Below are 128,710 nucleotides of genomic sequence, written 5' to 3' on the forward strand. Positions count from 1 at the left end.
TCAGACGAACGGTTTGGACCTGTGCCGTTATTAAACACGGAAGGGCCTCGGCTGATTTGGTGAGCGGCGTGACTGGATCACGGGAATCTAACAGGAACTAGGAAGCGAACGAATCAGATGTCACTGCAATACCCTCGAGCTGCTGGGAAGGATCTTTGAAAGAGCACCTGATCTTTATACTTTATTGGACGAACTAAATTGTCATGAGTTTGTAATGATTCCACACCGGCCATGCACCGTCACGTTTTAACGCATCACATGTTTGTTGTTTGTTGATTGGGGCTTTAGGGCGCGCCGACTGCTAAGGTCATTTTGCGCCCATAACGTCGTACTAATAAAACAAGTGTGCCACAAGAAAGAACCTTCTAGATACTAAGACTAGAAAGTAAGACTCGATATAAAATAGCAAGGTAAGATAAAACAGCGCAAAGGTGTCGTCCTAGACAACTGACTAGATGAAAGGACTAGAGAGGGCTAGTTGGATTGGGGTCAGGTCGAGTAAATCACTTGGAAGTTGATCGAACGGATAAAAGAAAAGATGTTGCCGGATAAAACCCAGGGTGACTCGTCACCCAGTAAGCGGCGGATAGTGGTACCCGGAGCGATGCGCCCGAGGTAGCGTGTCCGGTTCGGTTCAGCGAGAGGACAAGATAAAAGCACGTGAGAGACAGTGAGAGGCACGGTACACCTGCGACAGGTGGGCTGCTCTTCTCCGCGGAGGAGATGACCATGCGTGGCATACGTATGGCCGATGCGCAGCCTACATAAGACGACTTCGTTATGTCTGTTACTTTGCATGGATGACGACCAAGGCTCGAGAGTTGGCTTGATATCTCTCAGCTTACTGCTCGCGCGCGAGTCCCACTCTGCTTGCCACTGCGAGAGCATGGAAGATCGTACGACGGGATAGTAATCCCGGGCAGGCAGAGGAAATCGCGGAGTGTAGGGCGCTGCGGCAGCGCGTCTCGCGGCGGCGTCAGCAAGCTCGTTGCCTTGGATTCCAACATGACTGGGAATCCAGCAAAACCGGATAGTTTTTCCGGACTGTTCCACCGAAGTTAGCCGAGTTAAAATGTCCTGAATGATCGGGTCGTCAGGATTAAACCGTCGTAAAGCCATCAGACTGCTTAGTGAGTCTGATAAAATCAAATAGAAAAAACCGTCGGACACCTCAATAAAACACAGAGCCTTTTCGATGGCGACTAGCTCTGAGGAAAACACCGAGGCGCTGGGTGGAAGGGAAAACGAGCGGGTGTCCCGACCAGCGACAAAAGAGCAACCCGCTCCCTCGGATGTTTTTGAGCCGTCTGTGTAGACTGAAATAAAACCATCATACGAGGCTATATGCTCCAAGGCTCTGGTTTGTGCTTCATAGGACAGCAGGCTATCCTTTTTTACTTCGGAAAGCGAGAGGTCTACCTGCGGCGGGGCGTTTCTCCAGGGTGGAGAAGGCGTTCCCCAGAAACGCCGAACGCCGCGCAAGGCTATATTCGATGTAGAGAATAAACCTCTCATGCGTGCTCCGAATGGATGACTCGTCCCATTACCAGATGAAGCAATGTGACGCGAAAAGACGTACGGGTACGTCGGATGCGTCGGGAATTGACGTAGTTTAAGAGCATAACGCATCCCCAGCGTCTGACGGCGGAGAGAAAGTGGCGGCTCGTGCGCCTCAGCAAGAATGCTGCTCCTGGGCGAGGTGCGGAATGCTCCGGTGGCTATTCGGAGTGCTGCATGATGGACTGTATCCAAGACCTTCTTGCTGGATTCACTCGCTGAATCATAGACAAAGGAAGCGTAATCCAGCTTCGATCGTTTAATCGATCGATAGAGAAGAAGAAGGGTCCTGCGGTCCGCACCATAAGATGTGCGGGCGACACATTTTAAAACGTTCAGGGATTTAAAACATCGTTCCCGAAGCGTTCTAAAATGTTCTCTATACGTCAAACGACTGTCAAAAAAGATTCCAAGAAACTTCGCCACCGGCCGAGTAGGAATCACCTGTCCATGGAGCTTGATTCCCAAGGCTAAGTCGTCACAGCGGCGGCGGCAAAAGTGCATAGCGACGGTCTTCGTTGTTGAAAAACGAAGGCCGTTGTCGTCGCTCCACCTCTCCAGACGGGTTACAGCGAGCTGCAACTGTCTGGCAACGTGACGGGCGGTCGTAACTGAAAACCAGATCGCGAAATCATCGACAAATAGTGATTTGCCGATAGATGGTGCGAGATTGTCGCCAATGTCATTGATCGCCACAGCGAACAGCGCCACACTGAGCACTCCGCCCTGAGGAACTCCGTTCTCCTGAATAAAACTGCTCGAAAGACGGCTGCCAACACGGACTTTGAACCGACGACCCGATAAAAAGTTCTTGATAAAGAGACCCATTCGGCCACGTATGCCGTACTTATGTACTTTGGAAAGTATTCTGTGTCGTAACACTGTATCATAGGCCGCCTCAATATCAAAGAACAGTGCTCCAAGGTGCTTCTTTTCAGTAAAACAGGTGCGTATCTCGGTGTCAAGGGTTAAGATGTGGTCCACAGGGCTGCGGTGTTTTCTAAAACCGCACTGGGCGTTTGTAAAAACACCGTGATGTTCCAGAAACCAGCTAAGACGCACATTGACCATCTTCTCCATCAGCTTTGATAGCGATGATGTGAGAGAGATGGGCCGATAATGGAGAGGGTCATGTCCCGACTTGCCAGCCTTCAAGATAGGAATGATAATGGCTTCCTGCCAGGTCTCAGGGAAGGTGCCAGTCTCCCAAAGCGAATTGAAGGTTGCTAGCAGCGCCTCGAGGGCAACTGCGGGGAGATGACGGAGCATGTCGTTGTGGACAGCATCCGGACCTTCTGAGACGCTGCGCAACGAGCTGATGGCAGACGTAAGCTCAACCATGGTGGAAGGCTCATTGTACACGAAATTTTCAGCTGTGCTGAAGTCCACGGCGGCTGGTGCAGGTCGTGAGGACTCTCCTCGGCAGCGCTGATAGAGTGCACGGCCTATCGTCTCTGCGACGTCTGAAGGGTGAGATATGTCCGTGTTGTTCACTCTTAAAACCGGAAGCGGAACAGAGCTGAACCGGCCTTCAATGCGCTTCATGCGTGCCCATATCTGGGTCGTAGGAGTAAAACGGTTTAAGGAACTTACGTAAGTGCGCCATGAAACAGCCTTTGCCTCTTTTAAAACGCGTCGGGCAAAAGCCCGCGCTTTCTTAAAAGCGATGAGGTTCTCAGTAGTGCCACTCCGGTCAAACCTTCTAAAAGCGCGTTTCCTGGCACGAATCGCGTCTCCGCATTCCTTGGTCCACCACGGAACAGGAGGACGACGAGGCTGGCTCGACGTCTTGGGTATGCACCCGTTTGCGGAATCAATGAGTAGGGACGTAAACTCCTCTGTGGATATCATAGAGGTGTCGGCTCTGGATAGAACAGAGGCCTCTACGGCGGTCTGGAAATCGCCCCAGTCGGCCTTCCGAAGATTCCACCTAGGTGGACGGCTGCCTACCACTGGGGACTCCTGGTGCTCCAGCCACACCGGGAAATGGTCGCTCCCGAGTGGGTCGTCATGGACGAACCAGTTAAAAAGCTGAGCTAGCTGCGGGCTGGCTAAGCTCAGGTCCAGAGCCGATGTTTGACCGGAGGGTGTTGTAAAATGGGTGCGCTGTCCTGTATTTAAAATACAGAGCGCCTCATCGCGGATAAAAGATTCTAAAAGGCGACCACGAGTGCCAGTCGTGTCGCAACCCCACGCCAGGCTATGGGCGTTAAAATCGCCGACTAGCAGGACCGGAGGTGGAAGTTCATCGACAAGTCGATGTAGCTCAACCACCGGGAGCGCTCTACCTGGTGGTAGGTATAAAGAGCACACGGTCAGTTCCCGGTGGTTGAAATCAACTCTGGCGGCCACCGCCTGCAGGGGAGTCTGCAGCGGCACCTGGCGCGCAGGTACGCTATGGTGAACCGCCAGAAGCACACCTCCATGGGCAATGGTCGGGGTATCTAGGTCTCTTCTAAAAACAGAGTAGCCCTTGATGACAAAGGTGACATTTGGCGCTAGCTTGGTCTCCTGGAGACCTAAAACAAGGGGTGTGCGCCAACGGATAAGAGACTGTAGGTCCTGGTAGTTGGCCCGGAGGCCTCTACAGTTCCACTGTAGAATAAAAGGCGTGGTTAAAAAGGCGCAAAAAGGGCGCGTATAACATGAGGCAAAGGCGCACGCAGATACCTGACTGGCCACAAAAAAAGGTAAAAAACGCCGAGAGAAACGCACCTGGTAAAAAAGCGCAATAGCGCGAAAAAGATAAAAGGATAAAAGAGGAAATGACTAGAGTAAATGACTAGACTAAGTCCTCTTTTTCCGAAGAGGCGCTCCCCCCGTAGCGGATACGGGGGTGCCCCGAGCCCTCTCGGTGGAGTCTGCCTTCTGCGGAGGCAGATCGGGCGTGACTCAAGCCCTGCTGGGGCTTTTTCGCCCGAGGAGCGTCACCCTCCGAGGGCGACCAGCTCGGGGGCGTCTGCCGTTTGGCAAGGCGCCCCGGAGCCGCAGGGGGCTGAGGCTGCCCCGACGGGGATGTCGGGGCGGCGGCCTGTGTCCTTGACACAGGTGTGTCTGGCAGCGACGGCGGAGGCCGCCGCTGCTGCGAGAGCGAGGGAGGGGGCGGGGGACCCATGATGGGCCGAGTCCCCGCCTGAGGGGTCTCCGGGGTGTCAGCGGCGACAGCCGCATTGGCACTCCCGGAGGCGGAGGCGGCAACAGAGGCCTCCTTAGCCTCGATGGCCTTTTGAACGAGGCGAGCCCTCCTCGCCTCTCGTGCCCTCCTCTCCTCCTCTCCCCGCCGCAGAGCCTCCTGCACCGCCGTGGGCGGTCGGGGGCGGGGCGGGGTGGATGGCGCCTTACCCTGCGCCGGGGGGCGCCGACCACCCTGTCGGCGCTGGACGACGGTCCAATCGTTTCCTTCACCGCTCGCAGCTGGAGCGGGACTGGGTGGACCCCACACTGACTCTTGAGCAGTCTGCTCTGTGTCACTCGGCGGCGCACCAGGCGCCGAAGAGTCCGCGGAGTCACCAGTGGCTACGACAGTGAGGCCAAATCTTTTGAGAAGCTGCACGAGCTGTGCCACGCTCATCTGGGAGGCATCGGTAGCGTTTGTCACTTTCACCTTCTGGGCATACGAGGTCTTCGGGTGATTTTGGTTATATACCTCCCGGGCCTCTTTGAATGACAGATTCCTGGTAGCCTTGATGGTGTTAATCTCCTTCTCCTTGACGTATGTAGTGCAGGACCTGTCATACGCGGAGTGCGGTTTCTGCCCCTCTCCGCAGTTGACGCATCGAGGGGTCTCCGAGTCGCACGTATCGTCAGTGTGGTCCTGAGAAGCGCACTTGGAGCATGTGGGTCTACCCCGGCAGTTGTCCTTCGTGTGGCCGAACCTCTGGCACCGATAGCAGCGCATGGGTGCCGGGACGTATGGGCGCACGCGGACCTTGATGTAACCCACACGGACCTCGTTCGGCATGTCGGTGGTGTCAAATGTCAGAATGATGTTATTTGTCGGGACCGTGCCTCTTCGCGTGAGGATGCGGCGGGCGGCTGTCACGCCGTACTCCGAGAGCCCGTCCGCTATGTCCTCGTCACTCACGTTCCTCAAGTCGAAGCAGTTTATAACTCCTCGAGAGGAGTTCTTGGAGCGGTGTGGCTCCACCGTTATCGCAAACTGCAAACACAAACCTAAATGATAAAAATTATATCGCGTACGCAATAAAATGCAATACAATACAATATAATAGAAATACAATTTGTGTACACTCGCAGGTCGGACTGTTAATATAACTATTATATTTCTTAAATCTATGACATTTATAAATGTCATAGGCAGAGGCGCGGGAACCGGGGGGGGGGGGGGGCAGTGGGGGCAGCTTGCCCCCCCCTCCCCCAACTGGGGCCGTGGGGGCGGTGCCCTACAACTTTGAGACGGAATAGGTACAACACTTTTTTGGAAATGTTTCTTTTTTGTTGAAAAAGCTTGGGGATGAAAAATAAATGGACTAACACCGGCGAGAAAACTAGATTTGGGGGTACCCTAGGTTGATCTCTATTATGGTGTGCCCCCCCCCCCCCCAGTCTGAAAGTAGTTCCCGCGCCCCTGCCAGGCGAGTCAAATTAGTAACCTAGCCATTCTAACGCCGCCAGCGGGGAAATACGGCAAATGTGCGTTTTTCCATTCGCTTCGCAAGCATGTCATGTTTAGGCACTATTGAATATACTATTGAATATACTATTGAATATACTATTGAATAAATGTATTATTGAGCCGTCACACAGGTGGTCCACATTGTGCCTCTCATGTGACGTCAGAAAAGGTCACTAGTACCTATTTTTCAGCATCCGTTGACTTGAAAGTTGGAATAAAATCAGGAAACATAGTTATAGGTACAACCCACCGTGTCTGTAAACGACTAATCAATGTTATAAAAATAGTAGTTTTACTATGCCTTAGCTCTCCGCTTTACCTATTAATGATGAATGACGACTACGAGTATGAGTCGACTTCTGGAAACAATAAATCGGGAAATATGACCATCGATAACTTTTGATCAAGCCTGTGGTCTGTTCATGAAACGAATGAAATCATTTTGAATTATTTTGGCAGCCCTTTCAATTTTCAAAGACAAACTCCAACGTCATCGGTCATTACATACTGCTTGTCGCTCCGTGGCTCACGAATCGAGTTGGAGGGGTCCTTTCTACGTCCCCCGCCACTCAGTATTTTGCGCGACCACCAACACGGGGCCAATTGACAGCAACCAAACAGCCCCAAATAATAAACACCTCTGTCGGGCGGCCCCACCTTACGACCCAGATGGCGCGAAGCACGTGCATTCCGGCCCGGCACTTTTGAACGGCCGTCTCCGCTCTCCTACCAATCGCTCGTCTCCTACCTTCACCTCCGTTCCCCTCCATGGTTTCATTGACCCCATGGCCAGCGTCGGCATACGCAAACGCATCTAGCGAGGTCAGCGCCTCGGGCGGGGCCGTTGTCCGTCGCCAAAAATAGTTCCGTCTAATTGTCGGGCGGCGGCGCGGCGGCGCGGGGTGCGCGGGTACCTGGCGGCGGCCGCCACTCACAGGTAGCTGGGCCAGCCGGGTGTGGGGACCGCACCGCGAGCGCGCACTCAGTGGCGATCGGAGTGAGCCGCCGGCCGGACTAGTCTGCTGCACAGGTCAGTCCCCAGTCCCGCGTACCGGCCCCGCAGCCGGCGCCGGAGTGGGGTGAACGGGGTCGGTGGAGGGGATAATAAGAAGTTCTGCACTTATTTTGTGTACCTATAACTTGGATATATTTAAACGTATTGCTGATATAAAAACTTGGTTATTGGTCTGCATGACTTCGATTTTTAAGTCACTTACGATCTGCATGAGCCTGATTTTTACGTCAGTTCCAGTGCAGTGTGTACTGCGGTAATAAGAATGTCCCACTCGTTATAAATCGTGTCACTAATAATTGCTACTTATGCACAATGTCTCGAGGCCCTCAATTTTCTAGCCTGTTGGTCTGTATGTCTCTTCTGGTTGGAGAAGTTACACGGTTCGCTGGGTAGACCGACAACGTAAAACCGCTGCATGGGGTGATAGGTCATGGCATATCGGACCAATTCGTGGGATCTGGTGCGTGACTGAGTTGAAACGTGACCATCTGCAATGGATATTCAGCGGTATTCATTACTCTGAACGCCGAGACGTGACGGATTAATGTGGATTTGAAGACTTTGAAATAATTTGGCCTATTATTTCTTTATTTAATCCTCGTTCTAGGCCTGATATTACTTTTCTCATAAATTTGCGAGGCACTAGCACGGTGGTCATCTTTGGATACTAGCACCTTCGGCCTTAACCTTCATACATTTTTTTTAGCTCACCAACAAATTTTACAAAGTCACGGCAAAATTAATCACGAATTATTCCCCCTACCTGGGTATGGGTAAAGCAAAATAAGGGAGCGCCACATTTTCAATTAGATATGTACCCTATAACCTTGTATTGCGCTTTTCACAACGACCACCATCCGCGATCATCGGGAAGATAACAAACGACATTGATCTGCTCGGCTGCACCGCGGCTATGACCAGGCCGATCTCGTTCCACTTTCATTTGCTACGCCGAGCCATGTCAGCGTTTTCTGCGCGCAGAAGGCCGCCGTCTGCGATCCCTGTATCCGATACATCAAAACGCCTTTCCCTTTCGCCCATTGTTGACCACAATAAGGGCCTGGTGCACAATAATAAAATTCCATCGTTTGTGTGGGCTGAGCTCGGCGCCTGCACCAGGCTGGGGACTCCTCTCACGGGACGGCTGACCGGACCTCTGAGACCGACGGGGAGAGAGGTAGGGATCCTCGTCCGCGCTCTCACGCGGCCCACGATCGGAACAGCTCTCCTCTGCAGAGACTCTCGCGCGAGGAGCGCGGAGACCAGTGTCAGGCGGTACTCTGCTCCATGCAGCCAATGTTTTACCACTCCGGCCCGAGGCCCCTCCGGGGGACCCAGTGCCGACCGTGGGCTCTCCCACCGTTACCGGAGCTCGCTGGGACCGCGGCGAGCGGCTCTGTTTGGCGGGCGGCGCTCGTGCTGCTTCAGAAATCGATGCCGGACGGGATATGTGCCAGTCGGACCGGCTTAGATCCCCGTGGTGTAAGACGCAGTCGCGGCTCAGGCCAGACGTGAGAAGCCCCTGGTGATGTTTTTGTATGACGTATGAAGCCAATGGCGCAATGCGGATTATATGAATAATTTTATATTATAAGCATGACTTTGATAATGATGAAGTCGTCAATGCCAGGTTGCCTCTCAGACTTGTAAATCATGTCTTTAAATTAAAAATTTATATATGTATAGGAATTTTTACCTATTTATAGACATCGTGCCATCTGTGAAAGCACTGTGAATGCAAAACTATCCGAAAAGCTGAATGTTGATTTTCCCCGTGCCAGCTTTCTTTGCTGCTTCTTTATCAATTCTAGGTTAAAAAAGGAAATGGCGATTTGCACAACCGATCTTAACACAATCTGGATCACTAAGCAAATAAAGATATAGATATACGAGACATTACTCGTTGAGCTCAATCCTGCCGAACAGCTACATGAGCTTTTGTGCGAATTCCAGATACCAAAAATGTGACGGATGAACCTCGCCTAAATGTTATTTAGCCAGGTTACATAACGCACATCCCGTCGCTGAGCGCGGGCAGCCGGCCGGCCGGGCGCCGCACTGGCTGCAGAGGAGTCTGCACCGGCGCAGCAGGGGAGGGGAGCTCGCGGCGCCCCGGCCGGGATGCCCGGAGCGGAGAGGAGACTCCAGCCGCCTCGCGTGCACTGGCGATTAGCATTTATCGTCGCCTCGGGACAGCGTTCAGGGATGGAGCGCGCACGAAGCGGCCGCTCTGGTCGGCTAGCTGTGATACATGCCTTGCGCCGCCATCGCGGGTATGAGCTAACTTTGGCAGAACAGACGCATATTCGGATAGAACTCCATATTTATGCACATGTGCATGCCGAGGTCACAGACTTTGTATGCACATTTTTAGACAGTCGATGCATGAAATGAATCTCTAGACTCACGCAGAGTATTCTTGGTAGACTATCGAAGCGATAACGAAGCGTAACGATTTCAGCTTTTCCCCTGGTCGGTCCCGTGCTCGATTTCTCGCAGTCCACTATACGATGACACGCTCGACCACTTTCACCCTGCGCCAATCGTCTGAGCGACCTTGTTTTAACTGAAGCATGGAGATGGCGATTCTAAACTCCAGCAGCGCGTAACGCAAGTATGCAGAATCACCTGGGAATCGAGAGCTGGCTGCGATATTGAGGCTGATCGGAGTTCGATTCCGGCGAGCGGTTGATTGCTGTGCAAGACTCCCTACCCACCCGGGTCGAGTATGCACGAGGGGCCCGAGATGCAGAGGCGCTGCAATTTACATAGCCGAGAGGTCGGCGAGCGTGCGCGGTGCTCTGATGACGTGATTGATAGGTGGTAAAGGTGGCGCCAGGGCCGGTCGAGCGAGCAGCTCCTCCCGCGGCCGGCTGCATACGATCGCACGGCAGCGCCGGCGGCCGAGCGCGGCCTTGGCGAGCGCCGCGCGCCGCGCCGGGCTCCGCGCTCCCAGGCCGTCCGAGCAGCCCGGATACCGGGGCTCTCCCGGAGTCCGGGGGCTGCTGGGGGACAATATATCACGGCCCGCTCCTACCAGGTGGGCACAGACCGCGTCAGCGACCTTGCTGTCCGGTCTGAGCCTTCTGTTGTCGATGTTGTTTTTTATTTGCGCGAGACAGCCTTCAGGTGTATGGTCTGGGTGTGGCTGCCGAATCGGTATCGCGCTGGGACAGAAGCCTGCCTGGTGACAGTGGTGAGTCTTCTGCCAAACCGCCGCCAGCGAGACCTTTACGGGAGAGAAGGGAGACTCCCGAACGCAACGGCGCCCCGTGATGGATGACTGGATTTTTCCGCACTACCCCGGGTCATGCCGCTCTCATGTGACGTGGTCACCAAACAACGTCGACGGACACGAATACAGGATGTGAGCAGTTTCTCCAAAACGGCGACTTTCGCGTGGTCAGCCGCGGCGCTCTCCACCCGTCCGGCTGTCGTCATACCGCACAGCGCGCACACCCACACCTGTCCGGCCAGTTAGCGCCAGGAGAAACGGACACTTCCTGGCGCGTCTGCCGGGCTGATTCAGCCGGTCCATAAGACCGTCACGGAGCCGGCAGGAAGTCCTCGATGACCCCACTTTCCGACCTGTCGCCGATCCTAGCAGGAAGTCTCTCCCGAGTATCGCTCAGCTTTCCGCCCGGCTGCGCGAGGCCAGCTGTCGCAGCCGACAGGAAGCCTCGGCCGCGCCGTGAAGGATCGCAAACGGCCGCGCCTATTAGCGGCGTCCGGCGCGGTACGGCGTTGGCGGCGCGGCGCGGCGTTCCCGGCGCGCCGTGAAGCCATCGCCGGCTCTCACCGGGCGCGGTATCCGGCAGCGAAGGTTAGCGCCGGCGCCGCGGCCGCGATCGGCGCCGCGCCCGCCCGTCCATGCGTCAAGGTTAGCCGCGCGGCCGGCTAATGTGCGCCGTAATTGCCTCTACGACCAGCGGCGGGCATTCCGCCGGCCGGTGCCGAGTCAGCGGCGAGCTCGATTCGCGCCGCCGCCGGCGTCTGGGCCGTCCCGCGCCCAGCGCACAATGGAGCAGTGGACTGGCAGAGGACCGGGCCGGCCAAATGGGCGGGGCTCGGTGATCCACTGCGGCCGGCGCGGGACGCGGGAAGCACGTAACCGGCCAACCTCTGGGCCAGACCGCCCCTCCGTCGCCATCGCCCATCCCCGCTCTTGTCCTCATGGGGTCGCCTTCCCCCTTCCGCCACTGCCAGCACTAGCGGGCCAGCCCGCCGCGCCGTGGTGAGCGGGGTGGTGAGCTAATCGGAGCTCTCCGTCCATTGTGAGCGGACTGGAGGTGTCCAGCCGGCGCCGGGCCGGTGGGACACGTTTTGTGGAGTGGTCCGAGCCCCTCACCGGCGATAAGTCACACCGGACGGGTCGCGACCGGTTACCAAACATGCGCAGAGACGTGCGCTGCGACGCTCCCATCGCGGGCAGACGTGACTTTCCTATTTGGTCTCAGCGGCTCTAAGTAAGTTACATATCCACTTGGCTCACGCTAAGAACCGTCATATTTATTCCAGTTTTATGGAGCAGTCAATTACGCAAATGGTAAATCCGTGAACTCGGCGTGGTGACAGGATCACGGCCACATCGTGCTTTTATGGAGCCCTTTTTATCCAGCTCCTTCATGGACACGGCCTTAGTCTGACATCCGGAGCGTGCTTTTGTCATGTCTCCGATATAGCTACAACTAGACGGCTCACGCGCAGGGTAATTGGTGTGAAAGGTGTACTTCCTGCTCTCTCTGGGCTGTCGCGGGAGAACAGAGCGCTTCCGTTTTCTCTCGTTCGGCAGAAACGTCGTCTTATGACATGGAAACTGCCCCGAGACCCTGAGAGTGGGCCAGTGGGCCGTGTCGTGTCAGAGAAGCCATCAATTTGGAGCGCAAGTGCCGCCCCAAATAGACAACGGGCCAGCGTCATTTGTTCAGTGCTGGGTTGACGGCCTTACGAGCTCTGCCTATGCTTCTACTTGACATATTTAGCTCAACTGCAGCTGATCATTTCGATTAACCACTCCATGACAGAATTTCCTGAAACCGAACCTTCACTATGCACCATTCTGACCAACTGGAATTCAGTCAAAACCTTCAATCTGCGTGCCCGAGGGCAAAGAAGTGCCTATCGGACCTGATCACAGCCCTGAGGCTCGAATTACGAGCATAGCCACAGCACTACAGCCTGATTGGAGCCGCGACTGAGCCAAACAACAGGCGGGTGCATGAGCGGCGAGCGCCGCCTGAAGATGATGGATGGAGAGAGCGAGCCGGGGGAGAGGTCACCACGGCGAGGATGATGCTCACAGCGGTAAAATTAGGTCGACGACGCTGGAATGCGCCGGAGACTGCGTGTCCCAGAAGAGGCCGAACGCATAAAAACGTCCACATTGTCGGGACGCACAAATCTCGAGTCGCAGTTACAAGCGCTGTGAGGTTTCTAGTCGAGCTGACTTCTCGGCTTCTCTGTGATTTAGGTGTCTGAGAATTATCGACTTGGGGGTTTCAACGTTTCAAATGCGGCATTTGAATGGCTTTCTCGGCTTCGGCGAAATTGAAAAATGTCCCCAACAGGCTATGAGCGCTAAGCTGGGTTCGAGTTCTCAGCTGATTCTAACTCTATAGCAGAACCTCGGTTGGGTCTCACCTCATCACGACTTGTGAAAACGAGCGCCAACGCTCGCGTGGGAGTTGAATCACCGCCCAACATGGTGCCGCGCCTAGTTTTATGGGTCTGGCCGTGAACTACCTCCGCAAATGCCGAACCTGTGGCATGTCGTCATATCCACCAAACTTGGTGACTGGCCGGTCGACCCCTGGGGGCACTAACCGGCCTTCTCGGGAATCGGGCCGTGGTCCCCTCTGACCAGCAAGGTCTCCCAGGCGGGGGCGGCGACCGGCGGGGTTTTCTCAGGCGAATGGCGAAAGGTGACCGGAGCGGCGACCAGCCCAGGGTGACGGCAAACTCCCGGCGGCTGTCTGTAGCCGCAGCCGGTCAGTCCCTACACCTCCCCGGGTGTGGCAGCGGACCCGGCGGGCCATCAGCCGCCATGTCCGGCGGGCCGGGCGGGCGCGTGTCTCGGCGTCTCTCCATGACCTCCATCGGGCTCGGTCGGCGGCGACGACCCCGCCTGCCGCCGCCACTTTCTCCGCGGCCTGACACCAGTCGCGGCGCGCGCGGCGCTGAGCTCTGGCCGGGATTTTTAGCCCTGCACACGCCCCTCATCTCCCGTGGACGAGGCGCGGCCAATGCACGATGGCGGCGCGGGTGGCTCATGAACAGAGTTATAAACGGCTGGGAGTGAGAACCGAGCTTCCGAAAGTCAACGAGCCAACCAGCTGAGAGGGCTCACTCGTAAACTGGAATCGGCCATGGCTGTTCGGCGATTCCGCCGTTACGTCTGGCTGGCTATGAAAGCGATGGAAAGTCGGTCAATGTCGAAAAGGAATTTGGCGAACACTCAAAGTTATTTGATCAAATATGTTCACAGCGTAGCCGCCAAATCTCTTCATATTCATAATTCGATGGCAACTGTGTTGTCACCCTCTCAGTGCAAACTCACACGGTCAAGTGCCTCCACACGCGAGAGTCTTACTCCAGCGTCCCTAAAGGCACCGCCAACGAGCTGGTGGTTACCCGCTGGTTCCCGTGGGAGGCGGCTCCACGGGGTTGGCTCATGTCGGCTGCGGTGGCTCCGAGCTGTTCTCGATCCGGCGTTGACGCGTTCTGCCACAGCCAGAGGCATAATTCAGCACATTCCGGCATCAATCATTGAGAAACTGCCGGTGGCACTCAATGTGCATGCATGGACCTTTAATGACCGCACAAGCTTGATGGTACACATGCACATGCATCGTGAAAGCTTGCAAAGAATGCCATCAAAGAGTAATCATCTTCATTCCTCAATCCACCGGCCTCAAATCTCAGTCTGTTTGGCTTTCTCTCTTATGTTGAGGGCTGATTGTAAGTACCTAGATACCTATTTACGAATTAGGAACTCGCATGCCTGAGCTCATGGTTTTTGTAACACCTGGAAATACGGATATTATCTGGATAATCAAGTAAACTTTCGCCTGCAATTATTATGATCACAGTCCTGTTGTATTGAGCCGGGCCTAAAATACAGTAACAATTCAGAATCTTAATTTCGTATTCTTTCTAGAAAGCATGCAGATTTCAGTGGAACCCTTAACCGTCAAGGAACAAAGCTGAGATCATCTTGGTAGCAGTCGGCGTTAGTTTCACGGTTTACTGTTATTACACATACCAACTTATCTGTGACATGGTTTTCTATTCATGGTGATTCCCGATTTACCTCCCTGCAGTGCAATGCGTACAGCGTATTGTATTGTATTGTATTACCTTCATGGACAATCCACGCGGGGCGTGGCGATTACAGTCCAGAGTCTGAGTCGGGCACAAACAAAAACATGCGGGGACAAGAAACACAGGCATACAGATTCAATCGCTGGACATTCGCTCTCTCTATATACAAACGGACGATTCAAGACAGCACACCGCACACGGATGTCGCACCTCCTTCCCCTGACACGGGTCATCGTCGGGCGGTCGCCATCGCCGGACAGACTGCAGCCTTGGCCGCACGGGCGAATGGGGCGGGGCGCTGTTCGATGACACCGGGAGGCAGACTGTTTAGTAGCGCCGCGGCCCGGTAGCCGAATCGTCGCTTGCCAGTCTCGAGCCGCGAGCGTGGAAGGTGGAAAAGGTGGTCCTGCCGGGTGGACCTCTCTCGCGCGTCACTGTTATTCGTGAAGATGGCAGCTAGTGCTTCGGGCTCGCCGTTGCTTATTATTTTCTGCGCAGTTACCATGGTTTTAACATCGGCCATAGCTTTCGGAGGCATCCATCCGAGTGAATCGCGGAGGCCAGAGACGTGATCGAATTTCCGGCGGCCGAATATGACCCGTGCCGCAAAGTTTAGAATTTTTTGAAGTCGGTCGAAGTTTTTCTGGGAGCCATTTCCATATACAGTGAGGCAGTACTGGACGCGCGAGATGACGAGTGCAGTCACGATCGTTTTGAGGATTCCGTCTGGGAGGCAGTGTCGTGCGTGGGAGAGGCCGATCAGTACGCCCATGCAGCGACGGCTCAGCTCGGCCACGTGTGCTTCCCAGGTGAGTGCGCCGTCGAATACAACACCCAGGTTTCCCACCTGCGCGCACGGCAGGAGCTCAGCGTCACGGAAAGAGATTTTGAAGCGAGGCAGGTTACGTAGGTTTTGTCGGCTACCGAATACCATCAGTTGAGTTTTAGAAGCGTTGACTTTCAGGGCGTGTGCGCAGAACCATGCGTTAAGTGACTCTAGCGATGCCTCCATGCGCGAGATGAGACTCCTGATGTCGCGTAGTTGCATCTACCTTTCATTATTTTGGGATTACCTTCCCAGTTTCTAACAAACCTGTCACGTTAAGTTTCCCAGTATCCTACTATTGTTTTGTCACCTATGCACGTCTTGTCGCTCGGACATTGGATCCGGCTCTGTGTTTGGTTTTTCGCATGGCAATTCCGGCCCACATTTCCATTCCAGGGGAATAAGCCGCTCAGCGTTTACGCCGCTAATTGCTTCTGGAAAGAGTAGGTCAGTATTATACATGCGCCTCTGCTCGGGAGAAACCGACACGGTCCGCGGGGGACCAGGGTGCCGCTCCCTGCCGCCCACAGGAAATGACGTTCCCTCCTCAGAGCCGGCCGGCAGCTGACGCACGCGCCGCCCCGGCTGGGTGTCCGACAAGCATCCGATAATGGGTCCGTCTTAATATTTTCTCCATGATATCGGCAGTAAAAACAACATATGCATCGTGACATGCTAATATTTCATTATATCAGAAAATATATATTGTTCCTTAATTCTTTTATCAATTATCTATCGATGATTATCGCATCGGTCAAGGCAAACTTTTCGCCTCCACTAGGGTCATTTGGTCATCGCGCTGAAGGATATTTACCTCAGTCCCTATGGGGCCGCCGCTGGGAGCCGACCATCTTTTGCCTGTTCGATAGTCATTAATCGGCGGACCGCCGCCGGCGCTGGTTTAACCCTCCTCACGGCTGCCACGTGTTGTAACCGGGGATGTGCCTGGACCCTGAAAGAGAACAGGCGATCAAAGTCACGTACGTGACTCGCGCTGAAGAACTGTGGCCATGAGACTCAATAGAGTGGCCTCTCGACAGCGGCGGCCTCCGAGCGCCGCCCTTGTTGGTAGCTGTGCCCCGCGGCGTACCGGTGGAATCTCCGGCGCCGCCGCGGTCCACAAAGGTGCCATAATTGCGTACGGAGGTGAATATACAGCTGAATTGGCTGTCCTTGAAGTTGAAAGGAAACGTTCGCCGCGGGAAGTTGACTGTAGTACTCGAATGAAGAGCCCGTCTCACTCTTACTTCGAAGGTCAGACGTTGTCCGATTTCCGTAATCGCTCTAGCGTCGATGTCATTGAAATTTAAGGAAAAATCACGTTTCGTGTTCATGACAGCAGCTATCGAGTCTTCTCCGTCTGAGTGATTATAAAACGACAGCGCGTGGGCTGCGTGGGCGAGCTCTCGCTGGGAAAGCGCGGCTCCGGGGCTCGCGTGGCCTCATGTGGTCCGTTTGGAGCGGCGGCCGGGTCCGGGTGGGCCAGTGGGACCGATCGGCCCCATCCACAGTCCCAGCGGGACACCGAGCGACGGCTCCGCGTCCTCAAAGGGCCGGGTCCGATCAGCTCCATCAGCTAGGTCAGGGTCGGCTCCAGTCGGGTCGCCGCCGGAGGTCGATGTGTCACGTGAAACTGGGGAGAGGAGAGAGGGACGGAGAGCAGGGCGAGCCAGAGCAGAGCGGGGCTAAAACGGGAGAAAAGGTGGGACGCAAAAGTGAGAGGTAGGCTTTTGCAACCTCTCTCATCCGAATGGCATACGATTTGCCACCTCTGAATACCATTTTCCATCGACTACGCAGAATCGGAAGGTCGCGAGCATTGCGCACACCTCTTCAAGGTCCACTGGTCCACGGTGTGCATACATCGACAGTCTTGTGACCGTTCCACAAATCTGCATGCTGACCGAGCGGTTCGACCTTGCCGGCTGTGTACCGTAGCACTGGACCGGTACGGTCACGGGATCGAACCTAACACGTCGACATCTCACCAAACACGGTCGGCTGGGTCCTCAGCAGTCGGCTCACACCCACCAGCGCCCGGCTGCAGCTCTGGAGAGTGCGAGCTGCAGGTGGCGAGCGAAGGGCGAAGGGCGTGGGTAGCGGTTAGTAGCCGTTGGCCCGGATGAGAACATTGGCGGCGAGGACGACCCGAGGCGCGGCTCGAAGGGACCGCCCCGCCGCGGATAGGTAACTGTCGCCTCCAGTGGCCTTCGTGGTCGAACATCGGCTCATTAGATGACGTCCTCCGACACTCAGGTGGTCTCGCACTGACGCCGATGACGTCCGGCTGGCCGCCGCTGCCGCCAATTCTGGGGATTTCTCGTTAGGCCGAGATTCGGAGAATTCGGGTATCGAAGTAGGATCTCAAGGTGAAGGTGATTGTGTTCTTTGAGTGACCTTTCGACAAGGTATGGTTAATCTTCGTTCTTTCTGCTGGAATCTGGTCTCACATGCACGCTTCCTTGCTTTGTCAGGTTTCATGGTGCGCTTGTTAGTCAAAATAGTTCGTTTCGTAACCGGAAATTTTGCTTATATCAGGCATTGTTCATTGTGTGATGAGTATGCTCTGTGAAGCTCGAAGTTTTTATCCCACTTGTCACAAAACAAGACAAAAATGCAAGCGCTATATTGTCATAAACTCCTTGTCATACGTGTGTAAGCTATAAATACGTATCCAGTTCTCTGACATTTCCTATCTTTGTGACCTATTTCTGACCTGTGGCCGTGGAAGACCCTCCTCATTGAAATCGAAGGTCAAACCGTCACACGCAAATGGGACATGTTCAAAAGCGCCGCCAGGACACTACTTTCCGAAAATGAGAAAACTTCCCAGACATTCTCACAGATTCGTGCCTTTCCCCTACCGTATAATTCCCTAGCCATTACTTTCTCCTGTCCTATGGACAATTTCACGGTGGCTCCTCAGAGTGGCACAAAAAAAGTCCGGCGAGGGGATGCCGTACCGGGACGGCGCCGGCCTGGGACAGAGGCGCACTCTGTCCGTCAAGGTGAGGGAGCAGCCGGGGGGCAGAGGCGGCGGCGCGGCCAGAACCTGTCGGCGACCACCAGCCGACCTCGCTCGGAATGTGAGCCCGATTTCCCAACATCCCCCGGTCGACCCTGCAGAGTACTCCGCTCGGCAGGCACCGGAGATGGCGAGTACGCCATTGTAAACATCCCTCAGTGGGTCTTATTTAGTCAACGACTGGTCCTGTCCAACGACGGATGACGGGTAAGCGTGCCAGACGTTGAGTTGCAAACCTCTCCAGGGCCGAGTTCAGATGAACTTCGACGGATAAAGATACCATGCATGGTTGAGCCAACGCTGCACTATTTCCTGCCAGTGCTTTTGAGCCAGATTCAGCGTGATTTTGATCCCGTCCTGGGCAGCATTCTGCTCACGGTCTCCTTTCGTGCCAGTCCGGTGCTCGTGTTTAACTTTCCGAAACGACTAGCACTACCTATGCATGTAGAGAACCGGCCTATTAGACGACTGACCGAGTTGGCACAGGCTACTCATTTCCAGAGAACCAGACGGGAGGGGGAGAGAGAGAGAGAGAGAGAGAGAGAGAGAGAGAGAGAGAGAGAGAGAGAGAGAGAGAGAGAGAGAGAGAGAGAGAGAGAGAGAGAGGTGGTGGTAAGAGGGTGGTGGTAAGAAAGAGACGGCTCCGGATGTAACGCCTCTCTCTCTCTCTCTCTCTCTCTCTCTCTCTCTTTCTCGACGGATGCGTGGGTTTCCACGACCAGCCATGGTCTCCTTGACCTAGCCAAGAGTCGGCCAACAGGAGACGGAAAGCAGCCCGCCTGTACCCGGGTTTCGCCGTGTTTGAACACGCACCGACCGTTTAGCGACTGTCGCCGACGGCCTTTCCTGTTTGCCGAACCGTCTGAAGACAGTATCGTGCTTACGCCCAGGCGAACGGCGTGCTGTTTAACGTCCACATTATCCCCCGCACCAAGTGACTGGTAAACGGCCTCGGGGCGGACCCGGAGACCGCCGCCAGCACGCAGCCGTTTGGTTCAAGGTCTCCCAAGCAGCGGTCGTAAAGCCAGCCACGCCCCTATGATAGAATGGGCCGAACAGGCGGCGCGTTACGAAACTCCTCGGCCACCAGCGGTACGTGCGGCCTCGCTGACTCAGTGGCGGTGGCCTTTTGGGAAACGATCTGCATAGACTAGCCCATCCTGCACACACTACTGTGTTGTGGGCAATGCTCGCTGAACGTCATACTCATGTGCAGTGGATCTGTGCATGGCTGCAGTCCGGTCGCCATAGTTGATACTCGGCCCGTCCACCACTCGAGCTACCCCTGGCTGCTAAAGTCACGTGCCTCCACGTCTGGCAGCTGTCGTGGGGCACGTGACCAGCGCACGATGGTGCCCCGTGCACTGTCCAAGGGCGCAGGATGGGCCGCTGAACAGGCAGTGTCCGGTGTGAGGGGCTGAGGCGACTCCGTCCGGCCGGCCCCCCACCGCCGCTGGCCAGCCGGCCATGTGCTCGTGAGTCATGCTGCGTCGGCGTCTCCGGTGTTAGCGGCCTGGTCGGCGCTGCAGTCTCCGGCTGTGCGCCGGCCGGGGACGGCCCTGAACTGAGGCCCGCCCGATCTGCGGTCTCAGCGCCGGCAGAACCCGTGATTGATGGTCGGTATCTCAGCTTCTCGATATCCCAGTTATGCCAGGTGGCCTTGAATCATTAGTTGGACCCGGGTGAAGTACCGAGAAAGGATGCGGAATATGTTCTCCGTCATTCTCACCGAGGTAGAGCATACGCACCCTTTTGTTCCTGAACGTTCGTGTGTCAAAGCTACTAAATAATGTTATCAGTGCTTGTTAACACTGTGTAGCACGCATCGCAGCGTTACTGACGAATCATATAAGGTAATAATCTCTAATGACGTGTCAGCGACTAGCGAGTATCTCAACTGAAATAATTGATTAGTTTACCACAAGCTTAGGTATGCTTGATGCCTCTGGTATACTGGTTGTATTTCCCACGAGACCACCGTTGTAAGACTGACATTTTTGCGCGGTCACCGCCACTCAGTTGGACGTCACACGAACGTCAATAAATCACCGGATCCTGCGAAACATCTCCGGTACGTCAGTCACGTCAGTCTCAGTCACGTCAGCCCGGGTCCCGCCGGAGATGATGTCACGTGCCCTCTGCAGAAGCCAACTAATGAAGTTTGTTGCGATTTTAGTTATTCACCACGCCCGTCATGATTGACTAACACAGCAAATGCATTTTTGTTTATCGATGATGACGGAATAAGAAATCCGACAGGACACAACTCATTCAAATAAAGGATAACCCTCTGCGGGTAGAGACCATATCACACCTAACAGCTGGCCTGAATTCGCTGTCATTCTCGTTTTATTGGCATGTGTCGACTCGGGGCTTTTTGATTGATGCCTCGCCATGACTCACGGAAAGTGAAGCTGTCATGACAGTCAGTTTTCCCTGGCGTGAGAGTGTTGAGAATCGGCCACCTCCAAACCTCTCACCACTGTCTGCCAACAGCCACCTGCAGCCGCCACTCTCGACCCTCTCGGTTTCCGCGCTCTCGACCCTCCCGGGTTCCGCCACCGCCAGCCCTCTCTCCACCTCCAGAGTTCCTCTCCCGCCGCCGCGCCGGCCCAGATCGTGTCTGACCTTCCCGGGCCCCGCTCTGCCGCCGACCTCATCTGACCTCGGCCTTGCCTTGGTCGTGCCGCGAGGCGCCGTCGCCGAGTCAGCAAAGTGCTCGTTAATACCCCCTCCCCCTCCGGAGACGGGAAGTGCGCGGGCCACCTGTCGCGCTTTCCGGACTCCTTTGTCACTCCCTCTGTCCCCCGCCCGCTCCCGCCCTCTCCCCGTCTCCCCCCCCCCCCCGGGTCGGAATAGCAACTGACGGAGACGGAGGCAGGTGCTGTATGTGTGTGTTTGTGTGTGTGTCGCCTTGTGACGAAGACAAAACAGTCCTGTGCCGAAGGAAGGCGCCCGTTTACACTGACGAGTAACACAACTGTGTGCGCCGTTTATGTTTGTCTTTATTCTCATAACGGCCCATGTCAGCCGATCCACTAGGGTGACCTAGTCAATCGTGCGACAATGCTTCTTGTCGTGTTTACCACCACGATTGTTCTCGACTGCACGGTCCATGTTCCAGATGCATTGCCATTTTGATTAGCTCAGCACCGGTTGCAAAAGGTCGTTCCAACCCGTACAAAGAACGGTGTTTGCCAAACAACACTAAACTGCACACAATGCTGGATACGGCTTGTCATTTCGCGGGCCGGCCCGTTTCCTGTGTTGACTACCGTGCTCCCGTGTGTCGCTCGGGACAATTCCTTGTTATACCCGGCGCGCCCTTGACAAGGTCTTGGTCCGCAGAATACCCTTTGTTCTGGTTGTGAGCACCAGCGGAGCGCGGCCGGCGGTGTCGGCCGTCACATTCCGCTGGTCCAAACTCAGTCGGCGGCGCGGTAAGCGACCGGCCCGCGCCGCTGCAACGCTGTTCTCAGTCCATGGAACAACTGCCCAGACGCGGCAAATCGTGCGCACACACGGCCTCTGGGGCCTCTCTGTACCCGGCCAGATCTCGGCCAGGTAAACGCCGCTTACCCGGATGGTTGGCGGCGTTCCACCGGCCGACTGCGTGTGCGGTATTTGTCCTGCGCGCCGCCACGGCCGGCAGCCCGGCGTCACGGCGGCGTCACGGCGGCGTCACGGTATTGTCACGGCCGACTGGTGATGGCGCGCGTGCTTTACACCGCCGCGCCGGCCGGCAGCTGGGGATGTCCGACCAGTGTCGGACCCGACTGGAAAGTCGCCGGAGAAACCGAACTGGATTTCCAGCAGTTCATGCTACAACAGCTGTCGGTGTGTACCGTCCTAGAAGAATCCAACATCGCTGCCGCCATGGCCCTGTCACTGTCACTAAGTGTTTGGCACTGCCGCGGTAAACACTGTCACCATCGCTATCACAGCGGAAAACCTAGCGTTAATATCATAGCTCATGATTAACAAGGAACGAGGTTGTTGCAAGAAACCAGCCACGCACTGAGGCGTATGTTGTCGAGCCAGCCAAACCACAACAGCCGTAACGTCTAAAGCATGAAAGGGAAAGCTTACTCGCTTTCATGCTCTACGGACATTTCCCCAAGCTCTTTTCACAACGCATGGGGCAACATGACTTATCAATCACTCGATCATCTTATCTCGCCACCGATCACAGCTTCCATAAACTGCGCAAATCGGCCGAGAGCAGGTAAACCACCTCTCACTGCGACTGCCGGAGTCACAAGGCCGGCAAGGAGGTCGGCTTTACAGCTTGGGCACGCCCATTCCATCCGGCGCGGCGAATAGTCAGCGGCACTGGCTACTCAAGGAGTGTTTTTAACCCCCTTTATGTCGTATACGGTGAAACTCTGCTGTCTTGGAGCTGTAATGCTGAATACTGACAGCCAAGTTCATCGAACGACGGCGAACCGACCTCGCCCTGCAACAAGTTCGAATACTGATCAGGAAGATAGTGCCTTCCGCCCATAGCGTCTGTCGTCACGGTCGGCCTCAGCGCTGACCGGAAGGCCACTGCCACTTGGGCCAGCCATGGGTCCATCAGAACCCAGCGTGCCCGGCAGTGGCAGGGTGGGAGCCTCGCGTGCAGCCGGGTTTCTCGGCAGTGCAGCGCGGCGTCGCTGACCTCCGGTGGCCTCTGCTCGCTGGGACCTCCGCTGGCACGCTGCAGAGCCGGTCTGCGTAAGGTCAGAGAGCGGCATGCCAGCAGCGATGGATGGGCGCTGATCACTACCGGCACACCAGCAGATTGCAGCGCACGAAGAGCGGAATAGACGGGCGGGCAGCGCGCGACGTACCTGACAGTCACTATCGAGTATCGATACTTTGTCGATAGAGAATTTAGTGCATGTAATTAAGTCAGGGAATGAGCACTCGAAGTGAACAAAATGCAAAGCTTCATTTATCCGTGATAAGGTGTACGAATATTCGCTTACATGAAATTCAAGGTAATCCACACATACGATTGACTGGAGATCGTTGAACCTCTCTGCGTTTCAGTCGAAGCCACAGCAACGTGCACCATTCGGGAAATGAAGGCAGTAATCGTGCTTTATAACCAGCTTAAACATTTATGATTTAGCTACCGCATTTTTACAGCTTCTGTAAAAACTGTGGTGGGCACGCTACAAAACACGACAGATCGAGGACCGGTAGCTCGATACCAGGTTCACGAATTCACGGCTATATTCGCTTATCACCGAAACCGGTCGGTGTCACATGAGTCATATTTTAGGTACCCGACGGCGCATGATAGTTATCCCGAATGTAATCGACAAACAATTTTCGTCACTATATGAGAAATTATTCAACAAAGCTGGCATCCCTATGATCAGTGTTATTCAATAGCAGGATAACACATGAAAACGATATCCCAGCCCCGTCATTGCACATCTCTTCATATTCGCAAGTCACTCCTTGACAGAAAAGATGAGTAACAGACGGCGATCTCTCTCCCTCCTCTCCTTTCTTCCTCTTGCCTCTTCTCTTTCACTCTCAACTCACACAACACTGACGAGTTTGATCAAACACCGGCGAAAGCGCATTGCCTGCCGCGTAACACTGTCTCGCGCCCACACTGAAAACAATTTAACCCAAGGCTGGCGAGTAAACCGGTGTTTTACGGGTACCCCTATCCGCAACCATTTTTAACCACCCTCCCAGGAGTAGTGCTAGGTCCCATTGCGGTGTAGTCGTACTTGCTCTGAGCGGATATAACCGCTGTCAGCGAACAAGTCCGCTGAGAGCAGGGACGACTACACTGCAATGGGACCTTACTGTAGGTACTCCTGGGAGGGTGGTTAAAAATGGTTGCGGATAGGGGTACCCGCAAAACACCGGTTTACTCGCGGGCCTTGGGTTAAATTGTTTTCAGTGCATTCACACGCGATCAGCTAGCCGAACCAACGTATGGCTGGCCATTCGGCGCCATTCGTCATCTCAAACACCAGCCTCCATTCATGACGTGAGTGGCTGAGACTGCCCGAGCCAGCAGCATGCGTCACCTCACCCGTACCCCATACCGCGCGTGTGCCAACCCCCTCCCACACGTCCGCCCACCCCCTCCTCCAATCACTCCCTTCGGCAGCCGTCACCCCATAAACAGCCTCCTATGGTCGAGCACGTCAACCGGAAATGCCTTCCAGATTATAACTCGGTTTCTGGAAGTGCCCGAGCTATAACTATTCAGGAGCTAGCACAACCGACCAATGCTGATGCACTGAAAGAATGCACTGCTGGTGAGCGCGACTAATGCAGGTCGTGTGTCAGCTCCGGCGGGGAACTCTGAGACGCCGCGCGGGCATCAGAGGCACGGTGGCATGGGCCGGCCGGCGTCACCGCATTCGGCGAACCACGGCTCTGTAAACTCCCGAGAACCACTGCTCAGGCCGTCCGTCCGGCAACAGGCTGCAAAGAGACCGGTCGTGTGTGACGTAACTGACCCCCTGCGGCGGCCACCCGGCCCCGTCTGCTCTAGTGGCCACCGGGCCGCCACCTGGCCGCGTTAATGAGAGATCACTATCACCAGTCCCGGCCAGCTGGGGTCAACGGCGGCCCGCAGGGTGGTTTAATGTGTCCGACCGCGGTCAGTCACCTGTGCACACCTGCTGGCGGGGCACGATGGGAGTGTGGGGCTCTTTATGGTCAGAGGAGCAGATCATGTCCCGTCTCACTCACTGACACAAAACTTTCAGACTCCAGCAGCCTCGGTGTCTTACAGGATAGCTTGCCAAACGCAGTTTCCAGCAAATCCCGTACCGACGCGCTATGCCAGCTGCATAAAACCAGCTGGCTGTCAGCTTCGAGCTGCCAGGTGCACAGTCCAGCCATCGCGTCGGGCGCGTGGTGTCCTCGTGACGCCGGGCTGGCTGCCCTGGCACTCTGGGGCTTCCGGAGACCCTGTAGGGGCATCCAATTAGTGACAGCATGCTCGCCGGCGCGCCCCAGCACGTCTCAGCCTCGGCTGTCCCACGAACCAGGGTAGGTCAGGGTCAGCAACAAGGTCGAAGGACGCGTCAAGATGAAATGTTGACGAAAACACGCAGCATTCAAGGAGACCTCCCCTACCAAATAAGACAGTTATGAGATGGTATTTATCGCACTGCTCTTGATTCAAGGTCTGACTAAATCCTGGGCCCTGGGCTTTGGACAAGTGAAAAGGCAAGGAGTGTTGAATGGAGATATGATAAGCGAGAATATGCAACATAACGGGACGAGTTATGGGCCAAACATGATCAACGCTACCAGACTGGTAGCACTGGATACCCAGCTGAAGGGAAAGGACGGATACCGAAGGGGAGCGACCGTTATCCGAGGGACGCACTGTCTCAGTGCTTGGCACACCTCCGCCCGGGGCGAGGCGGCACGTTTATGGGGTCGCCACGCCCATCTCACACGGCCAGAGTGTGAGAAAACCCCACCACGAGCCCGGGACACGTCATCGGCCTCCCAGGCCTCGTCCGACCGACACTGACCGCCGAGTGACCAGTGGCGGATCTAGGATTTGAGTTTAGGGGGGGCAAACATTGCGCCGCCAGGCAAGTCGGCGAGAATTTCAAACGTCCAGTCTTAGGAACAAAAAAAAAAGAGCTACCCCTACTTTTCTCCTCGGATTTCGGGATTTTTTTTTTGATTTTTTACATTTTTGTCAGTCCGGCCAAGCCAGGGCAGCGCAAAAAAAAAAATTTGCAGCCACCCTGACTCCGGGAGATAGTTAGAGAATAGCTCACCGGCGCTATGGACAAAGATTGAACGTTCTTCAGCATCATTCTGCTCGTCCTGGTAGGTACTTGGCTACCTTATTACATAAATATGTTTTCGAAAAAAGTCGTACATTTGCCGGCAGCTGGTTGCAGCCCCGGCACCTCGGTAATAAGGCGACAGTAACCGATGACGGCGATTAGCACCGGTGCAGCAGCCCCTGCGGTCCGCAGGAGCGGATATTGCGCGGAGGGAACGGTAGCTACGAAGCTCTGGCGGTAATCAGACGATCACAATAATCTCTGATAATGACAGGTGATCGCATTTCGATATTTATGGGTTTACGATTTTCCAGTCAGTGGCGTAGCCAGGTGGGCCCGTGAGGCACATGCCCCCCCCCCATCAGGTTCAGGGGCCCCTCGGGTTATTCGGGCCTGAGGGGCCCTGCGGCGCCAATTGGCCGCTGAGGGTCCACGTTGGCCATATTTGGACTAAGTAGGGCCCCACAGGGCTCGTAAGAACACCTCATGGGCCCACAAGTGCCAACATTAAGATCTCCATAAGGGCCCTAAGCCAGCCTCTGAGGCCCACTTGCCGGCCTCTGGGGGTCCTAACCGGCCTATAGGGGGCCAGCTCTATGTAGGAGCTGCACACCCGCCTATAATGGCCCCACGGCCCACACCCATTTCTCTGAGGGCCCCTATAACGGCGACTGTGAGGGCCCTCACCGGCGCCCCTGAGCGCCACACCGGCGTCTCTAAGGGCCACACACCCCTAGCTCTGAGGCCCTACACCAATGGCTTTAAAAACCCTACATGGGCGGTTCTGAGGGCCCTTGTCAGTTACCAGCGACCCTGACGATCCCACACAGGTGACTCGGAGGATCCCAGCGGCGTCTGAGCGCACCATACCAGTTTCTGAGAACCCCACAAGGCTCCTGAAGGCACCGGTGACCTCTTAATATCTTCTTGTCGGCCTATGAAGGGTCCGTTCCGTAACAGCAGTTCTGAGGGCCCCACGCGCGCCTGTGATGGCCCTAAACCAGTGTCTCTGAGAGCCCCCACAACGGCGCCTGTGAGGGCCGTCACCGGCGACTGTGAACCCTCCACACCGGCGGCTCCGAGGGCCCCACATTGCCATATCTGAGGGCCCCACACTAGTGCCTCTTAAGGCCCTATATCGGCGGCTCTGGGGGCCCAACATCGTAGCTTCTAAAGGCCCCACAAGTGCGCATGTGACGGCCACCCACCGGTGACATTTGAAGGCCCCACACCGGCTACTCTGAGGGCCCCATCGGCGCTGAGTCCGTGCCGGTCTCTAAAGACGACCCCACAGGGTTTCTTAAGGTACCACCGGCCTTTGATGGCCCTTTGTCGGCCTCTGAGGGCCCATCGCCGGTCTCTGGAGCCCCCTGCCGGCTTGTAAAGGGTACGCGCCAGCAGCTCTAAGGGTCCGACACCCGTGTACGACGGACCCACACCAGTGTCTTTGCAACTTACCGTTTTTTCGCCCTTCTTCTTAAAACTAACTTTTCTTTTCTTTACATCTTTATTTCATGCATTGCAAGTTGTGTAATTGTTTTAGTTTTAGTAGTGAAAGACTGCAGAACCAATTATTTTCTTCAAGCAGAGTTAGTGGGAGTTATTGAGGGACAAAATCATTGGGGGTGCTAACTGGAACATTCGGGGGTGCCCGGAAAACCATTGGGGGTGCTCATTTGAGCATTGGGGGTGCTGCAGCACCCCCAAAGGTATACAAATCGACACCCATGTCGCCTGCCATGTTACAGCTACCACCAGCGCAGCTTTACTTCACATTTCACAGCGTCTGACTGCCACATTGTTTACCCATCACTAATCCCCACCGAACTCATCACTAATCCTCACCGATACCATTTATTTCCTCCATTTATTTCACATTTTCTTTTCAAACACCATATTTTTAGTATCCAAGTTGTAGTTTTTTTAGGGGGGGCAAAAAGATATGTTTGCCCAGAGGTTTTCCGTTTAGGGGGGCAATTGCCCATTTTGCCCCAACGTAGATCCGCCACTGCGAGTGACCAGTGGCCGGTGTCCAGTGACCATTACTCGCTGATGACGACCATTGCCCCACCACCACAGGGCATCAATGCTGCTGAATGAAGAAACATTTACCCGCTGGAGGACAAAGTTTGGTACGTAAAACCGGAGAGGGCTATCAGAATAACGTCTCGCCAGAGAAGGTCGCGTTTTTCTCGTCATCCTCCTTAGCGAGCTAATCGGTTTCGCAATCCTATCTTGGCTTCCCCCTCGTTCCACAAGGTCACCACGGGTCGTCCCGCCCGCTCTCATGGCATCACGAGAGAGATATTCCGCCTGGGCGAATCCACTGAGAGAGAATCTCTCCCCGGAGGCCCGCTCAGAGACGGCTCCCTCACGCGCGAGCGCAGATGAAAGGCCCGTCTCACGGCATCAGACAGAGCCGCTTCTCTTCAGACACAAGCCATCGAGATGTCTCACCCTTTCCCGCCGTCTGTCTCGTTTCATCCTATCCCGTCACTACGGGTTCATATCGTTACGTCTCACACACCTTGTTTTAGCTCCGCTCGTCTCAATTCGGCCGCCAGTTCTCCATCTATACTTCGTTCCTTCTCGTTCAACCTGGTTCCTCCTAACAATATCCCAGTCGACTCGTCCTATGCCATCCCATTCCTCCTTCACTCCTTCCTGTTTCTAACCTTGTCCTGTTCCATTCCAACCCATCATCTCTTTCAGTTTCGTCTCATTCCATCCCGTTCCATTCCGTGTCGGCTCGACAGGCTCTATGCGTGGCCTTCTGTCTGACCCCGAGTGTGACCTCGCCGCCAGCCCGGCACGGTGTGTGGGCTGACCGGTGAGGGGAGGTGCCTGACAGCCCGATAGTTCCTAACACCGCTCGCTGAGGCTGAAGGATATGGGCAGAACATCTGAATGGGTCCGAGGTGGGCTCACAGGGATCAGACGGGCGTTTAGACGGGACACGCCACGTCGACAGAATTACCGTCAGAAATGGGACGGTTGACCTCACTGAAATACTGGTCTTATCTGGTGTTTATCGGGCTGTCACTTTCCATGGCTGTTCATAATTCATAACCGGGTTAGTAGTTTTTAGGTGAAGATAAATCAGCTTCTACGGGCGAAGGTCATGGACGGCAAAATATACCTCTATATAGTATATGGAAAGTGCATCGACATATATCTAAAGTACATACGAGGATTACCTATACCATGCCATATTTACGATGATGTGGTTGAGCTATAACAAAACTCTTAATAGACTTAGAGACATGTTAGTGTGGAGAGCAAATAGATATTATAGGATTAAATTGGACTTACTCCACAAGAGAATCGTTTTCGGTCGGAGCTTTCGACATGTATTACATGTCCTCTTCAGCGAAGGTCGGTAATCGGGGCGAAAATAAAACGTTCGGGTCGAATCGAATCGCACAAGATGTCGGTGAGCTGCGCAGAGTTATTTCAGGCCGCTTGAATTATAAAATAAGCAAGCCTGAAACACGTGACGACAATAAGAGTACACTCAATGAGAAAGTCTACCAAAAAACACGAACGCATACCACACTAATACCAGTAAAACGCCTTTTGGGCGAAGAACGAGCGAGCGAGATAGTGAGCCCTGCACGCGCAGAAGGGCGAGAGGGTGCTTCCAACGGTTGCGCAAAGCACCCTTCTAACTGGTTGCTAGCGGTGTGCCAAATTTGAACGCAATCGGCCCAGCCGTTCCTGAGATCTGGAAGCGGCATTCTGCACGTGCGCACGTGCAAACGGGGTCCAAAATGACTTTTGCACGGCACCCTACTAACCGGTCCCCAACCGTGTACCAAATTTGAGCGCAATCGGCCCAGCCGTTCTCGAGATCTGGAAACGCCCCCTGCACGTGCGCACGTGCGTTAGCACCCTAACCGCAACACATGGGAATGCATTGCCTGGTGGGTGCCTACCTGTATGCCAAGTTTCAGCGAAATCGCCCCAGTAATTACCGAGTTACTGAAATGGGAACAAATTTGGCACCTCTTATTGTTGTATTTTGCACGTGCACTGGGGGTGACCCACATGCATCGAGAGTATCCTATTTTGGGTAGAAGGGATGCAGCTACCCTACAAAAATTACCGCAAGTTAATCGCCCAAGCGGCTGCTGAGATATGAGCCTCTCAAAATCACTACTTTTGCAAAACAGCTTGAACACCCTTGACTTTTCACGTGGCACGTGCCACGACGGTCACTGAGATGTATGAAAAGTAGTCAATTACGGGGTAGAAGGGATGGGGCTACCCAACAAAAAAGACCGCAGGCCAATCGGTCCAGCGGTTGCTGAGATATAAGCCTATCAAAAGCGTTACAGGCCGGGCCGGGCCGGGCCGGGCCGGGCCGCTCATTCTGAGATTTTTCCGTTATATTGAAAAGACTCACTTCGCTCGCCGCGCTCGCTCGCTCGTAAAAATCCTAAAAAAATATAGAAATCAATACATACTATCTCGGTACAGAAATATAAAACGTTATACATACCTATAAATACCACAAAAGTTAAAAACTACAAAGATGCTAAAGCAGGTGGGGTACAAAAGTGTAAAGAGATCAATATAAAAAACACTATCACACGATATAAATGTTTAACACACTATAAAACTACTGGCAAACACGACGAATTATTGGCAGCCAGCGGTCTTGCAGCAGCGCACCTGAGTTTCTGTTCACATTCGCATCATTAGGCGACACCAAGACGGCCTCCCGCCGTCCCACAGTCCGGATGTACGCCGACTCGAGCAGCAGTCGCATCTGGTAGTGGCTGGCTCGATTTAGTACCTTGACCTCATCGAAGGCAGGTGAACAATCCCTGTGAGCACTGAAGGCCGATGCGTTGGCTCTCGAGCGAACAGCTCCAGTCCAGCTCTCCCGGTGTTCTCTGACTCTGGTTCCCAGCTCACGGTCTGTCTCGCCGTCATCCGCTACTGCACGACCATCAAAACCCGCCAGCAGGAGTTCGACTTTATACGCCGCAAGTTCCGTCAGCATGGCTACCCGCTCCCATTCATCGAGTCCACCATCCAGAAAGCGCAAGCGCATCTCAGACTGAAGGCCAGGGCTCTACCGTCACCACCAAGCTCGACCTCACCAGCTGCGCCTGTCAGAGTGTCAGTCCCGTTCGCTGGCTCCTGTTTTTACCAGCTCAAGCGGGAAGCCAGCAAGATCGGCATCCAGCTGGTCTCCAAGCCGTCGCTGACCATCGGATCATTGCTCTGCAGTAAAGCCAAGCACCACTTGCCGAAGCTGCAGGAGAGCAACGTGGTCTACAAGATCGAGTGCTCCTGCCAAGTTGACGGTGATCCTGTGGTCTACATCGGCGAGACAGACCGTGAGCTGGGAACCAGAGTCAGAGAACACCGGGAGAGCTGGACTGGATCTGTTCGCTCGAGAGCCAACGCATCGGCCTTCAGTGCTCACAGGGATTGTTCACCTGCCTTCGATGAGGTCAAGGTACTAAATCGAGCCAGCCACTACCAGATGCGACTGCTGCTCGAGTCGGCGTACATCCGGACTGTGGGACGGCGGGAGGCCGTCTTGGTGTCGCCTAATGATGCGAATGTGAACAGAAACTCAGGTGCGCTGCTGCAAGACCGCTGGCTGCCAATAATTCGTCGTGTTTGCCAGTAGTTTTATAGTGTGTTAAACATTTATATCGTGTGATAGTGTTTTTTATATTGATCTCTTTACACTTTTGTACCCCACCTGCTTTAGCATCTTTGTAGTTTTTAACTTTTGTGGTATTTATAGGTATGTATAACGTTTTATATTTCTGTACCGAGATAGTATGTATTGATTTCTATATTTTTTAGGATTTTATTAGTGTGGTATGCGTTCGTGTTTTTTGGTAGACTTTCTCATTGAGTGTACTCTTATTGTCGTCACGTGTTTCAGGCTTGCTTATTTTATAATTCAAGCGGCCTGAAATAACTCTGCGCAGCTCACCGACATCTTGTGCGATTCGATTCGACCCGAACGTTTTATTTTCGCCCCGATTACCGACCTTCGCTGAAGAGGACATGTAATACATGTCGAAAGCTCCGACCGAAAACGATTCTCTTGTGGAGTAAGTCCAATTTAATCCTATAATATAAAACTCTTAATTTTGGCCGAAAACAGATATCTTGGTGCACATTTTAGTACACGAGTGCGCACACAATGCACGTTTACTGAAAAATTAGGTTTCTGTCTCTAAAAAAGAGCAAAGGTCTCGCAGATTTTGCAAATACATTGTCAGGGTAACTATAGTTCCCACGCTTATGAGTAAATATCACTAAACTGAAAAATGAATATTATCATCCACCTCCGAGGCACAAATCCAATTACTATGGGAATCACCGTGTCATTTCGCCTGAGTTGAATCAGCTCCGTCCTCCAGTTTGCGTGACCAGATCGCCGTAACGAGCATGGGACCGTCACCCGCTCTCCGTAAAAACCAGCTCGATCACAGCAGCGAGCCATAGCGGATGCCCACGTAATGACATCATCCGTGACGTCATCGTCATCGTGACGTCATAGGAGCGCCAGTGGTGGGCGGAGAAGGCGCCGATGACGATCGGGGAAGGGGGAGGGACTCCGTGCCGGGCGCGGAAGACACCGGTACCACGCCGGTCCCGGTCCCGCAGCATGGATGTGCGGTTCGTTATGTAACATAACACGTCCACGGCCAGTGGGGCCCCGCGGGGCTATAGTCACTAGTCAGGGCCTCACACATCCTCAGAGGGCTAATGGTGCGCGGCTTTTCACCATGCTTGTTCGTTTTAAGCAGAAACTGATTGACGATTCGATCTCATAAAGACACGAGCCCGTCGATTGCGATATGTGTTACCACATGGAGCGGAGCGTCCTCATCCATCGTCCCCGCTACCGAAGCCCCGCCAGGGTGGAACGGCCTCTATTGCGCAAATCGCGATGACTGTCAGCTAGCTCCTCAGGTCGTGTGCATATTTACGGCCAGGCAAATATATGCTTATCTGTTGCGTCTGTAATGCATGCCTTCTGAGCATCAGTTGAGCTGACTTCACGTGCCATGCTGTTACCATGACATGACGTGAAAGTATCTGTGTAAGGCTGGGCAATTTTAATGACTTATTTGCATTGCGGCGTAAGCAACGCCGCTCCCAGCCCGCCCAACTATTTCGTCTCCTGAGAAATATCCCATCCCGACGACTGAAAGACGCAACAAAAACGATGAATCAACAAACAAATCCATCGTCTACCCACGAAACAAAGTGACTCCCCGAGTAATAACTCCCGCGATGCGCGGCGAGTTTCTCTGCGACGCACATTCCTTTCCTCTCACTCCGCTCGTTCATCCGACTTTCTGCAGCGGCCGCTGAGGTATCTTGCGAGATCGTGCGGCCTCCAGGGTCGTAGAGTACTGAGGCACCAGGACGATCCCTCTGTCCAGCTCAGCGGACGGTGCCGCGCGCTGCGCCGGCCATCTGACTTTGACCAAGGTCAGCCCGAGTCCGATCCGCCGCCGCCGCCGGACCAGCTGCAGTGAAAGCCGTACCGCGCCGCGTCTGCCTCCAACCGCCATCCGCGCCAGAGACCGACCGCCGGCCGTTTGGCGGGGGCGGGGCGGGGGCGGTAGGTATGTCATGTGACATCTGACAGTGGGTCGGGTGGTCCCATGACCATCATGGATTTGGTTTTATGAAAGTTGGTCTCGTGATATACGCGATTTGCATTCGAAACTCTTCGACGTCATCTCTGCTCCCCTGCCCGGGTAGATGAATACCGATCACTACCTGGTGTTGCAAAACTTGCAAAGGAAAAATGAAATGCCGTGCCATCCTCCTGGTCATTTGGCAGCCCATTGTCAGGATCTGGCAGCTCTAGGAACTGAGAGGGGTCATCATGCGGTCAGGCGCGTGACTGATTCATCATGCATGCACCTGGGGACGGCAGCTCTCGCGCCGGCCGTTACCAGTGACATGGAGACGACTGCAGCGGCCGCCCGTCCACGAGAACCGAACACCCTGTCCATCACCCCCGCTGCCGCCGTTGTGCACTCGTCCGCCGAGGGCCGAGTTTTCTCCGCGCGTCGTGCGCGATGCGGACGGCGCGAGAGCGAGCGAGAGTGGGTCTGTTCGCGATCGCCGCTCCAGATCGGCCCGGCCGCGGCCGTCGTCGCTGAATGTCATGTATACGCTCAGGCGCCTCGGTCGGTCGGCGACTGGCACCGCCAGGGTCAGCGCTCCCGGCTCTGTGCGCGGCTGCACCCAGCCCGTCGCCGGACAGCCGTTGCGGTCGTGGAGCACCCCGACCGCTCGGGGGTCGGCAACAGAGGCGGATGACTCGCAGCTCGCGGCTGGGAACAAACAACCCGGCTGCACAGCGGGCAGCCCGGCGCAGCGCATCCGTCTCACCGGCGTGCAGAAAAACGAGACGGGCAAAACGCGCAGCGCAGCGCTCATTATTTAGCCTTAGAGCGTCACGATCTCGGGGATCCTTGGAACTGCCGGCGCCGTATTGGATAAATCCAAACAGTAAATAACTAATATGAACCAACATAACCCTTTCCCTACAACGTCAAAGCAAGCTAATCGTTTAGTGTAGAGGTGAAGGATGAAAATGGTGCTCCCTTCAGATAATTGAGGGACATCCCGTCGGACATCCCTGCAGGGGTTGATATTTGTTGGCCTTCACCCGCTCGCAGCTCGTGCCATCCGCACTGCACGTGCCACGACACGGCTGGGTGCGGTGGCCATTGTTTGACACGACAAACATACCCTCACGACCGGGGTCCTCGTGAGCCAGCCGATGTTCGATGTCATTTGCTGTTTCGCGGACGTGAGGTCCGAAGGATGGCCGACAGTTGCTTATCCACGGGTTGGTCTTAATCCCGGTACACGAGGCTGAAACGGGACAATTTCACCCGGCGTAAATCTGACACCTAAAATTGTCAGCGACAAGGCATTAGTGGCGTGGAATTTCATCAACTTCACGCCAGGCGAGACTAAGACACTTATGATGTGTTCAAACAAGTTGAGAAGAAATTAAGCTGTGTGATGCGAACATTATGTGATGCAGGAAGATCGAGGTGTTAACAACAAACTGGTTATTTACAAGCTGAAGATTAGATATAAACCCAGAACCCATCGTGGCCTGCATTGTCATCAAAACCTCGTCTATTTCGCCACAAACTTACCTAAATTTCTCTTTCGACAGGACCCTTGTTCGGGTGAGACCAGCCAGGACCTCTCGTCGCGCCCACGGACACCCGCTTCTCCACCATGTCGGAGAAGGGTGAGGACACGGTCGTGCAGGGGTTCGACAACCCCGTGTTCGAGGACGACGAGAAGCGCCCGGCGGCCAGCTCGTCGTCGGACCACTCGTCGGAGCGCGCCTCGGACCTGGAGAGCGAGGGCGAGCGGCCGACCAGCGCCACCCAGCGCGAACAGGCCGCCGTCGACCTCGAGCTCGTCACCATGGACAAGAAGAACGGCATCAAGAACGGCAAGGACGCCGTCATCGACATTACCTACCACGATAGCGGCGACGCCATGCCCGGCGGCAACACGCACCGCAAGTTCATAGGAGGGTGAGTACTGCGATATCGCGTGGTTGAGGGATAGATGTGGGAGGGTCCATCGCTGGTCTGGCTGCTAGCAAAGGGTTGTTTGCGGACTGCGGGAGGTCTCTCCTGTGGTTGCAAGTACTGTTTTGGATCAGTGCTCACCAAGGCTACCATCGAGTAAAAACCCTGCAGGACAGCGAGTCAGAGTCATCAAATCCTGTTTACGATCACGTCGTTCCTGACGTTTACGATCATACCTCCTCCTATCGATCGAGCTGAGCGGGTTGACGCAGGTTGCATCCGTCACCTTCCTCTGTCCGTGAGCCCACAAGCTGATTGTTTGTACACTGCTGACTCACCGGCCGTGACGGGGCGCACGAAAAACACCTGCAAACGAACATACATGTGTCGTATGTCCAGGGTCCGGCGCATTCACGCTCACTCTTCCCTTCGTCACCTCCAACCACGTCATTCTCATGACTGTTTCATGCTCTTGCCTCCTGTATACCACCTCGACTTAATGTGGTATTCTGTGGAACACTGTTAACCACCCCTGACGTCGGTTGCATGCTCGACCTACGTCCCGGCGCGTGCGTGTCGCCGCGCTCCATAGCTGAACGGCGCCCGTTGGAGGCCGTGTCCCCGGGTCACGCCCAGCCCAAACCGTGCGAGATCGGAGGGCGGCCATCGTCGACACGACCTGTCGACTCAGCAGGCGCCGGCGCAGGGTCAGGGTCGCCCGGGAGCAGGGGTCGGCGCTGAGTAAGCGTTCGCCAATGCCAGACCCAGTGGGTCTGCAGGAGTGGAGGCCGAGCGGGCACCCCGATAACTCACCCCATGACGTAGATCACTTATGTCAGTTCGGTGTTTGGTTTCTGAAATTTTCATCATCAGCGATGAAAAAGTGTAAGTGGAATGGGTCTTAGTCATCCTCATGGAAAATTTATTCTTTCTTCCATTCAGCCATTAATATGCTACCTCATTCTGTAACTTCTTTCACAAGAATAACAGAATAAATGAAAAATTACCGCAAAAACCTCAGACGCCACTCGCCACCTGGTTTCTTCACCTGCGACCGTTGGGTCACACTGCGGCGTCTATGCTGAGGCCCCCGGCCCACCCAGACTTGGTCTGTCCATCCCCACCGTACTAACCGCCGCGCCGAATGCCTCGCCGCCGCGCCGCCGCGCCCGGCAGACCGGCTGGCCTCGCCTCCCCGTGGCCGGCAAAAACGGTCCAGTTCTGGAGCGGCGCACCGCCCCCGGCCGGCCCACGTCACGGCGGCACGGCGGCGGCGAGATGGGAGCGGCGGGGCCGGTCGGAGAGCGACTCCGGCCGGGTTCCGAGCGGTCCCACAGCACTCGGCGGGCGCTGAGTCACCTTAGGATGGTAGACGGCGGTGGGGTGTTATGGCGGTGGCACAGAGAGATTTCCTGGGCTTGGTTTCCCGTCGGAGACAAGAAAAATCAGATGATGATGTCGGATGGAAATATGAGGTCATAGGAGAGATGGGAAATTCGCGATGCCGGAGTCGGTATATCTGAAAAGCGACATGACTGTAAAATTTCGAGGAGCAGGGATCCTTCGTTGAGTTTATTTGGAATTCGCGACACGCCTATGTTCTATGACTGAACGACACTCGCGAATTGTAGTCGAGAACATTTCACAATTATCCTGCCTTTACGAAATTATGATCAAAAGCGAAAGTTGTATTTCATTACGTAAGACTTATTTCGATTTCTAGTTCACATTTTTATAATCTACATACTCAGACATCGAGTTTTACCTTACTGCACCGATTCCGTCCGAGGGTGACTCGAATGACTCATCCTCGACAGCCTTGATGACACCCGGTACTCAACGTCTGCTGCATTATGTGTGGAGTTACATTGCAAATCACAGGAAAAGCGAGCATCATTCGTCAGGGCTTACGTTGATTAGCCTGTGAACCGCAGCGAGTAGGATGTGATGCACCCATGTCTCCTGCGCTTTTACCTGTCCCGAAACCGTTACTTGACCGGAAGATAAGCAACCGAATGTTTTTGTGTTTACACATGAGTACTATCTAGCTGATCGCTGACACCATTTTCTGGGAGATTTGAGGTAATGCGACGCCTCGGGTGTGTCATTGTGTGCTCTATCTCAAGTCATGCAGCATGACGATGGGATATTCGAGCTTCAAAGTTGGTTGAAAGACAATTTACCAGGTTCGGGTGCTTAAATATTTGATCAACCAGGTATTATCTAGGTATTCCTAGCTAAGCGAAGACAGTAAGCATTCAAGCATAAACTGAAGTACGCATATAAATTGGACAATGAAATATTTGTGATCCACCACGTCAGCGGCGACGTGGGCTTAGGTTCCTCGTGCCCAGCCCACTGAACCGAAATCGATTATGCGGTCCAGCGGTCACGTGCTCATCCATACGAGAAAGTACTCGTGACAGGAGATCGGCACTCGAGCTCGACGCATACCCAAACCGGGAGCCGAGAGCGCTGCCAAAGATGGGAGACCGTTCTGAAAAAACCGGCACAGCTCCCCATCCTCCAAAGAATGTCCGATTGAATTCACTGACACAGCGGCGCGAACGGGACAAAGTGTAACGATACCATCCGACATCCCTCGCAAATGAGTTCTTTCCGCCGAAACTTTCCACTGGCGGTGCCCACCTGGCCAGTAGGTATACAGACGGCGGATGGGACTGTCACGGCTGTCGGCGGCCGTCGGGAGGCACCTGGCGTCTAAACGCTCCGCTCCCAATGGGACACGACCGACGTCCGGAGAGCTTCCCTAGCTCAGAGCGAGCCGTGACGTCGTGAGTATCACGCTCGTGAGTCTCATCGGACCGCGATGTCACACCCCGGGTCGCGCACGCCGGGTGTCGGGGATGACCCAATAAGTCGGGTCGGTCCAGACAGGTGGTCGGTGGCCAAGGTCGACCAGCTCCTGTGGACCGGTGGACGGCGAACCGACGGAGAAAGTGGTCCCGGCGGAGCGGAGGGGAGGAGAGGACCGGACGGAGGGGACAGGCAGGTGGAGGGAGGACAAATGGAACGGCCGGCGGAAAAGAGGAAGGCGAGGACGGGCAGGTAGAGGGGAGAACGATAATGAAAGGATGGTAGGCAGAAGAGGACGGACAGACGGCGGGAGGACGAGGAAAAGTTTCGTGATGGTGCAGCTACTAAAAGTAAAAACCATTGCAAGTCCAATAATCCCACATTTACCTTGCATTCGTCCATAATATGGACGAAATTCGAACTCCATATTTCGAGCGATTGTCTAGCACATACCATCATAATAAGGATCATTCACTAAAATGATGAAGAGCGCTTGTAATGGCCGATTTAGCCAACTTTTTGATAGCCTGACAAGCTCCGGCCACTCATTCATGGGAACGGGTGCCCGCTCGGAGTGCAGCGGCGTGTCCCGTTAGGCCGGAGGGCGCCGGGTGCACTGGCCTCCGGCTCAGAGCGGTGGGAGGGAAGACGCACCGGTGTACCGCGAACAGGTACGGCGGTCAGCCAGCGGTAGAGGGTGGTCGGAGGATGAGTCAGCTCCGGTCCGGCGTACCGTGAGGACCGGTCTCTCCGGTCGGTCCGGCCCGGTCCGTCCGGTCCCCGCGCGGTCCGTCCGGTCTCGGCGGATCCTGAGACCGCAGATTCTAGCCAGTCCAAGAACCCCGTACGTTGGCCGCGGACCGCAGAGTCTCCGCAGTGTGCGCAGAACCGCCGCTGCCGCCGCGGCCCGGGGCGCCTGACGTCGAGTGCCGCAGATGCCAGACACTCTTTACGGCCGCCGCGGCCCGCCAATCAGACGAGGGGAAGGGGAGTGTGCGCCGCCGTCCGCCGGGCTGAAAAACACGTCCGTATTGGTAGGCGGCAGCGGCGGCGGCGGCCAGCCTCTTTGTCTGGCGCTGCCTACGTGTGGACGTGGACCGTTTATTTGCTGTTACTGTTTATTTGTCGCTGGCTGTACCCACTCGGTGTCAGTGGACGGATAAACAAACAACCAATGGAGAGGATCGTGCGAAGATAAATGAGGAAACTATGTCCGGGGTTGTCGACACTTGTATTTTTGTTCTATTTTGAACTTCGGTAGCACCTCCCAACATTGCTCAATAGTAGGGCTGATAATCCCGGGATCGGGATCCCGGAATCCCGGGATTGTATTAATCCCGAATCCCGGGATTAGAAGCATCGGGATTTCGGGATCCCGATATTTTCCGTACAGAAACATCGTTCATAAAGTGTAGCTGATAGTAGGTATGTAAAAAAAAGGTAAGTGAGTAACAACGCATTACAGTGCAGTTTTATGTCCAAAGATCTTACTTACGCCGTGCAAAGTCGTTATGCACAAGTATTGGTTACATATATACCTAATTGACATTGTTTCACACCGTCTCAGCCTTCACAATGTGGCGAGAGACGAGCTCTCTCTCGGCTCATCTCTCGCTCCCCGCGACGTCCCTCGCGCACTCGGTTTAACAGATCATTTTGCACGATGACATACTATGCCGACTATCGAATTCGAGTCCATCGAGTGGGAGGAGGTCGGCCGTCTTCTCTGTGTGACTGTGGGAGCACGTCTGGTGGCTCAGTTACTGTCAGTGCCCCGTGGCTGGACGATCCATGAGGCTGGCCGGGCGCCCTGGGCATGGTTACCGTAAGTGAATAATTATTAATTACGTGCTATTAATAATTAATAATTATTCATTAAGTTAATCCCGTCTGGGATTAACTTTTCGCAATCTTCTCTGATGATGACGAAGGCCATAAGGAAAGAATTGGAAAATTTACTTATCTCAGGAAGGACAGGCATGGTAGCGCTGTCCTACAACTGGCTGAAGGGCATAGTTCCTACGAGCGTTGAATCGGAACGAGTGTTTTCCACTGTCGGGAATATCGTCACAAAAGTGCGGTCGAGTCTCGGCGACGAAGTCGTTGATGCACTTTGCTTCCTCGAGTGCTACTACCGTAACAAGTGAATGTGACCAGGACATGCTGCTGGTCAGACGACCACAATCCATAGGCACGTCTACATACTGTATCCTGACTCGAAATATAAACAAGAAATACAATGATCAATGTCATTCATGCTCTTATATTTGTTCGGGGTGAAGGTGTATGCCTGGTATTGTGTTTATGATGGTAAGGATGCGCCGGGCTTCTCAAAAAAGTTAGACGGATTTCTTTTGCGAATAGAGGACCCCTAACAACATTTAAGCAAAATCAATGCACGTGGAAAAACGGAGAATTTTTCGTAGATTTATATGACACCATGATTTGAGCTTAAAAATGAAGCCGTGGTCTTAGAAAGTAAAAGCAAAACTCGTGAAATTATGCTTTCCCAGACTACGTCGGTCGGTTCGACACCACGGAAGATCCGCAAACACTTTAGGGCAAAGAGAGCAACATCTTGAAACAAAATTTTCCACATTTTTGACAAGTTTCTGGCTCGAGGAAGTGTTAACAATAGGTTCACGCAATTCAAGGAACACAGCGGCGGCCATAAACCCAATCAAAAGCTCACGGCGAACACCACTCGTGTGAGAGATGCGCTACTCAGACTGTCAATGGTCAGCGATATCGGGTGGCTCTGGCGACGTTTTGGAGGGTTCTGCAATTGCAGGATGAGCAGAGATCCGGAAACGCTTAAGATCCAATGGTTCCAGCAAGACGGTGCCCCGCCAATACCGCTAAAGAAAAACGGGAGGGGCTGTGGGAGCGTCTCGGGCGGCGCGTGATCTCGAGGTTCGAGACACGCCCGTGGTCGGCGAATTCTCCGAACGTAACCCCACCGGACTTTTTCCTATAGGACCACCTCAAGTCCCAGGTGTACCGAAACCACCCAAAAAGTTCCGAAGATCATAAGGATGCAGTGAAGTCAGCGGTGTGCCGTCTGCAGCTTTCCATGGGTCGTGCTGTAGCAGAGGTCGCGCTGCGCCGGGCTTAACTGCGCATCGAGCAAAAAGGGAATCATCTCGAATATTACCTCGGCGCGGCTCAGAAAGGCGACTGCCGAGGATCGAAATCCCCTCAAACGAAATGTCTTTGATGAGGCTTTTAGGTGATACCCAATTATGTTTTGTTACACTGATACACCCTTCAATACGTTAGTTATAAAATCGTCTAACTTTTTTGAGAAGCCCGGTACATACGATATTGCAAGAAAATTCTGCTTTGTAGACAGGTTAAAATAAAAACTGCTCAATCCCGGGATCCCGGGATATCCCGGGATTGCATTTCTAAAATCCCGGGATCCCGGGATTGCCAAAAAGTCCCGGGATTATCAGCCCTACTCAATAGTGGTAAACGCGGGCAAACGTATCGTTTCGCAGCGGATCGATGCGTTTCTCTTTTCCAAGTAAATCTCGCGTCCTACGCACTTCGTTATTTTTCACAGTAGAAACCGGTCATTCTTCATCCTGTTCCTTCTGCGCGTATCAAACCCAGCGTGAGATTCCTAAAACGAGCCATATTGGACTACACACACAGACTAAAAATCCCAGTGCAGTCGAGGATCAGATATAACACTCAGCCTGTCTGCAGAGCGCGTAATGCAGTTGTCAGCGCGGCGTGATCATTGCATGCGTGCCTGCACGCACAGGTAGTCGTTAGTATTGTTTTTGACGGCGGGGGATCGTCCCAACTACCGCCTCTTTTACGTGATACAGGTGTGCGTGTTATTTCTGAATGAATGCGACCCGGTTGTATCACGCAATTCGGGATGAAGCGACAACTAACCCAATGTTTGTGCTCGTGTTTGACCCATGACATTCGTCTCCCAGACTAACAACTAATCTAATAGACCAAACTAACACCATGCCTCTCATTTTCCAAGCGTACCGAAGGACTTCTACGATGACATGTTCACAACGGACGACGTAAGTGTTGCCTACTTCAAATCAGACCCGTTCGCGGGACGTGCGTCCCACTCTGACGCCGAGAGGAGTCCTCCTCACTCAGAATGGCGGATACAGGCCGACCAGTGGGCTCCTCAGATCCGAGCCGCCCCCGCCCCAGGCGTATACTGCATCCAGGAGCGCTCCCTGGACGGCGATTTGCGGTCGTCGCTGCCGGCGCAGCTCTCCATCGACGACCCGGAGGAGGTGGTGCACTTCCGGAGCAGCGCGGCGCCGCGTCGGCCGGCGCAGCCGCAGCGCCGTGCCCCGGCCGCCCCCGGTCAGCGCGGAGTGCTGCTGACGCCGGCGGCTCTCTCCGGAGACTGTTCGGCGCCGTGTCCGACCCACAAGATCCAGCGCCGACCGCCGACCGGGGAGCGCCAGTGCCGCCGCTCACTGAGGCTGACAATCCCCGTCCCCGCCTGGATGCCCCGAACTGAGGATATCAGAAAACGAGCCCGCGGCTGGCTCACCGGCGACTCACCGCCGGCTCCGACGGGAGCACCGGAGGCGGATCCGGAGACCGGTGCCAGAGACAAGAACGAACCCACCAACGGCTGGTTGGAGCGACTGCGGCAGGGTTTCGATCCTGCCGAGATGACTGCTCGCCTGCGACGGACTCTCAGCGGTGGAGGAGCCAAGACCGCACCGGAGACAGCGGACCCTCAGTCTCGCGCTGAGAACGGCACAGCCAACGGAGCTGCCAACGGATCAGCGGGAATTGGTGGTCGACTCGCCGCCCGACTCCGGCAGAGCCTGGACTTGGGACCGGGGACTGGGACAGACACGGGGGCGCCGGACGGACTGGCCGTCCGGCTGCGGCGCGGTCTGACCGGACTGGGCCGGCGGCGGAACAGCGAGCCATCGGCACCGGCAGCGGAGGAGAGCCGGCCGCGACTGCAGCGGGCGCTGCGGGAGAGTCTGCCGACGCTGAACCCGCAGCACCTGGCGGAGGTCGCCCGACGCTGGTATGATTGCCGTGGCTCCGTGAGCCCCCACACCAGCCCTGTGATGTATTCGCCGAGCTCGGCACCGTAACAGAGGCACCGTAGAGGTACATGCAACTGTAGTATGCTCATAGACACGACGGACCCTGCAATCACAGATTGTTTCCAACTTGTCGATAAAACCGATCGAGTCAGAGAAGCGCACCCAGGACCGATGCCGGTCGGCACCGCGGTCAGCTGCACACCGACCCCAGCAGAGAGTAATGGACTAATAACACCCCGCAGAAAATCGACATGACATCACCGCAGAGGTTGTGCAGTCAATGGTTGCTGACCATCCATTCCGTTGGCGACTTTCTCTCCATGGACGGGAGCGGCTTGGCAACACGGCACCTGTCGGTAGCAATAGCGGTGGGGAGAGTTGCAGAGAATGTCAGCAGGGGCAGAGCCCGCACATGCTAGTCCGCTACAGTAGAGGTCAATCAGTCAAATATCACTGCCTGCCGGGTCCAGTCGAGTCGCTGAGTCCATTGGGGAGTGTGTGGAGCCGTAGAGTCCTGGAGTCGGAGGGTGCACCAGATCACCGCATCCGGTCCCAGAGCCCTCGTACATTCCAGACCGCGGATTTTGCCCCAGGGCCAACTCACTGCAGCCAAGATAGCTCGGCCCGGCACAACAGGCTAGTCAAACTCGCAAAGATTTTCCACAGTAGGGCAGAGCAGACTAACTAGCGTAGCATTCAAGTAGCACATTAGTGTAATGCTGGTAGAATATTGCGTTGTTGTGGTTATTTTCTGCATGATTGCGCGTTTTCCAAGTAACGGCCGTCGTTGTAGCAAGTAGGTGGAGGCAAAGTGGTGTTGTGGGCGCTCGGATCGCCATGTTTCGTCGTTTAAACCTGGCTAGTGGACAGTCACTCCAGACTGCAGCTGACCCAGTGGTGAATGAGCCCCGAGTGCTGCGCCCTCTAACCATTCAGTGGTCGCCCATTGCACTGGAGGTATTTAATAACGTAACTGGACCCCACAATAGCTCTGGCCCTGAGAGCCGGTTGCAAAATATTGCACAGGCGTGAGCGGCTCAATCGGGGCTCACACTGTAAATCGGAACGGTGCGGTTAGTGAATTTGTGAACGGCGACCGCCGATTGGTGCTGTTGAGAGACGGCGCAAACATTGGCCCCTCTGTTCACCGTCTTCACCGTCTCTGTCATTATCTGAATTCTTGGCGTTATCTGAATCCTCATACCCAGCGTTTTGTCATTCGATAATAGCTTCAGAGTGCTGTTGAGCTTTATCGGCAGCATCTTGAACCCCCGCTCCTCAGGAGTAAACAGGAAGTCCTCAGGTCTCAGGTCGTTCCCGGAGGCTGAACGGCCTTGAGGGCGCAATTTACTGCCATTCAAATCGTTGACCTGTGAACTCCCAACGCTTGTCGATCCCGGGCTGTTATTCACATTCGAAATATACCTCTTGCTCACCTCTCACCCTTGTTCGTCATCTCAGGACCGACTATGTACCGTAGCGCTGTTCCAGTGACTGTGGCGCCTCCACGCATCACTTACTCGACTGTGTGCTGACGGTGCTGCCATCTGTGCGCAGGGGCGAGAAGTACTACCCGGGCGGTCGCGAGGGCAACACCAAACAGCGCTGGCTGTGCTGGGCCGGCATCTTGGCCGTCATCCTCGCCGTCCTCGTCTTCATCGTGCTGCTCTCCAGTAAGTATAAGCTATGCTCTTCTGAAACTTGCTTCCGAACTGGTTGCCTCAATGTCTTGGCTGCTGACTGCTAAGCCGCGCAGTACGCACTTGCTGACAATACAGCTCGCAAAGGAGTAGTCTCGATACTGCTGAACATCCAGTTCTAATAACATTCACATTAGAACATAAATTCCACCGCCTTTAAATGCCTCAGCCAGGTTAAATGTTGTGCAAGAAATAGCATAGCAAATAAATGTGGATGCGGGAATATGATCGTCGATTTCCACTGTTTTCGTACGTTTGTCTTTTTGTACCAATATGTCTTCCAGCTAGTAGAGCATGCCCCACCCGTCTCACTCTGTGACGCTCTTCTGTGTTCGCAGCTGGCACATTCAGCGGCGACGATGATTCGGCGGCTGACCTGCAGAAGAACCAACCACTGGCCTCCCTCGAACCTGTCGAAAACCCTGGTAAGTTCGACCGACCGCCGCCAGGGTGCCCTGGTATCGCCACCCGCCGCCAGATGTCAGGCCAGGTCCTTCATCATCCGTCTGCACCCCTCTGGCTCCGCGGACGTATCAGAGCTACAACGGCGTTACTTTCTTGTGAAATTCAGTCGCTTGCCAACAGGATTTGCATGGTAACCACAAAAGAACATCCCCCACAGCTCGACTCGAATGAATGGGCGCATCTCGCATACCACGTGTGCAGCTCAATTCATAACACACCCAGTCACCTTTTTCTTACGGGTCGCTGAATTCAGTTCAGCAGCCAGTCCACATTCTTTTCTCAGTTGCCCAACGGCCACCAGACATGTCGTAAATCGTCTGCAGCGCCCGGCCGGGCATTATGAAAGTCGTGGGGGCGTGTGGGATGAATGGGCGGGCGTGGCCTCGGGTGGGCTGGTGCAGACGCCACGATAACATTACTGGGCCGCTATAGCTGTGATAGAGGCAACTATTGCGTCACTGTATTGGCAGAAGCAAACGGATGATCACGAGCCATCAGTTAGAAACAATCAAATAATCCTTGAAGGCCGCTCCGCTTTGCATCCCGCTCTCAGCTCTAGGGGCGATGAACGAGTGGTAAAGTAATCTTGGATGGACCAAGGCGATTATATGAAAAGCAACAATGAACTTTTGTCTGAACTAGTTTCCCCAGCCAGCAAATGTCAAAGTTGGTTGGAAAACCACCACTATTTAAAGAAAAGAAGTAATGTCTCATGCCCAAACTTCAGCCTCACCCGCCCACCGCATCAGAATCCTTATTGCCAATGACCCAGCCTAGTCCTCCCCAAATAACGCTACCTACATTACCTATATCCCCATGTTGCGCCAAGTCTAGACGGCAGTTTGTTATTTCCCACGCACCAGGCAGTGTCCGAATATTCCTGTCTGGCCGGCATTATCCCCCACGCCTCCAGTGTCCCAATTCACCCCTGTCTGGACGGCGGCCGCTATCCTCACGTGTCGTGCGGCCGCCGGCGTCGCGCCGCTGACCTTTCCTGACCGGCCCCCATCAGTGCAGCGGCGAGCGCCGGCCGTCCCACGCCGCCGGACTGACCTTCGGTGACCCTGTCCGCCGCGCCGGCCTGTCCGGCCCTCCCGGCGCGCCCTGAGAGGTGCGGCGCCGCGAGAGGTGACCCCCGCCGGGACACTGGGACACCCCAGCGCCGGCTGAGTGCGACGGCGGACACAGTGGGAAATGGACGCTTTCAGACTGTTCGTAACGGTAGATTACCCTCGTCTGTCTTGTTAGCTGGAATGAAGACGGTTAATTGTGAGACTCACCGTTTCCTTGTCAATGGAAGTCGGGAAATACGAGTGTTTCACGCTGCCCATGTTTACCAAGCCGACTACTTACCTAATTACATGCACAATTCGCATTTTCCATCTACCTTAGCCGGTCACTGAGCTGATTGTATGTGTGTGCATTTCAGTTGCCAACGCCTTCTCTGGATTACTACGACTAGACACCGAGTTTACTGACGCCTTGGAAGACCCCGGCTCGAAGGAGTACAAAAAGCTGGCCCGAGACATCGAGCGAGAGGTAAGTACCGCTACCGGTCGAACAGAGTGGTTGGATAGTGGGGCGGATGGGCAGCCAAGAGGCCGCTTGGTTGTGTGTGTGTGTGTGGATGGCTTAGAGGTTCAATTCAACAGCCAGCCAGATGATGGGTAGGTGGTTGGCCGGCTGTCTGACTGGTTAAATTGAATAATGAATAAACATCAATTGGTAAAGGATAAGTTGAGTGGTTAGGCGTTGGTTTATTGGTTGACGGGTTAGGACTGGAGCCGGTTTGATTGGCTGCAAAGGTTGATAAGTTCATTGAGCGGGTAGGCAGCTGGCTGGTCAGTTTATTCGTAGGATGTTAAACGGTTATATGGCAGGCCACCCGACCTCCCCGCTCTCATCTCCTACCCGCCGCGGCAGCACAGCCGGTCAGCCGGAATGAGGATACATCGCTGCGCTGATGTGCCACTTGGCCCGGCCGCCGGGAAGCGGCCAATGACACGAAACCCGCCGAGCACTCCGGTCTGCACCACCAAATGTCTGGCCAGGGTAACGGGCTGAGCCCGACGCAGACACAGACAGGCGATGGATCTATTTACCAAGTCAGCACAAGTTTTTGCATGACTGCATATAAACGTCACGACAAAATGTTCCAGATGCCGGGAATGATAAGGTTGCAAATAGTATGGGTAAAACTTGACGATGCCACTTGCGGTAACATTTTGCGGGTGGATTTTCCTCCAGAAGCTGTTTCGCAACCCCGGAAAATAATCGAAATATTTCATCATTTTTGTGGCCAGTCTTGTAAGTGCTCTGCGATGTTTCTTCTGCACGACTGCTCAGAGATATTCGATGTAGCGGTAGCATTCCCAACTAAACATCTGGAATGTTTGCAGCAGTCTTGGTGTCGTCTAATGACATCCTGGTTGATAAACTGATAGCGACTTTCAATGTCATCACTCGTTCATAACAAACATGACGAGCATTAGAAGTGCATATGAAACACATTGCAGCAACTGAACACCGGCTCAAAGGTTTAAGTTCGTTTGGAGAGGCCGGAAAGCCGTCGTGTGCTTCCGCGAACAAACTTCCCCGCCTCATATGTCGCCAACCTGTGGCATACAGGAAGGAACAAACTCGTTCACAGGTCGGTTCACCACGAGCCAGTCAGATCAAACACGACACACAAGTCCGCAGTCGCCGTCGGAAACTTTCCAAACGTCTCCGGCAACTTCCCGGTGCTGTCCTTCCGGGTTGCCGCCGGAAGCCTTTATACCGGCTATAACGAGTTCACTGCACAGCGGGGTGTTATGTAAATGGCAGAGTCGGCCGCGCTCTTCCGTCGGGCTGACGCCCTGCCATGCCGGTGCGTCGCGAGCATGCTAAGTGAGATGAGAGCCGACCCGAGAGTAGCAGACCACTCGGGACATCCGCTGAGCGATCAACTGCGCCATTCAGCTTACAGGTACCGCGTCGCATATCCACTTACTCGACGGAAACGGCGCGGTAAGTCATCCGGAAGAGGATACAGCTAATAGCAAGGGTTATTTTGTACTCGCGAGACAAAAAATGCTACTAAAAAAGTTATCAAAGAGGATGTTAGATCCGAGATCAGTGCTATTAGCTTTACATGTATGGTGATTGGGGGCGTTATATCGGCAAATCCGCTATTGCATCGCATGCTATTTCTCCCGGTAGACCCCCATGCAACGTAATATCCAAACCACACGTACCCTTTCATCAACCCGAAGCCTCCGCCCCGTCGTGCCCCCGGTTTGCAGCTCGCTGGCGGACGTGGCGCAGCTCCGTCGGGTCCAGGGCACGCCCGCTGCGGCCTCGGCCGCCGCTGAGCACTCCCCGGTGCCTCCGTCCTACGTCACACAGCCAAGGCCGGGGGTGCCGCCCGGCCCAGCACGGCGCGGGCACGGCGCGGGCACGGCGCCGCTCGGTCCGTCGGGCACGTACCCATCGGTGGCCGGCGGCGCGGCCGGGCCGGGTCCGTCGGCCGCCGACGCCCACACTCCGACCCGTGACGCCATTGGTGACGTGAGAGGCGTCCAAACGCGGCGCCTGAATGGATGCCGAGCCCGACGCGCGGCCGGCGCTGATGGTTCGACACCATCTCTGGAGGGATTGCTGATGAGTTCCGGCAGAATGGATATTCCCGGTGGTGGTGTTTATTTGTTTCCAATGCAATAGGTCACCCGATTCCGCCAGGACCAGGTATATGTGACCAACTCTGCATTTCTGTCTGGGTGACGCCTGTGCCTCCCCCACGCCTTCCGGGCAGACGGCTGCAAATCCCGGAGCCAAACACCGGCCGTCTGACAATAATCCACGCCGACCCCGAGTGTTGGGAGCGAGCCGTCTAACCCCCTCTCTCCTCGCTCTGCCCTCAGATGGACATCGCCTACTCAGTCGGCCAGTGGCCCGAGGGCACTGACCTCGGACGGATCACTACCAGGGTCACCGGCTTCACGTGAGTATCGAGGCCTCTCCCCGCATCTGCAGCCTCTCTCCGGCGAGCGCCGCGCGCTGCAGCCGTGCACATCTCGCTGTGTGTTGTTCATCTGTCGGCGGGCTATGGGGCGCCGGTGGGTGAGCTATGAGATATCTGTCCGCGACCTATGAGGCATGTGGCCGGTCAATCGACGGTGCAGGCCGGCCCGCGTCACGGTCGCCGGAAGTTTACGACAGCCGTACATAAAATTCCCGCCGTGCAAGGCTTGATTTTCCAGACGGAAATGCAGTCGCGGCGCGCTGCAATTCATCGCGCACTGGATGGCCACGCCCGCCGGTCGACAGACGGCTGGATGCCCCCCGGTGACGGCCGTTCTCAGAAACAATCCTGTTTTGTAGCGCGCGGAGCCGGCTCGTCTGGAAGTGTACGTGTCGCCGGCTGTCCAGACGGCCGTCGGATCGCTCCAGACGCCCCCCGCTGACCCGTCCCCGCCCCTCTCCAGGGAGGGCAGCGTGGTGGCCGCCTATGACCTGGTGACCGAGCTGGAACCGGCGCAGGGCTCTGCCGAGGATGTCAGCGAGCGGCTGCAGCGGCGCGTCGCCGAGTTCTTCAGCCCTGAGTCGGGCGAGTCGGAGAGCAGTCTCAACGTCCAGGTGGTCGAGAGCGCCGTCAGACGTGAGTGTTCGGCTGGACGAGTCAGCGGGCGATGTAGCCTGATTCTGACTTTGAATATGGACCTGGCCATGCACTCATACATATGCGCGTTGATTCACTGCTGGCGCTGACTAGAGGGTATAGAAGTAAGAGCGGCAACTCAAGTTTTCAAAGTTAACGTATCAAAATGCAGCAAAAATATCGTAGTAGCGTAATTGCAGAGTGCTGTGGAGTTAACGATGATATCAACAGAATGGCGCAGTGCAGCAGAATACTCCGTCGAATATCTAGCTGACATGCATGCGAGTGGTAACTTTCCACTGTAACGGTGTCGCCCTTTCCTCAGCGATGGAGGATAAGTGCGTCACCGAGAACAACATGGGCTGCTCACACGAGTGCATGTTCTCCAAGAACCTGATGACGTTCACCTGCTCGTGCCCCGAGGGCATGGAGCTGGGTCAGGACGACAAGACCTGCCACGGCCCCGGTGAGTGTCATCCCGCCGCGCGAGGTGCATGCAAATGCCAGTCACGTTTCGCCTGTCACGCTCCGACACTTCCTGTTTCCGTTGCAGAAATACGGCCGCTGAATTTATTTTCAGTTCGATGGCGTGCTCGATAGCCCTGAAGACTGATCACCGGGCTCATTTCCGTTCGACCCTGGTATCGCGGCAGTAATAATGTCGAGCCGAGTCGGCTATATTTGACGCACGTATCGCATACACGGTGCCCCCCTCACCCCTCCCGCTACCCGCCGGCGGCGTCGTGCGTTCCCAGAACGGCCTCCCACCGGAAGCGCCTTTTGCGCATCGACCTCCGCCGCACCCAGCAACCAGAATCACAGCCGGGTACTTGGTTTGAAAAGTGACGGCTTTGCCGGTACGGAAATGCTTATTGCATTGACCTCAGTTCAAATTACATTGCATATTTCGCAATTCGCAGTAGGCATTGGCGTTAAGTGTGCGGCGCGTTGCTGGTTATGTCGGTCTCATCGCACGGCTGCCCCGGTGCTCTCTGCTAACGCCTGCCCTCGGTGTGTTTCAGAGCCGGAGCTGGAGCCTGTGCTGCACAAGGAGTCCACCTTCGAGGCAGACAAGGAGTGGAAGAACGACCACCACGAGCATGGCCACCCGGATCACGACCACGAGCACGACCACGACCACGGCCACGGCCACGACGCCCACGCTGAGCCCGAGCCAGAGACGACTGCTGAGCCCGAGCCGGAGCCTGAGGCCACTGCTGAGCCTGAGCCGGAGCCCGAGACGAGCGCTGGTCATGACCATGATCACGACCATCATGATCATCACGATGCTCACATGGACCACGCTGATCATATGGAAACCACGGCGGAGCCTGAGCCGGAGCCCGAGACAAGCGCTGGCCACGAGCACGATCACGATCACGCACACGACCACGACGTTCACGCTGAGCCCGAGCCTGAGTCTACTGCTGAGCCGGAGCCGGAGCCTGAGGCAACTGCTGAGCCGGAGCCCGAGCCCGAGACAAGCGCTGGCCATGAGCACGATCACGATCACGCACACGACCACGACGCTCACACTGAGCCCGAGCCTGAGTCTACTGCTGAGCCGGAGCCGGAGCCTGAGGCAACTGCTGAGCCGGAGCCAGAGCCCGAAACTACTGCTGAGCCGGAGCCGGAGCCTGAGGCCACTGCTGAGCCAGAGCCTGAGGTAAAGGCGGCTAACCATATGCATGACCATCATGAGGAGCATATGGAGCATATGGATCACGTGGACGCTACAGCGGAGCCGGAGCCTGAAGCCACTGCTGAACCGGAGCCAGAGCCTGAGGCCACCGCTGAGCCTGAGCCAGAGCCCAAGGCCACTGCTGAGCCAGAGCCCGAGGCCACTGCTGAGCCAGAGCCTGAGGCAAAGGCGGCTGACCATATGCATGACCATCATGAGGAGCATATGGAGCATATGGATCACGTGGACGCTACAGCGGAGCCGGAGCCTGAAGCCACTGCTGAACCGGAGCCAGAGCCAGAGGCCACCGCTGAGCCTGAGCCTGAGGCAACTGCTGAGCCTGAGCCGGAGCCCGAGACAACTGCTGAGCCCGAGCCAGAGCCGGCCGTTTCCGCAGAGCCTGACATGGAGCATGAACTGACCCTGAAGGAGAAGCTGGCGCTCGGAGAACAAATGGGCATCGAGCCAGAGTGGGAGAACGAGGCGTTCGACGCGGCCGGCCCAGTCACCACACCAGGCCCCGAGCAAGAGATGAACGAGGTGCCGGAAGATCCCGTCAACCCGCCGTCGCTGGCCGATGACGAGATGCACCACGGTGTCGTAGACACCAACGCAGAGTGGCTACCCGTAACGGAGAAGACGGCCGACCGGCAAGGTAAGCTGCTGGAGGTTGAGGGCAGCGGCGCTGAGGAGAGCATGATGATGGACGAGGAGGCTGTCGCCGAGCCGGAGCCTTCCGCCGAACATGAGCCTTCTGCCGAGCATGAGCCTTCCGCCGAGCCGGAGCCTTCTGCTGAGCCGGAACCTTCTGTTGAACCGGAACCTTCTGCTGATCATGAGGCTTCTGCTGACCATGAACCGTCTGCCGAGCCGGAACCTTCTGCTGATCATGAGGCTTCTGCTGACCATGAACCTTCTGCCGAGCCGGAGCCTTCTGCCGAGCCGGAGCCTTCTGCTGATCATGAGGCTTCCGCTGAGCCGAAGCCTTCTGCTGAGTCGAAGCCTTCTGCTGAGCAGCAGCCCTCAGCTGATCACGAACCTTCTGCCGAGCCGGAACCTTCTGCTGATCATGAGGCTTCCGCTGAGCCGGAGCCTTCTGCTGACCATGAGCCTTCTGCCGAGCCGGAACCCTCTGCTGATCATGAGGCTTCTGCTGACCATGAACCTTCTACCGAGCCGGAGCCTTCTGCCGAACATGAGCCTTCTGTCGAACCGGAACCTTCGGCTGAGCCGGAGCCTTCTGCTGATTCTGTCGAACATGAGCCTTCTGCTGAGCCGGAGCCTTCTTCTGAGCCGGAGCCTTCTGCTGACCATGAGCCCTCTGCCGAGCCGGAGCCTTCCGCTGACCATGAAGCTTCTGCTGATCATGAGCCTTCTGCTGAGCATGACTCGTCCTCCGAAGCCCCTGTGGTAAAGCCTGTCCCCGAAGTTGAGGTGGCCACTGAGCCTGAAACCTCCCCCGAGCCCGAGGTGGCGGACAAGTCTGAGGTCGCGACTGAGCCCGAAGTCGTTGCTGAGTCTGAGGCTGCCCCTGAGGCCGCCTCTGAGCCTGATGTTACCCCTGAGGCCAAGGTCTCGACAGAGCCTGAAGCCGCTCCTGAGGCTGAAGTCTCGGCTGAGCCTGCAATCACCCCTGTGGACAAGGTCTCGACGGAGCCTGAGGTGGCCGCCGAGCCGGAGTCGCAGGCGGCAGAGGAGCCGGCGGCGTCAGAGACGCCAGCAGCTGGAGCCGAGGCGCCGGCGTCGGCCGCCGAGCAGGCGCGGCGGAGGCGCCGGTAGTGGTGCTAAGCCGTGGCAGCGGACACCATGTGATACAAGTGAAAGGGAACGAGCGGCAGAGGGAGCCGGCGCGCCAGTAGCGGGCAGCGGCCGGAGAGCGTCTGCCGGCGCCGCTCGCACGGGTCACTCGCCCCAGCGCCGTTCAGTGAATGGTGTTTCCTGACGGACTTTCAGTCCGACCCACCGGAGGCCCGCTTCGCAGAACGCGAGCCTTCACTACCGGCCAGCGCGACAGGGCTCCGAGGGAGAGAGTGGGGCGCGCTGACCATACAGGGAGGGACTGGCATAACTAGTGCGGAGAATCGCAGTCGCATAACGAAAGATTAGTCGACAGTTCCAGGGGGCAGGGCGGGACGCTCGAGAACGAAAATCGACGGGGAGGGGTGGGGTGAACGAGGCGTTCTCATTTGTATGTCTGGAACGCCAGCGCGAGGGAGGGGGCCGGGTTCTATGAAAGCTCACAGGGGATCCAGTGGGCGTGGGACGCACTGGCGCCAAGTGCAGACCCACCAAACTTAGCGTGTGTCATGGAGTGTTCGGGTCGAGTCGAACTGGGGACTCTCGCGGATGGTTCTTATCCGTCCGAGATGCGGTGCAGTCCGCTTCGTACGCCTTACGAGTTTCGGTGTGCCAGTCAGAATGAGACCTGTATGTGTGTGCGAATGTGTGGGCCATGGGTCCAGTGTACCGCGCGAGTGTCAGAACAATGAAACATGTGTATTCTTCCCTTATGTAGAACTGACCGAGTCAATGTGATTGTACATATGCTGACACTAGCTAGGACGATATCAATACAAGTACATTTCGAGCCAATTTTTAAACAGCGCCGCCTTTGTGCTGCTGCTTATAGTCACGTGTCACGTTGTTCCCCGACTTGGCGGCGGCCGTTCTGTGAGCGCCCCACGCACGTGACTCGCGGCTCACTTCCGCGAGTGGTGACACATGTGCGCGTCGGCCGAGCCCTCGCGCCCCGCGGCGGAAGTGTCTCCCGCTGGCTGATACAGCTCGTTGCGGGCTAATTGACGGCTATCAGCGGGCTGTCGCCAGCGGCGGACGGAGGGCAGGGCCGACTGAGAACGCCTGAGAGCGAGACGGGCCAGACTTTCGGGCACAAAGCGGGGCAGTATACACTTCCAACTGCGGCGGAGCAGGGTAGACTTATCACCGCTTTATGTATAGGGGCAGATCAGGAATAGACGCAGCAACTGATATTGCGGCTGCGAAAGACTTATGCAGTGTGCAGATACGATCGGTCGACCGTGGAATACACGCCTGCTGAAATAAGACACTGGGCGGAGACATCTCTGAATAGCACACGGTTCAACGTACACCGTACAACGCAAAATGCACTTGCACATATCTACTACAGTCAGTGGGTACCCGCACCCGCCGCCACCCGATACTGATCAATGAGGCACTGCCATGTAATCGGTCAAGGGGTCAGTGGCAGCGGAACACCTTCAATTAAGGGGGGGGGGCACTGCCGACTTTTGGTCCCATTCTTTCCATGCAACGCCCAGGGCTAATGTTAAAATGCCAAAATAAAAGGGGGAACGGTGCCCCGGTGCCCCCCGTTCCGCCGCCTATGCAAGGAGTTTATCAATTCAAGAGTACAAAGTCAGTAAAAACGCAGTGATCCAATTGGGAAAGGAACGGCTTCTGAAACGTCGCATATCTGCCTGCGAGCTCTGAGAGCTTTGCGACCTCTGAATGGTTTGGCAAAAGTGTTGCGGGTTGTGGGATTACGTTTCTGTCATCGAGGCTCGACTGGCTCGAGCCCGGAAAAAAAAAAACTGAATTCGAAATTGATTTGATAAGCGGCACGTCATTTGTTGACACACTGCCAGATGCCGGGTGTCACAGCCAACCAGATAAGCTCGTTGGTCTTTTATTACAATCGTACACTCACTAGTATAAAAATAATAATTTTGTGTCGCCCAATACCTAAGCCTCAAAACAGTCGGAGAAAGACAGGCCAGGGGTGATCCGACCCGACCTCGCAGAGAGCAAGGCAGAGAGAACGAGTAGATTTCTGAATCGGCAAAATCACCAGTCACCCGACCGAGAACGTGGGATCGTGTAAACGTCGGTATAACCACAAACATACGAGGTACGCGGTGTGTTGGTGCGGTGCGGGGCCTTGCCCTTGCACACGATATGCGACGGCTATCGGGATGCGGAATTGAAGATATCGGTACTCACCGAGCCTCAACGACGTGACGAGTAATCTTGAACGTCCTCTCCCATTTCAGTCTGTTCAGTGCGAACACCGAACGTCGAACGAAGAACTCGGCCTGTCTCGGGCCTCGCGGGCATTCAAAACGCCCGCCGGTGTGAAATCTGGCGCGAGAAATGGCGCCGTAATTGTTATATTTACCAAATGACCCGTGAATAGCAGTCAGCAGGCGACTCTGGAGCCAAATGCTAATGGAAAACTGAAATTTGAAGCAACCATTTACCTATCATGCAAACGCATTCAACGAATTAATTCCAAGCCGACTAATTTTAATTTCCTTCCCTCAACAGTTAAAACAACGTCCTAAATAGTAACTCGTAAGCGAATCGCCGTTCCTTACTCGTACCTACTCACCTACGGATCAGAGTCAGGGCTACCGCCTACCGCATCAGATTCAAGTCTGAGTCAATGTTCGAGGCTACGCAGAATCAAAAGTAAAAAACAATTTATTATTCGTTCACTACAATTGGGCACAACGCTAAACAAGAATGCAATACAACCCCATCACTTGACTCTTGTCGCCATAGATCTTGTCGCAATTCAAATTAGCGGAGCCATTATTATGCGAATAATTTATTAAGATACTGTAATTTGGTCTGGTTACGTCACGATAGATCACCAATAAAACGCCGAGCCAACTATGGAGTCTACGATCCTTTATCTATGCTACGATCATTCTGCTGACACGTTGAAATATCTATGGGAATCTTGGAAACGTGATTCGTCCGTTTGTCTCAGTGGTGTTTTAAATCTTTATCTATGACGTCGTTTTTTATATATTACGGAACTTTTGATGAACAAATGAATCAATTGCGATACAATGAATGAATTGAATGAATGAAAAAATGAATGAATGAATTAGATTGTTCAATGAATGAATTCTTGATTTACCCGCGCCCCGTAGGGCTACCGGCGGACCCTACCACGCGTGGGGGGGGGGTTTCGCCCCCCCCCCCTAAGATCTCGGAAATTTACCGGCCGATTTTCAAAATTCAAACGGCGTTTGATAGCTCCACCCGAGAACTACCTTGTGACCAAATTTCATTGACCTAGGTCAAACCGATGACGTCACAGGTCAGGTCAAAGGTCAGATTTTCACCGTTCACAGGCATTTCAAGAAATGTGTTGTGAAATCGAGTAAATTGGTAATTTATTGAAAACCATCGATGGTAACTTGTTCGTCAAACACATACTTTGGTATCTGAGGTCACTGATACCAGGTCAGGTCACAGCGAGGTCAGGGATCACGGGGGTCACAATATGAAAGTGTCGTGTGATACATGTTTTATGGTCCATTTTTACATGACAAATGCGATTATATGGGTTAGGCAGCCTTTGGGGCCAGCCTAGGTCACGTTTTGGTGAAGGTCAGGTCAATGTCAGGTCAAATTAGGTCAAATTTCAAAGTTGATATTTTTGCATAAAATGGGTATCGATTCGATGCAACTCGTCACGGGGAGTCTAATGGTGGTCTTTGTTTTGCTCTACAAGGTCTAAAATTGCCAAAAATTGAGTTTGAAAATTTGACGTCATTATTTTTGAACAGTTTTTTCGCTATAACTTGGCCAAAAAACAAGGTATCGATCTAAAATTTGGTATGTAGATAGAAGACGGTAGGTACTATCACATATAATCCGGTTTTTTTCGAAACTCAAAAAACTTTTTGGATTTTTTGGCTAATAAATAAAAAATGCTTTTTTGATTTTTGGGGGTCAAAACTCAAAAATTTCAAAAATCCGAGACAGCAGTTTTGTAGCCCTGTGAATTCTACACCTTTTATGTCTGATCATTTTTCTGTATCTTCAAAGCTGTAGGCCTGACAGGTCTTCTCGCGAAGGTCTTTTTTCGGTCGAAAATGACAGAACATGACGTCATTCTGACGTCATTTGTGGCCAACCTATCGTAGCCTCTGGAAAAATTTTTGGTCACAATTTTTTTAAAATTGATGCCCGGAGGGGTCCTGAAAGTTTGGTGGCGATATCTCCAGCCGTTTACGAGATATCGACCGAAAAGGACAGGGGGGCCGTTTCATCCCCCCCCCCTACGGGGCGCGGGTTTTAATTAAGGGAATGAATGAATGAAAATGAATGAATGAATGAATGAATTTGACAGAGGCGGCAAGTGGCCGAATAATCGCATCGTTGATCGTACCTAAGTGCTTTACGGTGAATACTATAGGTAATGAATTATCTGGACATTCCTTTTGACTGAAGAGTTTATTTAACGTATCTTCAAGATACGTGAAAGATACTTTAGGCTGGGGGGATCCAGAGCGTTGTAAGCCTCGTCGTAGCTGCGACGTGTCGCAAGTTGTGTAGTAAGTCGTTTTTGAAGGGATCAATTGATGAGTAGCGTTACTTAAGTAGTAAAGTCTATCGCAAATAGCCTGATTTGCGACACAACTTACGAATTTGAAATAGCAGTCGTATGTTGTGTCGCAAGTTGACCTTGCCTTGAGGAAGAGGTCACAGGTCACAGGTCATTCGGGTCATGGTCACGAAATTTACATGGTAGGTGTAAAATTGTTTAAACTTTAGATCCTGAAAATTTGGTTGCAATCCGTTGACGCTAACGCGAGTTATAGAGCTTGAACTGACGGGTCGTCTATGAGGCCTCAATCGGTGCCAGCGAGAGTGTTGAAAATGGTGCATAGTATGTTATATTCACATTTATTGGGGTATTCGGGGATATGAAGTAGCCTAACACCATTCCAGCAACTACTGGCGAATCCAGAAAGGCGGTCTTGGACGTTGCAAGGGGCATCTCCCAAAATATTCTCCCAATTCCAAAAACGACGTGTCCCAGCTGACCCCGATGACCTCCAATGAGCTCTGTGATGACCCCAAGTTGACCTTTTTGACCTGGCCTGTCCCAGATGACCTCCGTGACATCCTATTGAGCTCTCTGATGACTTCAAGCTGACCTCTGTGACCTGACGTGTCCCAGATGACCCCCATGACCTCCAATAGAGCTATGTGATGACCCCAACATGACCTTTGTGACCTGACGTGTCCCAGATGACCTCCGTGACCTCCAATTGAGCTCTCTGATGACTCCAAGCTGACCTCTGTGACCTGACGTGTCCCAGATGACCTCCATTTGAGCTCTGTGATGACCCCAACTTGACCTCTGTGACCTGGCGTGTCCCATATGACCTCTGTAACCTCTAAGTGACCTCTATGATGACCCCAAGCTAACCTCTGTGACCTGACGTGTCCCAGATGACCCTCATGACCTCCAATAGAGCTATGTGATGACCCCAAGTTGACCTCTGTTACCTGACGTGTCCCAGATGACCTCCGTGACCTCCAATTGAGCTCTCTAGTGACTCCAAGCTGACCTCTGTGACCTGACGTGTCCCATATGACCTCCAATTGAGCTCTCTGATGACCTTTAGTTGACCTCTGTGACCTGACGTGTCCCATATGACCTCTGTGACCTCTAAGTGACCTCTCTGATGGCACCAAGCTGACCTCTGTGACCTGACGTGTCCCAGATGGCCCCAATGACCTTCAATTGAGCTCTGTGATGACCCCAAGTTGACCTCTGTGACTTGATGTGTCCCAGATGACCTCCGTGACCTCCAATTGAGCTCTGTGATGACCCTAGGTTGACCTCTGTGACTTGACGTGCCCCCAAGTTGCCCTCTGTGACCTGACGTGTCTCAGATTACCTCCGTGGTCTCTAATTGAGCTCTGTGATGACCCCAAGTTGACCTCTGTGACCTGACGTGTCCCAGATGACCTCTGTAACCTCCAATTGTGACCTCCATCTACAAATTTCTTACCGCTCTGTGACCTCAAACTCTCGGAACTCATTTCTTCTAAAGCATCGATTCTAGATGCCCTATAGCCACGAATATCCTGTGATCGATCCCAAATTTTATGGCAAATCACGTGAGCGTTAGCAACCACAAGTCACCCAGTTAATACAAAGCTTCAGAATCAGAGAACATGCTTGACCTTGCTGTCTCATAAGCTCGCAAACCAGAAAGGCGAATGTTCCTTTATGCGTGATAGAGTTTTCGACCTTACTGACGTTTACTACGGGATCAGCTGATCGTGTAGCCTTTTAAATTCTCGAGTAAAGCGGGTATTTAAGCCTCGTCGTAGCTACGTTCTGTCGTATCCTCCGACAAACCCCTCTTTCCTCAACATCCCTCCTTTTCCGCTACGACACAACTTGCGACGGGACATGTGTCGTAACTTGCGACGTGTCGTAGATGGACTTGCGACGCCCTGGATCCCCCCGGCCTTAGAGTATCTTAAAAGTATATTCACGTATCCAAATCACGTATCTTTTCCTTGTATCATGTAGGTATAATGTATCAGGAATGGATCACTAACATCCTAGGTCATAGGCGTGACTTTGAGCTCTTCTATATAGGTGCTGAAATTGTGTGGAGGCTTCAGGCTCGTGATCTTCCCTTCCCGGACAGGCCCTGGATAAAAACCAATTATTTCGGTATCGTTAGTTCAACAGAGTTTTGTATCGCCGGCCATTCCAGCAGCTGGCTAATGTGTTTTTCTAGGGGGGAGGGGGGGGGGGGCAATACGGGACGTTACTCGGTCAAGAGATGGACATTGGACATTGGTCTGTCTCCACTTGTCAATCGTGTTCTCTCAAGCCCCGGCGGCCGGCACCATACGCAGTTTGAGCAATTATTCAAGAAACTAATGACGGGGCAAACTCCCCTTCGCGGGATATGAATTTGGCCAGTCCCTTGGCTCGGCTCGTCCCCAGCACATCGGACTGCCGAGTGCTGACTTAGTGATTATCGGTCTCGCAGCTGGTATAAAGCAGCAGGAACCGTGCACGCTAAATTAGCGAGTGACGTCAATAGAAACATTAAAACTGATGAGCTACGAGACAGTTGTCATCAGGGCGGCCCATTGAAAGTTTACGACGCAGTGGTTTGGTCATCATCGCTAGTGGAAACGGTCAACAGTCGCCACCAAAGGCCAGCGTACAGAATAAGTCGTATATTTCATGAAATTATACATGGTTTAAATCTTTGATGTACAGGTCATCTATACGAGTTAAGTTACCTATACCTTCACGGTACATGATGCAAGCCAATGTGAAACGCAAACTACTTCACTGGAGTATGGTACATACAATGAACAAAGCCGACAGCCGCCATGTGCCGTCAACGTAGACCTCTCTCGACAACTTGATTCTTTGTAAATCAATAGCACCGTGCCCGGCGACCACCCAATATACCTACACACGCCACTAATATAGAAAATAAAAATATTAAATTAACGGACAATCTGTTGAACTAAAAATACGCCAGTCGACTGCGCCGCATGTCGTGAGGAAGATATCGCCACTGCTTTGTCTCTCGCCCTCAGCTATCAACAATTATTTGTAGCGAGCCTGCACACACCCACACGCTGACACACACACATACTATGGCTCTGTGCGGGCGTGTCCGCAGTGCACCGAACAGCTGCGTGCCGCTCTGCTGAGGACGGGGGGCGGGCCGCACCGGCCGCCCCCGTCCCAACGAACACACACCCCAGAAGGAACTGTCAACAACCGGTCCGCATCAATAAAATAGAGGATTAATATCGTCACTATTATGAAAGGCTACTTGAGCAACAGCATGCGCCTAGTCAGCCCACTCGCAGTCTCGCACAGTATCAGCACAAACGCTCGTCGTGACCCCACTCCTCTCGTTCTCTCCCTCGTTCACTCACGCTCTCTCGCGCTGTGACCCCACGCGAGCGGCCGGCCGGCCGGCCGCTGGGCCGTGGCGTCCGGCGCTCAACAAAACAGCGATTAGTGGCAAGATGGCACGGGAAGGGGTGCAGGGTGCGCGGTGGCCCGCTCTGCCGGCCGGCGCTCAGCGGCGCGGCACCGGGTTGCGAAGCGTCAGCGCTGTCTCGGCCGACAGGATGGGCACCTGGTAGTCGCGGTGGTACTGGATCAGGTGCGCCACACTGTCAAACGTTCGGTCCTTGGTCCGTACCTGCCGGACGGGGAGAGATTCAGAGGTCAGAGTACGGCCAGCGGGAGGTCAACGGGTCCGTACACCACAGCGCCGGACGTGGGAGGTACGATCACTGAGCTGGATATGTCGGAGACGGGCGTGGGAGGCCGGACCGTGCGGCTGGGTGATAACCGACGGCCTGCCCACAGCCCCCACAGCATTTGTAGAACAATGGGCCCCCAGTCCCGCATATCGGCCACCGGACCGCCCACCCACACCCACCCGGAGACGGCGTGGCGCCTCAGCTGTCCCCGTCGACCCGTCATATTTATGTATGCACCTCCTTACGCCCCGCAATTTCATACGCTGATAAATTCACACGATCCTCCGGAGTCCATGCAAATCAACACAGGGCATCAATACCAAATGAGGGGATGCTTTCAGTTGCAACACCGTGGCAAACGCCTTTCGAACATGTAAGGACGCTCAAAAGCCCCACACCTGGCACGCCTACCCATCCCGTGCATCGCTCTCTACGCGGAACGTTCAGTATCACCCAAAGGCGAGCCAACAGTAGTTCTGCCGAGCACCTTACAGTCACACACTAACAACACCGTCACTTACCACGCCCTCTGGGTCGACAAGCAGCAGGTGCTTTTTCACGCCGTTCTGCAGCCCGGTGAGGACAAACTGTCCAGGTGCGCCATGCGACTCGCGTACTAGGAAATCACCGTCCCGTACCAGCAGCGTCTCCGCCGTCCGTCGGCTGAGGGAGGGGAGAGGCACCGTCAGCACGGGTATATACAGGATACCGGGAGACGGGGGAGAGCGAGGGACTGTCCCTGTCCCCGGCCCATTCAGCGGTGACCATTCACCAAAACACTCATTGATTGCCCGGCCCACGCTGCGCTAGCTGGACCTCTGACCGTTTCCGCCAGCCGGCTGGCCGGGCCGGCCCAGCATCGGCCGGAAACTCGATAAGGGATGGCCGACGGCGACCTTCCGTCAATGTTGGCCCGGCACACACGGCCCAATAACGAGAGGCATCGACCCGGCCGGCGACCTTTTCTATCTCCGGGGCCTCCCACCCCCCTGTGGGCCCAGACCCCCCTTCCGCCCGGCCCCCGCTCTCTATCCAACCCCGCGCGCTCACCCTCTGCCTCTGGCAAACCATGGATCCATGGGTTTCCCGCCAGAATATCCTATTCCTCTATATACCTAGCAAATCCAGCATATTCACCACTGCAAGCAACTCATCAGTTTGATCACTTGCTTTATTCACGCAGAATTCCAACCATAAATATGCACTCTACCGAGTCTTAGGCTCTTCCACAAATATGAAATATTAATGTCGGTAATATCATAACGTCAATACCGTGCCCCCTGCCCTGTCCGGTCATGCTCACCTAATGGGCCCGTGGTACCAGATCTCTCCGGCCAGTTTCCGTTTGTGCTCGGCCTGTGAGCGCGGTGTGGGGCTCGGAGGCGCAGCTGCTGCCCCTCCGACAGCGCCGCCGACGCCGGCCGGCAGGCAGGCTCCGAACGGCTCTGGGGAAACAGCAGACGCGGGGTCATTATACCGGCACCAGCCGGCTACAGCAGGCAGCCGCCGCATGAGTATCAGGAGATGTCCGGTACAAACCACATCAGAAGAGGAGCTTATGGCTTTTGTCATGCGAACATCTAGCAAACACTGCAAGTGAAATGACGGCGTTAACACAAAGTGACCAAAGTCCTACCTCTTACTTCTTCCACTCTACCCCATTGAGCAGGACCGGGAGGGGGAGGGGAATTGCGGACCGCAGCAGTCACCACCGGCACCATGTTGGCGAAATGTTGGACGGTTGGGGGAGCGGCCACAGGTCCGGGGTGCGCCGCGCGCCGCCGCTATGTCGAGATACACGCGACTTACACAGGGCCCTACACACGGCTTACACGGCCAACAACCGCAGGTGCACACAGAGATAATACACCGCAAAGGCGGCGCTACAACCGGACAACACCGCAACATTCCCCGAATCAGATCATTCCCTATCTCGGCGAACGCCGGCATCACCACGACGGAATGTGGGCCGAGGTTATCTCGAAACACTTACGCATATCGAACGGATCTCGCGGGTCGGCCGTCCGTCCAGCGGCGGCCGCTGCTGCCGCTGCCGCCGCCGCCGCCTGCCGGGTCTCCGCGATGACGGCCCCGTTGACGTACTCGTGCTGGCTGGCCTTGCTGGCCGCCGGCGGTGAACTCAGGTCGATTAGGTTGCTGTCGCGGTCGGCCGGCAGACTGGGCAGCGGTGGCAGACCGCCCTCGGCGCCGCCGGGTCGCCGGGGCGCCGCGCCCGCCGCGGTCGGTGCGGGCGGTGCCGGTCCCGGCGGGGGCCCGGTCGGCGGCTCTGCGGGACCGTCCGGTGGCACCTTCCCCGGCAGGTCATTGTAGTACTCTGGGTCGTCGTTTGCGGGCGGCGCCGGCGCCGGCGCCGGGATCTCGATGCAGCTGGGGACAGAACGGTGATGTCAGGCGGGTCAGGAACGGGTCGGGTCAAGCAACAGGTCACTCGGGGAGCGGGGCAACAGCGTCAGCGTCCGGCCGTCAGGCCACTCGGTCATATCGACCGGACGACCGGCAGGTCCGGTCCGGCGACATCCGCCGACTGCTCAACAGGACGCGCCAGTCACCACGGCGGGATGCAATAACCGACACGAAACAGCGGTCGACGAAGTGATTGGGGGTTCTGAGTAGGCTGTTTCACTAGCATATTCCGCTCATAACCTAAAGACAGCAAAGAGCACTTCTGCAAGATATCTACGTCTTGTAAATTTGACAGCAAACAAAAAGTCAACAGTACATTTCCGTTCCTTGACACTGACAGTTGTCCGTTAATGCAGGGAAACAAATGCCTTTTACATCCGACAAGGAACATTGATGAGAGCTAAAATCAACTACATCACCCATAAATATGTCGTGCCATCTGTGGGTTAGCACCCACATATTGCACGTGACTCATTGGTTATCGGGAGTTTTAACTGAGTCACTATACATCCTTCAAGCCCGTTCGGTCGACAGCTGCTGACCCAATTGAGTCACCGGAAGTTAGAAACCGCCCAGCGGACGTGCAGCCACCGGAATTCACCCACCACAAAAACGTCCCAATATTATCTGAAACTACACGTCACATCTCTCAGGGATCCTTCAAAAATACCCGTGTCATAATAACCACGCTCTCCCATCCGTACGTTGTGCGCTCCACCTCAATGAGCCGGGCCCGGTCTGCGCGCGCAGCGGCGGCACACGTCCATTGACCGGCGCGGCGGCGGCGGCGGCCGTTCATTGAGGCCCGACTGAATCAATGGCCGACGGCGGACGCACGCGCCGTGCCGCCGCCCTCAATGGGAGGAGGCGGCGGCGGCGGCGGCGCTGCCCCACTATCGGCTTCCGGTGCGGGAATTGATCGTCGGCTGCGACAGCGATGGTTCGCCACGGGGCGGTGACGGGGAGCGATAGGGAGCGACGGGAACGACGCACTCGGACGGCCGAAATAGCAGCCGGCGGAAGTGGGACCAGATAACCGAATAGGTGCCGGGCGGAAGTCGCACGGCACCGGCGGGACCCCAAGTTCATCGTTCGTTCGAGAATCAATGACAACTCCATTGAGTTGTGCACGAACCGGAAGGCAGCAGCGCCGTGTCGCGGTATTGAACCCAGTCCTCGCTCGGCGGGTCGGCGGCCGGCGGGGGTCGACTGGCGGTGACCCGGCCGACCTCCCTGGGGGCAGCTGCCGTGCCGCCGCGGCCGGTCGGCCGCCAGTCGGACCGCCCGACAGGCCGACCCATGGGACACCCGTCGCTCGGCGACCAGAATAGCTCGCGCCGGAAATGAGGCAGAGCGAGGCAGAGCGAGGTAGAGCAGAGCGGCAAAGTCGCCGCCGGAGTGCGGTAAGGTCAGCGCTGGTCAGGGACCGACGACAAACCCTCAGCGCGGCGACCGTTCAAAGTGCAGCGGTCAGACTAGCGAGCTGGCCGCAGCGCCGCGCCGGCCCAGCGCGTCACAAACGTCACTATAGAGGCCAGCATCCGGCAGCGATGACTTACGATCGAACAGCGACAACAAACGGTGACAATCTTAATTTGAAACCGCGATATTTACGGCCGACGGTAGCGCGGCCCAGGGCTCTGAGTCAGCGCGTGACGCTGCTCCGGGTCGCTGCGGTCCGAGAGAGGAGAAAAACGACGCCCATGTGACGTCCCAGCACACAAAGATCCATCCACTATAGAACTAGGTCAAGAAACACCTTCATCAAACGGGGACGGGCTCGAAAAGTGGCTAAGAATCGGACCCGGTGATTAATATGACAGTCAACGGCCTATTCTGCACCTGACGACAGGCACAACCCGTGACGATTCGAGTCTAGCGCAGACGACCGGCTCACACTCACACTCACACGGGACCCTACTCACACTTCATTCAGCCTTTGCGACCCCCGGGCGCGCCCCATTCCCTCTTACGTCACCCCCGCTGCAGGGCGTTCCAGCTCGTACTGCGCCACCCTCCCGTCCCCGACTGAGGAGTCTTCCACCCGTGATCTGTGACCAGCGGCCCTCCCGCCCCGCTGGCTGCAGTCTGCACAGCCGCAGCAGACCGCTCGGAGAATGCAGCACGGCTTGCCGACGTGTTCTGTCTCACCCCGCCTTAGCTAGTACCGTCCGAGAACACAAGATCACCAACCCCTGCACAGAATGGACCACTGGCATCTAGATAGCGAGGAACTGTGACTTTCAACTACATAAAACGCACGAAACAAATAATAGGAGCACAAATGTTTGACAATTTTCGATGGCTTTGGGGCGTTTTACATGTCCCTATCACGCAGTGCGGCGCATCATCTCACCTTTTTGCGTGTGCGGGTGTCCTCTTGAGGTACTCCTTGAACCGCAGCTCGAACGCCTGGCCGATGGTGGTGATGACGTTCTGGGCCACGCCGCCGCACTCGAGCACAAAACACACCCGTCCATACCGGCTGTCCTTGGCCACGTACGCCACAAAGTCCATCGTGTCCTGCGGGCACACCGAACGGTCACGTCACAACGAGTTAGCTCAATGAAAATGTCGATTGCATGTGGGTGCAATTTTGCACGGAATGAGTAGAGTGATGGGAACTTATGCAATCTGACTTATTGATCTCTAATCGACTATGCCACTCGCTGATCGATATACCGATATAGGACGAGGGCGGTGAAGGCGGTTTCGCAGCTAGCAACACGGGCACACTGGCATGTTCCATTAGAGAAGATACACTATCGAGAACTTGCACTATATCGCCTAGGCTCCTGCAATCTATTGCAAACTGTCAAGTTTCCGGCCACGGGGAACATTGATACCACGGCTTCACTCGTCACTGTCAGAATGAATGGAAAAGTTGCCGCTAACGGTCGCCAAGCTACCGCCGACTTTTCCACACGAGGCTGCGTTCAGCGGGCGTTGCCGTCCGGACGCTGACCTGTGAAACGAGCACGAACCGCGCGTCAATCGGCGGCCAGGGCGGCCGCTCCGTGCCATGGAGGCGGTGTAGGCCACATCTGGCCAGCGAGCGCCAATCATCCATCTCGCCTCAAACCGGGCTGCAATTTGTGTTTCCGGCCGCGGCGGCCGGCCGGTGCCGCGTGCCGGCCCATTAATAACTCGGACGGCGCACGGCACCGACCCGGCGCCGGCTCGCTAATGAAATTCCACGTCTGGGCCGCCACGCAAACAAACCGGCCGCCACGTCGGGGCGCATCACTAATTCAGCGGTCTCATCTGGCCGGCGGCTCTCAGCGGCGGCCGCGGCCCACGCACGGCGCCGCACGACACACGGCCCTATTTCGAGCCGGGCTGACCGACCGTGCCGTGACCGGGCCTCACGGTCCGGGCGGCCCCACTCGGCCTAATCCGCGCGGAGGCGGACGCGTCGTGTCCGTGCCGTCCGCCGGAAACCCGTCGTGTCAGGTGACAATCGCGCCCGTGTCACCGCTAGGTATGCATATGCAGGCGGTCGAGCGGACTGGGCGTCAGTCCGACACCGGCCCGGAGTCATTCCATGTGACGGACGGGGGGGGGGGGGGGTCCGAGCCCGGGTCCGGGACCGGAGCCGTCCGAAACTCCGCCCACGGCCGGCCAGCGGGCGCGCCGGCCGTGCAACATGGCAGCTACACGACGGAGGCGCTCGGGCCGGCCTCCACCCCGGGCAGAGAACCGGAGGGAGTCGCGCCTCCGCCGCTCTGCCCGGGTGCGGCACACGCGGCCCGGTCGGCCCGGAGGAGTGGCACAGATGGCCACCGGACAGCCGGATCCCGCCCGACCGGCCGACGACCTGGTCACCAGTCGCCTCTCCAAACACATGGGAAACTTCTCGTTCACCACGAGCACAGCGATAGAAGCATGGTTACACCGGCCACAAAGATAGGTTGTCCTCATTTAAAATTTGTCAAAGAGCCGTCGTAACCTTTCGATAAGTTTGCCAGAGCGCAGCTGACTTTTCCCACCGCAGATTTAGCCGTCGCCGGCGGCGGCTGAGCTCCCGGAGACCATTGCTGGGCTCGGATCGGTGTATGTTAGAAGCAAAGGGGAAAGTTCAGGTGGTGGTTACCCGTTCACAGCAGTGGTTGTTCTATAGTGCCCACTGGTTGTTCAATGGTCGCCCTGAAACACCCTGCATTTGGCTAGCAAAGAGGGCTGCTGGTGCCCGGTACAGCTGGAGACAACATCCTTGCAGACCAACAGACTGGGCCGCCAGACTGGGCAGACAGTCCCCTACGGACCAACCGACCACCGACCGACCGACCACAGCGTGGCCGACACGGTCGCGTTCCAGAAGGACATCGGCAAGGACACATTCCGCAGTCTGTTTTTAGTGGGATCAGTCACATATTTTCATGTCTTCAGTGAATCAAATGTGGTATCGGCCGGCACATGCAAGCTCCGCGACCAATGGCGTGGGCCGGCCGGCCGGTTACAGGGAAGTTCGAGGGGCCGCCGCTCCCAGAACGAGCGACGGCCTTGCGAAGAAAAAAGTGGGTGCCGCGGTCGCCGGCCCTTCTCCGGCACCTGGCCGGCTGCGGACCGTCCTTTGTCGTAACGTCGGTCGAGCCGGGCAACATAGCAGCTGGCAGGAATAGGCTTCCTGTCCGCTCCCCTCCGCTGTTTGGCCATATGTATATTGCTCCAAGGGAATTGAGGGTGTCTGATGTGAATATTGAATAGGCCATCAAATAACCAATCCGATGTTACTGTTTACGGAGCGAGCGAAGCGAGCGGAGTCTTACGTAGAATAACGGAAATTTCTGAGTATGAGCGGCCGGCCGTGCGGACGCTTTTGCGAGGCTTATATCTCAGCAACCACTTGACCGATTTACATGCGGTAATTTTTGTAGGGTAGCTTCATTCCTTCTACCAAGTATTGGACTATTCCCGATGCATGTGGGTGACCCCTTATGCACGTGCCACGTGCAAAACGAAGAGGTGTCACTTTTGTAATTGTTGCAATATCTCGGTAACTACTTGGCCGATTGCGCTGAAAGTTGGCATGTAGGTAGGCACCCACTAGGCACTGCATATCCATGTGCCAGAGTTGGGGTGCTGCTGCACGTGCGCACGTGCAGGGGTCGTTTCCAGATCTCGAGAACGGCTGGACCGATGGCGCTCAAATTTGGTACACAGTTAGGGACCAGTTAGTAGGGTGCCGTGCACAAGTCAGTTGGGACCCATTTTGCACGTGCGCACGTGCAGGGTGCCGCTCCCAGATCTCGAGAACGGCTGGGCCGATTGTGCTCAAATTTGGCACATTGCTAGAAACCGGTCAGTAGGGTGCCGTGCACAAGTCAGTTGGAGGTACCCCCTCGAAATTTCGCACGTGCAAGACTCACCCCCTCGCTCGCCCCGTTAGTCGCCCCAAAAGGCGCTATACTGGTGGGTATATTATGCGTCTCGCAGCACCACTGTCCCTGTTCCAGTAATGTTCACACGCCTGCCTTCATCGTTTGCGTTCTAGCTCTCGGTCAGATAGAGCCCATTCGTTCCACAGCCGAAGCCCGCTCGTCCCGCGTGGGGCCACGCCGGGTCGCGCTGGCGCCGGCAGCAGAGCGCGACCAGCGGGCGGCATTCCATGTGGCAGCCAGGTCCGTGTTGTTGTAGCTGGATTCCGCGCGGCGCAGCCGTCGGTGAGCGGGTCCGGGCGCCACCGGCTGCCGACCTGTCGACCCGACACGCCCGGCGGCCGGCCGACACGGCTCCGTGTCGGCCGGCATTGTTCGCGAGGCCGAATTCCCTCCGATCCGCCGGTGGAACACGGCGCTGCCCTTTCAACGCGGATTGGTGCAAGCTTTTTCAGGCCAGTTTTCCAGACGGAGCCGGGTCCCACTCGGCTTAACGCTGATACCCGGCCAGAAAGCAGCTTAAAGCGTTTCAATGGCGCTGTCACGAGTAAGTTTGCATGGAAGTGCCAGCAGTCACCCATCATACGAATCCCGAGCCTTTCACTTTTCCTCGATGCCGCCATTGTTGGACGGTCGGCCGACCGACCGAACGGCCGGCCGGCGCGACCCGCCAGCGATGCCAGACAAAAATGCCGCCATTCATTCGGAGAACAGGCTTAGCGCTGCTGCGCCACAGCCATGCGAGCCGGTGGCTCGGGCAGCGCTGCCGCAGCCATTACCGGATGGTCGTCCGGCGACCGGCGCACAGTGGGCCAGGCGCTTCAAAAAAGCGGAATTAAATCATTGAGCACAGCTGCGGTGCCAAAAACGATTCGTTACAGGGTAAAATATCATGCTAAAGCCGAATCCGATATCCATTTTCAATTTTGATTGGTTACGCTAGGTCACTGACCTATGACGTCATTATTTAATTTCTGCGCTGCACATATGCCTGGGACAGGCGGGCACTATGCCGCATTGGCCGCGCGTTTGCAGTCTTTTCGTGGTTTCAAGCGTTCAAACATGTGATATGATGTTGGTCCCATGCATTAGGGTGGGTGTAAAGGTCACCTGAAGGTCAGATCAGGTCATTGACCTTCGATGACCTCGGTTCACTTTTTCGAGTTCTACATGTTTCTGGGTTAGTTTTTGGAGCTGAATTTGAATTTAGGAACCATTTGAACATTTACGAAGTAGTTTTGGTTCCTTCGTAACATGTTACGAAGCTGTCAGAGGCGGGCTGACACCTACTACGAATACCCGGCAGGACCCATACTGGTTGACCTGACCTGAGCTGACCCGACCTGGCCTAAATGCATGAAGACATCATCTGTGATCAAAACTAACATGATATTCGTGATCAGCATCCCGAAAACCCCCTTAGCAGCCACACTATACGACGTTCTAACAGGTCCCGACTTTCGGCCATTGACCTGACCTCAGAGGTCACCATTTGACCTATGACCTTAAAACCGGGTACCGTTGGCTTCGTCTCGTGACGACCTACACGATGGTTTTTTCCGCGAGGCTCTAGTTCAATTAGGGCCAAACGCGAGGAGGGTCGCATCCCCCTGTGCCGTCGAGGGATGCAAAACGGCCTATGCCGGCGAGGGTTAAACCCTTATTTGTCCATTTCGCGCAAAAATGCGCAAAATATTTGCATTGGGCAGCAAGCTATACACCTTGAGGAAAGTCAGGCAGCAAATATCTTCGTGTTGTTCGGTGACGTTTTCTTTATATCCTTATATAAATTCATTGCGTCGTTGCACTACCACGGTTCCGAACAGGCACTGCAAACCCCACCGCTACTAGTAAGTATGAAGTAGTTCCCGGGAACTTGAGTACGAGAAACATGCGCAGAAATACCGGCTGTTTTTTTAAAGCTATTTTGTACGGAATAACTTTAATGATTTTACGCTGAGAGCTTTTGAATCGGGGGAACGGAATATGGTACACAGCAGTCATTTCCATCTCCAGTCGGTAAGTCCTACTTTGCGACGTTATAGCATTATCTGCCTTGACATTGGGGAAAGGAAACTTGCTTATTCGGAAACTTTGGACATTTTTACAATACTCTATCCCATAATTACAGGAATTTCACCGAAGTTGATTTTCGACTTAATTCCGCTTTTTTGATGCGGCTGGCCCACTGTGCGGCGGACTCCGAGCTCAGAGAGCACACCTGTTCGGAGGATTGGTGGGCGGCGCGGTGACATGCACTCAGTGCACCCTGCGCCCGAGTACCCATCGTACAAACATCAAAACCGCTAACCAACGTACGTCTTTCATTGACACTATGTACTCTACCACTAAACAATGACCCCTTCATTCATTCGCCATTGATTCACAATTCACATGCCTCTCTCCTTTCCCACCACTGACCGACGAGTATCCAGAACTCACCGAGTCCCCTCCGGAGGCGAACGATATGTTGGGCATCTCGTGGCTGGCAATCACGCGGCCCTCCTCCAGCGTGGTCAGCGTCAGCCGACTGCTGGTGATGGTGAGGCTCACGTTGCTGCCCGCCTGGTCCATAATTGGCTTCTCCCCTAGACTGCGCGCCATCTTCTTGTCGAGCCGTGGCCGCCGGTCGGCAGACTTGAGACCGGCCGCTTCGCATACCCGCGCTATGCACTCCCTGAGGGCAGAGTGAGAGAAAGGTCAGGCCGAGTCACAGGTCAGGTCAGACACAGCGCAGACAGCAGAGCAGGGTCATCTAGACATTTTAGGAGGCACGGTCTAGTGAGCTGATTGCGGCTTGGAATCGTTTCTCAGCATTTTACTCTCATGTAGTGAAGAGCAACAGATGTAGCAGCATGTGAAGCCACACCTCCACGTCAGCCAATGATGGCGCCCTTGAAATAGCCCCGGGTCAGACACTCACAGGTAGCCTAGTCCCTCTAATCCACACACATTCATAACGTCCTCGGAAAGCCAGATTCAATGCCTACAGTTGGCTCAGGAATCAGTCACTGAGAGATGATGACAGGGGTCATCCTCGGACAACACGCCCACACAGGGAGTCGCACCGGTGCAGAGACCTTCAGACAACCATCATCAGCCGTGCAAGTGTTCGCGGAAAGGAGGCAGTAATGCGAGCGAGTGCTATGACGCGTTTGCAAGAACACAAAACATCGCATCCTAAGCCACTTGACTTCATCATCTTTGAGCTACTTATTCTGGTACCTGAGCAGCAGCCTTTCATTTTATGCTAGCTTTTGAACATAGCACATAACACGCCGGTCCAGCCCTGAGGTCGACGGGTTCTGGGCAGCCCAAGTCCAGGTTGGTCCACCAGCTGGGCTCTCCGTCGTCAGCCGGGTTCTCAAGGCGGCGCTGGCACCGCGGCGGCGGCCGCCCTCCGGACGCACAGGGCACAGTGCCCATCTGATAGGGAGCCGTCGGCCACAGAAAAACGACCGCGCCCGGCGGACCTGGCCGCGCCGACGGGTCACAGGGTCCACGGCGGCCACTGGGCCAGCCGGCTCCGACCCGAAATACCCACCCACTACAACGCCAGACGCAGAACACTATCAAAGGGAACCCCGTCCGCGCTCTGAGGGAAACAAGATGAATGGCCGCAATCAATTAATGAATGGACTCGACGCTGACTGAATGAATACATGAATGAATGCGAGACAAAATCATAAATAAATGGATACACAGGTCTTCGTTATATAACTTGGCGTTGCGGCACGCGCCTGGTTCTTCAAGGCTAAGGGCGGCTTTGCTGTGCTGCTAACAATACCGCGCTAAAAGCAGCCATTCAACGATCCGAGGGGCCCTTCAGAAGAGCGCCTTGAGAGCCTGCTAAGAGGTCGACGCGGTCGTTCGACCATCCTTTCCTGTCTCGCGGGTCCGCCCCCCATCGGAGAGGCTTTCCCCAGTGCAGTTCACCGGGTCCACCCGCACCCCGTGAACTGCGGCACACAGTCCAAACGACAGCTGCTCCACGGGACGCCGGCGCCGCCACCCACACAACGAGGATCCATAACGAGAGGGGAGGGGACTGGGTGGGCGACTTCAGCAGGTGCGGGGTTCGCCCTAGTCAGGTGCAAACCATATTTAACCTGTCCAGCTAGTCCAGCCCCTTCCACCTCACCACACAGCCCCGCCCCTTCCATTCCGGCGCTCTCGGCGATTGTATGCAGTGGTACTTACTTGGCGATTAGTGAGCGGGTGTCGAAGTTTAGCGCCTTCATTGATTCCTTCACCTCCAGACATCCGATGTACTGTGGACAAAAATACGGCACCGTTAATGAACGAGCAATAAGGTTCATTCATACAGCAGACAATGATGAAACACAAGACAAATAAACCCGGCACATATATGCAATATGTAATCGCTCATAGCCACAAATCAATCAGAAACAAATAAACACACATAATTGGACATCGCGCAAAATCACCCCAACATCAAGTCAAGTGTCATCATAGCCAAGGAACCAGTAAGTACTAGAGACGGAGGGCACGTGTGTTCTGCTGTAAGACGGTGCAGGCGCGGCCGGCGCAGCGTGCTGGGACGGACAGGCCGGCCGCAGCGGAGGCCATATCCGGCGGTGTATATATCCCCGATCGGGCCCGATCGCCCGCCTCCGGGTAACGGTGAACCGTGGCAGCCGCCTTCCAGGAAAGCCGGCGCGCCTGCGCGCTGGGCCGCGCAGACAGCTCAGATAGCTTGGCCACCTAATTGCATACAGCCAACGCACACTGGTCGGAAACGCCCTCACGAGAGGCCACGGGCGATTCCGGAGTTTCGGATTATTTTTTACATAGATCGATTTGAAATTGATCAAATTATTATACTTAGGCCAAAAAAACTAATCTGGGTGACCAAAAATAACTGTAATCAGCCCCCGAAGATGGGGTATCCCAGAACTCGGAAACTGACGCGGAGCAAGAGGTTTCTTGAGCCGGATATTCAGAGTCTTATTGCTGATAGACACCAAATTGAAATCCCACCTATTATGCATCAAAATGTTTGTTATGAAGTTGCCGACTGGTCAGTGCAAAATTTTTGGTATACTTTTCCCCTAACTAAGATTTACTGTAGCTTTTTTATGAAGGCTCTCCTACAGTGATTTTGGAATATAACTGCAAAGTTTAGGTAAGGAAACAACAGGTAGTCCCATCTAGTTCCACTCTGATTTTTTGTGAGATGAAGCAGGATTTAAATTTACACCAGGGCAACATAAAAGCTAACTGCGCATATTTGCGCAAAATTTGCAGGAGCCGCTCTTCCTACCCAAGTACCGCCCGCCCCGCCCCAGTTTCGGCTCGGCCGCCGCGCCCGGCTTACGCTGACCTGTGTGGCCTGCACGCATCCATGCGTAGTTGACTGGTCATTAAAAACAGATGCGCTTGAGTTTATGAATTTTGTGAAAAGCGCGTTTTATGTATGCATTTATGTATGCATTGACATCAAAAGCCTTCCACATGTTGCGTGGCGATTTCGGCTTGCATTTAAAGAGCCTTGCTATTGACAGCCATCACTCCGGCTGAAGAAATTGGAAATTGAAACCTTCGTGAATATAAGACGCTGCAAATATAGGACACCTGTCACTGACGTCGGGTTACCTTGGGCCGTCTTTTTACATTAGATCACAATTCCGGTATTTAACCCTGGCCGGACCGATTGGTTTTCTATATTGACCGGGGAGGGTTGGTACAACTTCCTCGCCGTTTCGCCTCTAATTGAGCTAGAGCCTCGCGGAAAAAACGAGCTTGTGTGCCGTTATAAGACGCAACAATTAGGTACTACCCGATTTTAAGGTCTTAGGTCAGCCAGTGGCCTCTTAGGTCAGGTAAGTGCCACAAGGGACGGGCTCAGTTTTAGGTTAATTACTTTGCCAAAAATGGTCGCACTGCCGCGATTTTGGCATCATCGTGTTTGTCTAGCTCAGGCGCGTTGAATGCTATACTTGGTGATCGGGTGAAGTCAACTTAAGGTGTTAACCTCGGGTCAAGGTCAGGTCGGAGCCCCTCAGGTCATGAAAATGGTTGAAGGAGGTCATATCGCATATCATTCGATTCGGCAGGTCTTCCTGAGTCCAATGGTGGCTTTCCCGACTCTCTAGCTCCATCTGATCAGGAGTTATTGACGAAAAACTTATATGGCCTTAGTGACGTCATAAATGACGTCACGCAAAGTCAACAATGCTTAAGTGAAGCACTGGACCTTGCAAGGAGTGCATGAAACCATTCCCGGTGCCCGAATAGCAGCTCCCAATTTCCCTTGTTGACTTAAAGTGGTGCAAGATCCTGTATTATACTCAATTATGACGTCATAACTTAACAGATTCACGTCATATATTTAGTGCTTGACATCCAAATGATAGCTTACATATGACAGAGAAGGTATGCAAAGTTTTATGAAGTTTGCTTCACTAGTTGTGGAATAACAAGCAAAAAACTTTTGCGGAAAGGCCGCTGGCCTCTCGCTGGAGCGTTTCCGACCAGTGTGCAACGGTTCCAGGCAGAGTCCAGTCAGAGCTTCGGCGGAATCGTTCCAAGCCAAATAAACAATCATAGCTGGCCGCATAAATCGGACATATCGAGCCGGCCTGGTCACGCAACGGTGGACGGCGGCGCCACGCGAGAGGCACCTTTCTCGAGCTTCGCAGGAAAACTCGCCGGAAGTGACCATAACAAGAGTGACGGGAAACCCCGGCGCGCCCCCCGGTCGGCGAATTCCGCCGCGCGCACCGCCACTTTCTCCAGTCCTAGGTCGTCGGCGGTGACATTTGGGATCTATGACGACGCGGCCCGTCCAGCGGACACTCCTCTGCGGGCCGCGCACCCTCGGCTGGACTGGATCCGCCGGCCGCGCGGTCGGTCACACCGCCGCGCAGCACATCGATACCGGGTGTGGGCGGCAGAATCGACCCGGGGCCAGCGTGGGCGGCCGTCAGCGCCGGCCAGCATCCGAACGACGCCCGGCGCGGGCGGGGGCGGGGGCGGGGGCGGCCATCTCCGCCGCCCACGCCACTCGGCCGACGGACGGGCGCGCTCTCTCAGAATCTGTCGCACCAAATCTGCCCGACCATCGACGCCGAGTCGAATACAAACAGCGTCGCCGCCGGCGCCTGGAATGACGTCCGCGGCCCGAGCGGCGACTGTAACGGCCTCCGGAAACCTCAGCCTGTTGTGATGCCTGCTACTGAGCCGGCACGAGCTATGCCGGCGCAGTCAGCTGACAGCTGTTGCCAGCCGCCGCGGCGCCGGCAGGCGCCTGATGGTAGGCTGTGCCGCCGGGCAGCTTCCGGCGTCCTTGAGTAAAGAGTATTGTTGTGCAGTCGTCAGCCGGACTCAATACAGTTCACATCGGGAGTGCGCGTGTGCGTCTGGGGCGGCGGAATCGCGACGATAATTAATTTGCTATCGAACCATTATTAACGTAGACTTAAATGTAAAACCATAACACAGCCGTCGGCCACGTGTGGCTCCGCGCCGCTCGCGACGAACGGCCGGCCGGCCGCGGCGGGGGCGGCGATGGATGCGGCGGACGTCGGCGGCGCCGCGCCGCGGGGCCGGCCGGACGCAGAGCGCATCACCAGCGAGCAGTTATAACCCGGGAGGTGCTAAAACCGGACCGCGGTCGAATTAGACCGGCCCACATATTTGGGGGCGTCGGCGGCCGGTGACAGCGGCCGCGCGGCCGGCGTGGTCGCGCTGTCCCCGCCAGTGTTTACGAGAGCAGCTCGCCAGGCCGGACGCGGACGGCCACTCGCCAGTTCGAGTGGACCCTGGCCGGCCGGCAGTCACAACAGGCGACGCGACAGGCAGGCAGGCACGCGTCTATCGATACCCACGCGCGGCGACTCGGGCAGCCCCACCATCGGCAGCGGCGGCGATTGGAGGCGCGGCGCCAGACGTGCTAGGAATGCCGGACACCCGTCGTCGATCGGCTTGATTCGCCGCGCTTCAAAGCGGCCCGCCGGCCCGAGCTGGCAGTGGCGAGCCGCGCCGGCCGGCCAAACCCCGTCACCGGCAGCCGGGCGCATCGTTCCGCTGTTGGCTACAATCACCATAGACACATACATGAACCGCGCAGCGTATGAAAATACAGCCACAACGACCGTTATGTAACGTCTCGCAATAGAGTGAATGGTTCATTGACATGGAAAGGTCACACGTAATCGCTGCATATGCATGCCATTCTGTCGCAGAGCGCCACGCCCCTGGAATCCCCTATAGTCATTACAGCGAGTGGGGGGCGGGCGGTGAGCGACCGGTGCACCCGACTGAGTCTGAGAGGCTACCGTTGCGACATCGCACCGCCGCCAACGCAAATGGGAAGGGGCGAATTCAGCACACCGGCCATCGCTGAGTCTAGCGTCCATCTCTCGTCCTCCCGCCTCCGGGCTGAGAGAGGGTCACGTGACGAGTACAGGAAAGACGCACCACTCCTCTACCCTCTTCCCGGTCTTGCATCGCCCGCCAAGTTCTTCCTAATCAATATCAGGCGAGAGCAAGCGCATCTCATCGGAATAGTGCTAATTTTAACGCCAGACTAAATTGAAGTTACTCTGGAAAATCCAACCTATGTGCTGGGACAAGAGTAGCATCACGGCATTGTTAAAATAATGAAAGGATGCGAAAATAGCAAGGTAAGAAATAGTGCTCATTATACCTGAGTGCTGGTCCAAAAATGGAAGAATGGAAGCCAAGAAGTTTCACAGGATTATTAAAAACTTGTGCAAGCTGAAACTTTACTGAAAGAAAGGTGATTGCCATTTAAAGAGTTGTCAGCATTAAGTAGTCGGGATCAGTCAAATGTTTCGTGACGTAATTTCTAAATATGATACATCCTATATGAATAATGTATGCCCAATCTGAACTTTTTACCACCGCCACAGGCAGTTACAAATGAAATCTCAGTAGGTACCCATTCGGCGGCACTGCAGCCCCGGCTGTGGGCCGGTCGGGGCCTCAATGCAGTGCCGCGAGCTGTGGGCCGCAGGTGCCCGACGGCAGCAGCCAGGGTTACATCAGCGCACGGCCGCCGCCTCGGCCCGTCACGTGACTGCACGAAAGGGCGTGACGTCAGCGGCGCCTCCTGGAACGGCCGGCGGCGGTGTGATGGGCCGCTGAGCCCCACCCGGTCCGACGCGACCCGCGGCGGCCGGAAACCGGGCCCGTCTTCCTCTACCGTCACCGCCAGCATCGTCACCATCGCCACCATCAGCAGAGAAAGGACTCCAGTAGGTCGCCGACTGCGTAAGCCACTTAGCCAGCCCTCCAAATCGGCCTTCACCTAGCGATGAAGAGCCGTCACCGCCACCTGGCAGTGCCCCACGCTGCACCGCGTCAGTCTCCACCCCACCCGGCCCGACCTGCTGCGCCACCGCTGATGAGCCCCACCTGTCCACCCAACAGCGCTGACCCGCGCGCCAGGTCAGCGGCACATGGAAAGGTCAGCCATCCGGCCGCGTTCTCAGAAGGTCGGCAGCTCTGCGCCGCGTCCCAGCGCGGCCGGCTGTCGGCGGCGCTTTCCGCACAGAGTCCCGACTCGTCCCGAGTCTCAGGCCGCAGCGGTGAGCGCCAAGTTTTCCTTGGCAAAACGGCAGATGTCCCGTGGCGTCGGCTATCAGTTTCCCCGCACTGGCCGTGAGCAGCGAGCGACGCGGCAAGGCCGTGCGAGCACGGCCAGCTCGGCGCGCGACTTGGCGCCGCTGTCAATGAATGGTTGGGTGACCGGCACAGAATACGATGCGGCTCGACGTAACACGGTGTAACCAGGCGACAAGAGACGACCTGAGTCGACGTTCGACAGCAGCGATGTTCGGCTGACTGTGACAATCACGGCCAAGTCAGTGCCAACGTAGGCTCTAGAGACTGCTGGGAGACTGAGCGCTTCTCAGGGAGGCGGTAGACGCGGTAACCCACCGTCGGGGCACGGGGGCCGACCGTGATTAGCCCGCGTCGGCCAGTCCCGTGCGCCAATTTGGGCCTCAGCAAACAGGGGTGTCGCGCGGCGGTTCATACGGCGCCGGCTAAAACTGGGGATCCAATTTGGCAGACGGCAAATAGGCCAGTTTCAGTCGGACAAACAGCGTCGCACGCGGCCAAATCAACCCGCTCGCGTGGTAAAGTGTGCCCGGCCCCGAATTAGGCCGACACGAATTGTGCATGTTGCGGCGCCCGTTGTTAAATTGCCTGCCGCTGACAACCGTGTTCGATTGTTTGAGAGCCGGATATACAATATGTCCACTCATTAGCTCACACAATAGCTGTTTGGTGCAGTCCCCGCCACACTGCGGTAGTTACTGGGGGTAAGTTCCGGCAGCAAGCGCCAAAGCCGGTCGAATGTCATGTCCCACCACGCTTCAAAAAAATCAATAGCAAACTCATAAAGGTAGCCGCACAATGCACAAACGGTATGGTCCACAAATGCATTGTACAAACAAAGCGGATCGGATCAAATAAGGGTCAGATCAAATAAAAGACGCGTTAAGGTAGCGCGGACAACAAGGAAGTTATTGAGCAACGAATGAATCAGAAACACGGCCAACTCTAGAAGAGGGCGGAAGAGAACAGAACAGGGTGTGTCATGTCGCGGTGGATGCAGCAAGAGTGACAATTTCCCCATTACGTGACATACGAAGAAGGAGAGTACAAACACGAAAGGAAAATCTACTCCCTATCACTGGCACCAGCGCGAAAAAGCGCCGCCCCGGTACAGCGCCGCTCTGTGTAAGTCGTGCAAACGTAATTACTTTTTGTCGCGGTGTCTCTGATTTCCACTGTAAACGCCGGTTGCACTGTCCATTCAGACTTTCCGAGCAAAACCGCACGGTGTGTCGACGTGTACGACGCGAACCCATTCATCCTTCCGTCGGCGGCTACTACAGCTCGCAACAATATCACTCCGACGGAAATGAATCGCCGCCGAGGAATCACGTGAATCAGCTGGGATCGTTCCATGAAGCCGCGCCCGTGTCGGCCGTGTGACTAAAGACGGCGCGGCGCGGCCGGTACCGCGGCGTTTCCGCCGCCCGCCGGCCCTGTCAGTGTGGGTGTGACCGGGGGCAGCGCGTCACTGCCGTGTGACAGAGCACCTGTCGCTGGGGCGCCAGGTGACGGGCCGCGCACTCTGCCACCACACCCAGCGCCGTGATGCAACGCGGCCGCCCCCTGAGACGGTGGGAGCGTGGACAGACCGGCCGGAGCCCGGACACCGATACCGCGGCACCGCCGGGGCAAAGGTGCGCCGGAACCGCCGTGGGGGTGCACCACCAACGTCATGCTGCGTGTCACAGTGCATGATACAAGAATAATCTGTGATGAATTCACCCTAGATATGGTATGAAATAAAGTGAATCTCATGCCAACCAACCCAAATGTTTGCACAATGCACACATCACAATATCCATTCCTTTCTGATCTCGCTAGTCCCACAATGACACCCATCCCTTACCCCACCCCTTTCCGCCCCGGACTCACCCGTACGGCGTAGCAGATGCCCTCGTCGGCCACCTGACCATCGGCGTGCAGCCAGCCGCGCGCCGGCTTGTTGATGAAGTTACCCTGCACCCCGCCACCTCCTCTGTCCTTCGACATGACTAGATTGACCAGGCCCGGACTCAGTTCATGCTTGGCCGGCGTGAGCCGTAGCCTTGGCGACGGTGAGCCCTGCTGGGACGTCGACAGCGGCGGCGGCGACTCGAGGCGCGAGCGCACGCTCTCGGGGCTGCGCGCGCGCGACGGCGATGGCACCACCCGGAACTTGTGGTTGCGCTCGAGCGACGAGGCGCGAGGCTTGGCGGCACGCGGGGAGCGCTGCTCGAACCGCAGTAGCCTCTGGAGGGGACCTGATGACGGCTCTCGGCTGCTCTTGGGCTGTGACGATGACGACGACGACGACGACGATGGGCCGGCAGGTGATCGCACACCCAGACGCTGGAGGGCGTTCTCCGAGTTGGACTTTTCTAGGTGTGCGCGCGCTGAGCGCGATCCGGGCAGTCGGAGCAGGTCCTTGTGGCGCGGGCTGGCCGTCAAGTAGATGTGCGTCTGCTCGAAGGAGGCGGCGTCGCGAGGCCGGCTGCCACCACCGGCTCCGGCCCGCTCCGGTAGCCGGATGTACCGCTCGGGCTCCTGGGGGCTGCCGGCCGCCTGCTGCGATCTGATGGAGAGCAAAGGGAAGCACGGTCACAGAGGGGTCACACTCACGGAGGGGTGCGAAGAGACGAGCCGGTCAGAGAGAGAGAGAGAGAGGGGGGGGGGGCGAAGGAACGCACAGTCACAGAGGGCTCACAAGTTACACGACACGTCACATTAAAATACTCAGAGCTCCAACACAGGGACAATGAACACAGCCCAGACATCCCTAACAACAGTCATACAACATACAAATTCATTCCTCCAGCACTCTCCGCATCCTCCGCCCCATCGCCAAGCCTGACCGGTCGGCCGGCTCCTGGTCCGAGCGGTACACTCGGGAGCCGACCAGCGGGACGTAGGGGTCACCTTGTGTCGGCTCTCTCGGGTCGGAGAGGTCACATTGCCACTGAGCGCCGCCCGACGTCACTACTCAGTGCTCAGTGAACGCTTCCGGCCGCTAACAGCTTGTGGCGCCGGGCCATCGGGCAGAGCACAGGAGCGCGCTGCCTCGACGGGGCAGAGCCCGGGGAAACTGGTTCAGCAGAGGGCGAGAGGACAACCTCCCAGGAAAAAGACGCGACTCGTAAGTGAAGCACGACTCAGCATAAGTGGCATATATTTTACCGTTAACCCTCGCCACATCCTCATTTTAAACCTCAATATTGTTGTCCTCAAACGATGGGTTTTACCGGTGTCAATTACATACCAACCTATCACGACCAAAGTAAAGACCTTGTTTTCTGTACAGCCCCAAGAGGCCACGTCCGCCGCGCATTCTCAAAACGCGGGAAAAGTGTGTCCCGCTAATGGCGCTGACCGTATAATTTGCCTGCATGCCAGCGGAGGTCCCGGCCGCCGGAAAGCGGCCGATACGGGACTTCCTGAGACGATAGCGATAAGTGATTGGCGGTCCCGGCACCGGGGCTGCCGATAACATCAGGTCAAAGATACGGGCCAACTACGCAGAGGCGATTGATTACGTTATTGCAACGTGGCGCATTTAAGACCGGCCTTGAGGCCTGAAGGACGTGCTATTGTAAATCCCGTGGCGGTATCGATATCGATGCGTTTGAATTAGTTCCTACCACTACTGCGTACCACTCTGGAGTTTTCATCGTTACCAGCAGCTCTGCCCATCTCCCCAGTCCCATCCAGAGCCGATCAGCGTCTTTCTCCGAGTCATCTCGCCGGCTCGGTCCCGTCAGGGAGACGGCCGACGGCACTGATTGAAGGCGAATGGGCGGTGGGCGGAGCGGCCTTCGCGGCACACCGCCACCGCCGCCGCCGCCGCCGCCCTCGACGGTCGATGACGTCAGTCGTCGGGCGGCGGAAGTCGGTCGGCGCCGTGCCAGGGCGGCGGCGGCGGCGGCGGCGCGCTGGGCCACCGCCACCGACGCACGCCACCCGTCCGTCGGCCCGTCTGTCGATCTATGTTGACCCGGCCCGGCGCCCAGCCCTGGCAAGCCACCCAACCGTGCGAGGACGACCGACTGCGCCGGTAGACAAACCAACCCCGCCGGATGAGGCAACGGAGACGGTCTCTGCGCGCCACCGCTGCGCACAGAAGCAGCTCTCCAGGCAGGTCGCTACCGCTGAGCAACAAGTGTTGGAGCGGCGCGGGCCAAACCTGTTGTTGCTCAATCGGCCGGTCACTGCAGTCACGTGCCACTGCCCCGAGCAGGACCGGGGAGGATGGGGAGAGCAGAGCGACGCGAAACATGCACGGAACATGAGCGCAGCGAGGTAGGACACCGCCAGGACACGAGCGGCTCTGCACAATTTGGGCCGGGGAGAGGGGCTTCCAAGCAGATAATCTAGACTCCAGGCGCCTAGTAGCCGGGGGACTGCGGTCGAGATGGAAGTTGTTTCGCAATGGCAGCGAGCAGAAGGAAGATCTAGCCGGATGGGAGGAGAGGGGGAGGGCGGAGAGAGGGGCGAGGAGGGAGAGAGCTGCACGGGCGGAAAGCGGAAGCTAGGTATAGATGGTTCGGTATTCTGATACCACACTGATCTCAGTAACACTGACCTCCACTGACCTCTAGCAGAGAGAGAGAGAGCGGGGACAGGACGAAATGTCCTACAGAAGTAAACTTATTCCAGACACAGCACCGGACAGCCCCTCTCTGGGACAGGACAAGTGATTCAGCTGACAGCGAGCTATTCGTGGCAAATGACCGGCGCGAAAGCTCTCACAGAAACGGGTCATCCGCCTCACGCACGCGACAATGGGAGAAACCCGTGCGCCGCTCGTTGCAAAGTAGGCCGGCCGGTGGCGGCCACATGTCGAGATCAGCTCACCGAGCAGCCAGCGCAATCACTGACGGAGCGGAGAGAGAGGGGGAGGAGGGAAGGAGGGAGGAGGAAAGAGGGAGTACACGCGCCCAAAACGAGTAGACACACAAAGCAATCGACAGAATAAACACAGCGGGATGCGATAAGACAAGGCGCTTGATGAGGCACTCCGACCCAGACGAGTCGGCGACAGGCGCCGGTGGCAGAGGAGCGGGAAATGAGACTGACTGGGAGGTCGGGGAGGGAGAGGCGGAACGACTGGGAGGAGGCAAGAGGAGAGAAACAGCAAGAGGGTGGGAGAGAAGGCGCGGGCAGAGACTGAGCGGCACGGGCGGCCGTTACGGACGCCGGCAGCGCCGCCACCGCCGGCTGAAATGTTTATGAGTCGGCTGATGTAAGACGGACGACCGTGGGCTGTATCTCGCCCAGACGGGATCCCGACGGCCGTCTATCCACCGACTGACGGCCGCTAACCACATAGCGACCGAGCCGGCACGGTGGCGGAGGCGGGGCCGGTGACACATCGACTCGGCTCCGCACGTGAAAGGGAGGACAGAGGGGAGACCCGGGCACTGACCGGACTGATCTGTCGAGGTGCTTGGTGTTGGACTTGGCCTTTATTCCCAGCGCCGCCTTCCACGACTGAATGGCCGACTCCTTCGTGTTGGCGCCTGATGAGTTCGGGTCGGGGCTGCGCGCCACCCGAGACAGCTTCAAATCAGCGCTGTCGCCCCCGTTGCCGTCCGCTGAAACGCACAAAAGCACAACGTCAGATCGTCAGCTCACAGGTCACAGGCAAATGTCACAACGCTAAAAGTGCATAATTAGCAGGCGCACATTGCGGAGTTATTCAAAACACGGGACATCCCAGAGCCGACACGGCGAGATCACACGCACAGGCGAGCCTGTCGCGGCGCTGGCAGCTCGTTAGTAAGGTCAGCGGTTCGGAGCGCTGCAGGGAGCGGTTCGGCGGGGCGCGGGAACCCCGGTGCGTGACCCCTGACCCGCTGACACGGCGTCATGCACGGTGCACGGCCGCCATCAATTGGCAATCGGCACCGGCATGCCCGGCAGCTTCCGGCGCCCGATCAGGTCACGCCACCGGCCCTCGGGCGGGGCGGGGAGCGGGGGGCTGGGGCTGGGGGAGGCGGGGGCGGGGTGGGGCTTCCGGTGGCCGCCAGCGGGACAGATAAGATAGGGGCGCCGGCCGGCGGCCGAGCAGCGGCCGTCTGACGCCCTCTGTCGGCGACTGACCGACTGCCGCCGAGGCCTCTCTCCAGACGGGCCGGCGCACCGAGCGACTGTGTGCCCAGCCCTGCACCGAGCCACGTGCTGCCCAGCCGAGCAGCTGCCGAAAGGAGGGCAGTCGACAGACAGGGCGGGCCCGACGAACGTGCCCGACCCGACTCGACTAGAGATGGACGGGATGAGGTCGAACTGGCCGGTGAACGGGCGAGCAGCGACAGACCATCCACCTCGGAACCCAGCGGCAGGCGAGCCGAATGGACCTCCCTAAACGGTAGCCACCACACGGAGAAAGCCGCCGCTAGTCGCCGGCAAACCGTCACATAAAGAACACTTATCACGTGAATTTATAGAGACACATCACGCCTCTTTGGAGTCATTACAATTAACCAAACCACAGAAAATAACATATGCGCCAGCATGTGCCAAGTAATACCGTCTAATCTTGGTCAGAACCTCTTCATTATCGACTATGTACGGCGGCGCGGCCGGCGCAGTTGGGCCGTTTGCCGCGCTCTCGGGACGCCGGCCAGTGTGAAGAGCCGTGTTCAGCGGCACTGCCGCCGCAGCGACCCTGTGATCCCAGCCGGAGATAATGCCCGGTCCGCGGGGTGCATCGACACACGGAATTAAACTGGTCCGTGTCACGGCTGGTCCGCGGTGGTCCGTCCCAGGTGCCGCCGAGGACCGGACCGGGACCGGGACCGAGCGGCGGAGCCCGGACCGCGCCGCGCCGGCCGGCCGCCGCACTGGGCTGTATAAACAGCCGGCCAACTGCCATAAACAGAGCGCCCGCCAAGGCCGCGCTGGTGTGCGCCCGCCGCCGGCGCCCGAGCCCGACCCCTACAGGTGTGGGAAGAGTCTCACAGAGCCGGCGCTGCCGCCCAATCGGTCATACGACCGGTCCAGCTGTCCGTGCCAATGGCACGCGCGACAGTGATCGTCGGCCAAACGTCAGACGCATGACTTATAAAGCTCACACGTGAATAGCATGTTCATAAAATTCATAAATGAACATTATGTCCATTGTGCATTCATTCATTCATGTTCTCAGTATGTCTGCATATTCAGATGTCCAACCTTTACCAAGAAATCGACGAAAAGCATTGCCATACTTCAAAACAAGCAGCAGATATGCAAAGTCTGCATTCATTGAAACATGCCCATCGATCACATTCATGAGGACACGTTGGAGGAGCATTTACTGGGACCCAGTACATTTACATCAGTCGCTGTCATTGACGAAAAGGAGCGGTCATGGAACATCTGAGGAGGCCCTAAGGCGGGTCCCAGAACCTGTGAATGAAGGCACGTGAAGCGGTATGTCCGGTTCGGCATGGAGGGACGGGTCAGTCCGTCTAAGAACCCACCGCCCCAGCGCCCAGCAACGTGTCCCACAGACGAACAGACGGACGGACGAACGGCCGACCAGAGCCGGGCGGACGCTGCAGGCCCGTTCACCAGAGCCGAAGGAAGCGCGCGTGTTCCACAGACGGACAGGGCCGGATGTCCAGCGCAGCGGTGACCCACGTCACCAGGCTGTCACGTGCTGACATCAGCAGCGTCGTCAGCGCGTCGTCAGCGCGTCGTCAGCGCGCCGTCAGCAGCGCCGTTAGAACCGAGATACGCCGACCTCTGACCCCGCTAACCAGGCAAGAACGGGCGGCGAAGCGGCTCGGTGACCCGTGCCGCACCCCTCGCTCGGCAGGTGGACGCCGCACGGACTGGGGCTCCGCACGTCCCGCAGAGGCACCGTGCCGAGAGACGGACACACAAGGTCAGCGCCGGGCGGCCGACCTGCTCCACTCGGCAGTCACCGGGCGCTGCGGCGATCGCCGATAAGCCTCACTGGCAGTCTGATGAGGTACCCAGGGACCCAGCCGTCGGCGAACAGTCAAACTCAGATACCAACACACGAGAACAGACTGAATGAGGGCAGTAGAGACTGGGATTTGGGCGGAACAGTAGCTACTGTGCTGAACAAGTCGTGCACCTGACCGCTGACAGTACAGTCTTTGTCAGCAAGACGTTGGTGCGTGCCGGCAACAGGAAACGTTCGTCAGCCAAGGTCGGCGCCGAGTCCTGACTCACGGACGGATTTTGACCGCACCTGACAGCGAGTCACCGCCGCGGCAAACCAGTTGGGCGGCTGATCCGCCGAGTCGGCCGTCCACCCGACCGGCCGTCTCGCGCCGCCCACCGGTGCCGTCCCGCCCTGCGCCCGGCCGCTCTCCCCGGCCGGCCAGCCGACTTTCCCCGCCCGGGCAGCGCCCCGGCCCGACTTACGACCTCCGCCAGCGCTGCCAGCTCCGCAGCCACCTCCAGGACGATCCCCACCGGCGCGGCGAGCAGCGCGCGCGGCGCGATACACCCAGGACGGAGCACAGGACGCGACACGGCCTCCGGCCGGCGCCGACCGCTCACCGGACGCCGCAGCCTCCCGGCTCGCCGGCTGCGACCGCATGACTGGCGACCGGCTTCCGGCGCCCCTCCGCCGCCGCCGCCGCGTCGGCGCATTCGCTGAACGGCGGCGACTCAGCCTCAGAGTCAGCTTCGACGGCGGCGGCGGCGGCGGTGGAGGCGGTGTGGCGGTGACGGCGGCACACATTCCCAGCGCGTGGCGTGCAAGCCGCTTCCGCCGCACACCTGAGCGGCTGTCGGCTGACGGGGCGGACGACGGTGGTGCCTACCGTGACTCATCTGCAGCACATGGCCGGCCCGTGTGCCGAGCCGGGGACCGCGGCGCTGGCTGGCGGGCGCCCTCCGACGGCCGACTCGCCTGCCATGCAAATGTGCGCCGGCCGGTCGGACGGCGCGCGCCGTGCACAGAATACGGAGCCGGCGATCAATGTTCCAGGTGCGCCGCCGCCGCCGCCGCCGCGCCGGCCGCCAGGCGGCGCGCGACGCGCCCGCTCTCTGAATGACGCCCGCCCGTGACGTCACTCATTCATAAATGGTAATTGATCGGCGGCTGCGTGCGGGGCTCGTCGGTCGCGGCGGCCCCCCGGCGGGTCACACAGAGGTCACAGTTGCGCCCGGCGACCGGGAGGGGCGACACGACCCCACCGCGGGTCTGCTCTGCACGGCAGTCATAGGAGAGAGCTGACGCAACGCGACAACCATCCCCGTCAACCCAGTCAACACCAGATGGTAATCATCCGGGCATTTATCCAGCTTGTTTGGCTCATTCGCCATATACTGTAGCATGCAAGTACTCAACAGCCCTGTTATCGGAAGTGTCTTTTCCGGCGCCATTGTCGCAGGAAATGTCCCGCGGCACGGAGTAGAGTTCCATGCAGTGCACACTGTCGATGGATGGCAGTCGCCGGCTGGTGACAGCTCCTGCAGCCGACATGTCGGTGACAGGTGACGATGGAAGGGGACACATGTCACGGTGACGTGCCCGGCCGCGGAGCGAGGGGCGCCGATCGGGGAGCTGGCGAGATGGATGCCGTCCAACGCGATCTATGAATGGGAATCGCAGCAGCCAGCAGCGGAGCTTCGGAGAACTTTGTCCGGACTGGGACCGGTTAACATATCACTCGTGCACACACCGAATCCCTTCGTAACATAGCATCACTGCGTTGCCTACAACCCCGCCGGTTAAACAGAACACACACAACACAACTCTCACACCTCTCACGAGGTAGCAATGCCAGCCACATTTGACATCACCCAAGTATGCAGAATCATACCACACGGGCGTGAAATCGGTCCACGGCCGGCTCCCTGTTCCTAGTCACACGTCCGTTCTGGAAGCGAGCGTCGGAATGTCTCATAATAAAGCCCGGCAGTTAATTATCATAAACGACCCATTAGGGACAGATCGTTTGTCAAATTTGCTGGAGTTTGACCGTGTTCCCGCCCATCTGACGCCCAGCTTGGACACGCGCTCCACTTCCGGGCTTGGTGATATCGGCCTAGTTTGAAAGAAGAAAAGAATCGCACGGTAAGGTTCACAAAATGGCAGATTAATGTGCGAAGCACCTAAAACTACGCGGCTAAAATAAGCATAAGATTTATCAAACTGCTCGATTGAAACTAGCCGCAATGCGGTCGGTCGTTTCAGCGTTGGGCACCGTCTGTTAGCAATGCCATAGATAATTGGTTTCTCACCAAAAAACGAGATCACGAGACAGATTACCAGTGGCGCAGCCAGGGGGGGTCAGAGGGTCAGCTGACCCCCCCCGAAATTTCTGTCAGGGGCCCGCTCGAGAGAGAGAGAGTGTGAGAGAGAGAGAGAGAGAGAGAGAGAGAGAGAGAGAGAGAGAGAGAGAGAGAGAGAGAGAGAGAGAGAGAGAGAGAGAGAGAGAGAGAGAGAGAGAGAGAGAGAGGAGAGAGAGAGAGGTCCTAATCTAATCGGACGAGCCCGCTTCGAGAAATGCCCACTGCGACACCTCGGGTGAGGGGTCGGCCTGGGGCCCCAGGTGGACAGGGCCCGGGCCCCCAGGAGAACGGGCCCGGCCCCCTGGGTGGATGGGACCCGGGCCCCCTGTAGATGGGTCCGGGCCCCCGGGTGGATAGGGCCCGGGCCCCCCGGCGGATGGGGCCCCGGTGGATGGATCCGAGCCACCGGGAGAACGGGCCCCGGGTGGACGGGGCCCGGACCCCCGGGTCCCGCGAGAACGGGTCCAGGCCCCTCGGGTGGATGGGGCCCGAGGCTCCGGGAGAGCGGGCCCGGGCCCCCTGGGTGGAGGGGGCCCGGGCCCCCGGCTGGATGGGGCCCGGGCCCCCGGGAGAACGGCCCTGAGCCCCGGGTGGACGGGGCCGGACCCCCGGTTGGATGGGGCCCGGGCCCCGGGAGAACGGGCCCGGGCCCCCTGGGTGGATAGGGCACGGGCCCCTGGATGGATAGGGCACAGGCCCCCGGGTGGATGGGGCCCGGGCCCCGGGAGAACGGGCCCGGGCCCCTTAGGTGGATGGGGCACGGCCCCCGGGTAGATGGGGCCAGGGCCCCCCAATGGATGGGTCCGGGCCCCCGGGAGTACGGACCCCAGGCCCCGGGTGGACGGGGCCCGGGCCCCCGGCTGGATGGGGCCCGGGCCCCCTGGTGGGCGGGCCCCGGAGCCCCGGGTGGACGAGGCCCGGAGCCCAGGTGAACGTGGCCCGGGCCCCCGTATGGATAGGGCTTGGTCCCCCATGTGGATAGGGACCGAGCCCCCGGGTGAATGGGGCCCGCTAGGGTGACCCGCTTGCTTCGCAACGCGAATAAGGGGTATTTTCGATCGGTGGGCGTTTGGTTGGTCTTGTGTCTGTGGGTTATGTATCCATTACGGTCGATTGCCTTTTGACGGCTAAGCATTTTGGTTTTGGGAAAAAATATCCATCGCATCGAGGTGCTCGTGTCTGATAATAACCATGCGTTCTACTATAGAACATGCCAAGTGTATTTCATGACATAGGTTGGCGTAGGTTATTGAAGAGTGAAAGCCATCGATGAATTACTATGTAGAGGTTTGAAACATTTATATTCTTAAGAATATTGTTGCTCGTCATGCAAAAGCGATGATTGGACCTTGGTCACAATTGAATGGTCTTCCAATCTATGCCCATTTCAATTGTCAAACATACCAGGTTATGTAGCAAAACCCCTGTAATTAAGTAAGTCATAAGCAAATGCTATTTTCTCCAGCAATTTGTTCCACCTTGTTTTTGATCAATTAGCTTTTCACAATTTTCCCATGAGAGGCGGTAGGTACATTTCTCTTGCCAACAAGCGTTGTTTGAACCCGCTCCGTCTGACAGTCACCCAAAAATAGCATTAAGTCCAAAATCCGTCCAAAACGTCAATTTTTCAAGCATAAGTGCCCTCACGGGTGCACGTGGCGCGTGCCATCCCTGCACCGCACACCATTCGATAGCCCGTTCGATTCTCATGCACGATACTGTGTTCCTCGTGCCGATCGGACCCACGGTTACCGAGATACTGCACGGGGACCGGACCCGTGTCGGGCAAGTTGAGCCATTGTCGCCCATTTTTGCAAGCCGATTTATGCATGTAAAGTCTATGACGCGAATTTGCACTTTTTGAGCACGCGCCATGTGCTCACCACCGGCCCGATCGAGCTGTGACTCTTCACAGGCACGTTACCCATCCTTGTTCTATAAGTTGCGCGAATTTCAGCGCACTATGGAAGTTACGTCGCGATCAGCCGCTTTTTTACGCGAGTTCTTCGCGAAAAAAACCTTAGGGGGTTGCATCAACCCCTCCCCCCTGTGCCGGCGAGGGTTAAAACTTCTTACGAGCGAATTCACGTAATGAAGAAGAATAAAAGCACAATCTACTACAGCAGCCAATAGATGACTTAGGACAGGCACATGGGACTACTTTTAAATCTTGTGCGACAGAAGCAGGCAACAGTTCCGATTGCATATAATATGCTATGCATATTGCGGAATTGGGGCTCATATCGGACTCGAAAGATACGAAGTCATACGTCATAGTAACATATTTCTGTCGTGGTCAATTTGCGTAAAAAGTGAAGACCGGGTGATTACCGAGCTACTGTTCTATGCAAATTTTCTGATTCAAACTCGCTCAGGGTTATCGTGCAGGTAAAGGGGGCCCGCCCAGCAGAATGCGTATGAAATATGGAGAGATTCTGAAAAATGGGTGGGGGCCCGCACACTAGGGGGCCCGCTTTGGAAGCGATGACCCCCCCGAAACGAAATCCTGGCTGCGCCACTGCAGATTACCGCAGTTTTCCCACGATTACCACGCGGCCAATCACAGCGCCATCAAACCACAAAGCCGCACGGTACCCTCACTGGCCTGGATCCCCTGCCACGGATATACGTACCCCTCCCACCCACTCCCGTCCCCTCGGGGGAGGGACGTCTCCCCCCCCCCCCCGTTTCAGCCCCCAGCGGCGCCAGTCAGCCATTCAGCGAAATCCGGCCGCAGGCTGACTCCCGTCCCCAGTCCGGAAGGAACTGTGGGCCAGCACCGGAAACTCAGCGCCGGAAGCGCACTTCCTTCCTATTTTGCAATCGGTTTTGCGCCGAGCGCTGCGGTCAAAAGCGGGCGTCGATTTCGATGTTTGCGCGCCGATGGCGGGGTGCGTGTCGGTGGGGCGCGGTGTCGGTGTGGAGGGGGGGGGACGTGGGTTGACGTCCGGTCGGCGTTCCAATGAGGGCGTGAACACGCACGTCAGCGCCAGGTCGGCCGCCCGTCCCGCCCCCGTCATCAGCACCGCAACTGATCGGCGGGCGGGGGGGGGGGGGAGAGAGGGAGGGCGAGCGGGTGCGGTCACCGGCGGCGAACGGGTGCGGTGACCAGTCGCACTCTCTGACCCATCACCGTCCACCCACGCTACGTGATTATCCAGATACGGCGGTCATCCCCACTGAGCTTTAACCAGAGGAGTTTTTGCGGTGGCTGCGGTTTTCGGAGGCGGTCACCTGTGAGGTGGCTGTCACAGCAGCGTGAGCCGCTGTCCATCAGTGGAAGTTAGCCTGACCAGGACCAGGACCGGAGCCGACCAGGACCGGACCGGCCGGTCCGAGGCACGGACGGCGGACAGGTCGGCCTTCAGATTCCGGGCACCCTGTCGCCACCGGCACCCGCTACCAGTTTCACTGCCGCACGTGCCACGGAACTTCAGCAATCGCCGCCCGCAGTAACCGCCGTCCTTGTCCAGTGTCCACCTTTGGTGGCATAATAATCGTCATTGAGGTTTCCTTCACCCGTCCGTCTTCACGCTCATTCACTATTTCGAAGCCCACGTCAGCTCGACTCACTTTCACACATCCGATCAACCAACGCCACGTCCCCATTCATTCAATCCCGGTCTGCCGCGCAGTATACGTAACCCCGCTCGTCGCCATCCGATGGCGTCCCGCGGCACTGCGCCGCACCCGGGCACGTTCAGCATTCCGGCAGCGATCTGCGGCCGCCGTTCGGCCCCCAACCGAACATGTTCGGCCTAATGTCGGCGCCGACGGCCGCCTCGAGCCGCTTCTCATGCATCCGGCGGCGCGGCGAACAGCGATTTCCTTTCAAGCGGGCAGCGTGGGCGCGGCCGCGGAGCTGCTCAGCGGGGCGGAGCTGAGGGGCCACTCGGCCAGATAGACGACCGGGCCGGGACGGGCGGCCAGCCATATCGGGGGCGAGATGGCGCCCGCCACTTGATAATTGGCATTCTCAACTGGGCAACGAGTACGTGGCCCATTCATGGCCGGGTGGTGACTCAAAACTGGCCCGACTCGAATTGCTAAGCAAACAAATGAAATGCAACTGGATAGGGGACGACTCGGGTCCGAGAGGAGAGTGGCCAGCTGTTGGGGTTCGTTCGTACCTTGCCAGTTCTCTGTGACATGGCCCGCTGACCTGCCCCCGGGGGAAACACCGGTGGGCTTTGAGCAAGTCGGGTACGGCCCACAAGTCAGGGCGTTCCCGACGTACCCAACACCGCCCCGTCGGAAAATGTTTGGCTCGCCAGTCGCCCGCCCGGAAAGCCCGCGCGGAAGCGAGTTGAGTTGAAAACATTACCCGGCTAATGCCGACCAACTGACAGTTCCGCCTCGCCCGTCCGCCCAGACGGCAGCCGCCGAGAGGAAACGGGACTACCGGCTGTCGGCCGGCCAGCCTCTCCAGCGGCGGCGAGAGGTCGGGCCGGATTTTACAGCCGCCCAGCTTCCGACAGCTCTATCCGCGGCGGCGCGGCGCGGCGATTCGATCTTTGCGCCAATTACGGGGCTCGTTGCAGGCGAGTTAAGTGCGGCGGCCGGCGGCGGCGGGCCGGCCGCAGCTGCCCTAATGGATGGGTTGCCGGCGTCGGCGGCCAATCGCCGGAGACGAGTCCGATCGCCGGCCGGCGTAATTCGACGCGCCCCGCCGCCGCCGCTATTACCGCCGGCATACGACGAAAAATTGTGCCAATTATCCGTCGCAAATGGCGCAGATAAAATTGAACGTAATCAACACCGAGCATCGCCGCTCTGGCCGGCCGCTGCGAGCCGGCGCGCCGCTCAGCCGCGCCGGCGAGATGTCGCCTCGCCGGCACCGGAAACGTTTAAAAATAAGTGAGCGCCCGCGGGCGGCTGCCGAGCGTCAGATGAGCGGCCGAGAGAGAGACGAAAGACGGTCAGAGACGAATCGCGGCCAGCTCTCCCGAGGGCGGGAGGCAGCTAACTGCTGAGGTCAGGCCAGCGCGGCCGCGGCCGCCGCAGCCCGACGGGCCACTGGACGCCGCCGCTAATTGTCGGAGCCGCGCCGCCGTTTGACCCAGAAGTGTCATCTATCAGCTGGCAGAGGACCAGCCGGGGGCTCGGCCGGGTCACGGCCCGTTCGCGGCGGGTCCGTCGGACCGGCTGGTCCGCCTCAGCTGCCGTTCGCCGCCCCCGAGCCGCCGGAAGTCTTTTTTTAGTATTGGCCGCTTGTGCCAAGATGTCGGCGGCGGCGGCGGCGGCGCCCGATTGCGTGGCGGTTCCCGGACGGCTGGCCGAGCGGCCGCCGCCGCCACTGACTGATGGCCCACTGACGTCGACTGTTGATGTTTTCAGAAACGTTCGCACCGGTTTCCGAGACTCATCGAGGTCGGCCGGCGTGTAAACGGCCAGCTTGGCCCCGAGTCGAGTCTATCCAGAGAACTTAACATTTTATATTTCCGCGGGCACATGACAGCTGATATGGATACGAGGACAGGTAGGAAATAACATTTAAAATTGAGCTCAAATTCGTTTACAATGGAACGCGATCGGTCCTTTGAGCGTCAGTTAGGTAAAATTGGCTCTGAAACTAGATCTGACCGTCACCACTTCATAACAACCCTCCATCGAGTTGCGAAGGGGCGGTGAATCACAGCCCTGCACTAAGTTCACCCTGGGGACCGTCCACGATCGTCGTGTCGATGATCGCGCCGAAGAGAGCCGCTCGGCCGTCAGCGGTCAGTCCAATCGGGCCGGCCGTCGATAGGTCAGTCGGCATCGCGGCAGCGGCGGCTGCCAGCGGGCGCCGGTGTACCGCTGGCAGCAGCGCGCCATTCGCCAGGAATGCGGCCAATGCGCGGCTATGGCCGGCCGCGCCGGAACTGGCGCCGGAAGCGCGGCGCCGCTGTCGACCGGATACTGCGCCCGGCCGACAGGAAGGCGCACAATCCACCGGCCGCTGCCGCCCCCCCCCCCCCCCGCCCCCCGATCGGGCGCCGCACCAGAGGAGGAAGCGACCAATCGCGCCGCCCGCCCAGTCGACCGGCGCCGCGCCGATGTCGGCCGCGCGGACCGCCCGGCTGGTGGTGGTGGCACCGCTCCCCGCCCCCGGCACGGAACGGGACGCCAGCGGCCGCCGCCAAAACGGCCCACTGTGAATATGATCCACAGGAAGGGCGCAGTGGCCGCCGGCCGCCACCCCACACCTTCGTTTACATAATACGTCACGAGCAGCCCGAGTCATATTCGTTCGGCGAAGTCCGCTTGCCAAATTCGATGCAGACACTCAATAGTAGCGGGTCGATTGGTCCCGATCCAGGAGCGCCTGACTCAGGGCCCGATGACGCACCTAGTTCGCAGTTCGATCCCGCTCAGAGAGGCTATCAACAGAGCGGCGTGGTCGACGGGAGGTCGCGGCACCAGCCAGGATACACGCACACATACAAAAGAGACCGTAAATATCCGGAGATAGCCCATTCGTATTCTTTAACCCCACACAAAGAACCTGTCTCGTTAATTTCAATGATCATAAATGCGCTCCCAGCGGGGCACATCCGACCTATTATCATCCAGTCTCATCCCTTATTCTTCAAGCTTTCAAAGTGATTTCACTTACGCATATAGTGTTCAATGTTTAGTGTTTACCTTTGGAGATACCTTACCCCATTTGAAAGCATCGGTCTAAAAACCCGTCATCCGCCAGAACGTTTGTGTCCCATTTATTCAATTGTCCGTTCGTTTATTTTAGTCCGTTTGACCGTCCGTTCATGGTCACCATCTCCAGGCCACTCTGTCGCAGCCCGGCGACGGGAGGCTCCTGCAGCTCGAGTGGCTGAGGCAGCTCCCCGGGTAAACAGGACCGCTGGAGCGGAAGCTGCCGACCCGCCGAGGTCGCCGCCGGTGCCGACGACGGCTTGGCCGGCCCCAGTGTACACCGCGAACGACGAGCGGCGGCGGTAGCGGAGGCTTCCGGCGGCTTGTGTGCAGCGTCATCAGGGGTGTCGATTTTTCAAAATGGTTGGGGGTGCTCAACCCCTGCGCCGGGTGAAAGATTGCAGCTTTGCCATGGGGTACAACCGTACAAGGCAGGGTTGGTTATCCCCATAAGGTACTGATAATGCCGGGATTTCCACTAACATTTCCCAAGGGCAGAACGTTCTTCTTGAAAATCATTCTGCTTGTCCTATAGTACTTGGCTACCTTATTACATAAACATCTTTCCGAAAACAGTCGTATATTTGCCGGCAGCATGGCAGCAGCCCCGACACCTCTGTAATGTGACAGAAACCAATGACGGCGATTAGCACCGGTGCAGCAGCCGCTGCGGTCCGCAGGGGCGGACATTGCGCGGAGGCAACGGTGGCAGTGGCTACGAGGCTCTTGGCGGTAATCAGACGATCCCAATAATGATCGCTGAAAAATGACAGGTGATCGCATTTGGATATTTACGGGTTTACGATTTTCCTCAGTGGCGTAGCCAGGTGGGCCGTGAGGCACGTGCCCCCCCCCCCCCCCATCAGGTTCGGGCCCAGGTTCCCCTCGGGTTATTCGGGCTTGAGGGGCCCTGAGGCGCCATTGGCCGCTAAGAGTCAATGTTGGCCATATTTGGACAAAGAAGGATCCACGGGGCTCGTAAAAAACCCTCATGGGCCCACAAGTACCAACACTAAGATCTCCATAAGGGCCCCAAGCCAGTCTCTGAGGGCCCCTTACCGGCTTCGGAGGGCCACATGTCGGACTTGGGGGTCTTAACCGGCTTATTCCCAGCCAGCTAATTTGGTCTTGGCCGTAGCTGGTTTTACTCTGGCTAGCTCCGGCATTTGCTCCGGCTAAAGTACGGGCAAGGTCTGGGGCTCTACTGGAGCTGACACACGATACCGGAGCTCGCCCGCATCACAGCCGGACTTATGCCACATCAGCCGTGCCGTACCTCCACCGTACTTCATCCACAGTAAGCCAGAGCAGCTATGGGGTGCAGCCGGACCTGGTCGTAGGGAGCCGGACTTGAGCCATGGCAGGGAGCCTGACTTGAGCCAGACTTGGCGGTCCGGAACCATACCAACCCGGGAGCGCTACAGCAAATACTGGCTAGCCGGAATAGAGTCGTATCGACCCAAACCCCGGATTTGACGGCGTTCCGTTTATACCGGCCCAAGTCTGGCATGTCGCAGTTGCCGGGGCAAAACGGACTTGCGCCGAACCAAATTGCTGGCTGGGTAAGGGCGCCAGCTCTAGGAGCTCCGCACCCGCCTGTAATGGCCCCACACCCATTTCTCTGAGGGCCCCTATAACGGCGACTGTGAGGGCCCTCATCGACGCCCCTGAGCGCCACACCGGCGTCTCTGAGGCCCTACACCAATGCCTTTAAAACCCCTACATGGGCGCTTCTGAGGGCCCTCGTCAGGTACCAGTGACCCTGACGGTCCCACACAGGTGGCTCGAAGGGTCCCAGCGGCGTCTGAGAGCACCATGCCGGTCTCTGAGAACCCCACAAGGCTCCTGAAGGCACCGGTGACCTCTTGATATCTTCTTGTCGGCCTATGAAGGGTCTGTTCCGTAACAGCAGTTCTGAGGGCCACACGCGCGACTGTGATGGCCCTAAACCAGTGTCTCTGAGAGCCCCCACAACGGCGCCTGTGAGGGCCATCACCGGCAACTGTGAAGCCCCTACACCGGCGCCTCGGAGGGCCATACATTGCCATATCTGAGGGCTCCGCACTAGTGCCTCTTAAGGCCCTATATCGGCGGCTCTGAGGGCCCAACACCGTCGCTTCTGAGGGCCCCACAAGTGCACATGACGGCCACCCACCGGTGGCATTTGAAGGCCCCACACCGGCGACTCTGATGGCCCCATCGGCGTCCGAGTCCGTGCCGGTCTCTAAAGACGACCCCACTGGGTTTCTGAAGGTACCACCGGCCTCTGATGGCCTTTGCCGGCCTCTGAGGGCCCGTCGCCGGTCTCTGGAGCCCCCTGCCGGCTTGTAAAGGGTACGCGTTATCAGCTCTAAGGATCAGACACTCGTGTACGACGGACCCACACCAGTGTCTTTGCAACTGAACGTCATTTTTTCGCTCTTCTTCTTAAGACTAACTTTTCTTTTCTTTACATCTTATTTCATGCATTGTAAATTGCGTAATTATTTTATTTTTAGTAGTGAAAGACTGCGGAACGAATTATTTTCCTCAAGCAGAGTTAGTGGGAGTTATTGAGGGACAAAATGATTGGGGTTGCTAACTGGAACATTTGGGGGTGCCCGGAAAACCATTGGGGGTGCTCATTTGAGCATTGGGGGTGCTGCAGCACCCCCAAAAGTATACAAATCGACACCCATGAGCGTCATAGCCCCGTGACGTGAATCGACACTACGGGAGGAAACTCCGAGACTATGCGATCTAAAGACAGGATCGAGCCTCCTTACAGCGTTCAGATAGCCATCACACTTATCGCTAGGTTTGTCATCGGCAGAAGCCTTCCCTGCCGCTGGCGCTAGAACCGCCTATGCATCCGGCACAAAGTAGCACAAGGCCTGGCAAACTGTTCTCTCAGAAAAACAACGTCGAAAATAGGCCCGCAGACACAGCAGACACTTTTTACGATACAAAAACACCAACTTCTTTCTCTTCCGGAAACAGCGTGGACGGTAGCCTCTGTTCTTTCAACCTTTCTTCATCAGATACAATATTTGACAGCACTCTCTGCGGCGGCTGACGGCCTCGGAACTGGCTCTCGAGCAGAAAAGCCCACCGCACCTAACCCGATACCACATCAGACAGGAGAGGGCTTAAACGCCGTGGTCGCTATCTGACCATTTCCGTACGGAGAAGCGGCGGCGGCGCGGCGGCTCGGCAGCGCCATCGCCGCCGCCGCCGCTCACTTTCCGGCCGCGCCGTGCGATGCACTCCGATCACGTTCTGGGCCGCGGCGGTGAGCCGGCCGCCGGTTTCGGGCGGTCGTCAGCGCGCCTCAGCCGGAGAGAGAGCTTTGTCAATCGTTCAGCGCGCGGCGCGAGACACGATCCGCGGCTCGGGAGCCATCAATAACGACCGGGCCGCCGGAAACGGAGGGGCGGGCCACACCGGGGAGAGCGGGCCACCAAAGGCAGGAGATAATCCACTGAGTCAGCTGTGATGCGGTGATGGTGTCGCAAGACCAACGACACAATGCTTTGGCTGAGGATAAATGTTTCATGCTTTCACTTAGCATCAATTCAAAATCCTAAAATATTTTATAGAAACGTTCATGAATGACGAGAAATCATTGGGTCTGTTCCCGTCGCTCCTCCCAAAAAATCTCGGATGAGGTTGGATGAGCTGGAGGAGAGCCGTTTTAGAGGAGCCACGGGAACATTTTCGCGAGGAAATCAGCTGTTTGCGGGCTGTAACGGTCGGCGATTTATGGCGCGCAAACATAAATCAAGAGAAAATAATTGCTTTCTAATAAAATAACCATAGATTAATATCAAACATTACTATTTAAAGATATCCAATCGTCATCAATCACTAAAATCATTTCCACTTCCCTCAAATCTCATTTATAGACAATGCACATTCGTATTACGTGCGCCAAATGTGTCTCAGCAGAGCCTCCTCCAAAAAACCAACTTTCGTTTGGGATGAGGGAGGAGGCAAATAGTGGTGGTGAGATGTGAAATCAAGATGAGCTTGGAGGAGCTTGGAGGAGCGACGGGAACGATTTTTTGAAACGGGAGGAGGTTAGAGGAGCTTGGAGGAGGTTGGAGGAGCGACGGGAACAAACCCATTCACTCCGCCAGTTCAGGACAGTCCTGGTGACCCACCGGCGATCGCTCGCCGGGTTTACGGGACGACTTTACCGGCGCAGTCACCGATACCGCCGCGGAGCAGGGATATAAAACAGCCGTGCCGCTGCCGCTCCGGTCGTCAGCGGCGGCCCGATAACAGGGCACAGCGCACGGGCCAGATAGCGCGGCGCGGCTGCCCCAGCGCGGCCCTGACGGACGGGCAGTGTCGGCCCTGACCGCGACCCCTAACCGACCTCGGCCGCTCCCAGCCGTTCCTCCCCACCTTCGCAGTCCGATCGGAGCCACCACTGCCGCCGCCGTCACCGCCTATAGCGTCGCCAATCCATCAGGCTTATTTTAGCGGGCGTCGGCCACACAGCCGCGGCGGCACTGCGCAGCCATCTCGGCGCCCGGTGGGCGGCCCTCTCCGCGCCCTCCTCCAAGGTCACGGAGCCGTCGCCGCGGCCGGTCGCATTTCGGCTTCCGGCCGTCATTCACAAATTCAGCTGAGCGGTGGCGGTGGAACGTGCGTGGCCCGGCCTCGGCCGCTATCTGCTGTGACGGGGCGGCGCGCCAGGCCTCCGGGCGCTGCCAGGGCCGGCCGGACGGCAGGCAGCAGCGCCGGCTGCTCGCTCTCGCCGGTCGGCAGAGGCGGCGCCAGGGCGGCGCACTCGGACGGCGCCCATTGAGAGCCGACCCGACCCGGCCACTCCGGCGCGGAGCTCAGTGTGGGCGAGCCGGCAAACATCCCTAATAGCCGACCATAAAGGCGGACTGGCACGGCCATCAATGGTCAGGAGACGAGCCGCCGGATCCGGGCCGTTTCCGGAATCTCGGCCATCTATAAAATGTTATTTGTGGCCGGTGAGCGGTCACGTCTCGGCCGGCTCGCCAGATGGACAGCCAGCCGGGTTGGGAAAGAGGAGACACCGCTGATAGGACAACACAAGAGAAGGAACAGTCAGAGCAGGGCTGCACTCTCACACAATGGTAGACGCTGAATAGTGAACAGTCGTAGCTGACGCCGCAGTGAGGAGGTGGACACTGGACACCGGCCGCCGGAGGACGGGCCTCGGCCGCCGCCACTGGCGCCGGAACGACGCAACATCCGGCGGCCAAGGTCGCGGCGCGGGCGGCGGCGGCGCGGGGACACCGAGCGGCGCGGCGGCCGGCGCGGTGTCGCAATACCCACCGGCAGCGGCCGATCGGCGGGCCGGCCGGCCGGGTCGGGTCGCTCCTGCGTCCACCGCAACCACCGCCGCCGCCACCACGGCAAACAGTCACCACCAGAGCTCCAGCCACCGCCGCCACCCGCCTGGCGGTCGCTGCCAGCTCGAAATAGCCGGCTGGGCGCGAAAGCGTGGCCCCGAACAGCTCCTGGGCAGCCGGCCGGTCAGCCGGAGACGATTACTATGCCCAGCCGCCGCGGTTGGCCTGTAAAAATATCACCGCAGTCGTTCCGAGAAGGCCGTTCCGGGTCGGCGGTGCCGTGCAGTCCAGCTGGGGCGGTGCCGCACCAACTTGGCCCGCCCGCAGCGCCGAGCCACCTCTGAATGTCAAGTGATCCCAGGGCCAATAACTTTCGACTCCATCCACTTGTTGAGCTGCAATAGTGGCCCAGTCTCCGAGCGGAGCAGCTCATCTCGGACCCAGCGCTCCGGGATGTTTTCTGGCAGCGTCGGACACCGGCTGGCGGCCGCTCCCCGTCGGCCGGAAGGTGGCATCGGTGTCGATACGGGCGACAATCGGTCAGCGTCGGAGCCGCCCCCGCCGCCGACGCCAGCGGAGGACGGTCGTTTATAACAGATAAATCGATGGTGAGATGTTCAGGGCTGCTGCTGGCAGCAGTGTTATCACATCAGACCGGTTTCAGAGTGGTTGAAAGCGCACAGAATCTGCCACCGAACGCACGCATTAACAAATAAAAAGCGTGCTATGAAACGAATGAAACGAATTGCGGTGACTGGTAGCTAGCAAATATAAGTACAGTCACCAGCAGTTGCTACCCATCACCCCCGGACGGCGGGGGAGCAAGCTACCACCGCCCTTGCGAGACTAGCGCCGCCATGCGCCAAGAAGTGGAAACACCACGTGACTGAGGCCACGTGAGGGCAGGGTCACGTGATGGAGGGGCGGAGCATAGCAGCTTTTGCGCCCGACACTAACTGAAATGCGACGCTGTGATTGGGCGCTTTAGCATGAATGAAGCCCCGGTTCCAGAATCAGCCGTTCGCCTTATATGGAAGGTAAGCCTGTGCATTTCACTGTGTTGGTTTGAGAGCCACGGCACCATACGAATTGTGAGCCCCTTTGAACGGGCCACCGCCCGAGGCACTGAGGCGACGGCTGTGCCGGGCAAAGCCTAGCCTGGTGGGAGAGGTGGGCCAGGGAAAGTGCGATCGAGCAGCCGCACTGAGACGTGGATTGGTATTATCTAACCGCGACAAACGATGTCAGCAGCCTCTTCTCGTTGACACGAAAAGTTTGACAGACAACGTCGGCAGTGCCCAATCAAAAGCTACTAAACGATTCAGTTAAGAAGTTGGCGAGATAACCAGACCCAATAAAAAGTTTTTAATTCGATTTTGATTGACAAATGACATACAAGCCCGCTGTGGTGGACCAAAAAAGGAGCTGAACAGTTCATGCAACTTCTAAAAAGCTCGACGGTAAAAATTTAAAAGTCAAATGTTAAAATTCAGCCTGCATGTTTAAAGTCGGGTCCGGCGCTGGCAGGAAGCTTATATTGCCAAGCTTGCAATTCCACTACATTGTAATATAACCGAGAGTTATGTGAGAGTAACAACTGAAAGCCTCGAGCCCCGTTGGGGGGAGGGGGGCGCGAAACAGCCTTTCTCTCCTTTTCAGTCGATTATCTCCTAAAGTATAGCGTAGGTCACCACTCACCACCAAACTTTCAAGACCCCTCCGGGCATCATTTACACCTTGTGACCAAATTTTTCCAGAGCTCTTATGAAAGCTTAGTCACAAATGACGTCAGAGTGACGTCATGTTCTGTCATTTTCCACCCAATAAAAGGTTTAGCGGGAAGAGCTGTCACGCATACAGTTTTGAAGATAACAAAAAATAGGTATTCAAGATAAAAAAAGATGTAAAATAAACAGCGCTACAAAACTGCCAACTCTGATTTCTAAACAAAAATTGATTTCGACCATCAAAACTATAGAAATATAACACCCCGAAAATACCAACAACATTCAAAATTAAAGCTGGAATATATGTTATAGAACTATCTGCTCTAGATAGGGTGAATAGGTCAAAAACCCCCCCCTTAAGCGCGAAACCTGCTGACACTCAATCCAACACAGATTACTCAAACCTTTGGGCACCATCATGTAGCTCATTCTTTTTACTACGTTTTGAGACCAAGAAAAGACACCTGCGTGTGGTATTTAACCCCCAAAAAGGTTTTCGTATACCCTTACAAAAGGGCGTTTTGCCCCACACCCTGGGCAATACGCCCACACCCATGTGCAAAGCGCCCCCACCATATCAATCAACAGAACATGATGAACATGGCAGAACTTGACGTCATTCTGACGTCATTTGTGGTCAACCTATCATAGCCTTTGGAATAAAATTTTGTTACAATGTGTAAAATGGATACCCGGAGAAGTCCTGAAAGTTTGGTGACGATATCTACAGTCGTTTAGGATATATCAGCAAAAAAGGACAGGGAGAGGCCTTTTCGGCCCCGACCTACAGGGCGCTACCCTGCACTCTTACCACCGTGCAAAACGCCCCCCTTTCAGAAAACTGGGGGCGTCTTGCCCCATGCATCGAGTAGGCGTCTTTCCCCATCCACTCCATTTCCGGTCAACAAAATATTGACAAAAAACGCGCCACTAACGCCCCAGCACAATAAATTTAACAGAATGACAATAAAACGCAGTTTTGAGTGATGTGCACAATAATAAGTTTTGTGATATAAAGAAGGCATCAAAATATTAGGAATCTTCTGTAAAAACAACAAAAACAACACCCAAAACCAACATCAGCAGCTACCCACGCTGCTCCTCAAGACGCAGAACCGGAAATAGAGACCTACGTAAACAAGCAGCTGACTGTTCTGAAAAAAAAAAAAACAGGATAAAACACCTATCCGTCGATAAGAAATACGATTTTTTTAGGGGAGGCGTTTAACCCAGGGGTGCGTCTTCCCCACATTTACCCTATACCAAACTTAAACTCGACAGCTCCATTGTCAGCAAAGTTATGGCAAAAAAAACACTACTCAAAATGTATTACGTAAAATTTTCAAACTCAATTTTAGCCGTCACAGAACACACAGAGCAAGCCAAAGACCACCATTGGATTTCCCGTGATGAGCTGCATCGAATAGATACCCCTTTTATGCAAAATATCAACTCTGAGATTTAACCTTTTTTGACCTGACCTTGACCTGACCTCCACCAGAACGTAATCTAAACCGGCCCCAATGGCCGTCTAGCCCACACCATTGAATTTTAAATGTAAAATTGACTATAAAACATGTATCACGCGACCCTAGCAATTAGCATAGTTGGGTTCATAATTCATATTGTGACCCTTAGTGACCTGACCTCTTTGACGTGACCTGGCATCAGTGACCTCTTTAGGCAACATATGTATTGGGCAACCACGCTCCATCGATGTTTTTCGATAACATGCCTTTTATTTGATGTGTTAACTGACTGTAACGCATTCCTTTGACTAAATCGGTGAAAAAATGCAACCTTTGACCTGACTTGTGACGTCATGGGTTGCACCTAGGTCAACGAAACCTGGTAACAAGGTTCGATAGCCCCTGGTGGGGCTATCGAACGTTCTTCAAATTTTCAAAATCGGTCGGTAACTTTCCGAGATTTCAGGTGGAGGACGCAACGGCTGCACCACCCCATCAGGTGGTAGGGTCCGCCAATAGCCCAACGGGGCGCGAATTATTTACTCATTCATACAGTGTCGTCTATTTTGAGAACACCTTTCTCACGCCATGACATGGTCCTCTCGTAATAGATCGAGATGAGGAGAGTGTTTTCACGCCTCCTTACGCACGACAGTAGTGTCATTGAGCTATCAACTGTCAGCGGTTTTCGGACAATGAAGGAAGGCTTTTGGTCGTTTTTAGGTAAGATCTTGGGTCAGATCATTTCAGTGGCGGATCCAGAGGGAGGGCATGGGGGCCATTCTCCCCCCCCTTGGGCCTCCCGGGGGCCCATCACGGAGTTTTTTTTTAATTCATCACGGAGGTCACCGACGGGAGCTTTAACCCAGAGGTCTCCTAAGGGGGCACCATCTCGCCTCGTTTTTTTTTAGTTTAGTTGAGTTTTTTAGTTTTTAGTTTAATATTGTCCATCTATTTCCATCCCGAGGTCCGCGGGGGCACCATCTCGAGTTCTCAGGGGGCACTATCCCGAGTTCTCCGCAGGCATCATCCCAAGGTCGGAGAGGGCACCATCTCGAGGGTCCGGGGCACCATTCCAAGGTCTCCGGCGGCACCATCGCGAGGTCTGGGGGCACCATCCCGAGGTCTCAGGGGGCACCATTCCAAGTTTCCAGAGGCACTTTTCCGAAATCCGAGGTCTGAAGGAGCACTCTCCCCGGGTCTGAGGGAGCACCATCTCGAAGTCTCAGGGGCACCATCCCAAGGTCTCAGGGGCACCATCCCGAGGTCTCAGGGGCCGTTTGATCTGCGTCGTCCTGGGGGGGGGGGTGTTTTACGCCCCCCTAGGTTTTTCGCGAATATCTAAAAAACGGCGACGCGTAGCGCCGCTGTTTTAGATACACCCGTTCCGACATCTTTTTCGCACATGCTATGAAAATTTCAGATCCCGGTCATTCAAGGTCAGGTCACCATGTAACGTCAAGTGACCTTACCTCAGAAAAAGTTAGAAAGCTCGCTGTAGCTACACCGACTGAGCGATCACTTTGAAACTTTCAGTACTTGCTTAGGGTAACAGTATGTATAAAATGGATATCTCGGATTTTTTTTTATCTGTGAGTTGTGACCTAAGGTCAGGTCAATTTTGCGACTGCTCCATATAAGTCAATGGGAGAAAATTGAAATGAGCCTCTTTTGGCCGAATGTCGTTCTACACCCTCTCAAACATCGGTTCATATGTAAACATGACACTCTGAATCGGAAAATTGCACCTGTGCCCCCTTTGTGTGTCCCTGAGGTCATCTCAGATCATGAAAGGTCTTCAGCAATTTTTTTTTACTATAACTTTTGATTTGACAGAGACGTGCTAGAGCGGTGAAAACACCGCTCTAAACCGTTGATCTGAGGTCAAATTTGAGGTCAATCAGAGCGGTGCCCTCTGGGGGCTAAACCGTTGATCTGAGGTCAAATTTGAGGACATGTTGGCGAAAGAGCGTTAAAAGAGCTATCGAATGCGCTTTTCCACGGCGCTGTAGCTCTATTGGTTTCAGAGTTAGCCGTCAGATGTTTAAAATCGTTGAAATCGACAAAATTTGACCTTTGATGAGCTCTAGTGGCCTGACCTTTGCCCTGACCTTAAAATGACCGAGTGTTTTCCTTCTTATTTTTGACGCTCTTTCGATTGCCGCTTACCGCGTGTCGCTACGTGGCCCAGGAGCCGAGTTAGACGGAAGGGCGTGAAACGCTCCCCCCCCCCCCCCCCCCAGCACTCGACGGAAAGTTCATGCCACCAACACGGCGCGGGTGAATTGTTATGTTAGCTAGCTCCTGTTGTAAGCTGTGAAGTCGTGGACCTGATCTTGAAGGAACTAGGCCTAACATTTTCATAGCAAACGTAAAAAAAAAATGGTTAATAGGTGATGCAAACAAATATCAGCTCTTTTATGAAATATTTGCGAAACCCTCAACATCATCCTCATTAGTGCCGAGCTCCCAACGACGACCATAAAAACGTCCCCATTCCGTCAGCGTGGGTTTATCATAAGGATGCTAAGATTTAATTTCCAATCCGAAGCTGAAATGATGGAAAGCAAATTTACATTTTACATACGAAACAAGCTGACACAACTAAATATTTTCTCTCTCGCTCCCTCTCACTGATTTACCCATTACCCTCTCTTTCATTTTACCCTTCCTGGTTTTCCTTTTCTGTCTCTCTTTTCTCTCCTCCCGTCCTTATCCCTTCCCTCCAGTCTTCTGTCTCTGTCTCTGTCTCTGTCTCTGTCTCTGTCTCTGTCTCTGTCTCTGTCTCTCTCTGTCTCTCTCTGTCTCTCTCTCTGTCTCTCTCTGTCTCTGTCTCTGTCACTGTCACTGTCACTGTCACTGTCTCTGTCTCTGTCTCTGTCTCTGTCTCTGTCTCTGTCTCTCTCTCTCTGTCTGTCTGTCTGTCTGTCTGTCTGTCTGTCTCTCTCTCTCTCTCTCTCTCTCTCTCTCTCTCTCTCTCTCTCTCTCTCTCTCTCTCTCTCTCTCTCTCTCTCTCTCTCTCTCTCTCTCTCTCTCTCTCTCTCTCTCTCTCTCTCTCTCTCTCTCTCTCTCTCTCTCTCTCTCTCTCTCTCTCTCTCTCTCTCTCTCTCTCTCTCTCTCTCTCTCTCTCTCTCTCTCTCTCTCTCTCTCTCTCTCTCTCTCTCTCTCTCTCTCTCTCTCTCTCCTCACAATATTCTCGACTGCCACGGCGTTGTAGAACTTGTTTCCAGACAGGTCCAGGCGCTCCCCACTCCGCAAGCCCCAGCCCACACGGCTCAACCGCCCAAACACCCTCCGGCGGATGACCTCCGACTTCGGCGACCTGACCCAAGCCGACCGGACCGATCGCGTCCCTCTCCACGCCTCCGCCCCGCTTCCCCCACTACAGCTGCGTAGTAATTGTAGCGTGTGCAAAGGTCACGTGACATTATTTACTTCTGTGGTTTGTTCGGCTGACAAGAGATGGCACTAGTGGTCTGTGGATCAGAGGCGGGGCTAGGTTCTACGACTTCTTGGGGCAACTTTAGGGCAGAAAACACGTTTTTTGGCTCCTCATCCCAAAATGCTTCGAACATACAAAAACAAGTTAGATATTCGAAAATCGGAGGACCAAACCGATCGTTTGACGTATCTTGCTCGACTGAGAATTGATCGGTCTTCAAACTACTGAGCAAAAACGAGGTGATTAGTAGCAAGTGCTGGTGACTGTACCTAGCTTCCACAGGGAAGCTCCCAAACTAATTCAATAAAATCGTTTGGGCAGAAGTTGCGTCAAGTCAAGTCGAAATCTCCATGTTCGCAAATATTATTCAGTAATGATCATTTATAAGTAAGAACGGTATGCCCCATCAAAACACCATTTTATACCACACCATCAGTGACGAGTTTAGTTTGCATTGTGATGGTTTTCACACACCGTCATGTTCTTTGTTCCATTGCGGCACCAGAATTTGCGGTGCTGCCATTCAAATGACGGCAGCTGTCACTATCCGGTGGAAATTCCGACACGCCTGTGGCAAAAGCGAAAATGAAAATGACGAATACCTGAGTTAGCTATTGGGTGATAAATGACACATCAATATTGCCCGAGTAGAGTGCATGAAATGCCATATTAACCATTTTTAACTTATTCATACAAACACATGCATATGTACAGCATATACCGACCCATACGTTCTGTTGTGTGTTACTCCCCATGGGACATACCTGAGGCAATATTCAATGGAATGGACAAACCCACTGATGTTACAGTTTTACACAGCCACAAAGTTGGACGGCCAGTGACGTCAGATGATGACATTGGTGACGTCACAAGGCAATGTGCAGTCGGTGGACACTCCATCACAGTTGATACATTACCGAGCGCTTCTCCGAGCTTCTCGGGCCCAGCTCATGTAGCATATTCGACGGCAGGGTAAACATTAGGTCACCATGCTCCGTGAAACAGTTTCTATGAAAAAGATTATATGTACCGATGAACAGTTCAATTACAGTACATAATCTTTTTGGATTTCCGGTGGAGATAAGATTGTCGGACGTGGACGTTTGCCGCATCTCCGATCAAACCGACCGGACCAGCCGCTAGGCACCAGAAACAGACGTCTCTGAGGGAGGGAGGACAGACTCTCACAGGGGCCGGTGGCGGGGCTGGTCGCGAGGACCAGACGGCCCCACATCCGGCCGGGACGGCGGACACTCGGGGACATCGGCCCACTCCTTCCGGCCCTGTGACCCGGCCGTCACGAGATCGGCACGGCGGCCCGCTGTCACCATCCGGCCTCCGTGTCACATGACACATCGGGGGCGACTGGCGTGAGAGGTCAGCCGCGCGCCGCCCCCGCCCGACGGAAGGCCGGTGGCGTGTCGGGTGGAGCGCGTGCCGAGCCCGCTGAGACCCCGGTGTCCGCGGACCGCGGTGTCAGACCGCTCTCCCGATGAAAGCCGCAGGCGTGGGCGAGCCCAGCCAACCGGCAGACGACCTCCGAGCTACGCCCACGCCGCGCCGAGCCGCGCCGCGTCGGGGCTTCATCGGAAATGGGCGCTGGTCATGAGCTGAACGCTGGAGACGCGACCAGACTCAACAGAGCAGCACTTGATGATGGCTTCAAACAGCGCAGGAAAGCGAGCGTCGAGTCCCAGTGTGGGCTGGTGAGAGGATTGGTGTTCAGCACGCCGCGGCCGTTCCAGGGAGACGCCTCGCCCACACTCCGTGCTCTGGAGGACAAGGACCTAGGCGGAAGTCGTCACTGCCGCCTCTGACCGCAGAGACAAGTGAGCGGCAGGGCGGTGGCGGCCAGCGGCGCCTGAAACCGCGCCGGTCGCCGACCGTCACACTCGCCAGCTGTCCGGGCCGCGGCGCAGGAAGCGGCGCCACGGACGCTGCCCGCCGCGCCGCCCTGAAGACAGCGCGGCGAATGTGCCGCGCGCCGGCCGAGGCGTGGCGCAGTTCCGGCCGTGCCGTGCCGTGGCGCGGCCGGCCACCGGCGCCGGACGCGGTCGCCCACGCGCCGCCACCGATTCAAATAAGCCTTCAGATCGAAGCACTAATTCGGTCGTGCCGAGCCGTGTGCCGGGGCGGCGGCGGCGGAGGCTATTTCGGTCGAGCCGTATCACTCGCTGCAGCGCCGACAATGGACATTGGACACTGGCAGCTTCCGGCCGACGGCCCATCAGGCGGCCGCTCCAAATTGGCGAAAATCCACCGGAAATGCGACACGGCGCGCGCGGCGGCCCACTTTCTGGGCACGAGCGGCCGATTTGCGAGCGGCACTCAGCGCCGGCGGCGGCGGGCGGTCGCCGAGTCACCGGTCCGCCGGCGCTGACGAGGCGCGGCTCCGCTCCGCCAATCACGCCACACATCAGACGTCAATGCACCGCTTCCTTCCAAATACGTGCCCGGCCGGCGCCATTCGTTCTGATGACGCCAACGAGCAGCATCCGGCGCCGCTGATGGAGGCGGCAGAGGCGGCCGAGCGCGATGCGTGTCGGGTGCGCCGTCTACTAGCGCGGTTCAGCGAGCACAGATGGTGCCTTCAGAGCGGACGGAGCGCAGGCAAACACCAGCGGAGACGGACGCTGCTCAGCTTGCACACAATAGCGGCACCAGTCGGCCGAACCGGTCCTCTGTGTGCGTCGGCTGCAGTGACTCCTCAAACGCACAGCGCGCTCGGCTCGGCTCAGCTCGGAGCAGTCCCGCTCGCTCGGGCCGACAGGCCATTGCACAACCGCTCAGTGACAGCGAACGGAGGGCGACGACCGCCAGAGAGCCGCAGACCGTCTCGGAGTCACCCCAGCCTCTCCTCAGCACAAGTCCTCTCGGGAACCAGCTCGGAGTGCAGCAGCCACCCATTCACCCATTCGAACTAAATTTCTTATTTCTGTTTTCAAACTTCTCTGAAAAGCATATTCTTTTGTCGCCTGCTTCCTCAGAATATTGGTGAAATAGTGTTGGATAAATAATACCAGGATTCGTATTCTTACAGCGAGTAGTTTCTGTGAACTTCTACAAGGTTTACGATATTGAGAAGTTTTAGTGTCGACTACCTACATGTCGCAATATCTGAACGTTACGATAAAACTGTTCTGTTGCGCCTTGTAATATTGAATTACCCAGTAGCTAAGCGCTTTTACGAGCTCCTTTAAGTAGGAGTTACGAGCAGCGGAAGGCAATTTTTACGCAACGCGCTAACAGTTGGCGGTAAACAGGCCGTAAATTCGGGCCGCTCCTTCGTCCGCTATCGCGCTGTCCGGAAGAGGACGACAAAATCGCCAGACAAACGGCGATCCGACACGGCTTCAAATGGCGCATCTACAAGGTATACGACAAGGCACACCATCGCCGAAACGATATGAAGATCCGAGATAAGTTAAAATGTGTCCAAGTCGAGCTAAGTCTCGTCTAAGTCTGTAGTGAACATCACACCTGCATGACGATGCTGGCGATGAACGGTCCGTTGTGAGCTGGCGCACAGAGAGGCCCCAGTCGCCGTCCGGTGCAGAAACCGGCCCGGTCGGGCCCGGCACTGCGCGAACCGCCGCCGACCACGTCAGCGCCACTCAAATCCCCACTAATTGAATGCCGGAATGGCGAAAAATCCATCAGCGCCTTGAAAGGCCAGAGTATGCAGATCTTCCTGACAGGAAGTCCAGCAAACCGGGCGCGATGCCTAACAGGCATAGCATGTCACAACCTGCTCAATCAGCAGCCTTGAGCGCCAGACGCCGGATATTCGTGAGTAAAAACAAGCGTCCGAACATAACTTTCTGATTTATGAATGCGAGCCACTTCATCACTAAGTTTGGCCTGAAATTCCCCGATAAAATCCGAGACGGCGAGACACTTCCAAGGAACCTGCTGGCCGCGCGCTCCGGCCAGTGCCGCTCGCTGCGGAGCGGCTCGCGGCCGGCCGGCCGGCGCCCCTTCCACCCTGATGTAAGACGTCCTGTAAAGGCGCCGCCAATGACGCCAACGAGATGGCTATAATTGCGGCCGACGCAGCCGAGCACGCCCCGGAAGCGATTAGCCGCACATCGATGGTCCGATCGCCGTTAGGAGCCCGGCCGGCCGGCAATAACCGAGCGGCCAGCGCCAGTTAATTACACAGGAAAATTACGACCTCTCCGGCGGCGCCGAGAGTCGCCGGTGGACGGCGGCAGAGGGGCGGACCGGTGACCGGTGCAGGACAGCGGTGACAGACGCCACGGCCGCCGTCACCGCCGGCACGCCCCGCGACGCAGACGCCATCCGACGCCCAGGACGGTCTCACGCAGCTGGAGCAACATACCTACGGATCCACACAGATGAACTCCTTTTACTTAACACTGAAATCGTAGCCGTGTTCGTTCAAGAGGGAGCACATTTATCACTTACAAGAATGCCCCAGCGAAGCCAAGAACAAGCAGCGCATCGTCGTAATTTCAATTGACCTACGACTCGGGTCTTTTCGGTTTATGAGAGTGGCCCGACGCGTCCCGTGATCGAAGCCAGATCGGATGGGGACGGACGGTCGGATGGCTGGTCGGACAGGCAGACGGACGGACGGGAGCACGGACCGGCAGGAGCATATTCCGAGAGGGTTTGCCGAGTCGGATCGAAGCTGAGCCGCTCGAAGCTATCATACGGTAGGGAGGTTCGCTGTTGCTCCTTTCGACACCCCACCGACGGATCATTTAGATCCGCATGTGATCCGTACCATTATTTCACAAAGAGCAATTCACCATTCGAAAAGCAGTGTCTTCTAGAACACCTTGCCATGGATCTGCTCAATGGACACCATCATCCAAACACCGCTTAGTTCGTCGGTACCGACTTTGGGTGACGTTACTGTCGACACTGCTGCCGTCTGCAATATCGGCGTTCGCCGTACCCTATCGTCGGTGCCGTCGCCGATCAGCCTTTCCCACCCCGTCCGTCGCACACAGCGCGGTCTATCCCATCGCAGGGATTATCGCCGCCATGCGCGCCGCTTTCCTCCGAAGCCTCGGGTAAGTTCACTTTTCCCAGTTCCGCTTTCCGCTCTGGCGGAGAGCGCAGGCGTGTGGTACCGAGCGGCCAGTCAACTCCCCGGTTCCGCGAAATGGTTTAGTCATGCGACCAGAACACAGCCAACACGATCGGCGATTATCGAAGGCCAAGTTTGTGTGAACTGCTGAATTGATTCTATTCGCATTTGTTTGTTCTCACGGCTTCGTGGTAGTAAGACGCATGGTTGACTCGACGACTGGACACTGAATTCGAAAGGTGGTCCACGCCAAATAGTCTACATATAGGATCTTCAGACCAAAATTCATAATAACGTTCGTCAGCGACTTATATGTCAGGAAGTAACTACAAATGAAAGGTTGCAATATAAATCACAGCTCTCTCGAAAAGGGTTATAAAAATTTAGGATTGCAAAACGATGGAACGATGAATGAACAATGAATGAGTGATGAACGATGAGAAAGTAGGAAGGTACGAGAAATTACACTAGTTGTTATCTTTCCCCATTCCGTGGGCATCTTTCACACCAATTTGGCAGCATTTTGGGCGGCGGCAGTCTTGTCTGCGCCGGCCCCTAGTGACGGCCACGGAGTCGCCCAGTGCTCCCTGGAGAAGCGCGTCACTTATCGTCGGCCAGCGCGGCGGCGGCGGCGGCGGCGGCTGGCGGCCGATACCGCCGCCCAGAAACATGGCCGCCGCTGCCGCCGGAGCCGGCCGGAAGCGGGGCGCCGGAGACGGCCAGCTGCGCGGCGCCCAGATGTGATGGGCGCCGGCCGCCCACGCCGGCGCCCCGCGCGCGTGACGCTGTGCCGCCGTGGCGGGCCCTCCGTCTCCGGGACCGAGGCCCGGCAGCGGCGAGCTGGCACGCCGCTCCCGCCGGCACCGCCAGATCGCACGTTTCCGCAATAAAGGTTAAAGTTAGCCAGCCAGCGTCGGCGCCGCCGGCAGCAGCGGATCGCGTCCGGCGGCGGCGGCGGCCCGGCCGATACCGCCGCCGCCGGTCGGCTCCGGCAGCTGTCGGACGTCACGTGACGCAGCTCGCGCCGAAAAAGGCGCGTCCACCTTCTGAAAACGTAATCGGCAGCCCAGCGCCGCCAAACCGGTCTGAGGCAAGCGCTACGCAGCAGGCGGCCACCACCGCCGCGCCGTCCGCCCGGCGGGGGCGGGGGCGGGGGCGGGGGCGGCGCGCTGGGTACTCAGTACTCACGGCCCGGGTTGCTGTCCATGGCGGGAGGCGGCGGCAGCTCCTCCTCTCGCTCGTCCAGCGGGTCATACGGCGCGCGCAGCGAGCACAGCAGCCGGAGCATCGGGGCCGCGCCGTCCGTCCGGCCGCCCGGCACTGCCGCTGCTCCTCCACGCAGACACGCACGCGCACTGACGTCCTGCCTCCTCGCGTCTCGCCGACCGTCACACCGAGTCACGCGGCGCGCCCACCGGCTACGAGACGGGCCGACAGCCGATATCCGCACCACCGACCACCATCGCGTCCTCCAGCTTTCCAACAGCTTATCAATGCGGGGCGGCCTGCTCCGCCGCTTTCGCCGGCGCGCTCCGGCCGAGCGGAGCGTCGTCTCACTACTGGCGCGCACCACCTGCCGCTTGAGGTCGGTCCGCTCCCTCCCTCGCCTCGGCTCGGCTGCGGACGGCTCTGTGCGGCGCGCGCGCGACGCTCCTCCTCTCCCCAACGATGGCCTCACCCGACTGGCGACGGCCGCGCGGCGCGACCTCGAGCGCGCGCCTCCCATTCATTCATTCATACATGCATTCATTCATTCGCCGGCGCGGCGGACGGTGCTGCCAACTGGCGGCCGGGCGGCGAACTCGCGGTCGCGCAATGGCGGAGTCAGGGGTGACAACAGCGACGGCCGAACGACTGGGGCCGGCCGGGGCGCGGGAGATGGCAATCACCGCAGCATCCGGCGGCACCGTAATCTGGCCATCGGCATCAGCACGGCCGGCCGGCGCGACCTGTGACCTTTGGCCGGCCGGCGCGGCTCGTCACGACCGGTTCGTGACCGCACGGGTCACGGGATCATCGTCGGAAGAGAGCGACAGCACGTCAGAGGGCGCACGCTCGCCGGCACCAGTCCGACCAGTTTGACCAGCGGGGCCGAGGGGAGACGAGACGACGCAGAGTAAAAAAAAAAAAATGGCAGGTGTTGATAATCAGCACGAAGCAAGGAGATAGGTGCCCATGACCGTGAGATGTCATTACCGGTCGGAAAATTATTATTACTTGTTGCGATGCGCAAAAACTCGTACGGCCACCACAATAAGTGAAGTCCTCACCAGAGAAAAATAACTTCTAAATAAAAAGCGAACCGTTTAATTTTCACACGTAAATACACGAAAAAAAACAGCATGAACACATCTAAGGGGGTAGGGATTTGCACACGCGCCATTGCATTCAATTTGATGACATTCGATGACAGCCAAGAGGCAACTCATTCGAAGTCAAATGAGCGCCGAAAGGAACGCTGACCGCCTTTAAAACCATTATCGGACTTCAAGGAATCGGACGGAATAATCAATAGCTTAATATGTTCGCACTGACGGATGAGAAACACCAAGGGCCTAAAAAGAAACACTATCGTTCACATAGGCGGATGCAGAAAGACGGTCTCGGATGTTGCGGGAGGGGGGGGGGGTGTACCCCGAGAAAGTTTCCCCAAATTTTAATATCTCATCGGATTTCAATGTCGTAGGTCGTATGTATGTCGTTTCAACGTCCTGTGAAGTTCACAGCAAACTTGTTCTCATAAACGTTATTGTGTTTTCTTTCTATTCTAGAAAAAAACGACAAATTTTCATTTTTCGGGTGCTAGGAGGCAGGCATTTGCCCCAAATGCCCACCCCCCCCCCCCCCGGATTCACCAGTAATCGATAGATCGCTCGTTTCAGTCCTGCGTGAAGCCCTATGGCCCTTCTAAAGCCCTTTACGTAACAGGCTTCTGGATTTCGTTATATTTTATCAGAGAAAATTGTATCCAAATAAACTTTTTTCAACACTACGACCGTCGCTCCAGAACTCTGAAACGAAAAAAAAAATGATCCAATAGCTATTGGTGATCAAGAAACAACCCCGAACTGACGCTAATGAACACAGATTGATATGAAAATGACAAAATGTAATGTTACACATCAGTTAAAATTAGGCTACCAGTGAGTTGAGCCACGTCAAACATTGAAACGATGCTCAGTAGCCATAAGGTAACCGTTCTTCACTAGCACTGGGTTATCGGATGCATAATTGAGGACCATCTGGCCTGTCTTCCACCTGATACAGCGCTGAAAATATAGCCCCGAGAGCTGTAGACTGCGTCAGAGAAAACAGCACAAATAGCCCCACGCAAGGCCAAGCGTTTTTGGCAGTTCGCAAAAGTCACGCGGTCAAAAGCCAGCGTGGCTGGCACGGTGATATCAGCTTACAAGCGGCGTCAAAACCAAAAGTTGTCCTGGCGAAAAATATTTCGAGGGTAGCAGTAAAAAATATTGATGTATCTATTATAGAGCCTCAAATATGCCTCAAAATATTTCGATTATTATCCAGTAGACATGTGCCGTTTCATCAGATTTCAGGAAACACCCCCCACCGGTTCGGTTAGTCCAGCTCCAGGAGAACCAAGCAACTAGGGAGACTATGGACAAAACTTGACTGTCTGCACTCTGCAGTCTGAGAAGGCACTGCACTCAGATACAGGCTCCAGGACCCGGCAAACGCCGTTTTGGCCCGTTGCGGCGGCCGCGTCGGAGAGAGATTGGTGAGAGCGAGCGCCAGAAAGGCCCGATCGTCGCCCTGCGCCCGGTTATAGTGACGGCTTCATTAACTCGGCTGAGTTGTGGTTTCGAGCGGTTTCGGCCGTCATTGTGTGGTTTGAAATCCGGTGGTGAATTTGGCAGCGGCACTGCCACGCCCCGGCCGGCGGGGTCGGAGCCCGACTCATCCGCCGGAGCGAGCTGTCGACTGCGCACTTCCCGGCCGGTGACCTGGCACCCGGCGGGCACCGTCCGGCCGGTCTCCCCGCCGAGTGAGCGAGCACGGCCGGTTCTCGGTCGGACCGAGAGGGACGGCCGACCCCCGCGGGCCGGGCCGATCGGTCTCCGACAGCAGATGGCTGTCAGTCGAGCTGTCGGCCCGCCGGCGGCCGTGACAGTCGCGCCGGTACCGGTCCGCCGGGAGGCCGACGCCCGCCCGTCTCCTCCGACGGCACTCCTCGGCGTCGTCTAATCTGAGCAGAAACACAATCTGCAGTTCCGGCGCAGCGCCCGGTCATGGCCACCTGCCAGCAGCGCGGCGAGCTGGCAGCCGCGCCGCCCCCGCCCCCGCCCGGCAGCAGCCGCCGCCAGCGCGACCGACCCAGCTACGCAGCCGCCGCACAGTTCAACGGGTGAACTGCCGAACCGCCATTGAAGGGGGCGGTCCGGCCGGACCCAGAGCGGCTCCTCCAGGTCACCCTGGCGACGGAGCACCGCCGCGTCTGACGGACTGATGGACTGATGGACTGCCGGAGCGCCCCCAGCACCGGCCCACCGGCCGCCAATCGGCCGCACAATCACCATTATCGGGGCTCTAAATTATCGGCTGTGAAATTAGCGGCCGCGTCATGGCGTCGTCCGCAACTCAGTCCACCGCACGGGGTCGGCCCAGCAGCCAGCGGTAGCGGAGAGCAGCGGCGACCCGATCGGGCCACGCTGTGTAATCTGGCCTCATATTTCAGTCGGGCGTATCATCAGCGTAATCAGTCAGCGGGGTCCGATATAGCAGGTAAAACACACGCCGCGGACCGCAGTGCGCCCGATCCGGTGTCACCGCACACCCCATTAACCTGCGTCTAACGAGTGGGGATGTGGGCCACGCGAAACACGAGTCAGACGTGCGTGCGTCACCTGACCAAAATAACTGGGAAACACCCGGAGCATGGTGTAAGAACGCAAGGACAGGAAAAAAGATCGCGTAGTTCAGATGAATGAGATCAACAAGGAAGCGTCAAAATGACTTTGTGAGACGAAGATAAAAGCGATAAAAGCACTGAAAGTATCAATAGCAGAACTACGCTTAATTGCTCGATTAAAACAGAAGGAGAGTGCATGGAAAGCAGCAATTCCCAAGAAAACAAAAATATTTGAGATAACGCCGAAAAGCAGGTGTAGCAGTATGAACCCCGACAAACCTTCCAATTCAACCGCTTCGGTTGACTGTTAACTTGCTGCAGATCCCCCAAAAGTCAACAATGAACACTACGTCTTGCTGCATTTCCTGCATTCAGATACGGTTTCAATCCTTGCTTCAGCTGCCGTAGGCGGTTTAACTGCCACGGATACCAGTCTTTCACCTAGATTTCGCGTGAAGCGGCTCAACAGGAGCTTCATTAATAATGATTTAGTTTATGAAGTACAAACAGCTACTGAAATTAACAGATTACCAGCGCCAACAAAAGGGATCGCCGGTCGTAAGCCACTCGTGGACCCAAAGGAGCCTTCCCAGAAGCCAAATAAGCAGTTTCCTGCTTTAATATAGCACAGCTATGTATATCCGAGACACCAGAGAAGTTATACCAGTATAGCGCCTTTTGGGGCGACTAACGGAGCGAGCGAGGGGGTGAGTCTTGCACGTGCGAAATTTCGAGGGGGTACCTCCAACTGACTTGTGCACGGCACCCTACTAACCGGTTTCTAGCGATGTGCCAAATTTGAGCACAATCGGCCCAGCCGCTCTCGAGATCTGGGAGCGGCACCCTGCACGTGCGCACGTGCAAAATGGGTCCCAACTGACTTGTGCACGGCACACTACTAACTGGTCCCTAACTGTGTACCAAATTTGAGCGCCATCGGTCCAGCCGTTCTCGAGATCTGGAAACGACTCCTGCACGTGCGCACGTGCAGCAGCACCCCAACTCTGGCACATGGATATGCAGTGCCTAGTGGGTGCCTACCTACATGCCAACTTTCAGCGCAATCGGCCAAGTAGTTACCGAGATATTGCAACAATTACAAAACCGACACCTCTTCGTTTTGCACGTGGCACGTGCATAAGGGGTCACCCACATGCATCGGGAATAGTCCAATACTTGGTAGAAGGAATGAAGCTACCCTACAAAAATTACCGCATGTAAATCGGTCAAGTGGTTGCTGAGATATAAGCCTCGCAAAAGCGTCCGCACGGCCGGCCGGCCGCTCATACTCAGAAATTTCCGTTATTCTACGTAATGTAAAGTATCCATGACAGTTGGATAACGACAACTCAAGAAACTCAAGATTACCAACCGATATTTATTTTAAAAATTACTTTTAAATACACAAAGCTTTCGGTCACATACGACCTTGATCACTGTGTTTCACAATGTTTCACAATTATACAAACTTCGCAAAAATGATACAAAAACCGTCTAAAATTCTTAATGTGAAGCGCATGAAAATTTCCTAGCCTACCGCCAGTTTTGCTGCCCAGGATGATAATGAAATGAACCCACTTCTCGAGTTAAATGTGTCCCGGGTGATGATATGAGCGGCTTCTAACGTTTTTCGTGTCTTCTTTTTTATATTTCTTTCTAATATTCTTGTTTTATTCCAGTCTGGTAAATGATTGTCTATATGAAGGACGATGGCATTCGACTCTCTATGATATTTGACATCGCTTCGATGTTCTTTTAGGCGTATGTCAATGCCCCGTCCTGTTTCACCTACGTAACTTTTTTCGCAACCTTTGCACAGTGGGCCAGGCGCATCAAAAAGCGGAATTAAGTCGAAAATCAACTTCGGTGAAATTCCTGTAATTATGGGATAGAGTATTGTAAAAATGTCCAAAGTTTCCGAATAAGCAAGATTCCTTTCCCCAATGTCAAGGCAGATAATGCTATAACGTCGCAAAGTAGGACTTACCGACTGGAGATGGAAATGACTGCTGTGTACCATATTCCGTTCCCCCGATTCAAAAGCTCTCAGCGTAAAATCATTAAAGTTATTCCGTACAAAATAGCTTGAAAAAAACAGCCGGTATTTCTGCGCATGTTTCTCGTACTCAAGTTCCCGCGGGAACTATTTCATGCTTACTAGTAGCGGTGGGGTTTACAGTGCCTGTTCGGAACCGTGGTAGTGCAACGACGCAATGAATTTATGTAAGGATATAAAGAAAACGTCACCGAACAACACGAAGATATTTGCTGTAGAGTTGCAAAGTTTTCCCCAAAGGCTGCTACCGGCACCGCCCCGCCCCACATTTTTTTTGGGGGGGATACCGGCATGCTACCACGCCCAAAGCAAAAACACCACCAAATTACCGGCATACTAAAAAACCTGCATTGTTGATTCCAGTTTACCCCTACAAGAGATGCCACATTTTCCTCTTAGTGTCCAAAGTTTGAATCATATGCTAATAATTTTTTTTTTTTTGTGCAAAACCAAAAATACCGGCATGCTACCGGCAAGACATGCCAGATACCACAAAAAAACCTGCGGTAGTGAAAAATTACCGGCATGCCGGTAATGCGGTAGGGAAACTTTGCAACTCTAATTTGCTGCCTGACTTTCCTCAAGGTGTATAACTTGCTGCCCAATGCAAATATTTTGCGCATTTTTGCGCGAAATGGACAAATAAGGGTTTAACCCTCGCCGGCATAGGCCGTTTTGCATCCCTCGACGGCACAGGGGGATGCGACCCTCCTCGCGTTTGGCCCCTAATTGAGCTAGAGCCTCGCGGAAAAAACCATCGTGTAGGTCGTCACGAGACGAAGCCAACGGTACCCGGTTTTAAGGTCATAGGTCAAATGGTGACCTCTGAGGTCAGGTCAATGGCCGAAAGTCGGGACCTGTTAGAACGTCGTATAGTGTGGCTGCTAAGGGGTTTTTCGGGATGCTGATCACGAATATCATGTTAGTTTTGATCACAGATGATGTCTTCATGCATTTAGGCCAGGTCGGGTCAGCTCAGGTCAGGTCAACCAGTATGGGTCCTGCCGGGTATTCGTAGTACGAGTCAACCGCCTCTGACCGCTTCATAACATGTTACGAAGGCACCAAAACTACTTCGTAAATGTTCAAATGGTTCCTTAATTCGAATTCAGCTCCAAAAACTAGCCCAGAAACATGTAAAACTCGAAAAAGTGAACCGAGGTCATCGAAGGTCAATGACCTGACCTTCAGGTGACCTTTACACCCACCCTAATGCATGGGACCAACATCATATCACATGTTTGAACGCTTGAAACCACGAAAAGACTGCAAACGCGCGGCCAATGCGGCATAGTGCCCGCCTGTCCCAGGCATATGTGCAGCGCAGAAATTAAATAATGACGTCATAGGTCAGTGACCTAGCGTAACCAATCAAATTTGAAAATGGATATCGGATTCCGCTTTAGCATGATATTTTACCCTGTAACGAATCATTTTTGGCACCGCAGCTGTGCTCATTGATTTAATTCCGCTTTTTTGAAGCGCCTGGCCCACTGTGCTTTGCAAGGGATTTCGTAAACCACACTCTTTTCTTCATTTGTATTTTTATCTGATGACGTTGTTTTGGCTACTTCTTGTATCTTGATTCCTGTTTTCGTTGCGACCTGAATGTTCGTTTTCTCGAGTTCTCGCGAAATTATGTCGGCTTTGCTCGAATTCGGAATCGTTATATATCTTTTCGTTTTCTTCTTCTTCGTGCTTGTTCTGACTTCTTTGTCGTGATCTCTGTTCGTGCGTTCGTCATTTCTTCTCTTAATTCGTATTGCTTTCTCTTTTTGTCGTATTAGGAATCCCTTAGGATATCTCAACTTCTCAAAAGTTTTGTAAATATGGTCAATCTCTTCTTGAAGATATTCCTTGCTGCATATTCTCAGTGCTCTCAAAAAGAAACCGATCACAATGCCGCTTTTTGTACGTTCACTATGAGCCGAATAAAAATGTACATATTATAGGATTAAAAAAAAGGAATTAAGGAATTAAGGAATTAAAAAAAAAAAATATTAAGGAAAAAAATGTACATAGTCTTCCTTGTTTGTTGGTTTCCTGTATACCTTAAATTTAAAGCATGACTGAGTTCTCACGATACAGGTGTCCAAAAATGCCAGCTGTCCATCTTCTTCATTTTCAATGGTGAACTGTATCTTTGCATGTATCTTATTCATTTCTTCGAGCTTTTCGGTTAGACTAGTGTCTCTTGGGACGATGACGAGGATATCATCCACATATCTTAGCCAAATTGAGTTCTCACCGATAATTTTCAGAAAATGTTCTTCTTCAAGAGTTTCCATAAAAAGACATGCCGCAATGGGACTTAATGGCGATCCCATGGCTAGGCCGCTACGTTGTACGTACTCTTCGCCGTTGTAAGAAAAAGAACCGAATTTCATACATAATTCTACCATTTTCATGTAGTCGTTCTTCGGGAGAGGAAGTTCGTCTTCGTTCAGTGATTCGACTACTTTTCGTATGGCATCTAACGCGTCGTCAACGGGAACGTTGGTGAATAATGACTTCACATCGAAGCTTGCTAATTTCTTGTCATTAACGTTCGTTGTGTCTGCGAGTTGTGACATCATTTCGGAAGTGTTTTTGATGTGAGTGGTGCTGATGGTTCCTAGGCTTGTACTGAGAGGTTTTGCCAGTATCTTCGCTAACTTGTGTGGCGCGCTTCCTATTCCTGAAGTGATAGGACGCATTGGCATATCGGGCTTATGTACTTTTGGTAATCCTTTCATTTTGGGCAGGGTGGGTGCTTCTTCGATCAACTGATACAACTTCTTGCCCTTTTCTGAACTTCTTAAGATTTTTCTTGCTTCTTTGTTAAATGTTTCGCTTTGCTTTTTCCCATGACCATTTGGAACTTTCGAGTAGATGTTTTCGTCACGCAGCATTTCTTTCATTTTCTCGTCATATGTCTCAGAATCCATTATGATTATACCTCCGCCTTTATCAGCCTGAGTTACGATGATGTTTCGGTCACTTGCCAGTTGTTTAAGTGCTTGCATGTATCGTCTCGGCAATCTGCTCGGTTCGTTGTCCGCCAGCGCTTTACAACAGGTCAATATACCCTGAACAAATCCTTTGTCTGTCTCACTCTCGTTGGAAAAAGCAAAGTCATGGGAAAAAGCAAAGCGAAACATTTAACAAAGAAGCAAGAAAAATCTTAAGAAGTTCAGAAAAGGGCAAGAAGTTGTATCAGTTGATCGAAGAAGCACCCACCCTGCCAAAATGAAAGGATTACCAAAAGTACATAAGCCCGATATGCCAATGCGTCCTATCACTTCAGGAATAGGAAGCGCGCCACACAAGTTAGCGAAGATACTGGCAAAACCTCTCAGTACAAGCCTAGGAACCATCAGCACCACTCACATCAAAAACACTTCCGAAATGATGTCACAACTCGCAGACACAACGAACGTTAATGACAAGAAATTAGCAAGCTTCGATGTGAAGTCATTATTCACCAACGTTCCCGTTGACGACGCGTTAGATGCCATACGAAAAGTAGTCGAATCACTGAACGAAGACGAACTTCCTCTCCCGAAGAACGACTACATGAAAATGGTAGAATTATGTATGAAATTCGGTTCTTTTTCTTACAACGGCGAAGAGTACGTACAACGTAGCGGCCTAGCCATGGGATCGCCATTAACCCGCGACCTGGTGGGGGGGGGGGCTATTTTTTGCCCCCCCCCCCCTCCAGACTCTTCGTATCTCCAGAACCGCTGCGCCGATCGTCACCAAACTTTCAGTACCCTCCCGGACATCAATTTTACACATTGTGACCAAATTTTTTTTCCAAAGGCTATGATAGGTTGGCCGGAAATGACGTCAGAGTGACGTCATGTTCTGCCGTTTTCGACCCAAAAAAGGGTTTCGCGGGAAGAGCTGTCAGGCCTATAGCTTTGCAAATACAGAAAAATGATAAAGACATAAAAGCTGTAGATTGGACAGGGCTACAAAACTGCTATCTCGGATTTTTGAAATTTTTGGATTTTGACCCCCAAAAATCAAAAATTAGATTTTTTGGATATAAAAATCGAAAAATCCAAAAAGTTTTTTGAATTTCGCAAAAACCGGAATATATGTGATAGTCCTTACCGCCTTCCATCCACATACCAAATTTGAGATTGATACCTCTTTTTTTTGGCGAAGTTATAGCGAAAAAACTGTTCAAAATTGATGACGTCAAATTTTCAAACTCAATTTTTAGCAATTCTAGACCCCGTAGCGCAAAACAAAGACCACCATTAGACTCCCCGTGACGAGCTGCATCGAATCAATACCCATTTTATGCAAAACTATCAACTTTAAAATTTGACCTTTTTGGCCTGACCTTGACCTGACCTTGACCTGAACTTCACCAGAAAGTGGCCTAAGCCGTACCTGATAGTCTTATAACCAACACCATTGAGTTGGAAATGAAAAATTGGCCATGAAACATGTATCACACAACCTTAGTAAAGTTGGGCTCATGTGACCTGACCTGTGACCCTTGGTGACCTGACCTGTGACCTGACCTGGTATTGCCAGTGACCTCTAATAGCAACATATCTACTAGGCAACTGACGCCCTACCGCTGATTCTCGACAAAATGCGTTTTCCTCGGTGTTATAGCGCATTCCCTAGAAGACCCGTGAACGGTGAAACATTTCATCTTTGACCTGACCTGTGACGTCATCGGTGACCCCGAGGTCAATGAAATTTGGTTTCCCTCGACAAATTTGACAGGCCTTTCGAACGCCTTTTAAATTTTGCGGATCCGTCCAGTAGTTTCGGAGATACAAGGGGGGGGGGCAAAAAATAGCCCCCCCCCCCACCAGGTCGCGTTATAAACAGACCCCACCAGGGCGCGGGTTAAGTCCTATTGCGGCATGTCTTTTTATGGAAACTCTTGAAGAAGAACATTTTCTGAAAATTATCGGTGAGAACTCAATTTGGCTAAGAGATGTGGATGATATCCTCGTCATCGTCCCAAGAGACACTAGCCTAACCGAAAAGCTCGAAGAAATGAATAGGTAAGATACATGCAAAGATACAGTTCACCATTGAAAATGAAGAAGATGGACAGCTGGCATTTTTGGACACCTGTATCGTGAGAACTCAGTCATGTTTAAATTTAAGGTATACAGGAAACCAACAAACAAGGAAGACTATGTACATTTTTATTCGGCTCATAGTGAACGTACAAAAAGCGGCATTGTGATCGGTTTCTTTTTGAGAGCACTGAGAATATGCAGCAAGGAATATCTTCAAGAAGAGATTGACCATATTTACAAAACTTTTGAGAAGTTGAGATATCCTAAGGGATTCCTAATACGACAAAAAGAGAAAGCAATACGAATTAAGAGAAGAAATGACGAACGCACGAACAGAGATCACGACAAAGAAGTCAGAACAAGCACGAAGAAGAAGAAAACGAAAAGATATATAACGATTCCGAATTCGAGCAAAGCCGACATAATTTCGCGAGAACTCGAGAAAACGAACATTCAGGTCGCAACGAAAACAGGAATCAAGATACAAGAAATAGCCAAAACAACGTCATCAGATAAAAATACAAATGAAGAAAAGAGTGTGGTTTACGAAATCATAGAGATCTTATATACATATATACATATAAGATCTTATATGTATATAAGATCTCTATGTACGAAATCCCTTGCAAAGGTTGCGAAAAAAGTTACGTAGGTGAAACAGGACGGGGCATTGACATACGCCTAAAAGAACATCGAAGCGATGTCAAATATCATAGAGAGTCGAATGCCATCGTCCTTCATATAGACAATCATTTACCAGACTGGAATAAAACAAGAATATTAGAAAGAAATATAAAAAAGAAGACACGAAAAACGTTAGAAGCCGCTCATATCATCACCCGGGACACATTTAACTCGAGAAGTGGGTTCATTTCATTATCATCCTGGGCAGCAAAACTGGCGGTAGGCTAGGAAATTTTCATGCGCTTCACATTAAGAATTTTAGACGGTTTTTGTATCATTTTTGCGAAGTTTGTATAATTGTGAAACATTGTGAAACACAGTGATCAAGGTCGTATGTGACCGAAAGCTTTGTGTATTTAAAAGTAATTTTTTAAAATAAATATCGGTTGGTAATCTTGAGTTTCTTGAGTTGTCGTTATTCTACGTAAGACTCCGCTCGCTTCGCTCGCTCCGTAATAACAAACCTGCCGTGGTCCATATATAGCAGCTTCGAAGGAAAGTTACATCGGAGAAACGCGCAGTATAGTAACTGGGGAGCTGGAAATACGAGCAATATCCATACTGAAATGCAGCTTCGGATTTTTGGCTGGTTTCTCGTCGCTAGTTCGCGAAGGAAAGTCTTTGGTGATCGCAAAACTTCAATACATTTTGTGATCCACATGAATACATTAAATTTTATATTGGTGGCAGCACTCAAACAGAGCGCACCACCTTTACTGTTCTGCGCACGGTGAACTTAGGCAAAAAACAAGTTGCAATTACCAGCAACTAGCATCAAAACCAAAAGCACGTTGCTGGAAGGTCAGCATATTCCGCCTACGGGCCTTCACAGTAAGCACGTTATGCCCAGCTCAATCCCCAAAAGATGGCTCTCCCCAAAAACAGTGGCCAGTGTCCTCTGTCCACATTAACCATAGACTTGTAATCGACTTGAAATTGACCAGTCGGGCTCTGGCCTCCGAGCCGGTCGGTCGGGTCGCCGCGCCCCGGGCGAGGTCAGCGGTTGGCGGCCGGGCAGCGCTCGGATGGCTCAGTGAGTGCGGCCCAGTGAGCGCCCGGGCGGCGTGAACGCGCTCAGAACAGTGCAGTGCGAGCGAGTGACGCTAAAAGTTATTACGCCGAGTGCGTAAAAGCGCGAAACAGACGAGCGAGTGAATTATGGTGATAACAGACACTGAAAGTGGCGGTGAGGACGCGGTCTTCACCGACGCGACCTCTCAGTCTGAGACGAGTGCCGGCACCGCCGGCCGGAGAAAAACGCCAGTTCTCCGTGCCGGAGATGGTTGCCCGAGCTGAAGGTAGGAAGTCAAAGCGTCCGGCGGTAAGCAGACAGTCCAAGTCACCGAGAGAGACTGCACCTTCCGCTAAAGCGGCAGAAGCTGCCGACACCTTGGCTTCCGTGGAGCTCAGCGACGCGGCCATGTCTCGGTTCCAACGCATGCTCGACGGAGGTATCGCGACCGTCATCGCGGCTTTCGAGGCCAAGTTTGAGAGCATGCAGCGGAAGATCGAAGTCCTGGAAGGAGAGGTTATGGATAAGGACGTCGAGATCCGCAGTCTGCAGGAGCAGCTGGAACGCCAAGGGCAGGCCCTGGATGAGCTGCAAGAGCGGACGGAGGGAATCGACCTCAACCGTCGTCTCTCCATGCTGATCCTGGCGTGCGACGACTTCATCTCCAGAACCACCGACGAAGACGTTGAAGAGAAGGTCACCCAAGTCTTGAACCAGAGGTTCCCGTGGCTGAAAATGACGACGGCGGACATCCAGGCGGCTCACAGACTACAGGCAAATAACAAGGTGGTCGTTCGCTTTGTGAAACGTCGCATGCGAGACGCAGTCTACGACGGTCGCTTTGAACTGTTCAACGGATCAAGGCGGGAGTCGCGGGGACATCAGAACTCTACATCACGGAAAGCCTGACGCCCAAGAACCGTGAAATATACAACCAGCTGCTGGAGGCTAGGAAACCTGCGAATGGAGGAAAAGTGGCGTCCGTCTTCAGCCGTCGCGGCATCGTCTTGTCGGCTGGTGAAGGGAGGTCCCAACATCAGAGTGGCAGATCTCCAACAGGTGCGGCGCATCCTAAGCGGGGAGCGTGGGGACCGCGGTGATCGCGACCCGCGCCCTAGTGCGATCCCTGCTCCGCCGCGGGGCGGAGCCCACCCTCCGCCGTCGGCGAGCGCGCCTCAGCTGACGGCGGTTGCCGCCGCGGACACCGGTCGCAAAGACGTGCCTCCCGCGCCCGCGTCGGCGCCGGCCCCGGGAGAAGCAAGCGGCCGTTCCTGCGCCGCCGCCGTGCCGGGACCCCTCCGGCGCTGGCCCCCCGGCCGGGGCGGGGACGGCGCGGGGGATGGAGCGGTGCCGAAATCGGGAGCTGGGACGGGGACTGGAGCGGTAGCCAGGACGGAAACCGACACAAGAAAGGTACTGTCATAGCTCACTACCACCTACTTTGACAACATTTTGTTTAGTCGAGATAGTCAATTTGTTTTCAAAAGCGTTTCTTGTCTACTATGTGCAAATAGGCGTGCCCAATGGCGTGCCAGTTCCTAGTAATTAAGACGTAGGAAGGCGATCGGAGCTCACGGTCACCACTTTAAGGCTAAGCAGCAAGGGAATTGGGCGTTGATCATAGT

At 55.5% G+C, this 128,710-nt stretch overlaps 2 protein-coding genes and 1 long non-coding RNA gene across 6 annotated transcripts; 1 reads left to right on the forward strand and 2 right to left on the reverse strand.

The window, feature by feature from the left end:
• Positions 1–7,101: 7,101 nt before the first annotated feature.
• LOC122370226 (cell surface glycoprotein 1-like) lies at positions 7,102–54,660 on the forward strand. Of its 2 annotated transcripts, XM_043345647.1 has the most exons (10): positions 7,183–7,223; positions 35,348–35,720; positions 45,146–45,261; positions 45,627–45,713; positions 47,183–47,292; positions 49,656–49,735; positions 50,220–50,392; positions 50,718–50,858; positions 51,415–52,034; positions 52,233–54,660. In XM_043345647.1, exons 2-10 carry the CDS (start codon positions 35,413–35,415, stop codon positions 53,850–53,852), a joined length of 3,255 nt encoding a protein of 1,084 aa, XP_043201582.1. In that variant the 5' UTR covers positions 7,183–7,223; positions 35,348–35,412; the 3' UTR covers positions 53,853–54,660. The 2 variants fall into 2 exon arrangements, with proteins under 2 accessions (XP_043201581.1, XP_043201582.1); XM_043345646.1 differs by having other exon boundaries at positions 7,102–7,223; positions 51,415–54,660.
• Positions 16,232–56,501, reverse strand: LOC122370227. Its single transcript, XR_006254541.1, has 3 exons — positions 56,443–56,501; positions 56,055–56,192; positions 16,232–16,306 (listed from the first exon to the last, which is right to left on the reverse strand). It is a non-coding gene; the product is annotated as an uncharacterized LOC122370227 (long non-coding RNA).
• A 4,554-nt stretch (positions 56,502–61,055) lies between these two features.
• Positions 61,056–115,112, reverse strand: LOC122370229 (SHC-transforming protein 1-like). Of its 3 annotated transcripts, none has more exons than XM_043345649.1 (10): positions 114,610–115,112; positions 84,939–85,107; positions 81,413–82,091; positions 74,129–74,199; positions 72,371–72,605; positions 66,907–67,073; positions 64,120–64,514; positions 63,430–63,571; positions 62,648–62,789; positions 61,056–62,062 (listed from the first exon to the last, which is right to left on the reverse strand). In XM_043345649.1, the coding sequence occupies exons 1-10, from the start codon at positions 114,707–114,709 to the stop codon at positions 61,937–61,939; spliced, it is 2,226 nt and encodes a 741-aa protein (XP_043201584.1). In that variant the 5' UTR covers positions 114,710–115,112; the 3' UTR covers positions 61,056–61,936. The 3 variants fall into 3 exon arrangements, with proteins under 3 accessions (XP_043201584.1, XP_043201585.1, XP_043201586.1); XM_043345650.1 differs by lacking the exon at positions 114,610–115,112 and adding an exon at positions 88,031–88,101; XM_043345651.1 differs by lacking the exon at positions 114,610–115,112 and adding an exon at positions 87,893–88,024.
• Positions 115,113–128,710: the final 13,598 nt, after the last annotated feature.

Source organism: Amphibalanus amphitrite, unplaced genomic scaffold, assembly GCF_019059575.1.
Source record: "Amphibalanus amphitrite isolate SeventyFive unplaced genomic scaffold, NRLGWU_Aamphi_draft 001111F_arrow, whole genome shotgun sequence".
Taxonomy (NCBI): domain Eukaryota; kingdom Metazoa; phylum Arthropoda; class Thecostraca; order Balanomorpha; family Balanidae; genus Amphibalanus; species Amphibalanus amphitrite.

Coding starts and splice junctions, on each gene's coding strand:
- LOC122370226 (XM_043345646.1), top strand. CDS start 35,413: ATGTCGGAGAAGGGTGAGGACACGGTCGTGCAGGGGTTCGACAACCCC. Junction 45,262..45,626: donor CTTCATCGTGCTGCTCTCCA/GTAAGTATAAGC, acceptor CTGTGTTCGCAG/CTGGCACATTCAGCGGCGAC. Junction 47,293..49,655: donor CCCGAGACATCGAGCGAGAG/GTAAGTACCGCT, acceptor CTCTGCCCTCAG/ATGGACATCGCCTACTCAGT.
- LOC122370229 (XM_043345649.1), bottom strand. CDS start 114,709: ATGCTCCGGCTGCTGTGCTCGCTGCGCGCGCCGTATGACCCGCTGGAC. Junction 82,092..84,938: donor CACCTCGACAGATCAGTCCG/GTCAGTGCCCGG, acceptor GCTCTCCATCAG/ATCGCAGCAGGCGGCCGGCA. Junction 63,572..64,119: donor GCGAGATCCGTTCGATATGC/GTAAGTGTTTCG, acceptor CTGTTTCCCCAG/AGCCGTTCGGAGCCTGCCTG.